Raw genomic sequence first — 144,179 nt, 5'->3', positions numbered from 1 at the left:
CTTTAAAACAGCTATTTGGATACAAGACTGTTCATAGATGCCTTATGACTGCATAGGGATAAAATGTCCACACTTTAGATATGAATAACTTACTAAGGCATTATATTAAAATGGAAGAACTCTTTAATGTCTCTTAATCCATCAAGGAATAGTTTGGTAAAGACATGCGATACATGGATTGCAACAACATTAAACAAGGAGGGGGTTAGCCAGATTACTTAATTTCTTAAGCAGTACCACTACTGATGTGTTAACTCATTGTTGTTTGAGTTACTCAAGAGTAACACCAATGACACCAATATTGGATTACACCAATGAATAACAGTCAAGTTCAAAAAATTGCTTATGGTTATGCCAATTATACAAGTAAATGCTATAAACACAATCTGTAAAACCATGTACAATTTAGTAGCTGTATGAAAAAAATACGATAAAGCCAACAAAAAGTTGGCTTTATTGTAATTCAAAGTGATAAATACTTGTACAAAGAGAAGCTTAATAATAAAAAATGACATTAGAAAAAGTTGAAAATGTCAGCGCATGAAGGAGACAAGACAATCAATGGTATGTTACAGTGAGGAAAGAGATACTTGAAGTAGAATTTAATTTCAAAAATTACCAAAATAACTAATGTCCCTATTAAAGCACATTTAGTAGATATTTCTGTAACTGTATAGCACTGTTGTAAGAGCAAAGGGCAAGACTCATAACATAAATACAATAATAGCAAACGACAGATGAAATGGACTTTCTCAGGGAGTAATTGCAGTGAGAGGAGTAAGAGTTGTTTTTGTTCAGTGTGCAGAAGGTGATGTTCACCCTATGATGGAAGATTGGAGCCACAACTATGACTGTCTGAAGTGGGAAGGTCATTCTGGAGGTAAAAAGAGTGTAGACTAGGTGTAGTGATACCACAGCAGAGCACAGAAGGGACAGCTAAGCAGACAGTACAGCAGCATGTCAAGCTGCAAAAAGGCCTGGGGGTACAGTATGGATGTGCCTCTCTTGTACTGTAGTGCCGAAAGTCGTGAATAAGATAAGAGCAACTGCCACATGAATTCCTGTTGCTGTTGTAGTCAAAAGCAAGGTGACCTTGTAAATTCACAAAACACTGAATAAAAGGCTCAGTTTTATCACCATTCAATTTCTGAATTATCTCTCTGCTGCCCCTCATTTTAATTTCTTTCAATTCACAAGGACTTGCAAAAATGTAAGCTTTTTTTTTTTTTTATCAACCTACTACTTTTTAGATCAATCATATAAATATGCAGTGCTCTTTCTGGAGTCTTTGTGAAAAAGGGTCATCTGAAAGTCAAGCGCTAATATAGTCAAGTCAGTTTAACCACTCTGTTTAAGACTGACTGGAGCAACATGACAATAACCGCGCATCATCTGCTCCGGCTGCCTCGTGATAAGAAAGCTGAAATGTAGAGTGACAGGTATCATATTCACTCTTGCTTCAAGGAAACTTTCCCATCACTTCCTTTGCATCTCTACCATCATCTCTGCCTTTTCGCTGCTTTATATCCAAAATAATTGGTCAGTACAAAATAATAAATAAATGTATTTTCAATATAGTAGATTTGAGGTATGATTGTAAGGTATTAAAGATTTGCTTTATTTTATATTTTTTTGGTACATTGCTCTTTCACCCAAGGCAGTTGTAGCTATGCGACCCATTCATGCATGAAACCTTACTGTAGATGTAAGCCACATTTCCTGTTGCAGTTAACTCTACTAACAGAGATCAGATCACCACAGAAGCTTTCCTGTAACATCTCTCCTTGCGGCAAGAGATGTGTTGTGACAATGACTGGGGCTTTCACAAACAATGGAGTCCTCTTTCCGGGGCCCAAATAACTCCACCTGACACCTGACACTGAGCATGAGCTCCCACCGGGAGACTGAGAGCTCTGTGGCTGTGAAGTCTGACTGGGCGCTAGAGTGGCCTTGGGCACAGACAGAAACCATGGCAGGACTTGATCCAATCCCACATAGTAAAGATGTTACACTGGAATTGTCCTTGACCAAGACACTAGAGCTACAGAGCTTAGGTTAAAGATAGAACATTGTTTATCACAGGCCTCATAATGTCTACCCATCTAGTTTCTTTCACATTAAGTTGAAATGGCAGTGAAAGTATGCTGACAACGCAGATGTCAAAGTCATTTGATGCTGCTAAGGTACAGTGAAACTGTGTTATGAGGAGGGACTATTAAGGAAGCCTAAAGGACTACAGACCCATAAGCATTAGTGTTCTGTGATTTTAAAGTTAATTTAACTTAATCTGCACTACGAACATCAGATAAATGTGCATTCTTGGCTCTAGGGGGCTCCAAACTTTGCAGTATCATTAACCACCAAGGCAGAAGTAATTTGATCAAGGCTAATTTTGTTATTAGCTTGATTGTGTCCTCTTCCTGACCCAGGCGAACCAACAGAGATAAATAAGGGCTCCTTCTCTTTGGATACATGTTGCATTCAAAAATTTTCTAACAAATAACCTACGAACCTTTTTCTTCTTCTATTATATCATTCTAATTAGCTTTGAAATGCCACAAAGTTCTCGGTTCCACACTGGTTAAATTAAATGTCATTTGTAAATTAAATGCAGAGTGGATAAACTGATGCTTTAAGAAAGGAATATTTATAATTCATGGTAGATGCATTATAAGAAAAAATAAAATGTGTTCACGTTCGCAACCTGTAAGGTCTAAAGAAGACGTACTCCAAAGTTTTCCATCTTCATAGGTGATCAGAGCATTTCTGACCTCTTTGTGATTTTTAGCTAATTCGCTAAACAAACAGAGTTCTTATGAAATGGTGGCAATCACACACTTTGATTGCCCCTCAGTCGCACAGCTGCCTGTGGATCTGAAAAGCTCTAGTACTTCCTCCGGCATAAGTACCTTGATACTAATCAGCCGTTTTGTAATCGAGACTGACAATTGTGCTCCGCTACACAGGATCAGTAGCCATGGAAACCAGAGAACATTCTTCATCATGGGTTGCCCACATTTTCTGATAACATCTTGTTCTTTCTTGACTGAAGCAATCATCCAAGGCACAGACAAGACACTAGCTTCAATAAAAGTGAAAGCCCAAAAAATTGTCTGCTGCTTGTTAAAAATCAGGCATGTCCCTGTTGGATTGGTTAAGTGGAAAACAGATAAAATAAACTGAACAGTTAGCAAAGATCTTGAAAGGTGGAGATATATTTTGGATCACAACCAGTCAACAACAATTATGGCCATATTGTGTTGATTTAATGCGATTCAGTGAGCGAAGGTTAGCTCATGAGTATTAGCTTAAGTGTACTGAGCTTTCTAATGAAAGACAAGAACTATAAATGTAACTCTAAAGATTTATTTTTGATTATGATTAGATTCTAACATCTATCAGCAATGTCAAGTTTATATCCTGCTAGAGTTGCATGGTGGGTACATCCTATGCTTAAGATTTAAAAAACCAAGATGTAAAGTCATGGCTCCTAATCTTAGTGCAATTTTCTAAGAGTTAGCTTAACTGAGGCATGAATGCTTATTAACCATCGTTAGTTTTAACTGTGTCAAACCAGTCATGTTTTCTTACCCGATCCCTCCCCAATTTTCTTTTATAAATCATTTTTGGATAAATGGGGCTTCATTTACATGCACATAATAGCCACATTTGTTAAACATTACGCAATTTTTTGCAGATCTCTGTCAAATAAGACAATGCATACTCATTCCCCTACTCATACGCACTGATCTGTATTGTGTACTGTATGCAGTTTGCATGTGTATTCACCATCCAAAAGATTGTAATTATGTAGTTCTTTTTCTGTTTTCCAGAATTTGCAGAGTTTTTGGCCTGTTGCAGAAAAAAAGCACTTTAGGAATTTAAGAAATTAATTTGCTTTTGCGTTACATCTTTCATACATACTGACTCTTCATACTATGCAATCTGCCGATGACTTGCAAAAACTCAGATGTCACTCTAAAATACACACAAATCAAAATGGAGTGTTGACATTTGTTGCAGAGTGATAGTGACAGCCCACTGACCTCAGGGTTGGTTGAAAGGGCATGCTCTCTGGAGTTCTGCCCCACTGTTTCTGCCACGGCCCCACATAGCCTACTAAGTCTGCATGAAATGTTCTAGAAGCCTAGAAACCTTGAGCCATGCATTTCTTTTGCCACCTAACTTAATATGACATGTTCCCCTAGAGCAATGCTGTATTAATACTGCATAATCCGACTTCGCTGACTGCAGCAACATGAAATCATCTTTGGAATTTGGTACTTTTACCTCTGGAATGAATTTTACAATGGTAAAATTGAAGTCTGCATTCTTTTGTAGCCTGTCAAAGAAAGCCCAGCTGAATGAAAAGTCATAGTGAAAACTGCAAGAGATGCACTTTGTATTCACCTTTACTATGGTGTTATTCTTCCTTTTTAGTGCGGCAAGCAGAGTGAAACTGTTGTCTTTAAATCCTCGACAGAATAGGTTGTCAGTCTTATAAATTATTTTACTGCAAATAATAGTGTGTTTGGAGCTGGCTTGCATCTGTCACCTTTCTCTTTAGTGAAAATAATAAGTCACTAAGTCCAATCCAGTGGTAATATTACTAACAAATTCATTATGGTTCACTCTGGATTATGTCTTGTGTTGATACACACGAGCAACTCATAGCTCTTAAACTATGTAATTACAATGTAATGCATGAGAATTCTTCAGAGTCGACATGTCCATTAAGGAGTTAAAGACTTTTGTCCAAAGTTAATCAAAAGCACGCTAATTATTACCCTACAATCAGATTGTTTGGAAGAAAACATTATTACAACTCCATGTGGCAGCACGTACTCTTATTTCAGTCACTTCATTACCCCTGATGTCGATTTCTCATATTTGCTGAGACATGCGCAATTCTCCAGGGCTTGTTGTCTCATGAAAAGCTGCATCAGCAGTAGGATCTTCTGAAAAAAATCAGCTGGGAGAGAGAAAAGCTACAGAAAGTGCTTCCAATTTCTATTTTGATTTATTGCACTTTGTAATTATAATAACCAAAGGGCTCTGATGTGCACATATTCACGTACAAGCTGATTTATTTTCTTGCTGCACATCAAAAGTTGTTATACCCTCATGTAGTTTGCTTACTGTGGTGTGTGTGCAGTATTTGTGTGCATTCATGCAAATGTTTCATTGTGCAAAGTGAACAAGTTTGAGAAATGAGTCCTGATATCTGCATTGTGGCAATACAACACACAGGGGTAATGATATAAGGAAAATGGATATAAGGAACGCCTCTGGTTGGAAAACTTGAGAAGACGCTGGTTGAAAATTCAGTGGGAAGAAAACAGAAGTAGAAAAATATATTTCCTTTCATTCAGGACCAACAATTAAATTAAATAAGGAACATAATGGGCAGATTCGCAACTCCCTTTTGGAAATGAAAAGCAACTTTAAGCCTACTTTAAGACATTTTCTTTTCTTTTTTTTCCCTATTCTTTAAAATTGCACGTACACTCATGGCCACTGTTTTTCCACATACCTATTCAGCTGCTAATGCGAATATGGAATTAGCAAATCACATAGCAGCAAAGCATTTACATTACATTTGGGCTTACATCATTAGGGCAAGCTGCTAAAGTTCAAACTGAGCAAGATCAGAATGAGGAAGAAAGGTGATTCAAGTGAGTTTGAACATAGCATGGTTGTAGTGCCAAACACATTGGTCTGAGTATTTCACAAACTACTAATCTACTGGTATTTTCCAAAACAACCATCACCAGGGTTTACAGAGACTGTTAATTAAGTAAATGCATTCTACTGAGAGAACAAATTAACAAAATAAATGTAACATAACCTTATTAATACTATATAGGGAAATAATCAAACCCAATTATCCTTGACCAAGAGTTACCAACAAATAACAAATTATTTTATGAATTTTACTCAACTTCTACAAAGAAACAATGGATTTATATTGGCTGAATGACCAGAGTATTTAAAGTCTGGAGCTATACTTTGCAGAGTAAATAGAGCATCAGTTCCTGTTTCTATTTGATTTCATCAGACAACTCTGACACATTCTTCAAAGCATATCACACTGAATTTAAGCAATACGTCTAGCCGCTTCTGCCACTCGAAGAATGAATGTTTCCTCTAAGCTGTATATCAGTGACTGTGACTGATTTTAAATATTTAACCACATTTTTTATGATGCATCCTGACAAGATATGCAAAGAAGAATGGGCAAGGATTTCAGTCTCTAGATGTGCAAAGCTGGTAGAGACATACCCTAAATTACTGGCAGCTGTAATTGCAGCAAAAGGTTGTTCTACAAAGTATTGACTCAGGGGGCTGAATAATTACGTACACCCCACTTTTCAGTTATTTATTTGTAAAAAATGTTTGGAATCATGTATGATTTTCGTTCCACGTCTCACGTGTAGACCACTTTGTATTGGTCTGTCACGTGGAATTCCAATAAAACTGATTCATGTTTGTGGCTGTAATGTGACAAAATGTGGGAAAGTTCAAGGGGGCCGAATACTTTTGCAAGCCACTGTAGACTAATGTGCTACTCCAGGTCAAAGCAAACTCTGCTTCACATACAGTATAGGTCCAGCAGGAACACAACGAACTTTATTTATTTAACAGGATGTTCGTATCTGTTACTAAACAGTAAGTAGCCAAAAAATACATTTTTGGTATGGAAAAGTTTTTTAGATTGTATTTTTTTGGTATTCGGCATTCATACCTGCTGTAAAATGCTAGCCTGCTGCATGGAGGGAAGCGGCATATGCAGAAAGCAAAAATGTAATTTGGAACCGTCAGCTGTCAATTTTGTACCACCATTCATCAAATTCCCTGCCTTCACCTGATTCCAATCCATGTGTAGAGCAGTGTTCATTTGTGGAAAGGTGATATGCACCTTTTGAATTCTGTGCTCTTAAGACAAAGAGTATCGCAGTATAGTATCAACTGTTCCAATCCAGAAACAACTACATATTTCTACAAACATGAAATCTCTCCAAGTACCTGGAAGAAAACATGCTAACATAAAGCAATGGCAGAAGAGCTCCTGACCCTGAGTGAAGTTCAAGCTGAGACTGTGGATTCTGTCACAAGAAAACCCAGACTGAGGAGCCAAAGCTTGCATTTTCTACAGGTAATAAAAGCAGAGTTGAACACGCAGAGCAAATGTTTCAGAAGTTGATTAGTTCTTACTATGATCGTGCTAAAAGAAAGGTCTTCTTTTTTCCCCGTTATCTATGTATAAGTTTTAACTTCAATTGGCATTTATGTGTCAGTGCAATAAGTGGTATTAATTGCACTTTTGGTTTTAAAGAGCCCAGGGAATGTGAACTGCACATTCACAAATCCATGTACCAGTATTCTTCCACAATCTTAATGACTCTTAATGAATCTTAATAAAATGTGTTCAGTGTACTTATATACTGCACTTCAGTTTTGCATACGATCTGCTGCTGGGGAAGCAAAAGGAAATCAGCAACTCCATAAAGCTTGTCAGGGGATAGGAGCATAAAATACTTTAAAATCTGCTGGTTGACGGCCGCATTGACTTTGGACTTGATAAAAGACAGTGGGCCAACAACCACCAGCAGATGACATGGCACCCCTAATCATCACAGACCAGAATTCAAACACTTTGTACCTTTTCATTTTTCTCCCAGACTCTTGGATCTTTATTTCCAATTGAAATGCATTATTAACTTTGGATTTTTGGCCACTGAGCAACAGTCCAGTTCTTTTTCTTGGCCCAGGTAAGATGCTCCTGACTGGTTCTGGAGTGCCTTTATATTAGATGTGTGTGTGGAGGCTCTTGACCCGAGCCTCAGTCCAGTCCTTAAGAAGCTCTTCCAAGTTCTTCAATTTTTCTTGACAATCCTGTCAAAGCTGTGATCATCCCTGTGGGTTGTGCACCTTTTCCTGCCACACTTTTCACTTCCACTGAACTTAGTATGCTGCGAACAACCAGCAATGGACATCTTTGGCTTAGGTTATGATGATCTGGATTGTGATCTAGATACCAGTTAAGTCAGCAACCTTGTCAATATAAATGATACAAAGTGTCTTAATTGTTTCAGTGTCAATTTACTATTGAAATCAAATATTCAAATATTTTGGGATGTATTATGATTGTAATAATTTGTGATACTGGATGTCTGATCATGATCTGCATGCAATAACTATCAAAAGAAAAGAAAAAAATTCCAGTGTTTCACTTTATATAATATAATATAATATATATATATTGCATATATAATATGCCAGTATTGCTCCGTCTCCAGCCTTGTTCTCTTATTGTTCCCTTGCCACTGAGAGTACACCTTTGCTGGTTCTGTGGAGAACAGCTGGTTTATTCTCCTGCCTTCTATCTATCTGGTGTACCTCCTCAAGCGGCTGGCCAAGGCTGTGAGTCTTTGCTTGGCAGTTTCCAAGGCCTCAGGTATGGACAGTTTGCTGTATTTCTTATGCACCTTCTTTGCCGCACCTTTCTGCAACTCCGTTAGTTGGCTAACCTCCCTCCGTGCTGCTTTGATCTTGCTCTGTAGCCTCCTTCTCCATGGAGGGTACTGCCCCTTGTGGCTGTTCAGCTTGTAGCCAAGCATCTCACTGATCACTGCTGCCGTATTGTAGATCAGTTTGTTAGTGTCGGTAATCGTGGTTGTAGGTATCGTCCGTAGTGCTGCATTAACATCATCTAGCAGACCTTCTGAGGGTACTTCACGTAATCTTGGTAACCGGCTACGGGGGATCCAGGTTTCAAGCTTGGCCATGATCCTATTTCTCAGGTCAGTTCCTCTCGCACTCAATGATCCTTCTCCTATCGCACTTGGGGCTATGTACCCAATCTCGGGTGGGGGTGATGATATCTCCCCCCTGACCTGGCGTCCTGACTCCTCCTTGCCATAGCATTTATGTTGTACCTCGTCAATCTCTAGCTGTGATAGCAGTCCCTTCTTTCGAATGTTGGAACACTGAGCTACTAGTTGTTTCGCCGTCATTGTGGATGTTGGGTATCGAAGAATCCATAGGTCCCTCATCCTATTCATGTAGCCCCTTCCGCCAGGGTTACTTGTGTAGTAGCATTTCAACAACGCCCTGTTTTCGTCTCTTGCCCACCGATGCCTTCTTGTTCCAGTAGCCCACTTGTCGTCAGGGTGCCCTGGTTCCTCAACACCTGACGCGGACCTTGTTGATCCGGGCGACGTCCGAGCCGGCATGCCTTCATATTTATCTGTCTCGCTCATGTCTGCGGTAGGCTCGCTTAGCATAGGGGGTCTAGCCTTGTGTATGTGTGTATGTGTATGTATATGTGTATGTATATATATATATATATATATATGTATATGTATATATGTATGTATATGTATATATGTATGTATATGTATATGTATATATGTATGTATATGTATATATATATATATATGTATGTATATGTATATATATATATATATGTATGTATATGTATATATATATGTATATATATATATATATATATATATATATATATATGTATATATGTGTATATATGTATATATATGTGTATATATGTATATGTATATGTATATATATGTATATGTATATATATGTGTATATATGCAATATAATATATGAATGTTTACTTTTTTGAGATGCACCATGCCATGATTAGATATTTCAAATAATTTGGCAACCTTTTTTATCAAATGAAAACATTAAAAAAAGCTAAATTAAACATTTTTCATGCAGTAAACTTTAAATCCATAGTTTTGCTTTCTCTTTGAAAAGCCAGTAATCCTTATGTCTGGCTTACTAGGCTGCCTTGTATCTCAGCCAGCAGCAGGTATTCTTTGGTTTCCAACCAGTTGGCATCTCTCACAGGTCTCATTACTGTTTTCTATCAGCATTCCAGCAAAAATCTGACAGGGTATATTTTGCAGTCCTTAAATCAACAGGTCAGGAATGTTTTAACATTCAGGAGTGTTTTAACATTCCTGACCTGTTATTACAAGGAGTTGTGTGAAGAGAATGAGATGGTGTCTTTTTCTATTTCTGTTCTGATACGGAATTCTGTGGACAAAGATTATGTGCAAGAAAATAAATGGAAAGATGGGATGCAGAAATGCTGATGTGATGTGAAATAACTTAATTTACTTCCAAAAGGTCAATTCTTTAACATCACAACAGCAAAACCTGTTTTCCCAGCTACCTGTAGTAGTATTGAGGTTCACAAGATTTTTCAGGTCTTTGTTGTTTGAAAACCGAGTGCGCGTGTAATGTAACTCTGTGACTATCAGCATTGCTAATCAGGAAGGATCTAAACCCAGTGATGTATTTGCAGGAGCTGGCAGCTCTTCCTGTCACTTATACAGACTTTTAGCTGTGTTTGCACAGTTTTTGTGGGAAACACTTCCAAGGTAATTTATAGTGAATGTAAAATGTTGATTACCTTGAAATTCACTGAACTCAAGAACCTCTTGCAGAGTAACATCAGCTGTAGTCCATCACACAGCAATGAACACGTTTCACTGAGTTCTCAGTTTGACAATTACAATTTCAAACCCGAATAGCTGTAGTTGGCATTTAAAAGAGTATTTTTATACATGTAACTTGATCTGTAAGCAGACAGTATATGTGCGTGCATCAGTTGTATTTGTCTTTGGATCAAATACCTTACAGTTTTACAAATAACTAAATGAAAGGTTTGCTGATAGTTAAACTGTCAAAATACTACACATTCATCAGAAGACCATAGTCATGTCTCATAACATGTGCAATGAATAGAAGTGTAAAAATAATAAAAATATCAACTTCATCATGATGATCGTGTATGTGATGGCTGCAGTTACAGCCACACAGTGGTAATATCCACTAAATATCAGTGTAAAGGCTTACACATAATGCTACACTCACATTTTTCTTTCTTAAAATATACGATCTAAATACAGGATAATAACTAACTAGTTTTGGTTTAAAATTAATTTACATACTCACATAACACAGTATTCTAAAATAAGTGTGCACATTTTAGTTTAAACTGTTATGATGATTTAATCTCTTTGTTGTCTGAGTTACCTCAGTTGCAGCTGCTCCAGTCCCTTAAGTGGAAAAGGGGCGGAGCAAGCCTAGATGGAGAACTGTAAATTGGCTCATACCATAACTTTGGATCATGGGGGGGATTGGAATTTGTAATGTTAGTTTCAGTTAGTTTTTTGTGTTCCACCCCTTTTTTGTGTTTTTGTGGGCTGATCAGCCTCTATTTATGTTTCCCCTTTGTCTTTTTTAGGTAGGTCAGTTTGTCTGAGTTACCGGTATTGGTTTTAACTTTTGAGTAGAATTCTGTTATTTTGACCTCTTTTAGATGTTTCTGTACAATTGAATCAATTGTTTTGGGGTTAAATAAAAACCCTTTTTTTAGACTTTAACCTGTGCCCGAGTTTCCTTCGCTGCTCGGTCCATCACAATGTATAACACATAGGTTGTGTGATTTAATGATACTCAGTGACCAACACAAAGACGGAAAAGAAGAGAGGAAAAAAAGACAATGCATGTAGCATTTACAATTTCCAGCAAGGACCACAAAGACGACCCAGCCACTGCGCCCTTCTTTCTAAATCATAGACAAGTTTGAGGTGGCTGGTTGTTCTCTTCTATAGGCATTTTAAACTCGTGTCTGTCTCAGCGTACACACTCCACCATTGGTCAATAACACATCTTTAGAGCTGGGCTCCTGCAGAAGAGTCTGGATAAAGCCAAGCTTGTTTTAGGCATTAGCTTACGCTTGACGAATAATGCACTAACGAGATAGCGATCAGAGAGGGCCCACCTCCAAAGGCAGGCTGCTTGCCTGGCAGCGCTTGATAATCTCTTCGTTGGTTTCACTCAGCTCCCTTTAATCTGACTTCACATAATCCTTTTTTTACCCTCCTGATCAAGTAAACGTTTAATTATGGCTAATGAATTCCATCCAGAGCTTGGGTAAACATGTCTATCAAACAAGATCATGCTGATTTTTAACTAAAGAGAGAAGAGAAGGGGGGAAAAACAAATATGGGAGAGCAATCACTAACCGTGAACATTTTTTGTGCCAAAATGGCTGCAGTTCCCACTTAGGATTTGGAAGAGGGACGGTTCTATATCTGTAATAGCAGCAATTTGCTGCTAAAAGGAGAGAGACAAATTTTGGTGTAATAGTGCACTATTATTTTGAAAAACTAAATACTCGTATGAATTAATTTACTTTAGAATATTACCATTTCCAGAAAAAGAATTCTATTTTACCCACATTTTTTCCATCCTTTGCATCAGAAGCTGATACCAGTTGCATCCTCTCATGGCTATTACATGGCAAAGCGCATTTAATGTTTAATCCCCAGACATACACTCAAAGGACAAATCAAAATAAAAAGAAAACAAACATGAATACTTAAGGGATCTGGGTGCATTTAACTTGCCTTGGTAAGTGGGGAAATTGGGCAGCTTGGTCAGGAGACAGTTCATTGATTCATTTCCTAAAACCTTTAAACACAGACATGAATAGAAAGCTTTGGATCTCATTTTGCTTGTACAAATCTCCCCTCTATTCTTTCTCTCTCTCTAAAGTCTCAGTGAAATTTAGATGTAAAGAGGGCTGATAAAATAAATGAAACATCTGAAAGCTTGATCCCTTCAGTGAGGGGTCTAGTGACTCTGTTATGCTGTGCCATAGGGCATTTTGCATGATCTGGGTCCAGTTTTCCCGTTAAAGGGAAGATTTACTACTAATGAATGAAGATTTATTGCATTTATCCTATCATGAGGCATTATTGTGATGGAACCGGTTTCTTCCAGGATATCAGGACACCTATCCCACAGGCACAAATGGACACTGATGTATTTGAGTATAAACATAACATGGATTTTTTTTTTTTCACCAGGAGAGTTTAAGAGAGTTGTAGAATCAGTGTCAAGACATATTAAAGCTGTTCAGGTAACACGAAGGTAGCCCAACCCCTAAGACCTATTCCCCCTGTCTTGTTATGTTCATGAGAGTATCAGGCCTGAACCATAACCCAGGTGCAGAACACAGAAGACCAGGGATAAAGTTTTAGGTTTGTTTGAAAAAACAAAACCAAAAAAAAGAAAAAAAGCTCATTTTTTTGTATAAGGGAAAGTCTGACCAGCGAGAAAGGGAGAAATAGAGACGCTCTGGGGGCACCTTTCTTGGTTAAATGGCAGAGGTTGATTGAGAAGTAGAGGGCAGAGGTGTGATTTCTTAGTCTAAGGCATTGATTCCTAAACTTTTGCTGGCATGGCCCATTTTACTAGGCAAGAAAAGTTCATACTCTACATCCCACAGTCCTCAGCAGTCATTAATGATGAAGAAGGATCCAAGCAGAACTTTAGCTAAAGGTCATCACAGCAGTATCAGCAAACTCTTGTTTATTTTTCTAAAAGAAAAAAAACACACAGCTGCCCTGACTTCGGGGCAGCGGGACCGACAACCAGAGTTTGAAAGCCACTGATTTGACAGGAGAGGGCAACAGAGAAAGGAAGAGTCAGGGCTGGAGTGAGTCCCTTTGACTGAGAGTTTACAAATCGCAATCAGAGGGATTTTGAGCTCAGGACTGAGCCGTGTGAGTGGTAGCGTTGAATGGAGCCATGGACGCAAAAAATACCAAGTTGATACAGAGGTGGTGAAAATTCTGATGAGTGGTTTGGTGAAGTGGTTTCAGTGGGGACTGTGGTGAAACAGTGAGTACAGATATGCTTTGTGGGGAAACGTGCCAGGCAGACAGTAACTAGACCAACAACAGAATAAGGTAGTTAATATTAAAATTTACTAAAACGCTGTATTGAGACTAACGAACTGAGTCAGTGATCCTGCGGCATTTTGAAGCTGAAGCCCAGATTATAATGGGGAAGCAGTTGTAGACAATCACTTGACTCGGAAACCTTAACCCGAGCACACGTGAAAATGCTCCTATAATTAAGGGATTGGTGCACATAAAAGGGGGGTACCAAGAAAAAGGGAGAGAAAGTGGTGAGATGAATTAAAGAAGCTCTGGGTGCAAGGTTTATCTGACTTAAGTCTGAGAGATTAATATTTATTTGACTTTGACTAGTTTTTAATAGCTGTGTAACTAGACAATCCACTTTCGGTGCAAGGCAGATGATCCAGCATGCCTTAGGGAAATTGGAATTTCACACATTGCTTTCTTGACAAAGCGTTTGCATTTCCTGATTTGAAAGTATTTTGTAGGTATGATAATTGTAACTGTTGTGCAGCTGATTTCACTGACCTTTTCTTGGCCTCTGTGTATATGCTTCCCTGTAAATTTCAGCAATTGTTAATTATGCCTCTGCAAAAGTCAGGAAAGCCAAACAATGGGCATGGCAATACTGGCATGACCATGCTGCGTCTCAAAAAAATCTGGCAGTCAACAAATCGGAGCTACTTGCTGATTTTTGTGTCATTAGTGGAAGGCGTGCATGTTGACACAGTTGTTCCATGGAGTTGTATGGTGATAATTACTGACATCTACTGATATCTGCACATCTAAGTGAAAACAAAAGCAGCAGAAGTTTGTTTGCTAATGTTAAAGGATAGTTGATAACACAGGAATATAAATTTAAAAAGTGTTTGTGTGTGTGTGTGTGTGTTTATGTGACAGTAAATGGCTGATTGCCCACCAAGCTGCCTGTCCATGTTATTTACTCTGAGCAGACGACCACACTGAAGCGATTTACTATGGCGCTACACAGGTTATGATTATGACACACTCCGTCAGTTTAAGAAGCTCATTGCTAATCCTGGCTCTGAATGTTGTTTACTGGAGGATTTGAACGATCTGCGAGACATGACTGTTTACTTTGGGTGGCCATTGTCATTCCCTATCCATGCTTGACAGTTGGGCCTGGGCAATTTGTGCTTGGCATCCTTGAATAGGTTTCCCCTAATGAGGCTGATAGAATGACCATTCATCCACAGGGGGCTCTTGATGTGCCACAGTTCAAATGTTAATCACCCAAGCTAGTTTGGCAAATTGACAGAGGTCCATTCACTGCTTACTCTGTGAATGTGTTCTCTCTAAAAGCAGGGCTTGTGTGTCTTCTCTCATTCCTTGATGTGGGACTAGATGAAGGGAGTCCCCAATGACCCTGTTTTACAGTCCTCGGCTTACCCTTCTCTCATTTTTCTATGCTAACCGACAGAGCCGTGGCTCCCTTATCCATTGTAGTGTTGCACTGCAGGATGGCAAACTGACAAGGTCCCATCCGGACTCCCTCCATCATCATGTCAACGTTCACAGGGAGTTCAGTCTCTAGAACAAGAGGGTCTTGTTTAAACCTACAACTCGGCTAACCTCCCTGGCTCTGGTGTTTACGATCCCTTCATTGAATGTGGATACCCAAACAAGCTTATTCATGCTTCAATGAAAAGCAAAACTTAGTAGAAAATAATTTGAATAATAACAAAACAAACCCCTAATTTAGGGATAACTTTGGTGATCACATTGTGAGGAAACTTTCTTTTTATTCTACTAGTCCATAGTGTATGAATACATATTTTGATGATCTAACAAATACAACAAAGATTGGTCAAACAATTGAAAAGTAGTAAAATGTTACAAAATCACACACTTTTTACCTATTATTATACCCTCGCTAGATTCTTTAATCTTTATAGTTAAATGAAAAAAATGTATGTACTGTAAGGAATTAATGACTTTAAGTAGTAAGCTTCTATTTTAAACAGTTAACAAATAGCTTATTTGTCTTTATTGTAAATAGCACTTCAGTTTGATATTCACTTAAACCCAAAAAGACAGAAGGCTATCAATCATTCTCCCTACTGAATCTTCTCAAAAGCATGAGCATACTTCAGTAATCCATAGAGGTTATGTTTCTTTATAGATTGCCCTGTTTACCTTCAGCAAACAAAACTGGCCTTGGTCATATGTTAACCCGAGATCAAAGCTTCCCAGGTCATGGTTATGGATTTTACCCCAGTGAGAGCAGAACAATCTATATTTATATTGCACTACAACAGCATGACGTTCAAATGATCCAACACTGGCCAACTCATAGGTTCATTGAAGTCTGGGTACTCCATCACTATGTACAACCTGCTCACAGAGAGCCACACAATTAAACTTTAGTAGTTTATGACTACAACTCATTGCTGGTGTGGTTAAACCCTGAGTGGTCTTAATGGCCTGCAGCAGTGCACCTCCCTTGAAACAGGTGATGTATTGCAGCAAATGTTACTTTTCCATCTGGGGATCTGGTAGTAAATGAGCCCTTTTCTTGTCTGAGGCATTTTCATGACACCAAATTGAGGCAAGTATCAGGAGGGCACTTGTTTTTGAGTTTGATACAATATCTTCTCTATAAACACATATAACAGGATTGATATTCTTTACAGAATAATACACACCAGTGAATGATTTCTTCACCTGTCACGTTAGGGTGTTGTAACAAAGCTCTTGCACAGCAGCTCAGGATGGCAGCAAAGGGATCGCGGCATCTGTCACTGACAGTGATGAAACAACCATTTAACACAAGGCGACAACCAACACGTGTACAATCATCACTTTCTCAAGGTGTGGAAGTGGCGCTGTCGTATTCTTAATCATAATATCCATCCATGCTCTGAGGCCAGATTAAACAGGCCATTACCCTGATTCTCATTAAAGTGCAGGCAGACACCTTGGTAGGCTGAACATATTTTGCAGATTCTCTTGCATTGCTCTGAATGTGTAATACCTTTCCACTTTCATTGCACTTGAGTTTTCTTTTCTTCTCTTTTAACCAGCAAACAAAGTTGTGTATTGTGTGCATTTTTACCTACAAAATCTCTCTATATGTTATATTAAATGTAATATATTTGACATATTGTTGTTATTTTGAAAACCAGCTGTCTAGGCTGTACTATAGAACTGACTGAAATGGACAAGTAAAATAAGGTAGTTCAAAAACATTGGGTGGGACAATTCAGCAGGATACAACACACATTTATATACATAGTCACCCCCAACCTATTAAGGGTCACATGTTTAACTGCTTTTGCAAATATCAGACAATCACATGGCAGCGATTCAGTGCAATTGGGCGTGCAGAAATGGTCAAGACAACCAGCTGAAGTTCAACTGAGGAGAATGAACAGAGACTTGTTGATGTCAGAGATCAAAGAAGAATGGCCACACTGCTTCAGGCTATAACTCAATTAACCACTTGTTACAACCTTGGTATGCAGAAGAGCACCTCTCTGAAAGCACATGTCAAAGCTTGTAGAAGATGGTGCACAGCAGCAGAAGATCACTCTGGGTGCTGCTCCTGTCAGGTAAGAACAGGAAACTTTGTCCTACAATTCACACAGACTCACCAAAATTGGACAAAGAAGATTGGAAAAACAATACCTGATCTGATGAGTATTGATTTCTAATTTCTGTGAAATTTAGATGGTTGGATCAAATTTGGGGCAAAAAATATTCAATCCAATCCAATGAATCCAATGAATCTAATGCTTTGTATCAGCAGTTCATGCGGTTGGTGTTGGTGTAATGGTGTGAGCGAACTTTTCAGCTAAGCATCCTTTAAACAAAATCACAGCCAAGGGAAAAGGCTTGACAAAATCAGCGGGAAAAGAAGACTTTGGTGAGCTTGACACTCACCTGGGTTTTCTGGTTGACCACAGGCACTGTGAAGAGAAACGAGAGGAATTTCACCTATCGATTAGTTGAGGAAACAAGCTCTATGTGGGCTCTCGCGTTTGGTGTGAAGCTGGTGGTTGGTACCCACTGGGGTCAGTGCTAGTGGGAAATATGGGCAATACACAAGTGTCTTAAGGCAAACTCAGGAATGAGAAAAATGTATCGTGGAGCAGAAAACCAATAGCTTGCTTGACCTTGATTTTCAGTATGAATACAGATCATCACAGCGGGGCTTCACGGTGGAATTTTAAGCTGGCGTGTCAGAAAAGTTGTCCCTGATCATTATTATTGTTATTAATCTTATTATTTGATTTAGTAGTTATGAGTCAATAGCTGTGTATTTCCAGTATTTTCTTTCTACTAAATATCGTTTTGTTTGTTTTATATTTAAAAGACATATTTCAATGAAAACTTTACAAAACACCGATGTGACTAGCTGAGATATTATGCTTCACAAGACTGAAGGCAACACTCTAAATGTAAACATGGTTAAACCTAGGGAAATAACTGAGATTTATTGCCTGACAGCATGCGTCTTCATAACCTAGCTACAGATATACTAGTGTCAAATGCCAGTATAGATAACACACTTTAATCACTATTGTTTACACTGCATTGCACCTTGCCGGGAATGTTATACTGCTGACATAACACAGAGGGTTATCAACCAAATTATAGGAGTTCATTCAGTACTTTACGTGGGCAGAATGCCTATGGATAACCAGGCTGCACATTTTCAAGCTGTACAATGTTGTTACAACACTGATACATGAGCTCGAGAAAAGGAATGGTAGGAGTTTACATGTAGTAAACAATAGCTATAGTAAAAAATGTTTCCCCATTAAGGCATTGATAAAATAATGCTTGCTTACATGATTTGGCATTTCTCTTAAAATATCACTTTGAAACAATGTGAAGCTATTTGAGTCAACATGACTGTTTTACTTTACACGCCGTCTAACAACATTAATATTTATGCTGTCTGCACAATATCCTACCTTACAGTGTTCAGGATAATACATCCATATTCCGTAATGTGCAGCTTTCTAAGAAGTTCTATTAAAGGAAATTTGAATAAAAAAAATAAATAGATAAAGAAAATGTTCACAGCATTTTTATCTAATGTAGTTTGAGTTTTTCATTTTCATTTGGGTTGATTTGACACAATAGTGTTAATCAGGCTGGCCATGAATAAAACATAGCTGAATCGCTGTTACAGTTTTCAGCAATTTAACTTCATAAAATATGACTTTAAGTACCTTCTGTCCTATGATCTAGATTTAAGACAATTGAAGTTCAGTGGAGTTATTTTTTGTCCATTTATAAAGGAAAAATATGACCTTGTGGTCTGGTGTACAGTTTTCATTATGGGTCTTGAGTTCCTAAATTATCAGTTGCATCCAAAATGAGCTTCATTGAAGCTTTTAAAAATAGCTGTATCATGTGCTTACATCACACAGGATATTTTAGCTTTTTAGAAATGTTTCCTCAGTTTCAACTGATTTCAGTTCAAAATACTTTCGAAAGACTTTTTAAAGTCTTAAGCTCAAACATCAGCATTGTCTGTTTGTACACATTTTAAGCTAAAACTAATCAGCTTCAAACTATGCTACGTCTCCATAATGTCTGGGGCCTCAGCATGCTCGAAAAGCGAAGAGTGAAATCAAGCAGCTTTCCCAAAGTTTTCACCTTCCCCCTCAGGCGCTAAAACTTTTAAGGCAAATTTGCCAGTGGGAGGAGAGGGAGACTATGCTCTTCATGCTTTAGCTCACCTGGGAGACTGACAAGACCTTGCTTTATGGGTCTGCAATTCCCTTCATGTACAACATTTGAGTTAATAGAAGTCTTCATCCCTGACCAACCTCATCAGGAGCTTACTGCCAAGGAAATTATGGGGCTAAAAATGGCCGTACGGCAGCAGCAGGGTAACTGGGGAGAGGGGGAGTGCCGCTCAGGCAGGACAAGAGAATATCATTACAAGGTTATGTGAGATATGGATATCACAAAATAATAATCAGAGCGTAGTTCACACAGAAAGAGCAGGTAGACTGCCTGGATTAGCACACTGAATTGGAGGGTTACTGAAAAATCTACAATGGCATAATAAGCTTGTTTCTACCAGAAATTATATTTCTATCTTACTAATAAACAACAGCAAATGTGTTCTAAGAGAAATGTGTTACATGTTCAATGTAACATGTTTTAAGAGAAATGTGTTACATGTTCAAATGACCTTGGTTATTGACTAATCATCCATCCATTCATTCAGATCTCATCCCAGAGACAGCTTTACAACAAGGTTACAACTTGTTACTTACTCATAATTAACATTACCATTGCTTTGGTGGCTGAAATTTTAATAAAACAATAAACAAACACTGAGTTTTGTATTATCAGACCAGAAAAGGCCTGATAAGTGAAAACTTACCAGGCTATATAAATATTAGTCTTGTTACGCTGAGAAAAAATATGCTATAGTGTATCATTTTGAAATCAAAACCTAATAATAAACATAATTTGACAAGGAATAGAAGTTACTTATATGCCAAACTTCTAGTGGTCAGGCAAAGGAAAAATTCTCAACAGACAAATTATCCTAGTGGATGGATAACTGTGATCTAAAAACCAAATATATGCTCCACTCCCTTTCTGTGTGTGGTGTCTGGGAAGTGACTGGCTAAATGAGCTTTTGGATTGATGCATTATGGGAAGGACAAGGGTACTGCCAAAACCGTGCCGTCAGTGCCACTTACGAGGGGAGAAGCTCCAGATAAACATATGGTGTATTCAATCTTGCTAAGCCTTGGGGGGCCCTGGCAATGAGCAATACAGCGAGGAGCTCCATTAAGGACTGGTTGCTTGTATTTGCACTTTATTATTCCAAATAGATGCTCTCCCCTTCTATTCCATTGTTTCATGAGTACTCAATTTCCTTGTTGATGTCCCTTTGACAAAGCATTGTTATGGCACTGCAATTTTGATTTGTCATTATATTTGTTTCCTTTTTTGAGCGACAAGCCTGCACATCTGTCGATCGAGGTTTCTTAGTTTGGTCATGCTGGGTTCGATTTAAGACTGTGCAAAGCAAATACAGATGTTTTGCTAATATTGGTAATCATAAGCCCTGAAATTGGTCGTTCAATATGTAGCATACAACTATAACTAAAAGCAAGTGTGGGGGAGGCATTCATCCTTTTTTTCCAAGAGTTGTATAATCATTAAACTGCTATCTTATCTTTTGTCTATTATTTTTATCACATAGTTTTGACATAGACTGTTGCTAAGAGCTTTAATATGAGACACAGATATCACATGCTTTGTCAGTTATTGTTCTAACCCTTGAAATTGGTTTAAAGAGAAAATAAATCTCTTAACAGACCCAAGAAAATACATCTGTCATAACCATTGGTAAACTGGGGTCATACATTATATTTTCTGGTGGCTTACTCAGTCTAGTAAATGGCTGAATAAAGTGTTTAATTCTCCCTATGCTGAAGCGATTCCTCCACAGAGCCAGCTGCAGTGTGTCAGTGGATTATGTATGACACCTGCCATGTTTTCTTGAAAATAAAAAGTGATAACCTTCAACTATCCCAACAGCTGTTGTTCTCCAGCAGACATACCGTCAAAGTAATGTGTTAGGGCACAGTGGAAAGGTGTTTTCTCAAAACCTTGTCAGGTGATCCTTTGATTGACAATGAAAACATGGCCTGTGTGTGTCACAGCTCTCGCTGGAAGGGAAGGAAGTGGGTGAATAAGAGCGAGACAAAACAAAACGTCCTCTGCACCTGATTTGTAAAATAATTGTAGTGACATCCAAAATACTCAGCACACGCGTGTGGTGAAGACAGCTGGCTGTAAGCGGTGTCATGTTTAGCTACTCGAGGAATCAGCTTGGCAGCCCTGACATGTTGCCATTCCTCAAAATGTATAACGTGCACTCCAGCCAAATGAAATGTTCCTTCGAAATTGAGGTCATTTCTTTTCAGATATTTGTTGTCCTGACAATCCAAGAGGGGAGGAGAGATATTACACATACACTGTGATGACTGTGAAAAAAAAAAAAAAAAAAAAAAAAAAAAAAAATATATATATATATATATATATATATATATATATATATGTAGCACTGTGGTTTGAGTGAGAAGAAAATGATTTTCTATGTAAGAAAATCCATTAACATCCATTTCTTAACATTAATGGAATCCACATTATACTCGATGTCTTTGGACTGGTCACTCCTAAAAGCACAAACCCAAAACCGCTAACAGATGCAGGCGTTCTTGTTCTAATCCTGCAGCTCAGAGACTTTCTGTAGAATTATATCTTTGCACATGAATGAAAGCGCTGTGATTTTGAGGATTTGTAATGCAACATAATTTGGCTGAGCATCAGCCTTAATATTTTACTTGCTTAATCGAACTGCAAGAAAGGGTAATGCACACCACTAATTGGATTGTGTCATTTAATTCAATAATGAACAAAGGGAGAAAAAAAAATCAACAAATGAGATATTCTACGTTTTTATGCAATTAATTCGAATCGTATTGTTAACTGTCAGTGCATGGAGAGTTCACAGCTCACTCTTAAAATGCCAGTAAGTACACAGAGCAGCATTAATAAGCATTAAAAAGAATTCTGTTTAAATATATTCAGAGGTAGTACAGTTGTTCCAGGTTTTTCCTACATCTATCTTTAAGCTATATTCATCTTATCATTATTCTCATTCACCTTTATCTAGAACAAGCCAGAGTGATAATTTAATCTCAATGTGGATTTATCAATTTTCACTCTTGGGGAGATAAGATGATCAACCAGAAACTGTCTCAAAGGGTCTGGACCTTAAACGTGATATTTCTTCAGTTAGTTATGTGGTGCACAGCACCTGTATCAAAAAAATAAAGGTTCTTATCTGTAGGCCTGTGATGTTGGTTTAAACACAATCAAAAATATTACAGTTAGGCAGAACACATACAAGATTAATCAACATGGACTTTATATTGTAAAAGATGTCTGTTAACACTTGAAAGCACAGTAACACATCCTAATCCATCTTGGCTGGACAACATATATACCTGTCAGGCTTCTCCTGTCTGCAGCTGACAGCAAGGGAACAGGATCTGAGTAGCCAGAGGCATCTTCCCCAGGGAATCCCTGGACATATGGTTGTTGCAATGCAGACACTTGTTATTCTGCAATAAAGGGGTCCCACTGGACCAGTTAAGTAGTAATGACAGTAAGGAATGAATGGACATGAGTCATAGTTCTACATGTTACATAACAGACTCACTCATGGTTTATGACAGCGGTCCCCAACCCCCGGGCCTCGGACCGGTACCGGGCCGCGAGAGTTGAAGCTCAGGTGTGAAATGTATGGTTTTCAGGGTTTTTATCGGTTTTCAGCGTTATTTTGTTATCGTTTTTATAGTTAACTCGGTTTTCCTGGGTCTTTTCACGTGTGTTATGAATAAATCTTCTTTTTTTCGGTACCGGTACTAGTTTTATTTTGTTTATCCGCGACACCTTAAAGGCCGGTCGGTGAAAATAATGTCGGGCATAAACGGGTCCGTGGCGCAAAAAGGTTGGGGACCGCTGGTTTATGATATCCTCTCCTATCAAAGAATGTTATTCCTTTGGAAAAAGCAAGGTAATTCCAGCAATGAAGCATTGGTTGGCGTAGTTGTTATGGTGCTGTAAGGTTGTAAGAAGATTGTTTACCTTACCAAGGCTAATAAGACTCTGATCACATTTAGTACATCCTCATCTGTCAGGTCAACAGGCGTGTAAAAACCAGTGCTCTCATTAGAGCACGGAACATTGATTAAGATTACAATTAAAATGCACAACAGCACAGTGAGGCCCAAGCAGCATGTGTAAGAATGTCAGCAATGCTTAATGCAAGCAATTACTCCACAAAACTTGAGGTTTTGGTTTGTGAATTCTCAACAAGTAATATTTACAAGAGGTTTAGCTCTCTACTCACTAGCATTTTTTAGACCTAAAATCCATTCAGGATATAGTAAAGACCTACATTCTTATGCATCCGTTTTGTTCTGTGAATCAAGTAAGCCATGAACTGCAAGTGTTAAAACTTTGAAACAAATCAGCCCTGTATTATTTGAAAAGAGACTGATTGTAGAGGCGATGGATCAGACAGAACCAGACCAGACATGCAGGGCCAGCCCAATACTGCAGAGGGGTGAACAACGCAGACTGTCTTGGGTCCACTGATTATGATCAGCCAGCGTCAAGCAGCTCCCAGCAGATATCAGCACATTATCTAAGGTTTAGTACAGCCTCTTAATCACAACAAGTACAAAAGTCCATTAGTCTCTATCATTTTCTCCCCAACTCAGGAAGCATGATCACAATCTTGTATTTGAATGTTATGGTGCATCTCTTTCTATTTTTCCGCTAGATTTTTTTTTCCACCCCAGCCTGTAAGATCTTTCAGACACTGCCTCGCCTTTACCCTTTTCTACATTTGCTGCATAGACTGCATTTCTGTTTACGCAACGGAAGCAATTTATCTGTACCATTCGATCAGTTGCTCTCTTTCAAAAACACATTGAGATTGTGAACTCTTATAAATACTCGGGTGTCCACGCGAACGATGAACTGGACAGGTCAGACAAGTCTAATCAATAGATGGTTCCTTCAGTGATGAGCTGCTTCACCCAAGATGACTGAAGAAGAGATAACATAGGCCCTTTGTCCCTGTTGCAGTTAGACTGTACGACCAACAGTGCTTTTTAGATTAAACGCTAACATATGCATAATCACTCCTTCAGTATTGAAAAACAGTGTGCCTTATGTAAATAATATAAGCCATTGCAGTGCCTACCTTCAACATGATTTTTTTTTATTATCATCTCAGTATTGCTTTCTTTATACTTATTACTTTTACTTATTATCATTCTCCCTTTAGATGGGACTGTTTATGCTGCTATGCTGCTATATCTTTGCTTCTATAACATCTTAAATGTCCCTACTGTGGGAATACTAAAGAATTATCTCATCACGTCTCATTTAGTACGTCTTTTTTATTATTTGCCAGTGCATTTCTCATTTAGATCAATTACCAAAACTTCAGTATACAAAGTTACAGTATCCCACACAAACAAAACAAAACATGCAAATATTTGTCTTAAAAAAATCATGTGGACACAACCGATATTTTTTGTTTATGCCTCTATACAGGCTATTTTTGCTTATATAAAAATCAATGGAGCTTGAGTTATCAAATCCAACGTGTGTTAGAAGAGAGTGCCAAAGGGGAGAGCAAGCTGCAGCAAAATCGATCCTGAGATATTGCCTTATTTAACAGGTGCCATAAATAGCAGCATTATGATGTTAACTATTGCTGAAGTTACAGAGAGGACAAGGAGAGGTCAGACTCCATGTTACTCTCACTTTTTGCCTCCTTAAATACATCCAGTGTCTCTTATGTGGGCCTTTATGGTATCCTTTCCCACCTGACTTACCTCTTATGTGATGTGCATAATTTGGTAGTCACTGCTAATTCCTGTTTTGCCAAATGTAACTTTGTAACAAATGATAGCTCAATCTCCAATGCCCCAACTTGCTTTACAGAGAAGCTAACGTAAATGTGTATAAGCCAAAATGTGTAATTTTGAAGAGCCCTAAGTCCACATATAAGCAGAGGTAGCAGCTTGCTATCTTGTTATTTTATTTTCAAGTGGTAAATTAACAAGAACAGCGCAAATATGTATTTTACAAAGTTTTTTTCAATAGCAGCTTTTTAAATTTATATAACTGTTGTAAAGAAGCTCCAGTGAGTTAGTGTGTTTTTAGTTTGAGCCTGTATATCTGTGACTGCGTGGCCAGGCTCCAGCAGCATCTGCTGAACTTCTATCCTCACCCCTTAGTGTGCCCTACTGCAGCTGAGCCTCACATATAACCTGTCCCTAATCCATTCACCACCTCCCTACTTCTTCCTGCATGCAAGCCATCTTGGCAGAACTACAGAGAAAAGGAGGCTTATCAGAAATTTTACTCATGTTACTCAATGTCACACAGAAACCTACTCACCAAGCCTTGCTCACGCTCATGTTATAAGTATCATGAGTAAAATTTGCACATAAAACAGAAGTTTAACGGCAGTGTTTTGCATTTTCAAGTCCTGCAAACTAGAGCATCTTTATACTAGCTCTATGGTTAATTAAATCCATAGAATTTATTTAATAAGTGCTACTTACATGATTGCTACAACACATCTTTCTTTATCAACTCTCTCGGCTAAGGCACCAAAGTGTAGAATCGTATTAGGTTGTTATTTTGAAAGCTTCAGGAAACAGTATAACAGGAACTGCAAAGTTGTGCATATTTGACCTTGAAATCCACACATACAGGTAATCCAAGTGAATACAGTTGTAAATATTTTTACAGTGCAAGGTTGCAGATTTGTACTGTTATTTGTTACCCACATGTATCAGCAAATGATTGAAGGAAAATGAATAAGATGCTATATTTAGCAGAATAGTAATGTTTGAATGACTGACCAAACTATAAAGTTTCATCAAACATGAGGTGTCAACAAAAAGGTCCAGGAATGGGCTGGTAAAAATGATGATTTTTTTAGATGAGGTCTATCTCCCATTCAAGGTCGGCTTCTCAGGCATGTCCAGTGAACTTCCAGCATAATTTTTAGATCAATTACTAGGAATCTGCTCTCTGCAAGTCCACTGTACGCTGTATGATTTCACCATTATCCTCAGCAGTTTTCAGCTGAAAAGTTCACAGTTTTTAAGCCCGAAGCAATGTGTCTGGTGAAGAGTGAGGCCAGAAGCACGCCTCACTTTTATTCTTTTCAATGACTGTTAGCACAAAGTTCTACTGTAACATACTAAGGTCTCTGAGGCAGAACAATCAGTGAAAAAGGACTTGAACTGTAGTTTGAGCCATGATTTTTCATCACCAAGGTTATGATAGTTAACTTAAACTAAAAACTGTGTGTGGGAAAAAATGGGTAAATTTTTAGTTAATTACTTTAAAAATTAAAAGAGAAAAAACACTGACATGTTCCAAGGTGGGAAACTGAAAATCAGTAATTCACCCAAATGTTACCTCCAATATCAAAACATGGATGCCACTATGGTCTTTTCAACCTAGACAAAATGAACAAGAAACCAACAAGTGCTTCCCTTGGTGAATAATAGCAAACAATAGGGTAGGCTACATGTAGGTCTGCGCCTATCCCTCAGTAATGAACCTTTATATCTGGCACTGCTAATCCTTGTTTTAAACATCAGTGTGTAATAAATGTCCCAGCTTTTTGATAGTGAGAAATCTTTAAATTTAACATAATATAATTTAAAGAAGTGTTCCCTTGGCAGTTTTCCATTCAGATCTATAGCTGAAAACTATGAGGACAAAATTGTAATTGGGCCAAACATGTGACTTGTTTTTAAAGGCTCATTTTTCCAGTATAACCACGGAACAGGTGACAGCCCCTGAGGGATTTGCTTCCATTTGCTCATTCACTTTCATTGTTGTCACTTTATAAAATTCACTGCAGTTGCACCAATTAATGATTCATAGTAAAGTACTGCTGTATGTTCCATAGAATACCTCTCATTATTTTTGGAGCTGTTTGTTCAGTTACAGCAGAGTCACTGGTGGCGTGAGCGCAACAGATGAGGTCTCTCTTTCCGAGCAGCTGTTGCGGGTTATTGATGACCTCATTAGAATGCTGCCTGCGGCATGACGGCTGACTTTGAAAGACTTCCCATATGCAATGGCACAAACCGCCAACGAAGTCTGTGCCACTCGCTTCATGCCAAATAGCGTTTCCTAACGGTCTTTTGCTTGCAGAAGTCAACGGTATGGAATTGGAATGTGATGTGGGGGTCCCGAATCTTCTTTCAGATCTGGAGGCTTTTTATTGCTGAAATGCCACTTGAGTTGAAGGAGGAATACCTCTAAGCTGCTTTCAAGGTCCCTTTCTTAAGACATATTAATCCAAATCTCCTTCATTTAAGAAACCAACAATACTTATCCCTACTTTTCATCAAACTAATATATAATTTAGAATTACATGTTGCACAAAGTATATCTCCAAAATACAGTCATAAAACAAATGCTTAGTTAACATAGTGTCATGAAAGAGGTAGTGTACTACCCCATTTATGTTTGGTTACAGGTGCTGTCTCGTTATCTTTTATTTTTGAGACACAAGTTTGCATTAAAAAAGCCTCATTGAGCAATAATTGTCTGTAATTAAATATGACTTTACATTTGGCCTTACTCGTAAACACAGGCAACGATGAGCCACACAAATAAAGCGCAATAGAGGGCATAAATTGTTATTTTCAGTGGCTACGTATTAACATTTTTGTAGCTTTGTGTTGATATTAGAGTCGGTCTTGCAAAATGAAAGTCATCTCTCATAAAAACTGAAAGCTTGGCATACGTGTTGTTCATTCACTCTGTAGCAGCAGCGTGTAGCTTTGTTTACAACTGCATATTTAGTGTGTGACATAAGGTGGTGTTAGTTAACTGCCTAACACTGCCTGAGTCTGTTATAAAAAAAAGATCCACAAGACCTTGAATAGCCATGCATTGGAATAGAATTTTAAATACTAATAAGAATGAATTAATAACAGTGAAGAAATTACTTTGCTTCTGATTTAAATGCCCACTCTGTTATTCAAGAAAACACATGTTGTATTTGATAGACCACTATACTGTAAACCAGTGCAGAAAGGACTTTATTACAATACAGATGTGACCTTGTGTAAAATTATCATTGAATATTAGGATTTGTAGTTTGAAAACATATCTCGACTAGGCATGCAGGAACTTGTCCGAGAAGCAGCTTCAACATGTTGAATTAAACAAGTGGTTCTCAGACTTTTTCTAGCATGTCCCACTTCAGAACCTCAGAACTGTCCACAGGCAAAATCCTGCCTACTTATTTTTCCTAAAACATATCAGCAACAATAATAATAATATTCATTTAGCTTAATTTCACAGTTTGAGAACCACTGGGTTAAACAAAGCACCCAGCCTTCACTGCACTAGCAGTTTGGCTAAAGTTGCCAAGAATGTGTGCCAAGTCCCCCCAACTGTCACTTTCCTGTTTAATATTAATGAGCTGTTTACAAACTGATATCTATGCCACTGACTGAATATCAAGTAATGTAGAACTATTCGACAACAGTCTTATTACCTAAAGTAAGTTATTTTCTTTTTTTCTATAATGTTCTACTGGAAAACAGTAAAGTGTGGAGGTGCCATAGCAGCTCTTAGTCTGCACTTTGATTAAATTGACCTTCACAGACCATAAATGTCCCCCCAGCTAGTCAGACACCTTCTAGCACTTTCCCAGTGGACTGGTCATATAATGTATTTTATGGAAGAGAAAAAGTGAGAGAATAGAGACTGACTGACTTTCACCAGTAAGATTTTTTTAATAAATAGGCAAATAGAGCTTTTGCAAAAATACACACTAGAATTTAGCTTAATAATTACTTTATCTTAGCAATTGTACAGCAAATGATTTCATACTAAAAGAAAATGAAATTATTGACGTGCTAGCAAACTCTAAACTTATTAAAAATAAAAAGTTATTTTAATACTCAACTGACAAGAATATGTCAGGCACTGACTGTCACTCATGTCCATGTCAAACCGTTATATTGATTTTGATATTGAGTTTGTACAGTCTCGACTGGTATACTGTAAGAAATTTTGTGGCAGCTTATATAAAATATATATATTGCTGGTTTCTCAATGGGGATGCAGGGATTGAGTTTGTTAGAGAATAGCAAATCGTCTGCTGGTGAACTATACCCCCGTTTGGAACTGATGGGGTCTGGTCTAGATCCAGCTTCAAACAGTTTTGCTATAGGCTTCAGGCAACTCAGGAATGAAACACTGACAGTATGTCTTCAGAATGGAGCAAAAAGGTTTGAAGTTACTGGCTAATGATGGAAAAAACAAACAGTATTAACTTTTTATTAAGTAAACCAAGCTAGGTTATATTACACATGTCTAAAAGTGTTACGTTTTCAGTATTAGAGTTGGTCACAAAAACATAATTTAATGGATCTGCAAGTGAGTTATTCCTCAAAAACAGTTGAGTTGTTGACACGGGGAGTTGAGTGTCATATTCTGGAAACATCTCCACACTGTATTGATTTTACAAGATGACTAGTGTCTCTGTCAAACATGAGTTTGGCAGTATTTTCTAAAACAATGTTTCACTGGACATAAATTTAGGTAAATCACTACTGTTATTTGTGTTATTTGTGAGCCACAATATAATTCTAAAATGTTCTTAGGTCACAGTTAATGTTGTGGAGGAAGACATGTTGCAGTATGACCAGCAATTTCACTTGTAGGCACAACATTGTGTGTTTGTTTTTCTCTTTGCATTCAAGTACATCACTAATGAGTTAATGGTACAATCATGCAACACATGGAAATAGCCACAGGGACCATTTTAAAACATCAAGTGTGACAATATTGTATAATTTGAAGCCCGGAGTGGCCATATTTGGACAAGAGAGCAGACTAGCACTAGCACTATTTAACAATGTCCTTAATTTAGTTTGATATTAATTAGGATAATAACTTTGTCTAATAAAAACAGACTGTTTTTGCATAACAGGCAAGTTATTGAAAAAATCTTTTTATACTCACAAATTGTGGAGTCTCTTGGGAAAGATCTGTTTCAACAGCTTCAAGGTTTATTCAAAGTAATACAGTTTTTGGTACTTAAGCAAAAGTGCTTATTTTGTGCACTTTCTTCTGTTGTGTGCAATTCTGTGATAGATTAAGTAATTTTTAAGACTTAAAAACAGTTTAAAGAGCATCCTATATTTGTCAAAAGTAGGTACAAGTTGAATTTAAGTCTCATAGTGTTGAATTAACTGTACTGACTGTAGATGAGCTCAATGGGACTCTGTGTAGAAAACAAAGCGACTCAAAGTATAGTGACTTGCAATTCAGTCTTGATCACAGATTGACTTGCCTTTAGCAGACTATGTATTAACCAAAAGAGGAAGTAATCAGTCCCTGCTAAAACCCTTTTATATGTGCCACCTGCAGGCAAGAAAAGCAATAGCTTCTGTAAATGTAGCTCTGCAGGCAGTGCACTTTACAGTTCTGCACAGGGATGAGGTTTGCCTTTAGGAGGTTTTCATCATTTACAGTGATGCAAAGCTGTCTCTGTTTCATCAAGAACAAACTGAATTTTTCTGTGTGTGGAGAAGAGGCTTTCAAAGGAGTCCAGTCTTTGATGACTGGAAAACATCCAGGATTTTCTAAAGTGACATTAGTGAAACATTCATGCAGCTAACGTTTCATCTCAAAGTCCTTTTCTGTTTGGGGATTTATTGTATGAGCTAATAGGTAGTAGTAGTGTGTGGCTGAAAAACAACATTTTCCGGACACACAATTTTGGTTTTTAAAAAGAAAAGTCACCCCAGATATATTCTCCTTAACAGGACCTGGTTGCTTTTGTTGACAGGTGAGCAAAACTGAAAACTCAAGTCTTCAGGTGTTTCAAAAACTGAAAGTGTTATGAAGGCTGGTGGAGTCTTATGTTCCTGGCACCATCCTAGGGTAGAAAAAAACCCACTACAAGTTGTTTTTTTCTTAAAGCAATATCAATATTTTTGCTATATAACTTTTAGTGCAATTATTTTGAAAGTGTATACCTTCTGCTAATTTGTGAAATGTTTTCATGTGACAGAATAGTGCAATTAATTTGTTAATCATAATACAGATCTATATTGTTGTAATTGAATTAATTTCTTGTTACCCTGTGACACTTATTTGGAACGTGAATATTTTATGCTGCATATTATTTGCACAATCTAAACCACCATTCTTTTCATACAGATGATGTTTTATTGGCATAAAATGCACGTCCATCGCTGTTCTTCCTTCCATATTGTTCACAACACACACCTGCCCATCAGCATGTCAAAGCAGAAACGTCGATTATTTTTGGTAGAGCTCCACTGCTCAATCATAGTCTACCCCTATAGTTACTTTTTTACCATAACCTGTCAAGGTTAAGGTTCAGTGAACTGTGTTTTAATGAAATTCCCTTTGCACAACATTTTTGTCTATTCTTTCGTGGCCCATCTGTCAGCACACTCGTTTCTGACACCTCTCATGAACAAATTAGTTTTTTCTTGGCACTGCCGGCTGTGGGTGTTATATCAGCTACCCACTGTAATTGTTGGTAAGGTCTAAGATGTTGGTACAGTCAGTTATCCCTTATTCAGAAACAACAGCATTTCATTATAGCATCAACTTTGTGTAAATAAGCATCACAAAATGTTTAGGCTTAAATGACTTCTCAAGGGACGTGACTGATTCATGTAAAATGAAATGGTGGAGTGGCCACCATGTGCACAACACAGTACCTTCTTCACAAACACTACTCTAAATTAAATGTTCAAGAGTGTTATACACTGGAGAATATTGCCTTTCATCCACATGTATATTTATATTCATGAAAAGCCTCTATTCCAGTCATTATCAGGGTCAAAGATCGAGAATAGAGAGAGCAATTCGCTAAGGCATTTCACGGGCAACGTCTCCATCACGCAATTTCACCTAAACTCAAATGGATAATTCAGCACGATGGTGTCAAGATAAAGCTCTCGTAGTGACGGTGGCAGTGATTTAGGTCTGGAATAGACAACAGCCTTGTCTCATTGTGACACTATGCCATATGGCATCTCCGAGTCCACATACAACAAGTGCAATGCAGACATCGTTATGGAATGCAGAATATGCATAAGTGTTCCCACTGTGGAATCACTTCATTAGAGCATTACGGTGTTCTGTAATTACACTCTCATCAATTGTTCATCATTTTTAATGCTATAGGGACGGTCACGGCTATCGACCTATTAGTCTCGTAATTCTGCTCTGGCGCACTGTCCAAAACTAAACGTGGAAATGTATCAATGTCAGTACAGTTTCAACGTGTGACTTGTAACATTCACGTGTTCGTGTGATTGTAAGGATTCAGATTTTATCATGTGACGTGACAGCAAATTTGTTTTGCTCCTGGTAGTGGTGATATCAAGATACACTTCACCTTCATTAGGAGCTGGACGATACCTTATTGTGGCTTTCCTTTCTGGTTGCAGTAGTGACACAATCAGAACTAAATGATCTGCTGAAAGATGCTGATTAAATGAATGATGACTATAACAAACACACAGCAACATTGTAATAATAGCTGCTCCATGTTTTGCTAACTGGTTTTAGTGGGATTAGGATTTGGTAGTCATTTGAGTAGCCAGTGAACAGTGAAGCTTAGTCCATTGAACTAAAGTTGACTTAATAGTTGATTGCTATAGAATTCAGTGCTGTCTGCATTAATCTCGTTAAACTGACGTTAACGCCAAAACTGCATTAACGCGACAAATCTCCATTAACGAGTTACCGGGGATCGCTCCGTGCATGGCGTGTTGACCCCGTCCAGCGTCATGTTAATGAGATTAACGCTGACAGCACTAATAGATTTATATAAAGGATGGGTGTAGCCAACAGATCAGAAAGGTCCCGCTAATGCAAAACTGCCTTTTAAATGTACCACTCATTAGGTAGATATTAGGACTTGGAGCTATGTTTCCCTTATGTGGTTTCAGGGGTTACTCACCCAAATATGGTCACATCAAGGTGGCAGTGGACATGATGTCAGACTTGAGCTTTCAAAAAAACAATCCACAAACCACAGGGTGGCGATGCACAGCTCTGTTATATAGTCTATGTGGATTTTGTGCCACTTTTGTTCGTATAAGTCATGTGTGTGTGCGTTTTATGTGAAGACAATTTGAATTCAAGGCAGGAAAAGCAGACTGTACAACTGACAAGAATAACAGAATGTATTTGAAGAAGTAAATTATTAAAGTAATTACAGAATGTAAATGCATTGAACAGATACTAATGGGAAAATGCTGACCATATATAGCATCAAATATGGAGCGTGCGTTCATAAAAATCTTAGGGAACATAGATTCAGTTTTACTTTTCATGCCCTGTTTTTCATTCCTTTAGAACAATTTTTATTCAGCCTCATTCTTTACAGCTATATAACCTTTATTCCCTGGAGGGAATTTAGTTTTCAGGGATGATGACATTGCCTATAATAAGGTTCAGCGCACATTGGCCTTCCTATCAAGCCAATGCTCTGGTGCTGGTTCAGCTTCAGCTGAGATGGGACTCTCACCCATGGGTCCACAGAGATGGGCATGGCACGGGTCGGTGCCGAAATGGGTTGAATGACTGCACATCGCCCTGGAGTGTCAAGCATAACGTCATCCAGTGACGGCCCTTTCAAGGTCATTACTGCCCTACTGGTCTGTAGCTCCACTCCACTTTGGAGCAAGCTCATATGCAGTGTGTGAACTGAAACATTTGTAGTATTGAGGTTTTCCACATCTTTCCTAAGAGTGGACTCAGAATATTGGCCAGCCCTCAGTCCTCATGAACATCAATGAGCCTTGGCTGCACATGAATATGGCACAGATTCACCAGTTGTCATTCCTTGGACCATTTTTAGTATGTTGGCTTCTAACCACTCCATACCGAGAACACTCCAAAAGACCTGCTGTTTTTGAGGTGCTTGGACCCAGTCATTTTGTCATTACAATTTGGCGCTTTTAAAAGTTGCTCAGATCCTTACACTTGCAGTTTTCCCTGCTTCCAATACACTGACTTCAAGAACCGTTCTCCAACTGCCTAATACAGGGGTAGGCAACTCCAGGCCTCGAGTGCCGGTGTCCTGCAGGTTTTAGATGTGTCCATGATCCATCACAGCGGATTTAAAGGGCTAAATGACTCCTCAGCATTTCTGAAGTTCTCCAGAGGCCTGGTAATGAACTAATCATTTGATTCAGGTGTGTTAACCCAGGGTGCAATCTAAAACCTGCAGGACACCGGCACTCGAGGCCTGGAGTTGCCTACCCCTGGCCTAATATATCACATCCCTTGGCAGGTACCATTGTATAAAGACATTCGCATTGCCTGTCTTTGGTTTTACTGTTGTGGCAGACATTTGAGAATGATCTCTGTACAGTACATGGTATTGAAAAGGTTCTGCAAAGTACTAATGTCATTTATTAGCTTAGCTAGTCACAACATGGACACCAGTATGAAAAATTAGATCGGAGATGTCAGCACTGACACTGCCAGCCAGAACCGGCTTGCAAAAATCATACTATTCAACAGACTGTTTTGTAGAGTGAAAAACTGTTAATGAGGATGATATCATTTTCGCTGCATTGTGCACCAGGAACCACTGTCTCTTAAATCATTATACTGTATATAAATGACACAAGAGTAGTTGTCCAGGATGTCATTTTCTCCCTGCATGTCCAACAACAAACACATTACCGAATTAAAAAAAAAAAACCTAAACACATATTTACATAAGATATCTCAGGTTAAAGCACATTTGACTTATACATGATAATTTCAATAAAGAATACCTTTCTACTTTTGAAACACTAAAGGGAAATAATATTTTTGAAGGTTTGTTTAATAGAGTGTTGCAATGGTTTTATCAGCAAGGCCCACTTGAGATCAAATTGGACTGTATGAATATGACTCATGAACTAAAACGAGTTCGACAAACCCTCCTCTAGATAAATAATTTATGGCTCAACATTGGGCTGCAGGCCATTAACATTAATTTGAACACAGAATATCCATCAGAACGAAAAAATAGAAAAAAAATGTAATTTTTCTTAAAAGCCTCTCCAACATAATTAAACAACACTGCATGTAACAGCTTTTAAATTGATTTGTTTTTTATTAAATCCATTTAGTGATTGTGTAGTTTATTCAGAAAGTGTAATTTCTTAACATCTGTTGAACTACTTCCAGAGATAATCCAGAGTGCTGCACTACCAGTCCAGATTCCAAGCTGATCTCAAAAAGTATTTATCAGTCTCCCAAATTCAGTTTTATGCTCTCTAAGTTTCTCATATATGACTTGGGTTCTTTTATCTAGTGGAGTTTTACTCATTATTTGCTCTTTCTTCACTTCTGTTTCTCAAATCTTTGAGGCTACCCAACTGTTTTAGAATCATTTTCTTTATTTAATTTTTTCATAGTCTCGTAATCTTTTTTTTCTCCTCATTTTGCCCTACTACCCATGAGCCCTCCACTTCTGATGCCCTTTCACATCTCTCTTCATCAGTCTAGCTCCCTTTCTCTCTAAGTTTCCCTCTCTCTTTTACATACCCTTGATGCATTCCTGCTGGCCCTAGTCTGTCCAAAGGGATTAATTGATAGTGAAAGATAATAAATCTTCCCATTAGGCGCAAGGCCCCTGCCCATCGCTCATTATGCACCTGCTGCTCCTCAACGGCATGGCCTGGGGTTTCCCCTGCTTTTTTAACACACACATCTGCCATCCCAACGCCAGCAAGGTTAATCTCTTTCTCTCTATCGTAGCAGATTGGCTCTCTCTCAAGACACATACTTGTTCATGCATGAAAGCCATTTAAAGCACACATGTCTATTTATTCTTTCTCTTCTTGTTTTTTTTCTCAGAGTTGAGAAGCTTGGATATGCGCACGCTGTTGCATGCAAATGCAACAATCTTGAGAATTTGAAAAAAGACCAGCATACAAAATCTTCAACTAAATAGGAAATATAACAATCTAGAATATGGATACTTATAGAATATGTCAAGTCTTCCGGTGTTTCAAAATGTCTCAGTTTCAGCACATAGACCTGTTTTGTTAAGAATGTATAATCTATGTTGTCATTTTTCTATGTTCTGTTATGATATGATCAGTTTTGTTTTGCTGTTGCAAATTATACACTTTTTAGCCACTTTACTAGGTTATTTTTTCTTTTAAAGTGCCGCGGTTGTTGGTGCTAGGCCATTTGCTCTCACTATTTTAGACACTGCTGATCTACTGGGATTTCCCCGCATAACCATATGTAGAATTTACAGAGAATCTGGAAAAGAAAAAAAAAAAGAGAGAGGCATCCTTCATTGAGGTCAGTGGAGAATGGCTAGAGGGTTTGAGCTAATAGGAAGCCAACAGTAACTCAAATAACCACTTGTTACAACCAAGTTTTAGTGTTAGGGTTGAATATTCTTTAAATGCCACAGCCTACTGAGCCACCCCTCATTATGCTTTGCTAAGAAAATTGGAAATATTTCAGCTAAGAAAATTGGTAATATTATAAAATATAGTATATAAGGCAGAGTGTGTACAATTTTTATGAGCTTGAAAGATAATGATCGCTTTTAATCTTCAACAAAGCCTGAACTCTTCTAGGCAAGCTTTTCTGCAATTTCTTTTAGTCTTCAGGAAGAGTTCTCAAAGGGAGTGCCAAAGAGTTTGGTCTTTCATGGATTTTTTTCATATTTCTTAGGGACATGCCTTTAAGATACTATTTATCAAGTAAGCATGTGATGCTATCATGTCAGCATGGACCAAAATCCATAAAGAATGTTTCCAGCATCTTGTTGATCCTATGCCATGAAGAATTAAGGCAGGTCTGAAGGCAAAAGGGGACCAACCTGTTAGTAAGAAGGTTACTTACTAAAGTGGCCAGTGAATATATTTTTGAATATTAATCTTATTTTCTAGAGAAGGCATTTGGCTAAGATAACTTGCTTCATGCCATCCTATTATGCAGCCTTTCAGTTTGATTTCAAATCCTCGAATTTTGCCTGAAAGCATCAGATGTTGAGTCAAAGTCCTTAAACAGTGGGCACTGACTTCTCTTTCCACACATGGTTGTTTGTATTTGCAATTAGACAATATATTTTCATCATCATACTCACTTGCTGTTATAAATTTTTGTTATGTCTTTGATGTTTCCTTATGCATTCTGCATAATGGCATAATGCATAGTCACTAACAGGTTCTTCATAATGATAATCAAAATCTGATTCGAGGAAATTGAATCTAATCCAGTAATTTTGGGCACATCTGCAAGCTTTCTAACATAAAGCAACCAAAATCACAGAAATGCAAATAGTACCTTGAATGTGAGACTCACTGCAAAACATTTAACTGTAACTCTGAATGTGTTGATACTGAAAGCTCAAAGATATTCAGTGATAACATGCTAAAGCCACATCTTTAGCATGATGGGACATCACTAATCAGTCAGTAGATCAACAGATATAAATAGTTTGTATTTTTATTTAAAACCTCATATAACCCATACAGCAAACTGTACAATTGAATTATTCACAGTGTGTTAAAAAGAAAATAATTCAGTAGCTTTTATATAGTATTTTGTCGATTTTCCCCATGTTTTACTCGGCTGTGGGTTATTCTAATGTTCTTTTAACACATACAGTTACTAGGAAAACAAAATCTTTTTTTTTCTTTTTTTTTTTACAAAACCTTACAAAAACTATATTCATAGAAATTCTGCATGTCCACAAAGAAAACCCTGGTTGGCACCAACATATTTATCATATTGTTTGAGAGGTTTTCTGCCAAATGATAGAAGCTTTGCAACTGAAAAGAAAGGTATACATAAGAAGGCATACCATCATGACTGCTAGAAAATCAAAATTCATATCACACACTGCTAATGGAACACACTTTTCTCCCACATTTCTTACAAGTTTGTGTAAAATGACATTATTCACATTAATTTATTTCTTAAAAAACATATATATTCAGTAATCAAACTGACTGGATCAGCCAAATCCGAAACCCTGTTGTAATTCCAACTAATCTGATGACATTTTGATTTACTTTCACATATTACAGACGTGAAAAGCAATCTTAAGTCTTTCAATAACCTGCATGAAAAGCTACAGTTCACACGAGGGTGACAGTAACATAGCAGAACCATGTATCAACCACAGCCGTACTTTAGACCAGGTTGTCATCAGGATTTCATGAAGAGTGAAGGTCCGGGTTAGGGTTACGTAATATAATCCTACTCTAAAACAACGTCCCCCAAATTCTTAGGAAAGCTCAGCATTTCCATTTCATTTTCACCTCATAGAAATATACTCGCCATCATATAAGAAGATTTACATACTGTATATTTTTTCCATCCGGATGATATTAATCCAATATACCATATCATATAATGCATTTCTTTTAAATAAATTAAAAAAAGGTGTGGGGCTATGGATTTGGGGTAAAGTGAGGAAGTAGTTAAAATTGACCTCTCTAATGAAATAAATAGCATCTAGAACATATTTACCTGTTAACAGAATTCATTTATAACAGTATAAATTTAGCAAAATACATTTTCTCCTGCTGATTTTATCTACATATTCTACTTTGCAGGAGGGAATTGATAAAACAATAATACAGTCAATCTCTACCAAATCAATGCTTAGTATTACAGACTGGAGTTTCCTTGAATCATAGATAGTTACAAATTATTATTTTGTTGTTGTTGTTGTTGATGTTGTTTCTGCGTATCAACAATTTAAACCTCACAGAGGTTTGCTGTTCATTCAGCTTTCAGGCGACAGCAGCTCACAGACTCCTCGAATCTTTCTTGGGCACGACACTCGCTTTAGATACAGTATAGCATACAGTATATGAGCACACAAAACTGTGATCTGTCACCACATTGTCTTTCAGTATTTTCACACACGACACGTATGAATTCAGTCCACATCAGGTAATTGAAAAGAAGAATACGGATGTTCTGGTCGCAGATGACCTTCAGAATCTTGCTTTGCTCATTTAAACCCAAACTTATGCCCAGTATATATAACGCAAACCAATCATTTGTCCAAAAAGCCTGCAGATCACACAGATGAATGAAGTGTTCAAAATGTCAGAAGCAGTTGGGACATTCAGTGGTCCTGTGGCCACATTTAGACACAGACCAAACGCATGTTTTAGTGAATATGTCATGCTTAAATGCTTGAAAAAACAACAACAAAAAACCCCCCAAACAAAACAAACTCTCAGTTTCTCAGTTGTAATATAAACAGAATTGCCTGAACTAATGCCCTTCAGCCCAATCAAGAGTTAGAGATTTTAGAAAAACTGCAGACTGCCACAACCAGTCAAAACTGCTTCAATATTTTCAGTATTATTATTAAAATTGTTTGACATTTTTGACTTTTGAACAGGAAGTTGATCAATAAGTTTTCCTGTGTTGTTTGTGCAATGATTGTTTTACATTACATTTTGATAAACATTTTTTTTAATCTAGGTTGGTTTGCTTAACCATAAAATATAATGTATTTAGGACACCTATTACCCTGCATGGTTTGAACAAATATTACAACAAGATTATTACAACAAAATTTAAAACACTCCAATTTGCTTTTCATTGGACTTTTCATTGGATGCAAGATTTGTGCTCCTAAGTGAACCGTTCTGCCCCATATGCTAATGTAAATGCTTCTACTGAATCATCATATCTTTGGCAATCATCATTTTAAGTTAATAAAATTTAGTCATGTACAAAATTATTAGACACAAAAAGTATTATTAGGACCATTATAGCAAGGTGGTATCTCTCGTTTTTAATACATCTCAACCATCCACTTTGCATCAGTGACTATGATTGCTTGTGTCTAACAATATAATTAATTACAAATTACAACTAACTTAATCGCTCAACTTTTAACTAGCCGTCCACCAATAACAATACTGCACATACTAAATTAGTTTTCCTATACCTTTTGACTCAATGACAACCATTAAAGCCCAGACAACAAGTTTGAGGTAACATTATTTTTTGCTGTCTGAGGCCATTTAGGAGTGTGTAAATCAATCAATTGGGTAAAAGTAGAAACTCAATTTTTGCATGTGGCAAAACTGAACTTCAATCAGAGCTCCTTCCGTTCTTGTATTGTATATCTCTCATTTATTGCCATTGTCCATAGAGCCATTCTTCTCGCTGTGTTCTGCTAAGTTTTTTCAGCCTGATTCAGGATTCCTTGAACATTGTGTTTTTTTCTTGTGTTTCTATGTTGCGCACGTAAACATCAGACTTGAAACTGATTGGGTATATACTGTTTCCTTTCTCAGGAATGGGCTTTTTTTCTTTTCTTAGAACCTCACTGAATCCTGCTTTTACCTCTTTCAGTTTGGATTACAATGGTGAATGTTGTCATACCTGTGTGGCTGATGCTGCCATTTTCAGTTGCCCATGTTTTGTTAGTGTTCCCATGTCACTGTGGTTAATGCTGTATCTGGTGATCCCATCTATACCATTGTCTCTAGTCACTGGCAGTGCCCCTGAAACATTGCTCAGCAGGCTCTTGCCCTGTGGGGAACACATTGTCACGGGAACACAGGAGTCATCCCAGTGCTGCAGCTCATGTTGTCCTTTCCTGGGAGTCGTCGGTCGTTGTAGGCGTGCATGTTGATCACTGCATCCGTCTTCACCATGAGTGGAGGCTGAGGTTTGTGTTTCACCCGTCTCTCGCAGGTGAACGACAGTCTGATCTCGTCCACCATGGCACTGCACAAAGACCTCTGGGCAAAAAGGGAGGATGCGGAGAGGGCAGCGAGAAGGAGAAGAGGGGAAAGGGACGGGGGGTAAATGCCTTAGCTTTAAATTGTTCTGACAGCAGAGAGTGTCGGCAGTCTAAGGAGCACAAAATGAATAAAAACATTTATGTTGGGTTAATTCTGGTATGTTTGCATTGTGTGCATGTGCATGGCTGTCATCAATATCAAACTGCAACACCACCCCGCGTAGAGTTCACTCAATTCATTGTTTCTGTGTCAAAAAAGTTTGGTGTGAGAACATGCAACTATATTCTTAACATGACTCAAATTAATGATTTACAACAGCAAAGGCGCTCATGATATTCTGACATCGCCAGTGACTAATAATGGATTACGTCTCTATGCTCCAATTTGCAATTATGCTTGTTAAAATAAATAAATGTTGTGGTGTTATGGCCAAGTCCTCCTGGGGATTAGCCAAAGGCATGCAAATCCTTTTATAACATGTTTGAACGAAAAAGCCATGAATAGAGCACAGCTTTGGTTTAGCGGCTATATGGAACGCAGCAAAATAACAAAATGGCACATGGACCAACTTCTTAGCAAAAAGGTGAATCAAATACTAGTACAGTGTAATTAAATTAATTTCTAAATAATTTTCCATGCATACTTAAAAAAATATATTCTTCTGTTAATTTATGAGGACATATACCTGCTCACGTTCCGCAGTCTTCCGTAGTTTGTAGATGAATTCAGCAATTGCCACAAAAACAGATAGCACTAGGCCAGATGCCAGCACAATGAATATACCACCCAGGTTCTGGATACCCATGGGGCCTGTTTCGCGATGCCGTTCATCCAGGCAGCTGCTCCCACTCCACCACTTCTCCTTTAGCATGTGTAGGCGCCCATCCTCCAAGATGCTTAGGATTGCTATGGAGATTTTGTCTCTGTACGGAGAGCCTGGAAGCAACATAAGGCCTATTTTACTTTGGAAGAAACACCAGCTGGACTCTGTGATAATAAGGTTCATAAACATGCTGTGACACACTCTCACTAGTAGCTTAAAAAAAAAAAAGTTTTATGTTGCTGCCACATCTGAATAGTAATACCCCAACCTCCTTCTTCAAAAAGTAACACATAACTTTTGAAGACTTTTCAATTTTTATAACTTCTAGTCTCAAATATACTCGTTAGCCATTTAAAAGTCCTACCGAGGGGAGTGCCGATGCCGTAGCCTTTGCTATCGATAAGTCCTCCCACCTGTGTCAGGTTACAGTTCCTTCTAGTGATGTAATCAATAGTGGTGGACTCCGTAATGAGGGCATAGTCTGACTTCAACACCCTCTGAATACCATCTTCAATAGACTTCACCAGTGAAGTTCTTGGCCGGCTGCTCATAAAGGCCCACATCTTCTCAAAAGTAGAAACTCTAGATTTCTGTAAAGGATGAAAAGATGCCGTTTTTAAAAAGTGACTCATTTTAACAGTTCCCTAGCTGAAGGCGAGAGAAAGTAGCTAAAAAAAAAGTACAATGCTTCTGCCACTAAAAAAAAAATCAATTTTAAATAAATAAATTTCAGATGTTAGATGCCCCAAGGTGTTAAATCTGAAAATACTGCTAACCATGAAATCTCTCTAGTCCCTCTGGAAGAAAAACTTAGGGGGATTTTTTCTCCTTCTTTTAAAAAAAAAAAAAATTGAATAGAAAATGTCAGAGATGACACTTGTTCATTTACAGCACTTAACAATACAGTTTCTTAGCTTGTGATCAAATAGATTTAAATGATTACCCATATCTTCTTTGTCACTAGATTAAAGGACAGTAAATTAAAGCTCTGTACATATCTGTCCTCATAAGTGCTACTGAAGCAGCAATAATAGACAGCCTTGCCATTAGTGTTACATCGGGCTATGTGGTATTTCATGCAATTTTCTAGGAGGTCACATTTATGCCATGTCTAATCCTAGATAATTACTATTTAAAGAGTATAAGCCATTTCAAATTGTGAAAGATGCCACTATAAGAAGCCCTCTATTATTGTTAACTGCAGTATAAGCACAATCTTGGCTGCTTAAAACTGAGATATGATAGTCTGATATTAAAACTTTAAAGTACCAATTAAGATGTATGGCAAATGCTGCCAAGTTGGCATCTTACCATATGGTAGCTTAGTACAGCTTATTTGTGTTACAGCAGTGTGTAAATCACGAATGACTCATAATAAAGAACGTCTCCCCATCTTTCCCCAGTGAACAATGGGAGCTACATCAGGCATTTTTTCAGCCTATCATTAGTAGGTGGTAATAGTCATAGACAGGCTCCTTAGTGCACTTGTTTTAATCCAATGGGCAGCTCATAAGATAAGTTCTGGCCTATAGTGGCTGACTCTTTTTCTATAGAAACAAACATGTGCTGCAACACTATTATAATTTCATGATCATGATTTGAAAGCTGTCTTATTCTGGATAAATGTAAAACTAGACTTAAATTGTGTTATAAATGTGTTGAAATAATCAGTCAAATCTTAAATTATACACAATCTCAATACAATCTTAATCCCCAAATGGTAGTAACAGAAATCATCTGGTATCACAACCTTTTGGTAGCTTTTTTGACCTCAGTCCTCTGTATGTGCAGCACACAGCACGTGTGACTCCATCCAGAGCAAAGCTACGAACGGTTGAATATATTTTTCTAAATAAGTTTAAGACCAAATGCATCCATTTGCAGAGGCTTTATCTGCTCCCTGGTCTCATCAGTATTTATCATGCTTCTCTGCCTCATTGAGTTAACATCATTAAGCCGTTCTGTAAGAGGAAGTAGGAGCAGAGGGCACGTGAGTCTTGGATAATTATACACCTGTGTCTCCTATTTATGATGTGATTATCAAAGTATTGAAACTGATCAAAAATAACAGTTTTACATTGGAAAAAGTTACAGAAATACAGATTATTTCTGCATACATGGTAAACTGGGATTATGGTGATACTCCTTTACAGAAGCAAAATGCAATTCGATTAATCATCAGCCCATCAATATTGTTTTCAATGTAAACATTATCAACAGAAAATATGCATAAATCAAACTCGACAGTGAAGACTAAAGTATTCATGAACTAAAATACAGGATTTGCAGGGCAACAAAAAAAACTAGGGCAGGCCCTGAAAAAGTATTCTTTTTTTTTTTTTTTATTCCAATTGAATATCATAATCTTATGTGTCTTCAATAGAAATATGCAGTGTTTTCATTTTCTTACTCTGAGAAACTGTAACTCTGTTACATGTGTTATTCAGCACCACAGCAGCAGAAGCATCTGAAGCAAAGCTCAAAATAATGAAATAAAGTCAAGACCCTTCAGGCAATCGCTGAAACTTCGGAATAAAAAACATCATCTGGAACACATCAAACGGTGTAGAGAAGTGGAGAAACTAAAAAGAAAAAAAGCCTTTGCTGTGGGAATTAAAATGTAACTGAATTTATATGTGTAATATAATTCTGATAATAATACTACCATTTGTACCTTGAAGAAAGACATCGTTGCACCATCTTTGACCACGCCGTACTCGATTTTGGTCTGCTTGGCAATGTCATCAGCTGAGTCCACAGGTGAATCCATTCTTTCCACAGTGAGGAAAGCTGCTAAATTAGCTGTATAGGATGATATGATGATGAGCGTGAAGAACCACCAGATCCCACCAATTATCCTGGTCGACAGGGCTTTGGGCATCAATTCTGAGCCTGTAGGCAACGTAGAGTGAGAGACTATTAACCAATTAGCTATATAAATCTGTACATGCCAACAGTGTAACTGAATAAAACAAATGCAGTGACATGACCATGCATTTTTGTTAATTGGTCTGCAAATGTTTTTGGCAGTGCCACTACTGTTGATCAAGGTACTGTTAATGAGGAAATGGAAACTGATGCGAGCTTGCCAGGTTAGCCACACTCTAAGCTTAGAATTTAAAAATGGCAGATCAGATCAGTAAACCTGTATGGTGCTTAGAGTTTTACATTATTTTTATTTATTTATTTTTTCAAGCAAGATGAAAATGAAATAATTGATGTGTTTGATTGTATTCAGTCATCAATATTTTCTTAGAAGTCAGCTTTGGTAAAGCAACTGCAAACGAACTTAATCTGTGAAAAAATAGGATATGACATCTTATGAAAAGCTTATTTATTTATACCCTCGTGGCATTTTATAACTTATCATTTCTTTACATTGAGGTATTGTGTCAAATCATCGACACCAGTATAAAAATGAGAAGAAAATGTAAGCTATAATACCTATCCGGACTGACAGTGCACCTCTGCATCAACCTCGACTTTGAGTGGTCCTCTGCTGAGTAATACTATGTTTACAATGGCTCACTGACTGGTGTTAAAGTTACTTTACATCTCATCTCTGACAACCTTTAAAATACCCTTGTGCTTTGTGCACTCTGTTACTTTACTGAGAAGATTTACGAGGGCAATTCTGAAGAGTAACAAGCCCACAGAAGAGGGGCAGAGTGGTCAGCTCTTTAACCTCTTCTACCAAATTTGATTGGATTTGTCCTTTGTGGTCTGACAAAGACTCTGCCTGGTTACAAACAAGGGAAGACAGTAGCATCCTTTAATTCACTATGACTTCAGAGATGGAAGATCCAGATGCATTCTCTTGTTACACTAAAAATGAAGTGAAGCAACGTGTAACTCAATTGAATTCCACACTATAAAGCGCTGCTGTCAGCAGGGAGCAGTATATGGTGCTGTATCAGAAAACTCTAATAAATACAAAAAGCAGATCAGTCATGTGGTGCCAGGGAAATAAAATGGTGTCAATATACCATACAGTTCTTTGAAGAAGGTCTCTTGTAAACCGAGGAAATAACAAAGTACTTTCTGGGAGAACAATACAGATCCTATGAGTAGCCAGCGCTTCACATCTTGGTGTCCAGGAGCTACACTGCCTTTTTTGACATTTCAGAAATGTTTCCTTTTTTAGTGATCAATTAACAAAGTAACAGATGAAACAATGTGTGTATTGATTAATATTTTACTATTTTGCAACAAAACATTTTACTTCTGGTTAGCTTTCTCTTGCATCCAGTATATATCTAATGCTAAGCTAATTAGCATTATGGCATTTTTTTTTCTAAACTTTCTCAGAAGAAATGTCGATATGGTTATTTCCATAACCAATTAAAGTATTTCTAAAAATATATACAATATATATTACAAACAGTGTATATATTATGTTTAACAAGCAGAAAAAATGGTTTTAAACTAGTTAGCTAACCTAGCTAAAGCAATATCAATAGCCTATTAACCTTTAGCTGAAATAAAAATTCACTGTCCCTTGATGTATACATTTTCCAGTAAAAAGCGGTGAAACTTCTCGTATTATATTGCATACTCTCAAAAGAAAATATCATATTTTACAAGTTCAAAGTTAACTCATAAAGGCTTTTTAGGCAAGAGAGACTAAAAATATTTAAGATTTTCCTTAATAACTCAGACTGCTTCCAAAACACTAGCAATGTTCTGATAAAATTAACATACATGTGCACTAACTAAAGGTGAAGTTGATAGCTTTTCACTAATAAGGACATGACTATAATATTTATTTTAATTCTATAGGCCACTGAAAAAATACATCAAACTAACCCATTAGGCTATGTCTCAAACAGGAGTAGTCAGCAAAATAATTACATTGCTGTAGTACTATAATAATTTATCTTTAAAAAAAATGTTTAGCCTATATACTTTCAATTTAATATAGATTTTGAGTACTGCAAGCTATAACTTCAAGGTAAAAATGTATTACTGCAATACACTGATGACTGTGACATTACAGATGTTTAATCTGGTAATTAAAATAAACTGACTATATAGCATCCAATCATTTGGATATATTTATTTGTGTAATGCATTATATAGCATTTATATTGATATATTTTTGTTATTATAACATAAAAAAAATAATTGAATTTAAATGTATATTTATCAAAATATTTTCATTTTCTCATGGTAAGGTATGTCATCATCACAAACAAGCATGGTGCCTACAATTGTAAATGTTAAAACATGTCACAGTTGTGTCTTCTTACTATTGCATCAGATCTCTCCTATTGCACATTATAAAGTTCTTATCGCCGATACACCAAAGCAAATCCTTGCTCACTACATCATTTGATTTGCTATACTTTGCTAATTCCACTTAAAATGTAAGCAATAACAGTGCTTCAAAAACTACGGTCATCGCTTAATATTGAAAAAAAATAGCCCGGCTGATTTTTGAAAGTTAATTTGAACTGAATTATGTAAAAATTGTAGTGTTGCATTTTTAAGTTGTAAGATTATGCATTATGCAGTACTAGTTTCGGTTGCTCTCTTGTTCACAAGAGGTCGCCACAGCAGGTGGCTCCGGATTTTTGATTTATTTTTTTTTCCTGATGCAACCCTACAGGGATTTGCATCTCCTGCCGGAATGGAACTAGAAATCTTTCACTTGTTATTGAAGGTCTGCATTATAGAGGCATTTTGATTCTATATTAATATTATAATGTTACGAGTTCTATATCATGTTGAATGAATCTATTTTGAAATAGTTGTTTGAGTTGTAAAAGGATTTTTCCCTTGTTTTGTAAGCTAATGCATGATAAATATACCATCTCTATAGCTGCTACTAACATCTCAGCATACATTCATCAAAACACAATAAATAAGAAGTCTCTTTGACAGTATGATATTATTTTCTTCTCAATAAACGAACAGATTGCTTTGCATCTAATAATGCCTTTTGAGTTGTCATCCTTTGGGGGGGAGAGTGAGAGTTTCTCTTTGAATTTAGAAATGCATCGTGCTAAGTATGATGCACCTGGTTTTTTGGAGTGTTTCTTCCCGCAAGCAATGTCTCACCTCAACACTAGCACTCGGCTTTCCCATGAGAATAGTTACCTGCACTTAGCATTCTCTTCTACGGAGTCAGACAAAAACTCCTTTTCCAAGCTTGAGGCTTTTACTTTTACTTAATTGGTTTAAAATAAGGACACTTGCGAATGGAAATGTTTGTCCCATTGCACGCAAAGTAGGCTAAGTAAATTTTGATGCCATTCTAAAAAAAATAAGATACAAAAAAAAGCAAGGACACTGCTCCAGTTTCTCAACCAGAGTGAGAGAAACCCACCTCAATGTAATAATGTGTAAATAACAAAATAAAGAATGCTATATTTAAAATTTTAAAACAAAAAATCATGGTAAAAATACATTCACAATCCTATTTATATTATGCAGGGAGATGTGCTTTAATTAATAAAGAAACGATGTCATCACAAATATCAGAAACTGCATTGCAGTGCTTATTTTGCAGAAGCCAGTTTGCAAGAAATGATCACACATGTTGTGAGCAAAAACCTACCGAGACCCCAGGAACACATCTGAAGCACACAAAGTGTTTGCTTTTGCACCTCTTCATATTTTATGTTCTTTGTGTTGTCTAGGACGCCTCCCTCCCACAGACAAGCTGGTAGATTTTTTTGGATTTTCTCAAACACGTCCATTTGCATTTTAAACATGTCAAGGAAATGGCTTCCGTCTCAGCTGCTGTCACTGTGTTTGGCAGACAAGCAAGGGAAGTCTGTTTATGTGACACAGACAAAATATAACTCGCTGCAGATCCCACCGTGCAGCATGTGTGCAAGGTACCATAGCACAAATGTGTGTCACCGAATCCCAGAATCAGTCTGCGTCATCGCTTTTTTTCACGTCGATGCATTAAATGTTGAAATATACGTTTGACTGTACCTCTTTAAAAATTCACGGAGAAACAGTTATTGGAACACTAACCTTATATTAACTTGATATCCTGGTGTGAAGAAATTTATTCAATGAACTATGAAGAGCTGATTAGCAGCAGACGCAGCTCTAGTCAGCTCCAGCAGGCTAAATAAGAAGAACTGGAGCTGAGGCATTTACAGACAACACTCTATGAATTATAATGAAAAATTCTCCCCAGTTTAGTTTAATAATATAGGCTACTAACTAGCTCATTTTGTTTTGATTTTCTTTCTCCTTTCCCTTCCAGCCCACTGGTGCTATACTCATAGCCCTCTGTCTGCACCAGCAAATTGGCAGAGCTGCTATGCAGTTTCACAAGAGTGCCGCCGAATTTCTGTGCTTAATGAATTGCTGAATGTGTTTGCTATCCTTACGGGCAAAGATCCACTGCCGAGTCTCACTAAGCCTCCTTGATTTGTCTTGTTACACTGAGGTTAAACATTTTTGTTACGTCGGTCTTTTTCTCCACAGTTGACTTCATTATGTTATTTCTGGGCCTTTATTTGCCTACCTATCCCTTTCGGGGACACCTAGCAATGGCCTAACAGCAAACACTTATTTATATCCCTCTGCTTTTACTTAATAATATTACATCGACAATACGCTTTTTGATCTGACACTAAAATATATGATGACTGAGTTCAAAATTATAAGGCATCAACAGTGACATAAGTTGGTGGGCTACTTGTTGGACAGTTATAATTGAAGCATATGGATTCTCTACACCCGGCCACTCTCAGCGCAAGCCAAGCAGTGCTGAACACGTCACAGCAGCCAGTTCGAGCATAGCTGACAGCTGGCATTTGTCAAACATGTTCCTCAACTTACCCTTTGCGTCCTCAACATTCAGAAGGCTCTTGAGCAGGGCCAGTGACTGTGTAATGTGGAAATAAATGCAATGATGTTTTCCACCCTTACCCGCCAATCTCTGACAAGTGCCTGGCACCTACTCTTCCCTTTTTAAACAGCAGGTAGGTGACAACAGCTTCCCTTTGTCATGTAAGACTGAGCTCGGCAGTTGTTCTTGACAGGTAAATGTCTTATGAAACAGTCACGGAATGGAAATCATGGAGCTTGTCAGTTAAAGAGGCAGAAAGTGGGAGGTGGTGGTGAAGAGAAAAGGAGGGTGGGGGTGACAGGATTGTTTCTGACAGGGAAGAGGATGTGTGCGCCGCCTTACCTTGTTGCATTAAGGAACCAACTCCAAACCAGAAGCTGTTGAGCAGGGTAAAGTTGTTCTCCACCACATCTGATCCAGGATTGCAAGGATGAGCGTCATACCATTCGTATGGACTGAATCTGGGATTAAGAGAAGTTGGAAAGGAGTCAAAAACCTCTACCAGTCACAAGATCAAAGAACAATAGTATTATATCTTTTTCATCATTCTTGAACAATGTTGAATAGCACTGCTATTTCAGAGTTTCATCTTTGGTTTAGAGTAAAAGAGCTAATGATGCATTAGACAGCAACTCTACAAGCACTACTTAAAGCACGATTAATTGATTATTAGCAGCAAATTAAGCTGTAAATACTACCTTGGACTGATTATTAGCCTCTACAGTTGATCTGGCGAACATATAAGCAAGCATTTGTCAAGCTGAGGATCAACACCAATAATCAATTAAGTAATTAATCTAGAATTTTGTTTCCATCATCTGCCTTAATTCTGGGTAGTAACTGTACAGCTAGTTTTAGGCCTTTTTTCACTAAGAATAGCTCTCTGATAGTCTTTTAATAATACAAAGGAATAATGCAAGATTTGTGGGCTTTAACACAAAAACAATGAGTTACAAAAACAAAGGGGAGTCACTATGGGGGACTCCGGAGTCGGTTGGTTATTTTGGCCACGAACATGGCCATAACGTCTGGGTGAAATATGTATAATATAGTTTATATGCAGTAGCTGGAATGGTTTTATAGGTGCAAAAACTTTGTCAAACTATTATCAAATGTCACATCAAAAATTTAAATACACTGGTCCTAGTTTTTTAAGCCTTACCTCTGGAAACCCCCTTGACTTATTCCAACATGCTTTGTAGTTAAAGGTGACGATTGAAGCATTAAAATACAATTTTTCAGAGGGTGTAAAATGTCATGTTTGAGAATGTGAGGAATAAGGACCCCTGTTAAAGTCACATGAAAGCATAAAGCATATGCAACTTTCCATATCTGTGACACCCACCCTCCACCCCATGCAACTTTACTGCACAGGAGGACAGAGGCTGGGAAAAAGTATTAATATTAACTATATTTTATTCTGGCGTGCTCGTGGCAAGAATTGTGTCATCATTACCCCAACGTGTCTTATTTGCTAATGTGGTAGAATATGGCATTAGACATAATGAGTAACTAAAACAGTCCACTGACTCTCCTATACTGAATCTTTGGTTGCATATTTCTGTTCTGAAGGGATATGGCAGGAATAATCTAGAAAGATTGAATTAACTAGAATGTATATTATGAAAAGACTAATAGACTTCAATCTAATTACACAGCGCAGAAATATTTTCTAATATGTCAGCAATCTATTTTAATCTGAGGGCGAACTGAACCGATGGTTAATCATGAAATAGACAGAGGCTTTTCCAGGCGTCATTCATTAATTCTAGTCTTATTTAAGCATCCAGATATATGGACTGATGAACATTAAAAGACTGTATTTGCCCACTGTGATCTTGCCTAAGTGTTGTTTCACATAGACTAAAATGACAACAGCCACATATACTCACCAGTGTTACTATCTTTAAGTGTTTCCATTAGGATTCGCGACTCATCTGCCCTTAATAACATTTGCAGACATCAAAGAGGCCTTGGGCAGCTGTTGGACAAATGTGGTGCTCTCTAACATTTTAATGAATTCCTTCAGTCTCATTTTGTTTTACTTTAATCTTAAATTGAAAGCCTTGGCCATGTAATATGTGATAGAGGCTTGGAAAATAGGAGAGATTTTCGCAGCCAAAATACACACGAACAGGACTTAAACAGGACACAAATGAGGAAAACCAGAATGCCTTTTTTCATTATTTCAGAGCAACTCCTACATAGGCAATGTGAGAGTACTGATTCAATCCTCCTGATTTCTCTGCTAATGTCTAAAAAGGTTGTGCTGTCAACCAGAGCCATAAGCATGTTTCAGACTTCATACAGCAGCCTACATGCAGTAGAGTGATGCTGCGGAACAAGGTACTCTCCCGGGTAGGGACTGCAAATGACAGTTTTTTGGATTCATTCAATACATTATGTGTTGCTGATATATGTTATTAGATTTACTAGTTGTGATTTTAGTAAAAAGGGAAACTCTAATACAACATTTTTTTTTGTAAATTCTCCTGTGGCCATACTTCCACTTGATGTGGACTTTTTGATCATATTTTCTCGCTGTAGTTGGTAGGTAGCCAAGCAAAAATGTACTGATGACACAGTGGCTGAAGTATTAGAGATTTTGGTCTCACTTTGTTATACATGTACCTTCTTTAGCTAAATGCACATGTCCCAAATAACCATTAATTTTCCACCATTACAAATGCAGAAAGCAACTATAGGTTCTGCTTTCCACAGTGTTTGATAATGTGGCTATAAGGGAAAATAAACTTCATTTCTACACGACCAAGAATATAGTTAGACCAACTGCATACCCATAGAAATAATGACCTGGAGACAGCTTGGTAATTAAACGTAACAAAGCAAAAGCTCATTTTTGCATTCACAAACATTAGCTTGCTAAATATATACTACTCCGGCACAGTTTTTAACTTTTTTGTCAGTTTTTTCTGTTGAAATGTTAGTGCTGCCAGTTATTAAATTACATCTATTTTCAGACTATAATAACAGCACTCCCTGTTGTCTGTGAATGATTTCAGTCTGGATCATTGGAGGACCAAATCAGCATCTGTGATTTATTTGATGTGGCAAGCAAAGCTTACCCAAAGACATGTCTTGCAATTAGCTCTAAATAAAGTTGATCTCATAGGAAGCACACAAATACCAAGACTAACTAGACAAGAAAAAAAGGCAAAATGCGCTGATATTGCAAACTGATTTAATGTAGCACATTTAATCTAAATACACCTTTGTGGTTCTAAGGATTGTAACATTTTTTTAACAACAGGCTATATTTTTTATTTAAATCCCACAAAAGGACCAAGTTCTTAGTGAAAATCTAACAGTTTTAAAATCAACACATATATAGTGTTGATTCCAATCTTTGCCTACAAACGCTGGATTTTGTGGTTTAGAGATTTGTTTTTAGGCAACAGAAGTAAATTGTATATTTGGGGGGTATTTCTTATTGAAAGTGAGACTGGCTCATGGAAATGAAGGAACAGGTCACCCAGTGCAAAAATGTGTTTTCTTTAAAAACAACACAGCTCCTCAGCACAGAGGAATAAACTATAAAAGGCTTTGGAAACACAGGTAATCATTCTTAGTAGGATCTGTGTTTTGTCAGGAAATGGTCTTAGTGGATCTTTGAATGAATATCACTAGTCAGATCCTTTGGATATCTCTGTATAATAAATGTAAAGGGATCAAGAAGCCACAATATCTTTACATATTGAATATGTTGTGTAAAACCACACACTTGCTTAGTTGTGCGTGTTAAGTGTGTTATACAGACAGTGAGAGTATAAATGCTCATCCACATCAACAAGTTACAGAGATTTTCAGATTTATTGGTGAGGGAATGTTTTTTCTTCGGATGTATTATCTTCAGGTTTTAAATGTGTGAGGCAAAAATATTCAGTCTTTACATCCTCTCAAATCATCTCTAATTTTAATATGTAGGCGATTTTTTCCAGCACAGTGTTACAGCATAGTTTATATGCTATTTATCTGTGGATAAATAAGTGATCTTTCACATCATAAATATTGTATTTCATATATTTCTAATATGTTTGTTATATTTATTTGCCTAATATCGATGACAATACACTGACGCAAATGTCCAGCATTTGAAATGGCCTATTTGTGCTTGGAGTAGCCCCCTCTCTGTTTTCTGTCATCTGCTTTATGCTCAATTATGACGCACTTTTAGGGATGCGACTCAGCTATCTAGGCCAGCCTTCAAAAACTTGATGCAACAATTTAAGATGATTTTGCACTTATGTGAAGCCACTCCAGAATTTGTTTGGTCTCACAACAGCAAATGAGGATAGAGGAGTGCAGCTGTTTGCTCTCAAGCCCCTGAACTCCTTTCAGTGCTCGCTTTTCTATAACTTCCTCAAGCACCACTTTGCATGAGAAGCAGCAGGAAATACAGACAATGACACTAAAAAGATATTCATCATATTCATGACCAAAAAAAAAAATTTACAAGTGAGATACTTCTCACCCAATCAAACAGATAATCTCCCTCCATTAAAACTGTGACTGACTTGTACCAGCCTGGAAGTTCATTATTTATAATATATGTAAATGCTGGTGATCAACTATAAATAGCCTACTCTGGTGCAATTTTACATCAGGTGTATATATTCTTTTCTTTTTGCATGGCTGAATATGACAATTATATATATTTTTTCTTATTTTAGCTCGAGGCGAAATGAGTACTTTTTGAAGGGTTGGTTCAAGATGCTTTGCCAATTCCAAAGACAGCACACAGGAAACAAGAAATTGCCCTCTGAATAGGACTTTGCAACTCAACTGGAGGTTTTTGTATTCCTCCCCAACTGCTGCGCTGAAGAGAGCCCATGCAGACAAAACTGCCTTGATCACTACCCAGCAACTAACGCAGTATGATGAACTGGCTTGGGTACTCGAACCCCAGTCTGTAATGATAGAGTAAATTACTATGTCTACTGGAAGACCTCACAGAGAAATAGCATGTAACTTTTGCACTTACCTGGCAATGACAAAAAGGACACAGCTAACACCCAGGTAGGCCAGGAGGATGTAGACCCATATGTCGGGAGTCATGGGGTTCAGGAAGGAGAAGAAGCCATTGTTGGTAGTATTGGGTTTGCGATACAAAATGCTGATGCCCATGCTCATGAAAGGCTTGGAGAAGTCGATGAATTTTTCACGTACATAAGTGATGGTGAGAGGAGCGACTGCCAAGTCTGCTCTCTGTATTAGGGGAAAAAAACACAAAATTTATATATATATATATATATATATATATATATATATATTGACTATATCAAGTTATCAAGTTATATCAAAGTAGACACATTTTCCCAATAGATGAAACGGGGTCCCATTTATGAGGCTTCATATAGTGTCACAAGAATGACATATGACACCATACAGCATCATGCAGTGAACAAGGCTGAACATATCGGGATGAGGTGCAGTCACCTATTATATGTGTATGACTACATATTCTGGATGTTACCATTTGTATTGACAGCCCCCACTGCTCCCCTGCACCATGGCTGGACAGGAGGTTAATGAAACCAGCTGCTTAGTTCACGCTCGAATACCTCTTTCCTCCAAGAAACGACACAGCTCACAAGGGGAGGCTTTCTTTACTTTCTACATAGTGAGCAGTGGGAGAGAACCAGAGTTTGCTCATACATCAGTTCACCGTGCAGCTTTTTAAAAATAAAATTAGGTCTCGTGTTTGCTTTGGAACTTTATGCAAAACTTCAAGACCTAGTCCTATGTGAATTAAACCTGCTAAACCTACGCAAACCTAATGAAATGAAAATTACCCAAATGATTCACCCATTCGACTTCTCTGTTCTTGGAACTCATCTATTATATAGCATACTCTGTGGTATGTTTGCTGATAGTTGATACCATAAAACCACTTTTATTCCAAGTTGTCCTCTAAGGATCCTGGGGCTGTTCTCAACATGAATTAAATTTTCTCTGTGTCCTAGGCAGCTCTTCTATCAGATTCGTATTATAACTACCACATCGCAGTAAATAAAGGTTAGAATGACAACATTTTCCCTTTGCATGTGGCACTGCGGATTACATACTCCTGCAGTCCACGCCATAGTAGTTAAATGCACAGTGGCGTTTTCTGAAGAGACAGAAAAATGGGAAAACCAGTGCATCATGCTGTGTATCGGCTGTTTCTCTTAAACTATTCAAATTTGTAGATCACACACTGCTCCCTCTCTTCTCTACTGCCTTGAACCAACCTGCCACTCAACCGTAAAGTCAGCCAGCATGCAATTCCACAGATCCCTATGGAGGGCTAATATACATGCCGCCTGTCCTTGTTCTGCTTTGTGCTTACCAACACAAGCTGGGCACAAGCAAGATAACCTGATAGTGCCCTGCTATGTGCCACATGGCTTGGTGTTATCTTGGTTTGCAGATGGTGGGTGTCGTGGTGTTCTGTACCTAACAGCCTCGAGGATTCATAAAATTACAACCATCATGATCTACATGTTTACAGCCCACTGAATGTACACAGAACGCAGAGTACATAACAGTCTTAGTCTGTAGCTATTTATTACCGGTATTTTGCAAATGAATAAATATAGCACACTAAAAGGTCATTAACTAGTAATAACTGAACAACCAACATTTTATTTCTTGATGAAACACTTGGATGTTGTTTTTAGTACCAAATATCTGCATTTTATAGTGGGTTATAAGGATTGCATAGGATGGACATATGTTGCTGCCATGTTGACCTTTTTTTTTCTCTTAATTACGGATGCACTGATAATTGGTTGCAGCAAACGTCCTTGTTAGCTGCCACCAGCCTATCTGCAAATAAAATGATGTTTTCTGATGGCAGTGGCTGATGTTTATCTCTTGTGTCACATCAATTTCACGCTCACTGTATTTTTAAAGATAGTGCGTAAAGCTGAATGGGTTTAAAAAAAGTTGATTTATGTTCATCATGAAGTTTTCTTTGTTTCCCGTGCATGGAAAAAGTGAGAAAAATAAATAGATCCATATCTGCTTCTGGTCAAACTGTTTGTTTTTTTGTTTTTTTCAAACGTGACTATCAATATGGGCTCTGAATTTCACAGCTGGTGCATCTCTGCCTTTTATGAAATATTTAGAGCTGATAGAAGTGCATACTGTGTGTTGCTTCAGTAGAGTGGGTTCTAATTGCAGAAACCCCCTCCTCTGAACTATGCAATGGTTACTGAAGATAACAGGCGGCAATTTCTGATATAGGAATGCTGAGGGAAGATAACACATACGGTATGCCTAGCCACTTTTACATGCATTTAAAAAACCGCTGGTGGAAAATAAATGCACAGTGAAATACAGACAAAGCACATGAGGATAGATGTACCTCTTATACTATACAATATAGTCTCGAAATATACAAAGGGTTAATTATGAGGCAGGGATGGTGTAATCAAGAAACTGTCACTTTGCATCAGCTGAAGGTTCAGAGTGTCGTGGCGTGTAACTGTGATTTACTCAAGGGTGCCTTGGCAGGCGGGACAGACATGTTTTTGCTGTTGTGGCAGCTGAACTTTTGTCCTTGCAGCTATGGGTCTGTCACTGTCACCACCATATCATGCTGCTGTCTCACATAAAAAATAAATAAATAAATACAAAACTAAAGATAAAAATAACTAGCAATCAAAATGACACCTGTCCATCTAGCATATGCTGATCATAAGATTTTTGAGGCCTTGGAAAATGTGTTATTTAACTGAAAATAGGGTAACTACTTCTTGTGGAATAAATCTAATCAACTGTGTAGCAATGTAGACAAAGAGGAAGTGGGCTGACTATAATCTTCCAGTGTATCTGTCGAAGCAAAGATTAATTGCCATGACAGAAACAAATGATGTGTTAAGGACGCCTTTAACATTTGCATCACAGCATGATTAAAGTGATCATCTATTGTGACTAAATCAAGTTTAACAAGGCCTGTTGCATCATTTAGCACCTTCCAAACAATGCCCTTTGGCACTGCAGTGAGCTTTGTGACTGCACAGAGGAAAATAAAGCGCTACATGTTACACAATGCTAAATCGTTGCACTTGGCAACACTGCAGTTTCTCATTCAAGTCTCCAATTCTGTGGTGAGTAAATCATAACTGACTTTCATTTTCATACTAAAAAATATACACGGGTTTTATTCTATTTCTGCCACATGTAGCTATCAGTGTGAAAATCTCTGTGAGCTACAGGGATGAATGAATTTAACACTAAAACTTGCATTTTGTTCACTTAAACAGACAATTGTGCAATTATGCAATGCAGTGATGATTTGAGGGTACAGTGGGCAAGCTGATAGCAATAAAAGTACAAGTCTCGTGCTTCAGGACTATTTTTATCACTCAAAACCAACTATTTCCCTGCTTTCTACCTAAGACCCTATCTCGCTAAGCCGCAGTAAACTGTTATACAGCTTATCTATCTGTATCACAAGGGGGGAAGCAATGGGGGGCGAACATAAAGTAATTATAAATACACAGAGAAAAGATAAAAAATGTCAGCTACCTTCTGTATCTTATTGTTAAGAGAGAAACAGAAGAGGTGAAAACATTCTTTGTTGTTAACTGTTTTATAGAAATATACTCCTTCCAATGCATGTATAGAAAAATAGAAACTTTCTGCACAGCATGTCTCAGTTTGACCCAAAGCAAAGAAAAATTACAGCTGCAGTATAGTTTGAAGAAATCTGTATCCTTACAGTTCTCCCATATCATCTCAGGGTCAGATCTCTTGAGCTTGCCTTAAAGTTTACGTTTCAGGTCTGCTGAATTACGATCAGCTTATCCATACCAGTGGAGTAAGGAAAGCACTAGACCACAAAATAGAACTGACTAAAAATCCACAAAAAATCGTCTTGCATCCTTGGCCATGTGATAAGAAGCAGTAAAAGCAATAACCAGCAGTATAGATTCCAATCTCCTCTTCTGCTGCTATTTACAAAAGCAATAGATATAAAAAGGTTAAAATACACTGTATGTGTGCATCATAAAAGCATTTAAATCTATTCCTTTTTCCAATCTCTGTTACTTAAGAATTTCTCACTTTCTATAGCTATGGATTAAATGGTGTTACATTACTGTTTATGTGTGTTCAACAGCTTATGTTCATATTTAAGCTGAGTGCAAAGGTCATAATCACCAGATGCCACAGTTTTGCACTGTTTTTTTTTTTTTTTTAAATTTTATTTTTATTTGGCTGGAAGCAGATGAACAGACTCTGTGGCCACCTGTGAGTCCTCTCTTTGAAACCAAAGAATGCACCAATAACGTATGTGTTGTTTAATGATGGAGTCATGCATCTCCTTTTCGTGCCAGCTGTCTCTCCCTTTGGTAATCTATTTGTTCCTCTAAAGGTTATTGTTATCAACACGGATCTAGCAAAAAGCCTGGATGGAGAAATAAAGTGCTGCAGTGGGAGCCCACCTTTTCCATCCCTTTCAGCACCAAGCCATTGACTCTTGCCATACGATTCCCTGCACTAAATGCCACTTAAGCTATTACAAGTTTTCAGCTGAGTACAGCGCTGACCCGATGGGGCTGAGGACAAAGAGAGAGCACTGACAGGGACACTTATGAAATGCCAGCAGAGAATTGCCACCATCGCTTCGATGCGAAGCAGTTTCATGGCCACTGAGGCTTTGAGTTTGACATAGACAGCTACGATTGGTCGCTATCCCTCAGAAAGATGATTGCCATTGTGTTCCCCTGAATCTATGCAGCGTTACGCGCTCATCCTAGATCTGTGGTTTATCCAGCTGAACGAAATGGCCTGTCTTACTAAATGACATCAACACACTTGTAACTTTTAGGCAACCTTGACATAATTGTGCCATAAATGTAACTGACAGCTTTGTAGGCTCCTTGTGACTTGTACTCAATCATAACTATATCACTGTCCACATGGAGGACATAACCTGTAATTCAGCTCAATGGCATGCTTTTGTAAGTGCGCATGATGATGCGAAAGACTTTGACTGTTTGGAGCATATAAATCAAAGTTTAAATCATTACACTTTGATAATGAAATGATTTCTTCTTAAAAACTCCCTACAAATAAAAAATAGTCTGGCTCATAACCACTATAAAATTACAAATTTGATTGTTTTTGCTTCTGTTAAACAAATACCTCATTTTGTCTTAAGCTTTGGAGGTTCTGGTCGGCGTATCTTTTTTTTTATTGTTTTGTTTTGTCTTTTAAAGATTACAGCTATATATCTATTATGCACATATGAGCATATAATGCTTCTGGTCAAAAAAGACGTCAACAAGGAGTAAAACTTACATGTTCTATAAGTTCCCTAATCATGCCGTTCCACAGGCCCTTGTCATCCTGGGAGCCATATTTCCCATCAGGCACCAGACGGATCTCATACGTGAAGCCCAGGATGTTGGCCAGCTCTTTTAGCAAGTCGATGCAGAATCCTTCGAAACGGTCGTTCCCAACCAGCGCCTTGTCAGATTTCTTAAGCATGACATATGGCTCCTCCTGCTCAGACCAAAAAGATCAAATGAAAAGCAATGGTGAGGTCAGCTTTTTCAATTTGTTTCAGCACATGAACCTAATTGAAGCAAAGTGATCTGAGCTGACGAGTCGCTGTTGCATTTAACAGGCAGTGACAGCAGATTCAAGTATACAGTGTGGCTATAGGCAGTGTTAAAATATGAAAGAAGGCTGAGGTTGTTCCTACATTGAAGTATTAAAGAAACGGGACCTGAGCTAAAACAAGATGGTAATGTAAAGTAAAAAATGTATATTGCAGGTATTTATATCAGCATCTAGTGATTGTTATAGTGATGGCAATGCACACAGAAGAAATATTTATATTAGCAATGAGCTTAGTTAGTGTTCAAATAGCTAAACCTACTGTCTCCCACTCACTGACCTATATAGCTGGTGCACCGTTTATTTTATGGTCAGGTAGCTGACACTCTTTACTGGCCTGTAATATCCTGCCCGGATGCTCTTAATTTAAGCTGTATAAAAGCTTGATTAGGAACAGAATGCAGCAGTGTAATGGAACATAGCCACTGTGTTGCCTTCATCAGTTGTCACCAACCTCCAAGGGAGAGCAACTGAGCTGATGCCTGCAGTGACAATGACTAACGCAGAACCGCTCATAAATGATTTCCTTTATTTAGTGCCTGTTACCATTTCTCTGCCAGATAGACGAGCATATCTCACTGTGCATTTCAAAACATGTTGGTGTGTTTATGCAAAAGCTGTAATACAATTTACTGCCTCCAATAGCAAGATGTATAATTTACAAACTGAGCTCAGACGCAGGGTAATTGATTCTCTATCGAAGGTGACCCCTTTCTTTATATTTTTTCCCTCAGCTGTAGCTGGTAGAGCACTAAAGAAAATGATGTAGTCAAGGAGGGGGAGGGAAGAAAAAGTCACAGTACTCTTTTAGTCCCCCAGAAAGTTATTTTAGGAGAAAATGAGAGGTGTTAAAAGCATAGAGTGGGAAAAAAAAAAAAAAAAAAATTTACACTTATAATTCTGTGCAGTTGTCTGTAAAAGAAGGTGTAAAGCAACCCCAGTATCAAGCAGGCAATAATTTATTTTACGCATCCTAGTTAAACTTACATGCCCGTAAAAGTGTTCAGTAAATGCTCAAGATCTTTGTTTGTCTACAAAATATGAAGCTACTTGGACATTACAATCGGGATGGCCTTTTAAATAAATAATAAGTTATGAATACTTGATGACAATGCATTCCGAGAGCAAGTGCTTAGCAGCAAACTTTGCTCAAGTTGTCCAATTAACTTGATCAAAAAGTTTGCATGTTAAGGGAGAAAGTCATTACCATCTGTTTCTAGCCTTCCAATTCTTGCTATTCCCCAAGGTTTTAACTCAAAGCAAAGTGTTTATACCAGTTCTATGCTCACAATCGCAGCATGGGCGTGCATAACAGAAAGGGAAGGAAGGTGGGCCTGCGCAGAGACATTACAGGCAATGGAGTGCAAACAATTAATGTAAGGGGAAAAACACATTAAGTGCCTTAATCTCTTCTACGAAGTTATCACTATAAAGCTGTCAGACGTCTTGTTCATGCTTCACTGGAATCAGTTTGATGCAATGCCATTACACTAAGACGTGAGATTGATATTAAAGCTGGAGCTCTCTTCGGCAATTTGAAAATAGTCAGTTTTATGATCTTAAACAAATGATATCCAAAGAAAAAGCAAATTAAGGAAAATGTTGGAAAATGTTAGAAATACTCTTTAAGAAGAAAATGAAGTGCAGATAAAAAAAAAATCCAAAATCTACACCACTCTCACAGAAAGGAGTCTGTAACTACTAGTGCTAGCATATTTTAGTATAGCACTAAAATCCTTGTTTCATGTCTCCTGTATAAGACAGTATTAACATAGATGCCACCTGATAGGCATTAATTATATCCCACCTTGACCTCACTTCTCATAATTATAGCTTTGTAGTCCAATATAGGCTTAATAACAGTGTTTATCATTGTAGCTTGTGTAGCTGTCCCAAAGGGGTGTACATGCGAACATCTGTGCAAGCACCTTCATGATAGCTATACAAAAACCCCAACAGCCAGTGACAGTGTTAAGTACATACCACTGGGAATCTACAATACTGTACAAATGAAGGTAATGTGGATCTGGCGGAGGGCTTGCCAAGTTCTTTCTATCTGAACATGTAATTAATGCATTCTCAGGAATAGTTTATTGTAGCACTGACTCTTTTGTTTCCTTTTTTTTCTTTGCCCCAGGGCTTCTCAAAACTGACAGGTCTGTGTTGTGTAGTTGCTTTTGCTATAAAAAAATATCTAATATCATATCTATGATTTGTGTCAGTATTTGTGTTATTTTTAGAATTGTCAGTACAACATATTACTGTATCTAGCAGCCACTTCTCTTCCTTATAGTGCAGTACATTCAGTATAAAGCACGCCTAAAGAATTCTAGTCTGCAGTGAACCAAACAGAATGAAAAAGAAGTAAATATATGGCAAGGCTTGGATTGCAATGTGTTATCTATAAGACGGACAACTGGGAAGGTATGAAGGGTAGGGTATATTTTACGCCAGGCTACACAGGTGACCTACCAGGATGGTGGTGATGACAAGGGAGCGGTTAGCCAGAGAATCCGTGATGTTCATCCCTTTTCGCTTCGGCACTTCTGTGATGTTAAGACCTCCAGACGCACTCCACTTCCCCACCTGTGCAAAAGGAAAAGTGTGTAGCTAAGTGTTCTTTTTCTGTTGATCAGCAATGACCTTAGCAGACTCTGCCGGCAACCATCTCCCACATTAGTGCCAGGCTGAACACATCTCTGGCAGCATTAGATGATTGGCTGAGTCACCTTTTATCAGCAGGCCAGTGTATTTTGGGGAGTAGGGGGTTAGTTAAGCATTAAGCATTATGGGTAAATCAAAGAAACTGGAACAATGAACTGCAATGCGATAAGTCAGATCAATCAAATCACATCAAAACATTTTTATATAAATGTAGAATCTATGTAATATGAACATGTGTACAGGAACGACTGTGTGTTAAACCAATAGAAATATTGAATATTTCAAATATTACAACAAGCTCACAGTAAATTTAAATGAAGATGGAGAATGGGGATGCCATTAGGACTGCATTGTGAAAGTAATTTTGCTGTACAGCCTCAGATAAGCCAAGAGATTTGAACAAATAAAAGGAGTTATACATGCATGAAGCCCTGAAGCAAAAAAACTCTGCATATTGTAGAGACACACTCTGGAACATATCATTAGCACAAATAGTCCTGTGGCTGTCGGTAACAATCTCTGTTTGCAAATCGAGCTCTCCACCAAACCCTCCTCCCATTCTTCCCTCTTTCTCTATTACTAGAGACAGAGCTTTTAATATTCGTTGGGATTTGTGCTTGAGGTGGATCCATTTAAAAACTTGCTCCCCACCCCCACCCCAGAAAAAAAGCATGAAAAATGTTTGTTAATGTCCTCCCTGCCTAATCCAGATAAAGGCATATGCTCTAATTTGAAAAGCACATTAGTTACAGCTTGTCACACAACCAAACAGGACTCCAGGAGAGAGATTTAAAAATATCTGAATGCTTTCCGCTTTGCAAAATTCTTTCTAATTGTACCCAATTACAATTAGCTCAATTCATTAAACATGATTAGCAAAAGACTGGATTCAAAAGTTATTTACTCATGCATCCACACGGAGAGCATTACATTTATTTCACCCTCCTGAGCATGCCAGTGTTGAGTGAAAGTGGCAGTCTGAGAACCTGTTCATAATTCCAGCGTGAGCTCAAACTTAGGCTAATATTCAATTACAATGGATTAGTTGAGAAAAAAGTCCACATCTTAATAGGCTCAAACAGTCAAAGCCGATTCCACGGATATACAAGGGGAAAAAAAAAATTCCAGCAATCTGCAGCACGCTGCCGGATCAACCCTAGCATGCATTAGAGTGGGATTTGTCAGATGCACAATGAGAATGCACTAATATGGCATCAAATACTTTTAGGAGATGACTGCGCTTCAACTTAATTGACCACATGCAGGACAAGATGCAAATAAAAGAGGGAAGAAGAATCATTTCAAAGCTGCAGTATTACAAGCTTCATTCTGGAACAGAGGAGTTACAAGCTGAAAAGCCCCTGCTATTATATATTCTTGAGCCTTTAGGGAGTACTTGAAGAAGTCATAATGGGACTTATCCCTATTTGATGTATTCATAATGTATGAAAGCCTTTTAGTAGAGAATAGCTGTTGTAATCCAGAGGCCTTCCAGTATAATAAAATAAGTTCTACAGTAGGAACCTTTTAGTCCCCCACACCCCCTTTTGTGTGTGAAACATGTTTATACAGCTCATTAACACCAAACAGCATTTTGGGCATCACCTCAAATTATCATTAAGAGAGGCAGCAATTAACACCCTAATGTGTACCCTAATCCAATTTGCTTTATGATCCACTAACTTATGCTTATGTTGAAACAGCCAATTTGCTTCCTTGTTAGGAGGTAAATGATATTGCCAAGTGTGCGTGTATTCAACATTAAAAAAATCTGAAATATGTATATATATATATATATTTTAATGGGCAATTTTATATATTCTTTTGATGGAAATTCTACATTTTATATACTCCTTGCCGTGAAACATTGCTGTATGTTTCACCTCATCTAACAAGGATTTACATTAAACAATAGTTACCTTTTCAAGTCCATCCTCCTTTAGACTGATGATGTCCAGGTCAAAGTCTGTACGTAGACCAGTTGTTTTGTTGAAGGACAGTCGACCCGTCAAACCATCCCAGTGGGACTGAAAGACAAAATATCTACATATTTTACCCAGCATGAGCTCAAACTACCCATGTTTCCAGAATTTAGTGCTATTGCATACCTACTTTCTGACACCTATATACAGTACACATCTACCCATATACCTGTATATAATATTTTGATTGTACTGCTCCTACATGTTTCAAAAACTAGAAGGTGCAAGGTACTTCAACAACAGTAAGAAACAACAAACCAGAGAAAGATGTTTAAGTCCTATCAACAAAACACACTACAACATACTTTGACGTTCACGGAAAGCAAATTCACACCCACGCAGACATGAACCAAAAGTACAAACACAAATCACACAGGCTGCATTTTCTTTTTTAATTACATTTTACATTTCAATGCCTCCAACGCATTTTCCCTTCAGACTATGGAGTTAATTAACAACCCTTTGCTTGATTCCCCATGAGGGGAAAAACATACAACTGCCCCCTATTATGATTCCCTGATACCTGCCACCTCCACGTGTGCACAGGCAAATACATGCAGGCCTGTACTAAATACACGAACATACCCCAGACCATTGCAGCAATCATAAAAAACTCAGGAAGTAAGTTTTATGGTTGTGATTGCACCCCAGTGTGTACACCACAGCATTGTAAGGGTTTTTTTAAAGGGTGTTTGTACATAATGAATCTTTACATATCATAAACACTTTTCTGATGTTTAAAATCTAAACTGTGACAACACTACAGGCTATAGCTGTCCAACCACCATGTAGCTTGCCAGAACATGAGAATATTGAGGCTATTCAAGGAAAAATTTGTGGCACTCTGCTTTTCCAAACACTGTCATACCTCATTCCCACTGGCCTATTGCCATATAGGTGGGTGGCATGTTCAAGAAGCTCTAATTCAGAGAGTGACATAAATGCGTCAGCCATATCACATCGAAAGGGCGAAGTCGACCTTCAGAATATGTCACACTCCTGTCTTGAAGTAAGCGTAAATTAGGCCTGAGTTTAAGCTTTCATAACCTAAGACTTAAGATGTTTGCATAAGAACAATCATGTAATAATATCGAATTTACTTTAATCCTTTCAAAATGGCTAACACTGGCATTTTTTAAACTAAATACTGCAGACACACACAGACACCAGACGTTTGTAAGATATAGGGTGTGCAGACTTTGCAGGCAAAGAGAATTGTGTCTATTACTGCATCTTAAACAGCAGCGGGATTTTATAGCTCCTGTTCCAGTTGGCAACGTGTAGCCAAAAACTAACAGAATATATAATATCACATTTCAGTGCATACCATATGTAGTAAATTCCTAGTGTTGTTAAATGGTTAAAAACAGCAACATTGTGAGTAAAAGGTAATAATACAGTACTGTTAATCAATAAAAAACTTTTAATTAATTAATTAAAAAACTAATTAAAACTAATTAGCTTTAATTAAAACTGCTTAATATACAGTTACACCGTTTTATGTATGTTTCACTCATCAGTTTACCCATCTTCACCCATCTTCCTTTGTTCTATGAATCAAATGATCCAATTTCTAATTACAGAGTCGTCTAAAATGAAATGAACTGAACTCAGATATGTATGAAAATAAAATACTGCAAATACAGTCGTAGTGTGCTTTATAATTTCAGGTCTCTTCCAGTGTACTGCTGGGAAGTCTAAGACACATAAGCACATGCACTGCTATCCCTGCCACTAAGAAAAAGGCAACTCCAGGCAACTCAAAAATCAAATCCACCTTATATTTCCACTTGAAACAAAAAAAGTGTTTCCTGTTCAGCAAAGTGAGTTGATGATTTTGGCTATAACACTGTATTTGAATGCTTACTGGGAGTCTACTACCATTTATAGAAAGACCAGACCAGAATTTGTTCTTTCAAGTATGCCATCTGTTGGTGAAGCAAAGTCTTGGAGGAGCTACAAGTCGTGGCCATTTAAAACCTCCCACACACCCCCACTTTCTTTCTGAAAGCAATGCATTAGGGCAAACAAAGGTTATACTTATTTTCCTTTGGAGCCCCAATTCCACTTGTGCTTATCACTGAACAAGGCTGCAAGCCAGATGATGTTTTCGCTGCACTTAAATTTCCTGGTAATCTAGACTAGAAAGGGAGTGGCAACTGATACTCTGTATTTGGGGTTGTCCTGCCCAACAAATGGACCACACAAGGATCTATAGACACGTCTACTCTTCCCTCTCTTTGCAGCTTGGTTGCAGATACCGATCAGTGGACATACATTAATGAGAGAGACTGTTTACTCGTTGCTCCCTTGCTGGGTTGCATTGGGTTTAACATATTTCAAAGAAACATAATGTACGTCCTCATTTTATGTCGCTGTGTAGGACTGTAACGAGTAGTGTATTGAATTACTTTCTCTGAAGAGTAATTAAGTAGCATACTGCATTTTTTTAGGAAAAGTAATTACGTAACAGTAGGGCTGTGCGATATGACCAAAATCTTATATCCCGATATAAGAATTCTATCGTCCTGATAACGATATAAATCACAAAAGTGTAACATTTTCTGTAAATTCTGTGAATCTCGGGCAGCTCGACTTGCGGGAAGTGTTTCCAGCTGCGCGTCATGTAGCTGGAGTCGAGTGTTTTAACCGATGCATGAAACTATACATTTTTAGACATAAGGTGTAACGGCCGCCGTTTTCTTTGTGAGTATTTATTACACAGCGTGCTGCGGGGAAAAGCCTGTTCTAACGTTTGAGTCTAAGGTTTATTTTTTAGCACCTGGCAGCTCTTTTTTAATTCTCATCCGTAAATAATCTGCTCTTTCACGTGATTCAGTTTACTTTGAAAAGTCTCAACAGGATCTTGAGCTTTATTGTGAAAGGTTTATGTGGAACATAAACAAGTGGACACGCGATGCTGTTACCGTCGTTGTTGCTAACCACAACGCATAAAAACAGGCGCTTGTCTGTCCGTAGTGTGGTTATATTAATTATAAGAGAAAGAGAAAACTTTAAGAAATTAATATAGCCACTACAGTGACCATCAAAACGATGAAAAAATATTGCCGTAAACAGTTTATTTTGCGACACCACGAAACAAATGATAGCGTAAAATGAAACGATAGACGTTTTTATATCGTCATCCGATATATATCCTTATATCGAACAGCCCTACATAACAGAAAACTTTTCTTGTATAAAAGAGTGAATGGGTATCAGGTCAGGTATTGTAATGTACATAGAAATTTTCCTCTCCGTTATCATAGTGGTGTTTTAGATTCCTACAAGAAAAGTGACCAAAGCTGACCACAGGACTAGCCACAAACTGGTCACAAATATTGACCGTATATCAAACACCACCAACACATCCATTTTGCCAAATAACCAAAAAAGGCTTCCCACGGTTGTAGAATCTTCTTTAGAAAGTAAAGCCTGTGTACAGTCATTCAAATTTGCTTTAACTGGAGTTATTTTCTTAAGTGAGAAAAATGTAACTTGACATTTTCAACTCTTCCCCACCACGCACGACCACACCCATGAAAAACACAGATACAAATGATTCTGTTGTTTGTACAAATGGAGATACAAATAGTAGCATCTCTGCACACCCTTAATCTCTCACTTTGCACAGACTCGTCTTTGAATTCTGAGGCACTGTCAGGGCCTCATGTTAGATGAAATAAGAGACGATTACACAAGTTGTGTTTTCAAAAGGTTACAGTACATGCTTTCTGGAAAATAGGTTATGAATACAGGGAATTTATAAAGCTGACAACAATGCTGCTTTGATGTGTCTATCAAGTCTTGGTTCAGTTTGTATGTGGATAAGATTGATTTTGCTGGGTAAATATCCAAGTCCCACACGACTACATGGCGCTCACTCTGCTCACCGTCTTCCTTTTCACCACTCAGTCACTATGTTTCTATATAAACAACACTTATATCAAATATCAACAGGCCAAGGGTGCCCCATCACCTCTTTGATGAAACTCATGAAGCGGCCTCCAAATCTCCAGGGTTTGTGGCGGTGGCACTGCAGTGAGTTTACGGTCATCTGAGGAGCGTGCTGGTATGAGACGGAAACAATGTGGACTGCATCATAGGTCAGAGCTGCATCTGTCTGGAATAAGGGGTGAACATTGTTTCAGCTAAAGACTCTACAAAGACATAAACAGTTGAGTCACCGTTAGTCTTACTACTAATTATTATTATTTTCACATCAATTATACACTAACTAATAATTCAACCTTGTTTTGCTTGCCTTATTTATACTACTGATGAGAACAGTAAAAAATAAACATGGTCTCCGGATGATGTTTCCTTTATGTGTGTGTGTGGCTGGTGCACTCATGCTGTAAGCATCCTGCTCCACTCTACCCCAAAAGAGCTTTATTAAGATTACATCTCTATCGTTTTCCTAAAAATATACTATGTATCAAGGTACAACGTCCCAATAACTAAACTGAACAAGAGTGATGAATACATCTCAAAGGATAATTGGTTCAAAAGGGCCTTATTATATACACATAATTTTGGATAGCCATGTGCAAGATGAATTTCTTTGTCTTTTTTTCAGTTATTGCTGAAGCCTAACAGTAAAGCACAAGACCAAAATAAAGAGCTTACTGCAGAGATAATTCCTGAGATAAAGAGTAATTTCGTACCAAACCACACAAGATTAAAAAATTTTAAGACTGACTTCAAAAGTATATACCACATACCGTCATGATGCCCTCCAGCAGGCCTGAATCAGGTTTAGGTGGTATCTGCTTTTCCATTGACCATTTCTCTGCAATGGAAGCAACTTGAGGGTTTTCCACATTGAGGATGCGGAAACCAGTCATGTTGACGCCACAGAAGCGATAGGGCTCAAGGTCGATGGCCATCAGGTCCTTTTGAGAGACAGAAGTAATGAAGAGTGGATTCTTAATTAGTACCACTGAGCGTCTTTAAGTATTTATTCAATCCCACACATAAAGATAATGTCACAGCAGCCGATTAAAGCGATAACTTTATTCAGGTGAAATAAAGTAGGATTTAAGTATGGCGCGGAAAGTGGTATTTGTATCATAAGGCAAACCTAAAAAGACCTAAATAGCTTCTGTTGCTGGATAATCCTTTTAAAACTAGCCTGTTAACTGTTTTTGTTTGTTTGTTTTGTTGCTTTAGTTCCTACAAAATGATGAACCAAGTGCACAAGCTAAAAGCTCAGGATGTATTTTGCTTTTTTATGTGAATAGATCTCTATAGGTACTTTTGTAATTTGGCAAGACTCTAATTATTGCTTGTGGCTCAGAAAGAATTAAAGAACAAGGAAAGGGAAAAAAAATGAATATTAATAATTCAACACTTGCATTCCCTTGGTACCTTATAAGCAAAAAGCAATTCAATTTGAGCCACTGCAATTTCTGGGGAAGCCATTGTAGCTGAAGTGTGAAGTCACATGTTGACACATGTCGTGTCAGAATGGGCCAGGGGGCTTGGAAAAGACATTTGGATGAACATAGATATTTCATTAGCACCCTGTGGGGTTAGTGCTGGGAGAACAAGAGCGTGTAAGACACTTACTAAAGAACGGTCGTTGCTCTGAATCACTGAAATATTTCTCATCTTTCCCCCCCCTTCCCACTAGAAAGCAGTACAGAGCTTTTTTATGAAAAGAAAAGAAAACCACTATTGTTCCAAATGACATTAAGAAATTATCAATAAAGTACAGCAGATCAGGTTTAAGGTTTTTTAGCTTCGAATCTATGTATCCAAAAATACTGGGATAGAAAATTTAGTATATTATAGTACGTCTTTATTTTTAACAACAACAACAAACGCTGAGATTTTATTGTTGCCCTCATTTTGATTTTGCTACAAGCACACAATGCAATGATTTACACATCACTGCATTTTTGGAAAAGGGGTTGCTTTAGCCCCTTTGCAATGCCAGAAAAGCAATCTGTTTCAATTACAAGTCTGAATTTTGCACTGCTGCCTTCCACACACACATATGCTATGCAAACTTTGTGTACAATTATCTCTTTACCAGAAAACCCCAATGTATATCTATATACACACAGAAGTGTTGTACAGGTACCAAACATAACAAAGTTCTTGTCTTTAGGTCCTCAGAGATAGCTATGGCAATGCAGGAGCTATGACAGACTCATTTCAAAGGACAAGGAAGTTATTACCCGATACCACTCTGCTGTTACCTTTTCATGCTCTAATAAGTCGGCATTTCCCTCACCTCAGAAGATAAAACACAGACATCAGTGAATTCCATCGAGAGGAAATTGTATTGCCATGTACACCATGCAAGTATTCATCATTTTGGATCAAATCAAGCCGCAAGGTATAATCTTCTTAATGGGGTGTCTGTCAATATGACAGTATATTGCAGCTTTAGATAGATATCGCACTCTGATTCTATAAAGATATAGTGCCTTTATGTGAAAAATATTGTTGATGCAAAAAATCATATCAAATAAAAGTTTTTCAGTTAATCCTCAAGTAAATATCTTGCTAGAGAACAAGCCAGGAAACTGCTACACTTACACACACAGACTAGTGCACCGGCGATGAAAAGACATTTTGCATTCCCTATTAAACCATCCAGTTTGCTATACAAACATGGCACATAGCAGAACAATGTCATTGACACGCTATTGAGCATGAAAGATGACACACATCACGCCTGGACCGCTATGTCATATTGCATTATCACAACAGACTGGTCAAGTCCGGAGAGACGGAGTGCACAAGGGAGGCAGAAACAAAGACAATAACAGGGAATGAAAGGAACAACACTGAACACGCTGGTATTCATTCTCATTCAGCCACCAGATAGTCAGGGTTGCAGTAGGGAGCAGCAATGGTACCCTGCTGGGTCTGCTAGTATTAGTCAGATGAGATCATTTCATCAGAGCGGGAGCTAAAAATACTCATGATGGGAGGGAAACAGTTACATACTCAAAAGCTGTTAAACATATCTAAATGATCAACCTAAATTCTTTCAGTCAGTCATTCATTGTTTCTTCGTGCAGCGATTTCTTTTGTTTCTTGAGTTCTCGAATATAAATGATATAGACTATCACCTGGCTGCTTGACTGCATAAACTGCAAGTACATAAGAGGATATATATGTGTGTGTGTGTGTTTAATATATACAATGATTGTACCAACTTGAAAGTCACATTCAGCTTTAAATCTCAATCTGCTGGGTTTGTTTTTTTGTTTTTGTTTGTTTGTCTTTTTTTGTTTTCCTTTTTTTTCTTCCCATGCTGCTACCTCAAAGACTTCTGTTGACTTTACTATAAAGCGAAGTGTTTACTACAGCAAATAGAAGACTCCATTATGCCTTCGGCTTGTCAAACAAAATTGATGTTATGGACTGGATCCAAACTCCATTGGCAATTAGCCACTATTCATCAAAAACTCAAGTGGTGGGAAGATGAGAACAAACGAGACTCTATTTGCATTAACAAGCGTGGTACATTACCAGAGTGGTGAAGATATAGTGGTAATACTCTGTCATCATCCCCATGGTCTGGGCCTGAAAGGATATGAAGACAGAAGATGGAAAAGAAAGGTGTGAATAAGTAGAGACGGGACAGAGAAGACTGTAATTGTGTCGTGTCAGGGCATTTTAGAATCAACGGCATTGTCAGAATAAACAATGCTAAAGGAATGCACGAAAAGACAGAGGTTTTAACGAGCATGTTGACCAACATGCTGTTAATTTTGCAGGTGAGATTCTGCTGCCGTTTGCTGGGATTTCTGCACCATATGTGGTCCACAGAATTACAGAATGGCTTGATGCTTTTCTATGCATTTAAATGGTTTGGAATGCCTTGAGGCATGTGACGTTATCCCAGCAGACAAGAGAGCTTTCAATCAAAAGAGCTCGGTAATCTTTGCCTCATATCTGAACACTCCATCATTGCCACTTGTTTCACTCCATCTACATTCAAAGGCACTACATTCCCATGGTGGCTGTGTTTTCCATTTAATTGTACCATCTGTTGTTTAAAAAAAAAAAAAAAAAACAGCCAAGGTTATGTAAATAAGACGTTATGCTCATGTGGTAGCAAATTTATTTCTGCATCTATAGACAGCCAAACACATGACATTGAAATTTTATTTTATTTTTTATAGTGTAAGAAGGAGTTTTCATTAATAACTGTAATTTTCCCGGTGCTGCATAACTCTGTCAGCCTTCTATTTTACTCTTTATTTTGGCAATCTTCTATTATATCTGCCTGCCCAGTCTGACGAGTGTGACGACAGGACAACCTGTAAATCTGAGAATGCTGCAAGAAAAACAGGACTGAGTGTTTTGTTATGACAAAAGAAATGATTCCAATAAAGCATGTCAGAGGTAAAGTGTAAAGCTTAGTAAAATTCAGTCGCATCATCCAGATTGCAATGATGAATGGCCTGATTCAAGTCTCATTACAAATGAATTCAATGCTTTTCATTTTTACTCATTATCTTAGTCTGGAGCAACCTTTTTGTAAATGTATAAATGGACCAGTCTGCCTTAATAGCAGCTGATAAATACAGTGAATGCTGCCAACTAATCAAAGCACAGATGGTATCCATTCAAATTTTTGCATTTCAATTTTTAAGTGACAATCACACTGCATTCTATTTAAAAATTGTTCCGTGCATTACAAATAAAGAAGATTTACCAAACTGACAGTATGTACAGCTGACTTTATCGAAGGTAAAATGGTTAGCCAGTCAGTCAACATATGAAAGAGGAAAAAAAAAAAGATCAGCTGATCATTTTAGTAATTTCTCAAGTAAAAATGTCTTAAATTATATCTCATCAGTGTTTTCTTTGTTTTCTTTGATGTGACAAGCAATTTGAATATATCACTAATGTCTCGAGACACTTACGATGAGCAATTATTCGCTATTTTCTGATATTTTAAAGGCCCAACTATTAATTAAAGAAAAAATATCAGACATGTAATTGATACTGAACATAATGCTTGGATGAATTCCTGGGATTGACAGTTAATATGATGCACTTGTGTCTAATGCACTTTTTGTAAAGTAAATTCTCACAAACAATTTATTGTAGAATGTATCACAGCAAAGTACAATAACGTTTTATATGTAAGGTCACAGTACTATACAGTACAGCACACACTTTGACAGATGCACGTTTAAGGAGCTTTTTTAATTGATCCATGGCACATAAAAGGCAGTCAGCAATGAATGTAGTTTGCCCTTATTTCTATGTAAAAGCTCTGGCCGGCTCAGTCATGGAAGACAACTGTCTGGAGCTTTTTTGCCTTATAGCGTTCTCACCACTTCTCTCAAGAGGACACAGGTTTCTTTGCGCGAGATGTGCAGACTGGCCAAGAGCGAATATATGTCACCTTAGATCTCAATAACTGGGGTGGACTGAGTTATTCAAATAACTTTTGAGGAGATGATGCATTTGGCAAAATGTTAACAGAAGCTGACAGCAAACTGAATGAGGGGTGGGGGTGGAGGGATCCACCAGCCTGTTCCTGACATCCAAAGAGCATCAGACCACCTACATATTCTCTGCATGATACATCATAGTGACAGCTCTTTGTTGACTGACAATCATTAGAATCAAAACACACTATATATAGTTTTGATAATAAAACTTCTCAGATCGCATTTTTTTTTCTCTGAGTAGTTAAAAGTTTAGCAAACAGAATAAGAATGTGGATGTGGATTTTGTTCTTTTTTCCTTGTGGAATTCACAATGTCGTATTAGTTCGTAAATATTTAATGGGCAAAACCAAAAAACGGATACACTGACAGTCTCCGCTCATGATTACAAGAAAATCATTCCAAATGTCCTCCAAATGAAACGAATATCCAAGTTTTCTCAATTTCACCTATTTTCTACCAATTTTACGCTGGTGCAGGCTGAGTCAGTTCTGCCTTGGTGCCTATTGAGAACCAGCTCACCTTCAACAGATTTCAGAAGTGAACATTATGTACCTTCATATATCTGAAGTTGGGGTAATTTTTGTAGGAAGGAAATTATTGCAGACAGAATTTGTGGGCTTCATTCGCTGATGAAATTCCTGTAGTCTCTCTCATATCAGCGGTTCCAAATTTGGGACGAGCACTTAAGCAGTGCTGTGTCCATTTTGTGCTTCCCTTTTGGAACCAGCACCAGTGTTCTGGGCACAAGAATCACACTGATGTAAAAAAGAAATAATGTAATTGCGGAAATCCCCATACTCCTTAGCAGCTGCTGCTGTCTTATTTTTAGTGGTGCATTTTCTGTTACTGTTCTTCAATCCCGGTCCCATGTGTAATCCTCTGTAACTTAAATCAAAACCAATCTGATGGGAATTAATATATTGAACAGGACCGCATCCTTTCATTTCTCTACCCATTCCGAGATCTGACAGTAGGACCATTTATAAATACACTAACCTGTTTGAGAATCTGTGCTGCCATGTGGTGGCTGCAGTCAAAGATGATCCGGAACTCCCGACTTCTCTTCATTTCTTTGAGAAGAGGCCTTGTATCCTGCGTGTCGAGAGGAAGCTGGCGGATCTTTAGTCGGATGTTATACCTAGACGGGGCCATTATCAGCTCCTGTAGTCTTATAAGACCTTATCAGACAAGAAACGGTACAAAAATGATCATATAACATATACCCCAAGTAACTGAAGTAACATGTTATAATATACCAGTCTGTTTACCTGTGCTATCATCATATACAACTGTAGCTGTTTTCCATTTGAGAAACTGCACCAGGTCCAGGATAGCATAGCTTAAAGATGAGTAATCTGGGTATAAATTGGCATAAAAGGTGTCTCTGTTGTCCATAGGGTGATGTTTCCACCGCACTTGGATATGCGGCACTTCCAGTGCATTGCAGATGGACTGCACGGCATTCGATGATGAACTATGTGAGGGCCCAAATATTGCAACTACGCCTAAAGACAGCTGGTCACAAGCTGAAGAGGAGAAAGGGACAAGAGCTTGAGAAGAACCTCACTTATGTCCTGTCACAGCAGAATTTGGGAATTCTCAAATCAAAAACACAGATTAATATGAAGTTAATGACAGTGTGACAAACCAGATTCCTGCCTTCATCCACACTGTGGTCACAATCCTTGAATAAATGTGAGACAAGTTACTCACCTTTTCTTGATGCCTCAAAGCTGTCATAGATATTAATCCTCTGTATGTCATAAGTTAATGTTGTGTTTGGTAACAAAGTCCTGTTTCTGTTTATGTTATTGACTGCAAATTTAAAGGCAAGTTCCTCCGCACTGACGAGCGAAACAGGTCCGTCTGTTTGTTCGAAAATTCCACCTGAAAAACAAAAAGGAGAGACGGGTAAGGACCACAACAACTGGTCTGATATCTAATCAAAAAACAACAGCAGGAAGACAGACACAATTTAAGGTAGGACTAAATGGAAAAAATATTAGGACGCATACTGATGGGAGAAGTGCACATTACGTGAGATATAAAATTTTGTTCAGCAAACATGGAGCAACTCTCTCCATTTTTAGGAAATGCGCAAAAAACCCAATATCTGTTTGAAGTCCAAAGCCATAATGGATTTAAGGTGTGTGTGTGTGTGTTTGGCTGTTTCATCAGGGCAGCAGAATATCTCAGGCTCTTGTCTCTCCATTAAGATATCCTTTTATTTCGCCCGAATACCACATTGTTGGTGCAGATAACGGGACTTGGGCACTCTTCTTTTACATAAAATTCAAAGGAAAGCATTTTTCCCATTTTCAGATGGCCAGGACCACTGCTCTAAAGTTGCAAACATGTCTGTATGAACATCAAAGTCCAGTATTACTTTAGACGGTGGTGTATCAGACAGGTAATCCTGCACTACATCCACTACTGTATATTATGTATTTTTTGTTTATTTTGGAATACCTTTTTTTCTTGATATGATCGATAGAATCAGGATGGATTTTTGGTGTCAAAACATTTTAAAAAAGAAAAAAAATGTAATCATTCAATTAAAAATTAATACCAGTCCCCTGAAAACTGGTTGTAAATGTAGAAAGTGCTCCTGCCTTTAGTAACATGCATTATCAACCAATGGGTTTTATTCTATATTCTGTTAAGTGGCAGAAGTAAAGATAAATGTTTCTTTAATGTTCATCTTTGCAAGTAAAGGAGTAGAAAAGTGGGAGTTTTGCATTCATTACCTGCACAAATCACAGTTTGCTACTTAAAATTATACACCCAATGTAAATTTACATTCATGCATTGTAAACTGTGCAATGTTTTTCCCAGCAAAAAAGTGGATCTGGAGATATGGGCAATTAAGGTATTCTAAGATCTTTGATGCTGGCAGAGGGGGAACGATATCCTAGCTTTGAAGGAGAGCAGGCTATGGCAGCCTAGATGTACATGATAGACTGAAGCTGAAATCCCTCTTTCATCCACCTTTTCACTACTCCTTGTATAATACACAATTAGAAATAACAAAAAAGCTGGTGCTGGAGTCTTTCTGTTGTAAACTCATTTTATTAAGTTAATATTTGTGTTTTGCGTTCCATTAACTGGGATTCATATAAACATTAATTCAACACCCCTCCAAGCTAACGCATGCCATATCTAATGTTAAATAGTTTAAGCGTTTCGATTTATATGTAATTGGTACAGTAACAAACATGAACTGTCAAATGTAAGACAGCAAAGTCCCTTCGTGTCTCGGCTACAGCCTTAAAGAAGACAGTTTAGACAGCTTCTTCAAAGATGCCTGCAGGAACATCAGCTTATGGAGACGATGGCTCCTCCACCTCCACTCTCATCATATTATCCATTTCAGTAACAAAGCGAAAAGTCTCTGCCATCTTCCGTCAATTCTGGAACAAAAAAAATGCTCACCACCATCAAAAGTTACAAATGTCAGTGCTTAAGTTTAACTTTATGCCCATCATTTCAGATATACAGACAACCTTTCAAAACCAGGTCTTTTTTTGGTTTTTTAAACACCGGGATCACACACGTCTAAACACCAATAGAGGATGCCTTTAAAGTATTTTCTGCTGCATATTAATAGTGTGTATGAGTCAAGGCTCAGGCTCATATTGATATCAGTTAATAATCACTCCCAGTCTATGTTAACGCTCCAATTCAATCAGGAAATGATAGGAGGAACAACAAATTGCTTTGTGTTAGTGTGATGCCGCAGAGCATTTGAAAGTGCCTAATTATTTTCCTCCTATTCTTTTATTGTACTTTTATACATCTCTATTTCATGCTTGTATTAAAATAATATACCTTAGTGGATTTCTTTAAGCTGCTGGATTTGTCGATGCTAATGTCAAGCCCCTTAAGATATCCAGTTAATAAGGGACTATTAACCAGTGTTGAAGATACGAAGTCTGACAATAGTAAACAGATTTTGTGAATAATCAAGTGTCAGTTAAATTTCAGTTTACAGATTCAAAAACACAATGATTAGCATTCAGTACGAGGGCTGAACAGTGAAATACTTTTACCAATAAATGCGTTATTCAATTCACATACATTACAACATTCACAACATAACATTAATATTAATATTTATTTACAGTGCAATGAACAAATAAATACAACAAAGTTTAAAATTGGCCACCTAGGGCTGTCATGATCTCCGATTTGCACTTAAAATCCATATCATAATTATAGCTTTTTTAAAATTTTAAAATTTTATTTTATTTTTTTCAAATTCTTACTGACTGAGTCCCCCATGCTACCAGTCAAAAGTCTGGAAACACCTTCTTATTTAATGTTTTTTATTTAAAATATAAAATAAAAGACACATTTAGAGTTATTTATCAATTTTTTCTTTGCTACATAATTTCATATATCTCGCATCATATATTTGATTTCTTCAGTGCGTATCTACAATATAGAAAGTAGTAAAAATAGAGAAAAAACATTAAATAAGAAGATTTTGACTGGTAGTGTAAATATATATCAGACTGCAGGGACTCAGTCCATCCATAAAATGTAGACACAGTAGCACAGATTAATGAAGCAGCTAGCATATGCTCAGAACACTTGGAATGGAGAGAGCAGGAGACGTAGCAAGAGCAAATAAAAAGAAAATCAGTAATCAAATTAAGAATTAAGTCGTTAACAGTTGCCCATCTCGGGTGCTTCACTCAGCAATGTAACAACAGCCTGACTGCAGCAGAGCAAATGTAGTGTAAGTGGTCCAGTTTAGCGTACTGGCTTTGTTACTGGAACTAATTTTGTTCCAATGTGTAGGAGAAAAATGAATGTTGTTAATAACTTGCATAGACAGGCTGATGGTGCAGAAGAGTAGTTACTGAAAAAAGAGCTGTGATAAACTGCAAACTGAGTCTGCAACCATAAACATAGTGACACTGAATGATTTACGATGTTATCATATGCTTTTTTTCCAGTACCAATTATTTCTTTGAAAATCGATTATTCATAGCAATTTTTCATTTTGTATTTTCCAGTTATCGCCCATACCGGTATATTGCAACATCCCTGATTTCAGCCAGTGGGCCAAGAATACAAAGCGATACATTTCATTTTACCTCATATTTTTTTCTGCAGCATGTGTTTGAGATTTTGGATTCCCTTCGTCTATCACACAAATGCTGCCTGCCAGCTTGTTTTTACAAGGTATTTTGCTAATCCTAGAGAATACCTGGCTGCAGAGAGCTTAGCTTAGAAATGGTACCTGTGACCCACTGATGCCCCTGAAAAGATCCCCAGTGCCTGGATCACACAATTATATAGTTCTGTTACTGTGGCCAGAGTGGCAATTCTGAAAGCCAAGCTCATCTTAATATTTATGAGTCAAAGTTTCAGTGAGTTGCAAGGGGATGTGATGCATAAACCTACCCGGTAGAATGCGTCACATTAAAATAAATGAATCCTTCCATTTCATGGGGAAATCTCATTAGAGTACATTAAGTAATTGCTGGAGTATATAGTAATTTGACTGTTAAGAAGATAAAATGTGCATTGCTCAGAAGCACTCTAACAAATTTAATAAACAGGGGAAAACCTGCTCCTTGGAAGGAAAATCCAGAAGATAATTTGTTTTGCCCGTTTTCAGAAATCTACCATAAGCACAATAACAAGGTTTAATGCACAAGACCTCCCACAACTCCATCAGATAAGGGACAAGCAGTTCTTTTTAGCATCATACAGAATTTACTCTAATGATGCAGGCATCCGAATATTAGGGACATGTTTGCAAGTTCCCATTTTAACAACTACACTGAATGTTCGTTATTGCAGTGGGTGTGTGCAAATTGAGATGCATGAATTTCAGACTTGTTCTTGTGATTCTCAGTCAAAAGGCTTCAAATTAGCATGTCTCCAATAGACAAGAACACAAAAGCCTTTAATTAGTCTCTTAGGTCCTATCACAATATATAAATCAGCCACTAATTGCAGCTGTTTCCATAATTTGTCCTTTGAGGACTTTGTGGATCAGCTGCACTGAAAAGCCACAAGATTATGTATTTGTAGCAAGTGATTCAAACTTAAATTGCAAAATGCACATGGCACTAGATCACCCAAACTTAGTGGTGTATTGACAGCAAAAACAAGCATAACTAGCAGTGGTGCTGAAAAAGTAAAAATAAAGTAAGTTTAGGGATTGACAGTGTTTCATCTGTGGCGCTAGAGATGGGAACTGAGAACCGGTTCTTGTACTTGTCTGGTAGTCCAATTTCTTGCCTGCCTAATGATCCCACTTATCGGTTCTTGCACTTGCGCTACAATAAGCTGATTTCATTTTGCATAAATAGTTACGCAGTCTAGAACGTGGATATAGACATTTATTTTTATTGCACAAAAGGACAAGCTAAATAGTAAAGTGGTAAACTGCATCCAGGACATAAACAACCGCACCAAACTGGTAACACAACTTCGGTTCTTTGCTACTACCTGCCAAGACAGCATGCTAATGCTAAGCTAGCCAAGAACCCAGAGTGAAAGCTAAGTGAATGCCTACCCCAGCAGCCAGACCCTGAACTTCAACAGCTAACAAGCAGATGAGCAGTCAGTTTTCATCTGTCTGGTTTTCATCTTTGCTTTGTGCGGTCAGCTTTGTATTCTACTAAGAGCAAGATCTTGGAGATGCGTGTCCTCATTAGGGATTTGTGTTGATGTGTGGGGTTGTAGCCTCGGGTTTATATTAGGAAATGGTCATTATGAGATAATGTGTTTCAGCTATTTAACAGGGCAACATGAAAGTCATGTAACGAGTAGTATAACAAATTACTTTTTCCCGGGAGTAACGTACTGCATTACTTTTAAGAAAAGTGTTCTGTGTATTATGTGTATCAAATGACTTTTTTGAGTAACAGTGATCACGGCGAAGAGGGGAAATACCTCAACAAAAACGCACAAACGTTTGATCCGCAGCATGCAGTTAATTTGGACGAATGTAATTTCTTTACTGCTGCTTAGCAATGGTGGTGACTCTCAAAACGGAGCCAATGAGAATCAATAAAGGAATCAAATCAATAAGTGATATCGATAATGGAATCTGAATCACTTATATTCTTATTAATTCCCATCGATTAGTGGCACTGTGAAAGTTATTTTCTAATAGCTTCCTTAAGTTACAGATTCTTATTAGCTTCTATTGCAACAAGCAACATTTTTATCTTATTAAAAGAGATTACGTTATAATAGGTCCAAATCCTTTTAAAGACCACTGAAGAAAAATTCAGTTCAGCTGAACAGAAAATGTTTGCCATCAAAGTAAAAGTTGTGCGTTACCGTTGCCACCAACATGTCCAACTCTTTCTTTGAAGGTGGAGGCTCTCCATTTCTGGTGTGTCTGCAGCAATCTGCTATTGAGCAAACAGGTTTTCAGTGCAGCACTAGCAACGTCCAGTAACCTCCAGAAATCACTCGGCAGCCAGTCGGGGAATGCACATTTTTTCCCCTAGTGACTGGGGGTTGTTGTGGGCTTGATGACTAAAAAAATAAACATAAGTGTTTAATCGTTTGGCCTTTATGCAAAAACAGCTCAGGAATTAATCATAAACAGAAGCTATGGGTACAGCGGCTTCTGCAGGGCCTAAAGGAACTGACAGAGACATGCTGTGCAGTGTCAGAATCAGAGGTTTCACATTTCAGCTGTACATGCCCTTGCAAAAATCAATGTTGTAGCATGAAAGCCACACATGTTATGTGCCCACAAACAATGTGGGCAAATGCACAAGCATAAACCCACCCTCTGCTGTTGTGTTGTGGCAGACTGCCTGCAAACCAGCTTAGTTGTCCTCTGGGTACCACTGAAAAGACATATTTTCATCATCTACTGCATTTATTGACTTTAAGAATGTGATATAAGTGGAAGAATAACAGTCTGCCAAAACAAATACATTAAAAGAGGTCTGCTTTCTATATCTTGTTTCGGTTTGATGCATTTTGCCAATTTTTTAAGTGGAAGTTTCACATTGTCCCGTTTGGCAGTAAAATCGTTTTGAGTGTAACGTGTTTCTACCGACTGCACCAATTTCCCCACATCTGATGAAACTGGACTACTTGGACACACTTTTGTGTTGTTGTGTGTTAATGTAATTTCATTCTTTTAGTGACTGGGGTCATATTTGTTTGCAGTGCAAAATTAACATCAGTGTTCATGTCTTTTTGCAGAAAACAACCAAAGGCTTAGATGCATTTTTCTCCAGTTATCACAAAGTTTTACTTTTAACTGAAATGTCACTAGCATATTTTTTTTTCTTTAAACAACACACATTTTTCCCTTTCAGATGTGTGTGTACAAAATCTTTTAACTACAGAGGTAAAACCTTAGCAGTTACAACCAACTATTTTTGGGGTCACCTGTATCAAATGTTGTCAGCCCATTTGATGGCCATTATCAGCCGTTACCATCCCCAAAGACTTTGCAGGTAGGCAGACTGCTCAAACTACAAGTAGGCTGCTAATGATGAGCAAGCTCTTTCAGTTTTGAATTTAAGACCTGACTTTTGCATTGCAGTTTCACTTTGACTGTTTATTCTTTCTTGTGCATGCTGTTTGGTTAGTTTAAGAAAGATTTAAGTAACCAGTACTCAGTTAAACTTAGGAATAGATGACAAACTAGAAGGTTAAAGACATGTTAGAGAGCTCAATTTTCAAGGTTCATGGGGTTTTGACTCCAGGAATTTATTCACATGCACTGCGGGAGGATTTTTAAATAATCCTGGTTGCTAGTTATTACTGTTTAGAATGAAAAAACTAAACGAAAAAAAACACTGAACAGGTCTAGGCAGGCACCTACTAACCTTATCTATAATCATATTAAGCTGATATTATTTAAATTAATTTCACTGATCCCAAATCAAACTAATCTTAAAATGAATAAGTAAAGAAGGTTAGTCTATTGTATATTCACTCTCGATGTTATACCATTGTAGAAATAGTAGAACATAGATATGATTGTAGGATGAAGACCATATTGCAGGATATGTTGTGCCTGTTAAAATAAAATTCCTTGCTTACATACAAACCAATGCAGAAACCCAAACAATGAGACTAGCTCATTATGCTCTTGGATACATGTGTGCTCGCCCACTGGATTTCTGAGAGTTGCTCTTTTGTACTTTCTCTTCACTGGTGGGATTCCCAATATCCCTGTGAATAGCTTCCTGTCTCCCTGGATGTGCCGCAACACTCATTTTCACAATGATGGCAGCAAACAATGACCAGCATAAAGAAAACACACACAATTCATCATGAACATTCAGAAATGCAGCCAATTTGAGGAAGAACATGTTCGTTCATAATTATGGGAATCAAAAAACACTAGAGGCCAACTGTTACACAATACCAAGACCAGTTGTTAACTTAGCCAAAGCTCCATTTTATAACACACAATTCAAAAAATAAATAAATAAATCAGGCCAGGAATCTGTTACATTTAATCAATGATGAGTATCACGAGAGGAAATTAAGGGCGCTTGTTAATTAATGATGTCTGGCAGCATGTTGGCTCATTAGTTAGCAAAGTCACCTCACAGCAAGACAGTTTTGGGTTTGATCTTAGCTATGGTTCTCCTCTGCATGCTCACTTGGGTTTAACCTCACTGCTCAGGGTTCCTCTCGCAGTCCAAACAAATGGCTTTCAAGTGAATCAGACTTTAGATCACCTGTAGGTGTTAGTGTGAGCATGTGTGTCAGTGCAGCAGTTCATCAGCAACCCTCTCAATCTGTTTCCCTACTTTTTCCACTAATGCGCTAGTCCCTCTCTAATCTTTATCAGAAATAAGTGGTGTAAGTTATTTTACAGAACTGTCGATAAAGTAATTATTAACAAACTCACCAAATTAACAAAAGGTTTAAATGTTTGCAGCAGAGAAACAGAAGAATATCGACTATTGAGGCTCTTTATTGTGCTAAACAACATGTCGACAGTTCAATTTTAAAAGTAATTACTGTTGATAGTGTTGAATTAAAACTGATGAGCGTAATTGATAGTGATGTGCATGTGAGTGGCACGCACATTAAGTGCAAAATGCCACAAGTGACACAGTGTAACACTGCAAAAGACAAATTAGCTATTAAAATGTTATCTGAAACATCTGTTAAACTTGGCCACTAATTATTTATCTCCAGCAACAGCAACAGTTATGGAGTTAGGTTTAAAGGAAGATGATATGGATCACAACACTTCTAGTTATCAGTGGCTTTATACTCTTATTTATGCATGTCTTTTACCTTTAATAAAAATAATACTAATACACAGAGAACTGTAAGTCATAATGTAGAAAATAAAATAAAAGTTTGTCATTTTTTGTCTGTGTGCTAAAATCATTAAAATAAAAAGCTTCTGCAAAAGAAAGACTGAATAAAATTTAAGTAAATAAAACTTGACATCAAAGCACAATAGTAATATTAGCCTATCAACCTGTTAACCTTGAAAAAATTAGCAACTCTGCCACTGAGCTGGTAATATTTTTGCTTCTTTTTGAAAACCACAACAGTACGTTTGTTTTACTTGCCACAGTATTTGAGATACTAGTGCAAGTAGCAGGTACTATAACAACGACACAGCAAGATGTATAAAATTGCTGGTGTTCAAAAACAGATATTTTAAGATGAAATCAAAATTTGGATTAACATCTAACATTGTTTAAAAGATTTGAAAAATATATGTAAATCTGACAGCGGGGCTTTAACTCTCTTTAAAAATAGCAGCTAACCTAAAACGAATAAAAACTGAAACTAAATTGTAGACTTTAATGTCTGATGGATTATTATTCATTATTATTCAGCGACTGTGAAGACCTTTGGATTGTAATGGCTAAGATAATCTTTATCTGTTTGTAATGTCATGCAATAAACATGCGGTAAAATATTTCCCCACAGATTTATCACCTCGGGGATAGAAAACTCTCATTATATTTATTTATATTGCAATGGGTTGACACTCATAGACTCTTTCTCCTTGAAGCATACTGTAAATAAAGCTTGTTTCTGTGACTCGTCTCTCACACACACGTTGTGTCTCTGTGAAGCCGACTTGAATTAGAGCTTCTATTTGTCATTCAAACTGATTCATTCAGACTCCATTGTTGCCTTAATGATGCATTTAACTTACTATTGTAACCGCCACTTATAAACAATTATTTTGTCAAATGGCATTATGTAGAATGCGTGTTTATATTTCTTTGCACATAGTATGATTTGTGAAATTGAATCGATTATTTTAACTATTAAAAGGCAATAGCATCCTCCATACGTTTCACCATATGACTACATGAAAAGTGAAGAAGTTCTTATGATGTTTACATATCTGGCATTGTATCATATAGAAACATTTTTTTCATCAAGAAGAGAAATCTTGAATCCTTGAATTTAGAAAAGATTTAGAAAGATTCATGTTTTAAGTGTCAAAACATTTGGACAAATATGCAATAACATGTAAAGCTCTCACACAGCACGATACTGTATATTACCATATAAATTGAATTTGGGCTTCTAATGTTTTGAGTCCATAATGAGAAAGGCTGCTTTAATTATGTTATTTCTCCCTGTAAATCACTGTCCACATTGAATCTCCTTCCAGCTCTATCACAGCTGAGAGGCATTCTTATTTATTTGATACGATTAGTAGTACTCATGCAGCCCTATAATGTTGTGATATCTCCTCTGTCAGAGAACTGTCAGGTAACAACACATTTGTAAAATCTAATTTTATGCTCAAGTGGTTCTGCTTCTGCAATTTATCGCAGCTATCGCTCACCTTCTTCCCTGCTTGCTCCTGCTAGCTTTCTCCCTCTCCCTCTCCAGTCTCCACCCTCTCTTTCCAGCTTAGTGAGGTGTTTTGATCTCATTATCATTCCCAAACATTCACACCGGATAATCTGTCAGGGCGGGAGCCTGTGCTCTGCACCGTACAGGGCACCCTGGTCATGATTAGGGGTGCTGGGGCGTGCTTGCAATGAAAATACCATTTTTTCCCCCTCCCTTTAAACCAAACTAAAAGTAATGGATATATGGTTGTCCCTGCATGCTATAAAATCTTGGCTGTGTCAATTAGGTTCTTTAGTAAAGAGAAACTGCCTCATACTGCATGAGGACAATTGTGGGACAACCCAGCGAGGACACTGAATTGATTAGCCAAACCGAGCAGCGGGGCTCAGATGCCCTTTTACAAACTGCAAATCCTTTTCCAGAAACGCTGCACAATGCACAGTGAACCTCCATTAGACAATGCTGTTCCACAATGCACGATACAAACAGCCACCTCCCCTGTCTGTGGTCTATTGTTATCATGGAGGTAAAACCTTCCCCATGCCAAATCCTCACCTCACAGCCAGTTCAATCAAAGGCTATGCCAGAAAAACAGGGACTGAGACAATGGTAACTAATGCCAGGTGGATGTAGGCTTTGAGCTGTGCCAAGCTACCTGTGTCCATCACCTTCCCTACCCCATCCATCTCCTCACCCACAGCCACTCTTTGTCCACATATGGTGGCAGAAACTGCGCAGACCTGCAGCCTTGGCATTTTGTCACAGTGGGATGCTAAGGTGGCCAACAGCACAAAAAGCGCCACACTGTGAATGCAGTTTTTGAAAGTGGGTTTTTGTGTGTGTGTTTTTAAAGTTGACTTACGTGAAGATAAATACTTTTATATCCTTTGCTAAATTTGTCAATAAGCAATTTGATCGTGACCCTAAACAAGCTTACTCACCAGGAAGCTTTGGCCGCCTCCTCTTTTCTGGCTGCAAAATACAGTACAAACACTGCTATGTCTGTTCAACTGGTCACAGATGAAAATGCTGATAGACCTGTGTAATACAAAAATAATAGCTGCACTTTAGCTATATTATTGTGTTTGAGCCTTTTCTTTACCTACACTAATCTGTTTATCCTGACTGCAATATGATGCTGAGCCTAGGAAATGCTGCTTCACATACACCAGCTTATACACAAACCCCATACTTATTCCACTGCCTGTCTTTGCCCTCTCCGGCTTTTTCTGTTGTTTTTTTTTCAATAGCTGTATGTCATCAGTAGCATTCATGGAAGTGTGAATATTGCTACGCAATGCAAACAAGCAGGTATTATACATGTATAAGGATTTGCTTTTGCAGAGTGCCACTTGTTTAGAATTAGATCTGGAAATACAGAGTGTGTACCCATAACCACATAGCTAAATTTCCTTTCTCAGTTTGATTGCTTTAAAAAAGAATCTCAGTAAGTGTGGAAGTAAGGGGGCTCTACCTGCCAGGCAAGCAAAATAGAGTGATTCCAACAGTATTTCAACAACCGCTGCAGCAGAGTGAGACAGTGTTCAGGCAGACGACAGCAGTGTGTGACAAAAACACAGTCTTGAAATTCATTTCAACGTGATCACTTTCTAAGCAAGGTGTGTGTGTGTGTTTGGGGTTGGCATGTTGCAACAATGTACCAATCAAAAACCTACAGGAACCAATTCCTGGTACAGAAGATACCTTAAAATGTGATGATGGTATTTTACATTTGTTGCCTGGGACTCCTAAGGACAGAGCATTACCTTAAATCAGTCTTGCCTGTTACCTTTCCAGAGTTGTAAAAGCATTTCTGATATAATATGAACAGCTGAAACCTTCTTAGCCTCTATTACTCATCTACCCCCCACCACCTCCCTTTCTATTGATCGTATTCCATCACAAATGTAGCCTCTTGCATTCTTTATATATGCATGCCATGCTCTCCACCACACAAACACAATCACTTTTTATTCTCACACAGCTTCCATCATACTATATTTCATGTTAAAATCAATATAAAGTGATGAGCGTCAGCAAAAGAGCAGCAGGGAAGGCTGAACGTGATAACGTTCCACCTCAAGGCTTCACTGTGGTGTTTTATGTTCATATTCTTTGTGTCTGGTCACTTCGGGGCTCCGGGGCTTCATTTTCATTAGCGGCACTTTGAAGGTACATTTTACTGTTACTGTCACAAACCTGTTGCAGACCAGTTGACTTATCCTTAGGGTTAAAAACACCATTGGGGTTAGATGTATAGTTTTCCACAGTGGAAGGTTAGAGAACTACTCTGGGTAACAAAAATTGCGCTTTGTATTTGACATTGATTTTGCAACTGACGGCGCAATTAATATGAAGGCCTGTGTTTATCCCTGCAAGCTGCTTCAAAGTCCATAGTAAAATGAAAAGGAATTGTTTAATTTAGGCCACCTTATTACCATGAAGCTTTGACAACCACTTAGTTGCTTTAATGCTTAACATAATGAGAACACGAGTTTGAGTTCAGCTTCATATAAAACTCTTTGACAGTGCTATTATCGTCACTCACCCACCCATCCACCCACAGAAATTAGTGTCTTTTACCAGTGGCATAATGAAAGCAGGATGTAAGTATCTTTTTATAATCTCTTGCTTTACTTCTCCAAAATGCAATAAACATCTATGACATACTTTATTGCATTTTTATTCAATAAAGAACAAAAATGGAATTTGATTGCAGCGCAACTTATGCGAAAGTAGCAGTCAAAGCCAATATTTGCAATAAACCCATATTGGTCTAGAGCTGTGATTTCGACTACCGTCTGAAGACAAGAGTCACCCTGCTTTTCAAAGTCAGGCTGCAGGTGCGTCTAAATATAAATCTGCCCCACTTTAGATTGGACGGACCACACATGCAAAGTTAATGTAGACAAATGAGTAGGAGGTGCGGGTCAGATCATATGGGACACCTCTGGCTAGTTTCTGGGACAGGAGGCACTCAAATCGAAATTCAAGTTCACTGTGTCTGTTAGAGTGTATGCATCCTGTGGAACAAGACCAATCTTAACACATCTGAATTGAAGCCCTAGGCGCATGATTTATCCACGTTCTCCAAATCTTCTGGTGGTATGAGGTTTGAGATTATTTCCCTCAGGGCGTGTACAGTGGGATATGTACTCATGGGGATTAGCAGAGAGCAAGGAGCAACGGATGCGAAGGACCAGTGAACCGAGGGATATTAACTTATACATTCTGAGTGGCATTTTCAGCATTTATAGAATCTAAATTTAGAGTATTACAGGTCAAATGTAACTCATCATATTAAAATTTCACAACTGCAAAAAAACCCTCTAAAAATATCGTCTTAATTATGCGCTTCAAAGCACATTTCCCTCATGACTGTATGTAAATCACCTTGTTTGAGTGCGCGATGTGATTGACAGCCTACATGAAGTTTCTCTTGTAAACACATTCTCAGTGGCAAGTTGTGCAGTTTCATGAAACAAATAATGTGAGGTTTATTAATTTTATTTTTATAATCTCTGCTTCTGTTGGGTGAAAAATTATCGATGTGCAGCTTCAGCCATTGATTTTTTTTATCATCCTCTGCAATGAAACACCGATAACTAAGAGATACCGTGCGAGCAAACTGTTGCATACATGTTAAATCCAGGATGACAGGCATTTATTCTAAATGCAAAATGCACAAAGCTTTTATTTTAGTTCTTTTTCAAACATGGCTCGACTATTGTAGGTTTATAATAAAAGCTGTCTTTTTTATCACAGAGCACAAGCATTATTCCTAAGCACTTTGCACCGTCTTTTCAAAGCCGATTAGAGCACGAAGAAAGAGGCCAGCTCATCCTTGCAAAGGCAGGATATTTACATTTCAGTGCCATGTGCAGTGAATTTTAATTTGGCTGCTACGATTTAACACACCGGTTTCCTCGCAGTTTCACACATGAGTGCTTAATGGCTTCGTTAACATCCTGAGGGACTTTCCTCATTACCTGATCTGGTCAGCTCTGACAGGTGCAACGAGTCTCATCACTGATCTTTGTTCATAGTGCCAAGTTCCCTCGCACCACCGATTGCAGTGAAATCGAAATCAAAGCAAACACTTGTGAGTCAAAAAGCCAAAGCACAAAAAGAAACGTCAGTCTGTGGCATATGGGAATAATTCTAATGAGATCAGTGCCCTTGACAAAAATATACGGCCTAAAGTTAAACGTCTAAAATTATTCCTGTATTGCTTTTCTGAGTATCTTTGGACACAGACCAAGAACACCATTAGGCCATTTTAAACAAACCCATTAACTATGTGTTTCATTATACAGGCACTGATAAAGACCACGGGGAATCCTCTGGAAAATGTATGATTTTTTTTGTTTGTTTTTCTCAATTAAGTTAACCAAAAATATCAGATTGTCAGCTATATGGGCATGGTGTATTTATTTTGGAGTCCTCTAGCATACTAACTTCAAAGGACATAAATCAGATATTTTAATGCAGCTTCACTTTAAGTCTCTATCACATTTTAACCTGAAGGTCACTCAAGTTATCTAAAATTGAGGACAGTTCATCATGCCACGGCAATATTTGAAAAGCCTTGCTATTACAGCTCTCACATAACATTGTGTGATACATCCAAACAATTCCCAGATGGCCAAAGCTCAAGCTTTCCATTAAATGTTTACATTTTTAAACTAAGAACAGTGTGGTGCCCTCATATTTTTCACACAATATACACAGGCAATATTTGATCAATGCTTCAAGGTGGGAGAGCTTTGCAGTGACATCAGCAGAGTTAAAAGGTAACGGCAGCCTAACAACACCACTGTCTTTCTGCCAACATCTTCACAGTACCACAACTTCCTTTCTCACATCACTTCCTCCCTACTCGCCCACTGAGCAATGGTCACACAGGCTGCACAGCATAAATTGTCTTCACTATTTGCTTTGATCCCTGACATGCACAAGGCACCCTGCTAGAGCAGCTCCATGTGGAGTACTGACAATCATCCGACACTTTGTTGTTAAAAGAACACATAACATGTGCACGATGTGAATTGCCTATACAACAGGCTGTGCATCATGTCTGATCACTGACCCAAAAATACAGCGGAAATACTGACCTGGCAGCAGTGGAATCGTGATTTAGTCTGTATTTACTGGTACAAGAGTGGTTGATATGATCGTTTACAGTACAGTTTCTGTTAAACTAATGGAATCATAATTAAACAAGATCAAGATTATGGGAAACACTTTGTAAAGAGCATTTAAGCTCTTTAAGTTTGTAATATTTCAAATATTAATCCTATAGCTCTTACTAAAACTGCCACCACACTATTATTTTCATCATGCAGCGAACCCTGCAACAGGGCTGTCTATCATCAGTGCAAACAATGTTTCTTATGTGAGTGACAGCCTCTTACGTTCTTATTTCACCAACTATAAATTATGTTTTGAAATAAAAAAGAAGCCGTGGTGTTCCTTTCCTGATTGTCTGATTATTTGTTTGGTTTGTAAAATGTTAAACATTGACATTAACAATTACATGTCTTACATTCTAGCACACCAAATGTTATAAATTTTAATAAAAATGAATTCCTTTTAAATTTAAAGATGTTACTTAAAATGAGGTCAAATGTACTAGAAGAGTTAGAGAGCGAAATTATTAGATCACAAGTCTGTATTCACGATTATATTATGGAATGTAATTACAGTTACTAATCAAAATGCTGGTTACTATATCTGTGTGTGTGTGTTAGAGAGAGAGACAGTGCAGGTCAGCGAAGCTGCTGGAACAGGAAGTTGAATGCGACACCAGGTTAGGACGGCGTCCAAGAAGCTGTTTCTTTGTCATCACAGGCTCCTTTCATTTGGCAGTATGGTCTCAGATTGGAAGCATGGTCTTTAATTGGTTCTCCTGTTTAAATTTGCACCGCCTCTTATGCTCAGACAGTCAAATCAGTGCACATTACTCTAAGCGACTCGGGACTGGCACGCTTGCCAACTGACCACACTAAGGGAGGTTGTCATGTTGCCACTTTTTATTTATAATGATAAAGGAGCTGTAATATTACTGCAGAGTGTAAAGCCTATTTACCAGCTTTGAAAATATTGTCAACATTGAAATTCTTGATTTCAAACCTGAGGAAATATCTACAGCTTGTTGAGGTTATTTCAGCCTAGCTCATTTTATTCTGAAATTGTGAGACATTGTGTTGTTCAAGCCCAAAGTTACTACCTGATTAAGAAGTTATTACATCGGGCATTATATAATTGGATGCTATACTCCTTTTGTCCCAGAAACTGCTGCAAAATATTACAAGGCCATATGGGCTATCAGAAAAACTTCTTCCCACCCACTACAGAGAAATGTGTGCTACCTGAGCCGATGGCATTTTCCTCTGCCAAATGAAAAAGGCAAGAAATCTCAGATGGAGTGAAAAAGGACTTAGGCAAATCCATACCTCATACTAACCTCACCATCTTGTGCAGTCAGGTCTCAGTGTTTTTATCTGGCAGGTCTAATACTACTGTTGGGCTGTTGAAAAAGAACAGAAAATCCCTTTGCTAGAACAGCATTTTGGCTGTTTAGCATTTGTTGGAATACACAGTAGGGGCATTATGGGGGCAGATTATTTATTTTGAAAGAGAGGCAATTCGATACCTTGGGTCCACAGAGAGAAGCTAAAATGTGTTCCTCGAGCAAAACAAGCGGCCAAGTGGAGACTTGAGAAATCAGAAGGGGGAGAAGTGTGACCAAGGTGCTGAATTGAATAATAACAGAAAACGACAAAGCCAACAAACTCTAAAACCTCAGAGCTGACAAGTTCATTACCCACTGAAACCACCGAGCTAACAGCTTTTCTTGTGGGGCTTTTACTAATAAAAGGTTTCAAAAATAACTGCGCATGCTGCAATTTCTCTCTGACCACAACAACACAGGTGGGTTGGTGTCAAGTCAAGGTCATGTTTTTAATCCCATACATTCCTTTCACATATTCAAGCTTTTCTGTAGCTCCTCTTACATCTTGAAAATAATGTTTTTTCTTTCATTATTTAATTTAGGAGGCTGCAGCTTCTCCAGTGAAATACAAAATGTCTATCGGTGAATATTACTGAAATCTAAATTAAAGGTTTTTATAAATAATCAGGCAGATTTGACATGAAAATACACACACTCCAGAGCGACATAAAGAAGTTAAATAAACAACCTAACGAAAAACAGTTGCCATGGGAAACTCCACAGTGCTCCCCCCAAATGAATCGCAATTCTCAAACCTGTTTCCCACATTTAGACACACTATAAAAATATACTTTGCAAAATACACTGTTTAGCAGAAGAAAATAAACTACCATGGACTCCACGGTTAATTTTCCCTTAATTTAACTCAAATTTCACTCAGTGTTTAACTGATCTTAGCCTGCTGTTTACTTTTAGGTTTAGCTACCACGGATATATGGTTAGGTTTAGGAAACGAGTCATTTATTCAAATGTATTTGCTGCAAGTAAAAAAATGACGTTTATGTTGCACAGTTCATTCAAATATCAGGACAGGAGTGACCCTGACCAAGAATCTACATATATGTGAAGAAATGTGAAAACGTTTAAATACTCAAACAAATCTGTTGTAGGCAAATTTGTAGTCAAAAAGCATTGTGTCTCATTTAAAAACAATGCAGTGTTACTCACAAATGTGGGATTCATCAATATTTTCTAACTTGAATTAGTTTGTAGTCTACCAGCTAATTTAGAAGTGCCTCAGACATGCATACAAATAAATAATGAAGTCATGTCTGTCTGTCTTATTAAATTTAAATACACATTAAGCTTTAAACGTAATAATTACCTTTTTTTATTAATACAAGTAGTAGTATCATAATTGCTATGAAGCTGATTCTGTTCTGGATGTTACGTTTTCAGTGGGTGAAACATTTCCTCACTCATCCAAGTAATTTTTTCAGTCACTTTAATATGATAATATTATCATAATATTAATAATAATAACACAATAATAATATTTTTTACATTATTAACAGTTTTTCCAAGCACTACAAGCCACAAACTCTCATAGTTAGATGTAAAAAAAAAATTATATTATTGTTGACCTTAATTCTAACTGAAATGGTATAGGCTTTAACTTTGTATATATTTTCTAACAGGCATCTTATTTGATTTTATCTTATTATTCTTAAAAAAAAAAAAAAGATTTGCTCCCACAGATCCTGGATGATATAGATGTTTTTCATCATATCAGGTTTGATGTCAAAGCTGATATGATGGCAATTATTGAGACAGTGAGTGTCTCAGTGGAAACAATATTCAGCACAGCGGTTAATTTTTTATTTTTATATTTCTGTGACATCTGGATTCATCAGTGCAGTCGGACATTGCTTTTATTTTTTACAGGCTGCTTTTTCTTATAAGGAAAAAAGGGGGTAGGGCAGTACGCAGACTGCAGGTGGGGAGTACAAACTAATTTTACGGTGATTCTGATGAGCACATCAACGTAACTGGGTGTTGTGCACATTTGATGAATCCAATGGTAAGTTTTTGTGTGCAGTGATAAGTGAATGAGGCCTATTGCGCTTCTGTTAGAAGTAAAGCAAATCATGTCAGATGAATTCCTTTCTTCAAAAAAAAGCTCTTTTTAAATTGTGCAACTAAACCACAAGCAGCATGTGAATTGCACTGCAGGCATGCTGACATTTGTGCATTTGGTTCCCTGTGTGGATGCACCATACAAGCAAAACAAAGACCCCTGAAAACATATTTGGCAGAAAATATTAGTAGCAAAGAGTATATGTAATTTCTTAGGGAGAGGGTTGTGCAGTTTGAGCCTGAACAATGCTGCTGGGTATATTGCTGACACCCTTGAACAACTGCTGAGACCCCTCCCTATAGCCCTATAGCCTCTTACACATAAAGCAAAAAGTGCAGTTGTTTTCTTTTGCCAATCTAAAAGAGTATAATAAAGGCCATATGCCAGGAGGCAACTACTGCACCCGCCTGGCCAATCTCAAGGGTGCTTATGGGATCAAGAGCCGAAAGCAAACATAATGCCTGACCTAAAGAGAGCCAAGAGCATGGCGAGGCAAGTGACTATCACACAGAGAAACAACTGTAATACACTTGCTTCCTTAAGGACTTTCACACAGCACTAGTTTAGTAACAGTCACTTCAACGCCAGTGCTTCAAACGTGAAAAAAGAGATGCTGTAAAGCCAGTGAGCGGATGAAGTCAAGGACCTATTTTGTCATTCAAAGCAGAGTCAGCCTGAAGCACTATGGTGTTTGAAGAAACTTATGACCTACTCTACCTTGTCCATATTGCAGTTTTCTGAGGGGGGATGACAGACTGCAGAAAATCACGTTTTACAGTGGCGTAGCTGTTTGTGCATCACCGAGTCCCAATCCCAGACATCAAGGGAGCCTCACTCAACTTTTAGAGGACACCGTGCTAAACCATTTTGGGTGTCTGGAGGAATCAGAAAGGAATGGTTCATGACTCATTACATGTGATGCGTAATGTTTCAGGCACTGTCATAATCCGTTAACATACTTAATTAAAGAGCTCAGTGAGATTGTAATTCCGTCTACTGCCGAGCTCATGTCCCCCGTTTGTTTATATAACCTAGATCCAAACGGGGACAGTCAGTCGAAATCAAGTCATCACTTGGTAATGCCCTCGTGATCGCGTAGCACACCAGCAATGACTCATGAAATATGTTACTCCGATCACAGGTTATATCCACATCATCAATCCTCAAGATTAATTTGGCTTGGGAGATGAGTTATTCAATAATTCATTGTGTAATATTTGCCTGCAAATTAATCCTTATTCAATGTGACAAGGAGAATTAAATGATTGCTTACCAGGTAATTTGGACATAATTATTCTTCTTTCAAGTATTGGTCTACTGTGCAAAATCTACAGAGTTGTTCTCTCTGCCAGGTGCTGTTGTTAAGACAAAGAGCCAGTCTGTATTCATTTCCCAAAAGATGAAAAAAGCTAAGTTTAGACTGGAGCATATAAAAATGATGCATGTGCTCTAGATGTTGCTCGTCTCCCTGGAAGAGATTTATGATTGGTATGATACACAGGATATTAAATGATCATGTTTTTGCAATATGTCCTGATAAAATTTAGCTGTGAGCATGTTGTTCTGTAACTTTATTTTGCTTTAATCTATTGCACACATGGAGGACCATTTTACTTTTGTTTCCTCTGAACCTACAGAGATACAAAGACGTTTAGCTTGCTCACTAGCCACCTGTCTCTACTCCAGGTGACCCACATCTAGCTTTGTTGTCTCTTGTGAATTACAGTATGACATTTGATACACACAACAGAACTGATTTGCTTTTATAAGCATTCCTCCGCAACAAAATAATTCAACAAATCAACAAATTCAACAAATGAAAGGATAATATATTTATTGTCTGTCAAAATTAAATATATGACTAAAGACCTCATCCATTGAGCTACTGTTTATAAAATAAATAATATCAGTTTAAGATCAACTTACAAACACTATTGTGACCGTACACAGAGGTGGCTGCTTTTATTTATGAGTTCAAGTAAAAGTGAAGGTCAGTTTGATTGGGATTCAGATGTGGCAGGAACTAATTCATGTGATGCTCTTAACTATAGAGTGCTCTCTAATTATAACAGTCTGCAGAGTGGAAACAGTAACACTTCAATGAAGTGACCTCAAAGGCAGCTTTTTTATTCACTGCTTTTTCCACACACACACACACACAAAAAAAAAAAAAAAACAGTTGAAAGACTGAGGAGTTATTGCACCAGGTCACTGTAATTACTGTTAAAAAACAAACCCTTTCTCTGACATTTTAAAAGTGCAACTTGAAATCTACAAAGCACATAACTAAAATAGGAAGAAAGGAGAGATTTATTGCTTTACATGAAACGAACAAAGAGAGTAGCAGCTGCCGACTGAATGCCACAGTTTTAAAAACAGCCAACTGAAAAGGGAAAAAAAAGTGATGGCAGAAACACTTGGAGTGATACAGCCCATTCTGCACAGGTACAAGTATATCTTTTTTACTCACACCTGCTGTCTACCTGTCAAAAGGCTTCACTGTACTGCTGGCTCCCCTCCTTCACTGCCAGCCCACCACACCCCCTGCTACTCCAGCCTATTCACAACTGCAGGCCCCCTATTGTGGTCTGTCAGATGCCAGCTACAGACATGCTGCACCACTGCGCTGGAGTCTCTGGAGCTAACTGTCACTTATTTTTTTCCCAATGCTTTTAATAGGGAGGGGGAGCGCAAAGCACAGAAACACAGTCAGAAAGAAAAGATATGACCAAAGCTGTCAGCCAGTGGTAGAACTCATTAGGACATACACATATTGGGAGCCATGTAACATTAGTATTGCCAGTGATGCTGCTACAGTACACTAGGGGAGAATGTTGAGGCAAAGACAAAGCCTGTGTATGCTGTACTGTATGTGTATAATGTTATCCCTTGTATGCTATTGTATATCTTATACCTCATACCTACAGGACCTGCTCAGAAACCTATGTAATGAAGCTCCTGGAGCACAGTTTTTGTGCTGATGTTAATGCCAGATAAGGTTTGGAACTCTGCAGTTAGTGAGTCAACTGGCAACTTTGACTCATTCTTTCACCAACATTTGTAAAGACAGACTACATGGCTCGGTGCTTGATTTTTTTTTACACCTGTGGCAATGGGACTAAAAACGCCTCATTTCAGAAGGGGGTTGGCCCAGTACATGTAATTAATTGAAAAAAGATATTTATATCAAAAATATTCAAACTTATCATTTATGTACAGTACATTTTATCAGTCCTATCCTCCATATAAAGCTCTAGGGCTCTAGGTATTTTTCAGACTGTGCTGTTGAGCTCATCGTCTGTGACAGCCATAACTCTTGTTTGTTTGACAGATTTTCTTCCTGCTTCATTTCTGCCGTAATGTCGAGAGGTGCTATTAACTCCTTTTCAGTTGTCACACATTTATTTCCTCTGTGACATTAAGCCATGTTACATGAACCGTCAGAATCCCCTGTAGGTTGAACTGATCCCAAAAAATCCAAACACTTTTAGTGCTGACTAACTCTGATAAATGGGCTAAACCCAGCAATATTTACCTATGCGTATATAAACCGTGACCACAACATAACCTGTTATGCTGCCTAAAGACATCTGGATAGACTAAAAGAGGAGTGTGACCAAGAAAAATAAGCCATTATGCAGCATTATGCAGGTAGTCTCGTCATTTGAAAACAATACCCAATATTAAGAGTTCAAATATAGCACAGCCTCCACATTTTCAAACACAGTTTCTATGTCTATTAGGGTCATATACTACAATGCTGTACATTGCATCAACTTCCCTCCTGTTATCCACCCTTCTTATACTGTGTCTGCTCATGTCCACCACTTGAGGTGATGCTTTTGTTATACAACCCAGCTGAGTTAATCTGTTTTCTGCACCAGTGACTTGCAACAAGTCCACTCTCTTTTTTCATTAAGAGACAGAGAGATCCTGGAGACCAGCAGAGCAGAGAGCAGAGATGCTGTCAAAACACCCTGCCCAACCATCACGCACATTAGCAGGCACCATTTTGAAAGATAACAGGGATTCCTTACATTTGTTCCCACATACAGACATGCACAGATTCACCGCCTCCTTTGCATGTTTGCAACTAGTCAGCAGTTTCCCACAGCAGAGGAATTTAGATTGAAATCTTTCTGAAACCATATGTTCTCGGGGAGAAAAAAAAATGCTTTGTGGCAAAAGTATTCAGCAATCTGTTTGTGTTTAGATTTTACTAAGTTCGAAAACTATTGTTTACAGCTTCTTTGCTTCCATAAGACAGAAGAAAAAACTGGGGGGGATCTGCCTCCCCGGCCACGAGGTGCCACCATCTTCTCTCTCCATCTGTCTGCCCACTCTTCCGGGGGCTAATTATCCTAATCCCATGAATCCTGAATGTAGGCTGGTGGCGTGCGCCTCAGTCCCAGGATGCTAGCGTTTTGCCTCCCAGTTAAAATGTGGAAATTAATTACCGCCTGCCCTGCTGCTAGTGGGAGGAGGAAGAGGAGAGGCAACCACAGGAAGGCCTCTCCCTGGCAGGTGTGGGAAGGTGCTAGAGACTTCTCCTGAGATCATCAAGTAGGCACCAGGACTCAGTTTGCTGTACATGTATGGTACCTCTGGAGTCCTGTTAGTCATTTAAAGCTTCTGTAAAGCAACTAAATGTTGACTTCACTAATGAACAACAATGAAAAACAACAGTTGGATTTAAAGTTGCTATATCTTTGCTCTAAAAAACATTAGTTAGTTAAAAATTTAAAAAGTTAAGTTTACACTGTCAGTACTTATCCCCAAGTGTACTTCATAGAATATAAACTGCTCTCATGAGCACTAAAAGTTTAGCAGACGGGCAATTGATTAGCTAAGAGACAAACATTTGAGCACACCAGTGATAATTTGTGACGCTCCATATACAGTGGTTATTTTAACTGAGGGCTAATATGCGTAGTGCTTCTGGGGAGATAAAGTGTTAGTTTTTATAGTGCAAGAGCCAGAGTCTTTTTTCCTTTCTGCCAGTATACTGTTTGTTGAATTATCAATCATTTACCTCAGTTCAATGCAGTGTGACTTTAATCCAAAAGCATAGAATAATGTGATATGCTTTGTCTTTTGTTAAAATAGTCACAGGTAGGAAACTAACAGTAGTGGAAAAAAATATATTAAATGAACTCCACAGAAAACTGTTTTGTTTTGGGTTTTTTATTTTTTAGTATTAAGTACGCAGGCAGGCATGACTTTATTTTGCAGTTCAAGAGAGACGCCATCCATTGTCAACTATAGAGGGCATTTTTAAAATAATTTAATGTGAAAAAAATCTATAATAACTGATGTACAGCATATGTTTTCCCCATTTCCTTAACACAGTTGAGTGATTGGAAAAAATAACCTGCAAGATATGTGAAAGCTCACACTCTATTCCAAAACACCCACATGGCCAAATGACACAGACATACTCAGTCACACTTTTACTCTGCCAAGGGAAATGGGGTGAATAATACCTCCATTAAAATGATATTCACAGTTGAGAAATTACAGTTTCTGGCATGCACAAAAATCTCACTTTCTATTTTTGTCAGAGGTGGTTACACTTGTTAACAGTAGTGGTCTTGTTAACAAACTCCCTTAAGTGATGCCAGTATCTATATAAGCCTTTCTCCTTCATGTTTTCAAAAAAAAAAAAAGAAAAGAAAAGAGAAATAGAAGATGCCGGCTGCATTTTGGTGACTCATCTGTCATATATTTTTTTGTTTTCATAATGTTTAAAATATTTTCAGTGGCTGAAAGGCCTAAAAGGCAGACGTGTCTGTTTAGTTATACTAGTGTTATGTGCAAAATGTACTTTGGCATTGTTTTGCTGGAATAAGTAAGACCTTTACAAAACAATTAATACATTTTAAAAAATGGAATGTTGCAGCATTTCATCGATATTTTCACATACACTCCTTTTTCTCTAATATGCATTTGTGGATATAGCAACTTAATAATAAATTGAATTTAATATTATGTGCTGTAGATGATAAAATCTCCAATTACTTTGGTAAATGGCCTGTATTTGTATAGCGCTTTTCTAGTCCCTAAGGACCCCAAAGCGCTTTACACAACCAGTCATCCACCCATTCACACACATTCACACACTACATTGTAGCCACAGCCACCCTGGGGCGCACTGACAGAGGCGAGGCTGCCAGACACTGGCGCCACCGGGCCCTCTGACCACCACCAGTAGGCAACGGGTGAAGTGTCTTGCCCAAGGACACAACGACCGGGGCTCGAACCGGCAACCTTCCGATTACAAGGCGAACTCCCAACTCTTGAGCCACGATCGCCACTCTTGGAAAATAACATTGAGAAATGTTATTATTAAATTGAACTGAAATCATACAAATTGTTAATAAAGGGGCTAAAAGGGGAATGCAAAATAAAAGATAAACAGCTTCAATTTAGCAGTTCTTTTCTGACAACCATGTACAGTCTATGATCACAAACCCTGTATAGCCTAGCTAATTGAAAAAACAACTATCGTCACTTAATGGCAAGCCAGTTAGCCTCTGTTACATGATGGGTAACAGAGGTTGTTAGGTGAATGGGACTGGTTTTCAAATGAATCGATGCTAACTTGCTACTGAAGTGCAAGTTGGCTGATAGTAGCCATCAGAATATGGTTTGGAACGGCAGCAATATGTGCAATCAGTCATAGTAGTAACTCAAGCTAATGATTTGGCAAATATAAGTCTAGTTACCACTGCAGTGATGGCTGCGGTGATGAAGGTAATGATAGCACTCAGGACACGGATGCTCTCGGGTTTAAGCAGCTAGTGGAGTCTGACACTTGTGCCGATGATTTGGGAGTGGATGGGCTTATGCAAATCAACCTTGAGAAGCATCCCCTCATGTCTCTTTGGAACAAAAAGAGGTTATTCATGTTTTCACCCTATCACAGTAAAGAAAAAAAAACAGCACTTCTAATTATATTTTTGTCATAGAGTCACTAGTTCCCAACCAGATGCCTATATTAGAAGTATTTTTTGATTGGAGGAAGCGGTGGGCTTTTCTTATCCCGTGTCCCCCAGCTGTGTCAAACTGTCAAGCTGATCTGTCAAAACACTACTTACACAAGCCACAAGATGCAAATCAGAGATCAGAGCAAATTTAGGAGAGATATCAGAGCAAAGTTGCTTCACGAGGTATGTATTACAGTGAAATAGTCTTTTCATTTTTATTTCCCTCATGACTCTATTTTTTTGTCACACCAACCTCGTCACTGGTGCTTCTCCTGCTATTTGACTATGCAGCTAGAACAAGAAGAAGCAATGGATCTTTTAAGTGGACTGACACTCTGGGACACAGAAAGTACCACTGGCACATAAACCACTGTTCCTATAAAACCAAAGCAAAACACACCACGTATATAGCTGAAGAAACAATCAGATCAAGGGGAAGTGACAAAATTGAGCTACAGAGAGTGCATTTCAGTGCCTTGAATCATGTACTTGGATAGAAGATATTGCACTTTAATGACTGCGAAACCGAGCTGGCCACTGCACTTCAGGTCCACAGAAGAAGACAGTTTTGGATATAACAACAATAAAGTCAATCATGAACTTGACAAAGGCTGCAGTTGGAGAATCTGGAAAAACACTATATCTATAAATTCAGGAAAAAAAACAGCAGCCTAGAAAAGTTGACTATTAGAAAGTGCTTAGGACTCAGGAGTGTCACATTGTGTGTCACCAATGGTGTTTGTACCACCACAAGTAAAAAGTTGTTCTACACTGAAGAACATTTGTACCCACTAATAGGTATTAATTACAGATTTTTTGGTGTTGTTGTTGTTGTTGTTGATGTTTTTTAATTTATTGTCTATTAATTGTAGTTGTATTTATGATGTATTTTGGTTTTATGAAAATGTGTGTTTTATTGTAAGTATGTATGTATTGTGATTCTAAGCCCAACAAGGGACAGTGGTTGAAAATTAGCAATAGCTATAAACTTCTGTGCATTACATCAGTTTCATGTTTTGTACTTGGACTATGTTAAACTGCACTGTCCCTGTTAAATAAATAAAACAGAAAACAAAAATATCACATGATCACAAGGCTCATATTCTGCAGTTAGTTGGTTACATTTAGGTTGTGGTTTGTTCCTGTTGTGTTGTTTACCCTTTAAACTTTTATGTAACCTGTCAAGATGGTTCATTGTACAGGTTTATTATGTATATATATGTATATTGCTTATTTCAATACTCCATTAACTGCAAAGTAATTGAGTTATGACTGTGCATCATAGGTCATAACTTCAGGTTTTGTGAACTGTGTGCTTCAGAGCAACTGTGTGTATAAAGCATGTACTCTACCATAGTTCCATCCATGAAACATACTTTTAATGTCACTATGTGAGGTGAACCAAATGTCCACCTATCAAACTTGACTCCATGTGTATTCCTTATGGTTGTGTGCCAACCCTACACTCTGTAGAGGTTGTTCATGTTGACTGTTGCAAACAAAGCATGTTCTATCAACTCTGAGAGATGACAGAATGTGTTGCAGTGTTTGCCCTGCTAAACTTACAAGAACAAATATACAGTTCTCTGTACTACAGTCTTGCCATTAATATAAATACAGTGATATATTGGTTCATTTAATACTTCAGTTTGAGCATAAAAAATAGTATTTCATGATCCCAACAATATGTAAATTATAAGTTTTTAAAAGTAGTGTGTTATAAACATAAAACTAACTATTTTTTCACCTCAACTACACATAAATTGGGTTGGTTTCTAAAATATAACTATACACCCCACATTGCTTTTGTCATTTTTTAATTAATTTAACAAAACCAGTACTACCATACCCTTTGTTGTCTGATTACATATAAATTTATTTATTTTCTCAGGTAAACAATGAGAAATAAATTTAAAAAAAGAAAATCTGCATGCTATTTTACAACTGTGCATAATATGTAAATAGGGCTGCTCAATTAATCGAATTTTAATCACGATTACGATCTGGGCTTTCAACGATCATTAAAAATGACTGAGCCGATTATTAGCCCCTCCCTCGTGCTTTACTCTCGCGCTGCTCCGTGTGGCAAATCGAGCGCACCTCTCTGCATTTTGAACACCCATCACAACAATTAAGAGCAGCGGTCCCCAGCCTTTTTTGCGCCACGGACCGGTTTATGCCCGACAATATTTTCATGGACCGGCCTTTAAGGTGTCGCGGATAAATACAACAAAATAAAACTAGTACCGGTACCGAAAAAAAGAAAATTTATTCATAACACACGTGAAAAGACCAAGGAAAACCGAGTTAACGATAAAAACGATAACAAAATAATGCTGAAAACCGATAAAAACCCTAAAACTATACATTTCACACCTGAGCCTCAACTCTCGCGGCCCGGTACCAAACGACTCACGGACCGGTACCGGTCTGAGGCCCGGGGGTTGGGGACCGCTGATTAAGAGGACCCGAGGGAAGCTCGGAAAGCTAAGCAGAAGTTATTTGGAGAGGAGAGTGACTGCCGTTGGTTGAAAAGAGAGGTAAAAAAAACTTCAGTGGTGTGGAAACATTATGGGTTCGCGGAGTCAGACGTGGATCAAGTAGACATAGTGTGTAAACTTTGCTACAGTGTCGTAGCTGCACCACAGAGCAACACAGCAAAGTTCACTAAACATAGATGTTTACATTTTTCATTTATTTTTTATATTGCAACCATTTGCACTGTTATCAGTATTTGCACACTATTTTATATTATTTTTTGACAATCTTTAAAGTCATTATTCATTGTTATTGTTAAATAAATATCGTCAAATAATCGAGATCTCAATTTCAGTGAAAATAATCGTGATTATCATTTTTGCCATAATCGAGCAGCCCTATATTTAAAGACAGGCTTCATAACTAACACTATGTAAAACTGCACCTGCATCTCCATTTTTTTTCTATGTGGCTTTTTGAGATTGTCAGGAAATACATTTTATTTGACACAGTGTGTGGCTGACCTCTGTGCCAGGTATGTAATGGGGGTCATCAGTGAACCGGTTGCCACGGAGATAATAAAATACCTGGAGGTGCTTGAGAGTGTGCAATGTCAGCAGTATCATGGTCTTTCCACCCCAAACAATATTTTCTTTCTGAAGCTGAGCTCAGTTCACGCTTTTCCTTTGCTTGAGTTGTTGTTCTTTTTTTATGTGCATTAGACCTGCTCACTTTATGATCTGCAAGATGAAGTTTTAAATGATACATGTGGTCATATAAATAATTAAAATACTATAGTACTGTTAAAAAAAAACGTCTTATTAGGGATATGCAGTGATCCCACTGTTTGTAACATTGGACACTGACGCAAAAAAATATATAAATATGCATTTTCAGTTTTAAAAGATTAAACACAAATCCAAATGTTCATCAATGAGCTATTATAATGTAAACATCTGAATGCAATTTTGATTTATGGGTTTCCTAAACCCAAATATAATCATAATCATTACTGAGAAACTAACATTCAGTATGATATCTGCAACAGGCTTGCACAGTGTGTTGGTGAGGAGGCTAGTAGCTAGAGCTAATCTAGGTCTCCTGTTCCTGATGCAACAAAGTCTACTTAAAATATTTCCAGAAAACAACAGACATAATAAAAAAAAAAAAACTATCTTTGAAAAAACAGTTAAGGTAAAATAAATAATTAAATAAATAATGGTAGAGCAGTGTGCTACAGTTTAATCAGTATTTGCTACTGCTTTCCAATCTGTGCTCTCTCAGTGGCAGTCTCTGTATTCAGACAAACAGCAGCTGCTTGACTTTTCTCTTCCTCTTTAACTAAAACACAAAACCCTGTTTTGTTTTCTGATTAATACTGGATTTGTATTCTGCTCCATTCGTACCTAGTGATGGCAAAATGGCTGTCTGTGGTAGCTAAAAAATTAACAAGAACAGGTCTGTAAAAAATGAAAAGATTTGGCCAACCTCCCATTCAAAGTCACCTTCCTGGACATGTCCAGACAGTTTCCATTATTTTTAAATCACTCCCTGGAACTCCCATTCTGACCACTTGCATGGGAATTATAGTTTCTGCATCTATGAGTATGCTAGGTTTCAGTTTTAAATGACTCTTCCACAACTACACATGTGCCTTTCAGGCAGACTTCACAGATGTGTCATTTGAATTACTATTTGTTCATGTCTGCAACAACCGTGAGCTCTATTATTCCACTATGGACCTCAAACGTAGAAACTAAGCCTTGCCGTGTGTTTCACAGAAAACAATGTTGAATTTGTGAATTGACTTGTGGCATCAAGAAGGAACAACTACCTCAGTGTCATTCATTCAGTCATGGTGCATTAAAATATTTCTGGCTACACTGAACAATCTCTCGTTTACCCTTTACCCTTCTCTTTCTTTTGTTTTTACCCCCTGCACTGTGCTAACTGTGCAGTGCCCCCAGTGGGAGGCGTGCCTGGCTCCTGTGTCCAGCCATCCAAGGCAGCATGGGCGCCTTTTGCTCTGTTGCGGGATAGAGAGGGGGGTTTGGGGATCGGGTGGCCGCCCAGTGGAGCTGGGTCAGCCTGTGCCACTGGGGGCTTTGGATCGGTTCGCTGTCCCTCAGCTCCTGGGGTGCAGTAGGCTCCTTTGTCTGGCTGTCTGAGCTGCCTGGGTGGGACCAGAATGTGTTGTCTGGCCTTTGTTGGGTCTTGCTGGGGCCTTGGGCACTGGTCTTTCTTGCCTGTTACTGGCTCAACACACATGTGTTCACTTTCAGCTTGGTCTTCGCTGTAGGTTACAGTCATGTGACCACTCGGTGTGTTGATGTTCAGGCTCTGGTGGCCCTGATAGGAGTGGGGGTGTCCTCACTGCATGGAACACCACACTGCTTGGTGTTGTTTCTCTGTTCTTGCTTGAGAAACAATCAGATTCTGGATTCATTGTGGTGTGTTTTGCCCTCTTTGAAGGTAAGTGGTCTTTTAGACGTGGGGTTTTGGTTAGGACAATACACACATGTTCACATGGGAAAAAATGGGAAGAGGATAAAAATAAGTAAATAAAAAAACTACCCCCCAAATAAATCAACACAATCTTCATTCCCAGCCCGCCCCACTCACCTAATTTGTATCCCTGCATCTTTAACTTCCCAAAAGAATTTAATCAACAAATAAATAAAGGTAAGAATTGCTATTTTGACACAGTAGTGATGCTCCATCATGCATTACAAAGGCACAGGTGAAGGGGGACAGAATGGGACTTTCAAAATCTAAAATTAACAACAACACTGGAAATGGCCCAGACACACCTGCTGCTTACCCTCACATTTCCCAGCAGGTGATGGGGAGTACCATAAGATGCTGCAGATAGATGTCAACTGGACACAATGCTAACAAAACTCTAGGGTATGGGCAGTGATGGTGCCGCTGAGCTGAGGGGCATCTGCAGGGCTCGCAAAATCGCTAGCCCGACGTCCCGGGGCTAACGATTTTTCCAGTCGGGCTACCAAAATCTGTCTCTGCCCTGCCCGTCGGGCTATCATAGGAAAATATATTTCAATGCTTTTGCATTCTTTCGGAAATGTAGCTGGGTAATTATGTCATTGGCATCGGTGAGCCACTGTCAATATGTGACATATTGAAATCGTGTTTGAATTTGCGCTTGTTTTTTGCTTTCACTTTGCAATCGCGGGAACTGTTTTATAGAGAGCGACAGCACTGATTGGTGAGTGATGATAATTTGCGCACCAATTCCTCTGACATCGTCTTATCAATCGTTAGCTTACTATGCAAACATGACAAGTGAAATCTCCCGCAGCAAGCTTAAACATGTGAGAGGTTGATCGCGCAGAGAATCGCTGAGCGTTATGTGAGTGCGTGTGTAAAAGCAGCAGGATATATATTTTAGTTCTGCTGAGCCAAATAGGACAGGTCAGCGTGAAGAAGTGACAGCCAAAGAAAAGCTTACCACAAAATGGAAAAGTTATGACAAATCAGACTATAAGGCAAAAAGAAAGTGCAGCTTTATGGTTTCATGGACAAAAGAATTTCTGTGGCTGCGATATGATGAGCTATATAACCAGGGCTGCACATAAGTGGTCCGCAGGTGCGCATTCGCTGTCAAAATAAAAAACGCGCACAAGATAAGAAGTTGCAACGCGTGTTTGCGTACATAAGATTTTCTGGAGGAGGACAGACATTTGTTTAGAACTCTTAAAGATGTCGAAGAAGCAAGCTCCTTTAAGCAATTACTTTGGTTTTCCTCCACATCCAAAGAAATGTCAGAAGGAGTCCGAACCACAAAAGAAGCACGTATTCTCGGAAAAGTGTTTGCAGGAGGTGAGCTGGCTTCAAACAAATGATGAACGCACAGAGATGTGGTGCAGAATGTGCCGTGAAAATCCCACTCTAGCGGACAAAAACAGTGCCTTTTAAATGGACGCAAACGCGTGTTGCAACTTCTTATCTGGTGCGCGTCTTTTATTTTGACAGCGAATGCGCACATGCGGACCACTTATGTGCACCCGTGTAAATAACATAATGTTCTGCCGGGTGTGTTGTTGCTTTTCCCTCGATTTCTGAGTCGACAAGCGCCTTTGTTACTGGGAGCAGTCATTTTAAGAAAGGCCCCCATTAGAACCCATGAGAAATGCAAGAAATGCATTATTGCTCAGTCTGCAATATCTTTCCCAGAACAAACACCAATTGCAAATAACATACTAAAAATAAACCTGAAAATCAGTTTAGAATAGCGTACTATGTTGCAAAGAGTGAACTACCACTGGCACAATTTAGCAGTCTTTGCAAACTTCAAAAAGCAAATGGCCTCGATCTTGGTTCCACTTGCCTCTTTCCCGTGACTTCAGTGGAAATTTCAAATTCAGGATCTGACACAGACTGATTCATGTCCTACACAGTTCTTACAAGTTCATAGAAATTTCTGTTCAATTAGAACCAAGTATTTGAGTTGATGATTGTAATTTTTATACAATGTTGTAATTTGTGTTTAAACAATTTTTTGATTAATGTTTTGTTTCCGTTACAATATTATATTGTAACGGAAACAAAACATCAATCAAAAAATTGCTCTCTTTTTTATTCGGGCTACTTAAATTTATTTTGGGCTACCAAAAACTGAAGAGTCCCTGCCCGAAGGGCTACCAGGGATTTTGAAATTTTGCGAGCCCTGATCTGTATTTGCTTGCTGTTAGGCAGTTTTGTATTAGCAAGTGCAGGTTAATTTGTTAAAGCCTAAAACATACGCATAAAGCAGAAAATGCATCCTTGAAAATATGTAACGGTTATATTAGTTAAAAGAAATCACAACTGGTGTTTTTTTTTTCATTTCGTGGTACACGGCATATTGTCTTACAGGCATTTTAATAAATAATTACTGCTAAATAAAAGTCTTCCACGTACAATTAATGTAACTGTAATTGTTTCAGCTAATTATTTGAAACTTCTTAACTCTGTAGCCTAGATTTTGAAGCAGTCTGGCTGAGCTCACAGTCTCTAGTTCTCTATTGTAGCACAGGGATAAGCAACCGTGTGACAGGGAATAGCCCACAGTGTGCAGGGTTTTCATTTCACCCAAACACTGCAGAGGGCGATTTCACTGATTAGCATGCCTTCTAGCTGACAGAAGGAACTAATTAGCGTAATCACCTGCTGTACCATGGCGCATGGTTTCCTGTCGCTGCTTTAAAACAAAGTAACTTTGTCTCTCCCTGAAACAATGCTAGCTAAGTTGATTACACCATCTAATGACCTTGATAGTGTGATGAGTGGGACTGTGTGTAGCCATGGCTTTCAGCGTACTGCTGGAATCTTAACACTGCACTTGACTTCCAGAGATGTGATCCCACCTTCACATATTCTCATTAGGAACCCTTTGCTGATCATTAGTGTTTTAAGTGCCGTTAATTGATAGTCATCTCTCACAGATGACTTTCCCATTATTTGCTGACTAGCCCCTGCACTTCTTAGCCTTACAATTCCCCCATCTCCCACCTTTTGCCCCTAACTAGATTGCACAGTGATGCATTGAAATGTCACTTATCATTTCTAGAAAATCGAAGCCTCTGCGTACTGTTGATAGTGCTGCAGGATCTAGAAGGTCATTTTTTACTATTCAAGATTCATTTTCCTGTGATGCAGAATACATTGGTCCTGTGATGGTGTGTTTTGAAGGTGATGCAAATCTTTGATATATTTTGGTTTTAAATCCCATCAAGAGGGCACTGTAAAGTGGGCAACAGATGGCACCACATGAATAGCCACAGTCACAGCCCTCGTATTTTTTCCCTCTCTTTATTAAACTCTTCCTGACCACAGTCATCCATCTTTCTCCCCAATCATCTTAATCATCAGCTGTGCTTTCCTTTCATCTGCCTATTAATCTCTGCCTTGATGTCATGTAGTCTACCTCAGTGACATTGAGTTCATTGGGCTATTAACTGTCTTATAATGCAGTTATAAACAGAATGAGGATATGTATCTCCTCATGACAAGGAGAAACAGTATTGTAGGTGAACTCTCTGTAGCAACTGCAAATTTAAATCATTTTCCTATAATTAATTCAGCTGTAATTATTAATAGCTTCTTGTGTTTTGTAACAGTGCCATTTTAAATAAGCACATATTCTTATACGCCCTCCAAAATCTAAGAAGAGATCGAGTGGAAAAAAAGTAAATTAGTCAGTAAAACTAAAATTTTTTGCCGGTTCGAGCCCCGGTTGTTGTGTCCTTGGGCAAGACACTTCACCCGTTTCCTACTGGTGGTGGTCAGAGGGCCCGGTGGCGCCAGTGTCCGGCAGCCTCGCCTCTGTCACTGCGCCCCAGGGTGGCTGTGGCTACAATGTAGCTTGCCATCACCAGTGTGTGAATGTGTGTGTGAATGGGTGGATGACTGGATGTGTAAAGCACTATGCAAATACAGGCCATTTACTCTTAATGCATACTGGAAATTTTCTTAGCATTCATTTGAGCACAGCTGCTACAATAGAATCAGCGCTTAAACCGTCTATGAATATCATTCTCTGATGAGCTAAGATATCCCTGTTGTTAGGTTTGAATTCACATATTAATTGCTATCCTTACTGAATCTTGAAAACGTTTTTAGTATCTCGTAAGAACGCTAGTGTTTTATCTGTTCACAAATGAATGAACAGACGTCTAGAGTCAGCTTTTCTTTTTCTAGAGCAGTGGGAATTTGGCAGCAAGTGTCTGACCTCCAGGCATGCTAACAGGCTAACGATACACTAATGTGTCCCATTACGCCCGATTTGCCAGGAGGGGATTCTTTTTGTTGAGCATCACGCTGCTGGTGGATTTCAGATGGGCACTGTATAATGATGCGCGCCTTTCTTCCTGGCTCATAAAAGACACAACGAGTAGTCCTGCTGAGAGTCATTAGAAGGACCATTTACACTGTGCCTTTCTTATTCATACACTTTTTGTGGTCTTTGAAGAGAGCCACAAGGCTACGGAGACATCATGGAAATGAAACGTGAGCCACCACTTGGACTGAAAGTAGTTTTTGTGAAAGACTACCTAACAGCTGTTCAGCTCTTGTGATTATTACAAAAATTTGCCTTTGGGTTGACTATTTTAAAGGTAACTTAATAACCAAATAAATAAAAAAGTATTTAAAACAACAACAAAAAGTCTAATTGCACACCAAGGTTTTCTTTTCATGCTTGCATTTGTAGAACATGAAACACAAATTAGCATGGTGTGATGCAAGCGAGCAGGGGAAATCACATGCCATTTTCTGCCTCCTTTCTGGCCTTCCTATTACCATTCTATCGACAAATTGAATCCAAGGCTGATTTGAATTGCACCACTATATAACCTCTTATTTATTCATTGCTTTTCTCTCTCCTACATACTATTACATTTAATAATTCTTTTTTCCCCCTTCCCAGTACAGTGGTCTCCACAAACTGAACACCAGAGAGCTTCCATGCTTCCCAGTCCGTGTTTCACACTGGAAAGGTAATATAAAAAACTGCTACATGGTTACTAACTCCATCCTTCTCATCTTCAACACCATTTTGTCATTTTCCATATTGATCTGTTTTGACTAAAATCCTGACAGTATGTTTCATACTTGCTTCTTGACTTGTGGGCTGTTGCTCTGCAATACATGGTTAGATTAGTAATCCCAGGTTCATACCATCAGTTATACAGTATGCAATTCCTATCACATTTAAATAGGAGTATCTATAACGATACGTGTGCATGCTTTTACAACAAAAAGAGTTCAGTTTTACTATAAACTCCGTAAACTATTTTTAATTACTGTGCTGCATTGGGGTCCGCTTGTTATAGCCAATTAACAGAACAATCTGGCCACAAGGACCCAGTGGCCCAGCAGTGTCTGACTCTCAGGAAGCAATTCCCATTCATTGCACCCTCCCCATTCATTCATCAGTTTCTCCAAGGCCTCATGTTCAGTCTATAGGCACAGTGGCAACTATTACTAACAGCTGATTTTCATTCAGGCCCCTACTCCGCCATAACCCAACTTTAGAAAATTGTCTACCACACCATCTAAACCTTATTTTGGGGATTTAGGAAAATGCAGAGGTAGTAGTTTCATTTGTGTGACCAGATGCCACTTACCAGTACCCTTTAAATTGGGCTGATGCTGTACCTATTGTGAGTTTAAGAAGGAAGTATTTGATCATGCTATGTGCGGTTGTGAAGTTGTTTAAAGGCTGTTTAATATCTAATAGTCCCCACTATTCTGAAGAGCTTGGGATTCTAGCTGAGTTTGAGCGCAATGGTGAATCTTTGCCGGGTGTGTATTTTACATGCATTATGATAAAAGAGCTGTCTCTGGACTGTTGTTTAGCTGGCTATCAAGCTAGACAACCAGCTGCAGGAGAGACGCAGGAGGACCTAAATGCATGGCTTATGCAAGCTCTGTCATATTGCTGGATTATATTAATGAAAGTGGGCAGGCTAAGACAGACCGAGAAAGAAATCAGTAGCTGTGTGTCCAAGACCCTCTATCTACAAACAGCTGCAGCACTTCCTTAGATTTGCCAGTTTTACTCTTCATGAATAAGATCATTAGTCCTTCAAATGTCAAACATCAGCTTCCTAAACCATCTGTATTCACGAGTCTTTCCATGACCCCAGTTAAATCATTTGTCTTTCAGTACATTATGCAATGCTGGAAATCCCTCCACTATCTATTACTTAGTCTGCATATACAGTTAGAAACACACTGTATACGTGCTGCCAGGGCTATGTCCTCCAATATCTGATCAACCAGGAGGAGTATGGTTCAGAGGAGCCCTTTTTTGCCCTGTTATTTGTCTGTTTGTGTCTCTTGTGTGTCCTTGACCATACTTCCTTTTGTTTCTGCACTACCTGCTGAATTTCCTATCTGTCTTTGACAGATTTTTCCATTACCCACCACCGTAGCTAGATACTCAGACAAATTCTTGAGTTTATTTTGTTCCTTGTGTTAATGATGCTCTAACCATATGATTCCCTGTGCCACAGATTCTTACTATGCCACACAGCTTGCTCTGCTCTTAAGTCTTCTGCATGACAGCCATCCCCATCTTGAGCTATATTCTCACTCACCTTAATAAAGACAAGAGTAAAAATGACAAGCTTCGAAACATTCAGCTGGAACCCACAAAACACAGACAACCAAAAAGACAGCATCAGTTATCCTACTGTAGTTTCTAAACTTATGACTGTGTCATGACCATGAGGATTATATCTATATCATCAGGCAATGCATTAAAATCTATGTATATAAAAGAGGCTTTGAGGATACAGTGGGGATTAATATTAAGGCTAAAAATGGTCCGGGTTAAACCAGACTGCAAAAAAACTAGTAATCAAATTTTAATAGCTTATTTGAAGATTCCTTTTGATTCTGTTGAACTAGAGTTCTGGAAAGCAGCAATGTGCATTCCCTCACTGATAGGTAATTACTCCATTGCAGAGATACAGCTAGACTCTGTCTGCTGTTTACTTGGTGCATTCCTTCTCACGTTACACTGGCTGCTATGCTTGACAAGAAAATTATGAAAAAGGATGGGCTGGGCAACGCTGTGTCTGGATATGTGTCTGTTGCTGTAGGGATGTGAATGTCCATGGTGTGGGGATGAAATGGTGCCATGATATTTGCCACTACAAAACCAATCAAATTCTTATAATGGATGACTTGTCTCATATTCATCGTTGCCTGATGTGATAGAATGTGGCCTGGAAAACAAATGTCTTATCAGAGTGTGTGTGTGCGTGTGTGCGTGTGGTTAGTAGTCTGCACAATATAGGAATGAATGGAACAAATAGATGGACAGTTAATAGCAACACAGCAGTGAGTAAAGCATAATTTCCTGAGTTTCCCTTCACATTAACATTATGTTCAATGCTGACAGCCAACTTGGTAGCAAATTTACAGACACGCTTTTTCAATTCAACAAAGACCATGACATCCTTGAGGTAATGTGAGGGAACGTAAGGCACATCTTTTGTTAATTAACGAAAAAGTAAAGAGGGGAGTAGTATCACTTTTACTTGAGCAAACTTTGCACTGATTACATTTGCAGATACACTGGCAGAAATTTAATTGAAGGTGGAGACATGCAGTCTCAAATAGTGAGTGTAATTACACTAATAAAACATACGCTCAACCTATAATGTTTACACTCTGTTAGATATGAACAGAATAACAAAGTGAACATTGTCTAATCTGGAAAAGGTCGAAGGGCTAAAAAGTAGGACTTGCTTTAAAAGATGCTAAAATACAACAACTTAATAACCAGTAGCCATAGCACTGACTTTGCACCTGAACAAGAAAGAAAACAATTGGCTCCCTGACCTAAAGAGTGTTGTATCCCAAGGCGGTGGAGAACTTAATCACAGTGCCAGCAGGAAACCTTATTGATTCCATTGTTACTCCAGAGAGTTTGTGAAATTAAAATGTGTTTGGAAAAACACTAAGTAGAGCAATATAATATGTGCATCAACATCGATCTTTTGCATTTGACGGACCAAGGCCATAATGCAAGTCATTACCATCAGGCAGTGTTTGCTGTTTAGCATTCACAAGGCCCAAAGATGAGGGTAGCCAGGTTAGCAATCACAAGGTCCCTGATATAGCAAGAAGAATATTGTATCTCAATACATCCACCCATCTCTCACTTAAAAAATCCTAAAAAAACCCTACCATACTATAGCTGAAACTGAATTAAATAAAAGCAAGCAGATAAAAGCAAGGACCAGTGGTATGTCCCAGTCCCAGATTTAAACCCCGTGGGAGTATGCCCACCAAAGAGGGACAAAAGGACCCCCTGATGATCCTCTCTCAGTTGGTGTTGTAAGACACCGCCTCTGTTCAAAGATGGTCGCTCACAGATGGTCAAAGATGGTCGCTCACAGTGGACATAAATGGCGACCATCTTTGAACAGAGGCAGTGACTTACGACACCAACTGTCTGCCATCAATAATCCAGTTTTGAGATCCCTTCCCAGACGCCTTAACGCCCACTCACACCCTGGGCCATCTGACCTCAGGAAATCACATGATAGGGTGGGGCTAGGTTTCACAATGAGCTCACCCGAAATCTTGGCTGATTGTGACCCACACCCGTTTTCACACCTTGGCTCATGTGATTAGGTAGAGGATCATCAGGGGGTCCTCTTGTCCCTCTTTGGGGGGGAAACTCCCACGGGGTTTAAATCTGGGACTCTCCACCATTTGACCCTAGAACTGAAGAAGCTTCTCGGATGAGAGGTGAAACGTCTCCAAGCAACTTAAAGAAGTCCAGACGCTTTTCTTTCCAAGCTCCTTAGACTACGATGACCTGGATGACTGAGAACCTTCACAGACGTATGAACAACCAGTTTTGATCACTAGTATTTTACCATTACAAAAGCTAATGAGCTACCAAGGAGCATCGAAGATGAATAATGCACTACGTCCAGAAAAAAACATGAACAAGAAATATATATAGCATTTTTTCTGATTTTCAACACAAGTACACCTCATTGTTTACATGGCAAAAGGCCATCTCTGAAGCTGAAATACAACTATCTCAAATACTAATCCTTTTTAAGGTATTGAGGTTCTATCAACTCGATACCTTCAACAGGGTACCCATTAAAGCTACAACTTTAATGTCATTCTTGAGGTTTTTTACATGATGTCTTGGCACATTTCAAGAGTTCTCCACTATATTGGACATGATACAAACATGGATTGCTAGAGAAAAATATGTATTCCCAAGCTGACTGGCAGTGGTTCCTGGATGTTACTGGTTGTTGCTGGTTGAAATCAGTTGACCAAATGTTTTGGTTGCTAGCGGATTGCCATGGTTGCCTATAGTTTTTCATGTTTGTGTGGCGATACTCACTAACCATTAGCATAGCTATAGTAAAACTTGAGAAAGTGCAACACAAATTGGAAGTGGAGAAGGTTTACTACCAAAGTAAAAGTTGTGGCTCAGAGCTGCAGCAATTATCATCAACCTCCAGCAACCACTTGCCACCAGTTGGAAATATTAATTTTTACTTCAAGACCAGCGGTTGCCAGTGGTTGCAGACCAGTATCAAGGCCTGGGTGACTGGGGCCTTATTCACTAGATCCTACTTTGTCACCATGATTGTCTCACATCCACACTGGCGGACAAGTTAACATCATGTGGTAAGTAGTCATAAGTACATAAGCAGTTAATTATGTTGGCTCTATCGTTAACACAGCCTACATTTTCAACCATATCTAGATGCTCCACTTAAAAGATCTTCGCACAGAACACTGAAAAACTGTCAGGATACAGATTTTTCCGAGAGGGAATACAGAAAATGTCTTCCCAAGCATACTCCCCGGCACCCAGCTACAGCTTGTCAACAAAATTACATACCGTACTTTGAACTGAGGTGAGTGTCTCTGTCTCCAGCTGTGACGCATAACCAGGAAACTGTGCAGCGCTGAGAGACATTACATATTGTTAAGCCAATACAGAAGAAATACACTGAGAATAGACAGTGGACTTGGGGGTAACGTTTCACCCTTTAACAATGGAAGTTCAAATCATTTTTGTGATGCTGAAAACACTAGGTATTTATACATATAAAGCAATCTGATTACACAACAATGGTTGAAAACCATCAAGCATCCGCCATGGCAGAGATTTCTCACTTTTTTAGCGACTAGTCTGATCAGAACTGTAAGATAGTCTGATGCATTTAAATATAGGTTATGGAAAAACAATCACTCTTTCCATAGCTTCCTGCAACCTTATTGACCTGCTGCCTTTTTCAGTACATATAAAACACATCAAATGAGTGATGTAAGCAGTAACAGCCACTCTGTGCTCATTTATGAAGTATCATTCAAGAGGCATTAACTTCAGTATTTAAGAAAACATATACTTCCATAATGATACCAAGATATACAGAATTCAAGCACAACATGAGATTAAAAAACACTAACATCAATTAATTTAAATGAAATCAGCCTCAATCAGTGATCAATTAGCCCTCAACGAATTAGCCCAATGGCAATGCTTTCATGTAGAGCTGCAAGATAAGATTAAATTTAAATGTTGAAATTTTATTTTATTACTGATGTACATTGTGCTATGAAAAAAAGCATTTTAATTTGAAGTTTAATGCAATGCAATTGGCTACACAGTGGCAAACACTGTAGACGAAGCCCATCTGTGCCATCAACTGAAGGACTGTCATTATTCCTTGCTTCCTTCCTGAGGACTGAGGTTATTTCCTCCTCCATCGCCCCTCTTGGTTATATTGATGGAATGGCAGTGTGGCATTAAGAGGTGAAGGCAAAAACTGGAAAAACTGTCTTTCTTCAACATCCTGTCTGTCCAGGGAAGTAGAGGGCTGCAGAGTCACACCCATTTTGCGTAGTGCAAATGGGAGAGTGGGAAAACTGGTGCACAGAGAAATGATGGGCCCACCCGCACTATCCCTCTGGCTGTAGACTAGAGATGCATAGGGGCTCTAACAGAAAGGGTTGTAAGAATGCCAGACAGAGCAGCAAGGCAGCTGTTACATTTCTCTTGGTCTCGGGTGGCCTGCACCCCGAGTATGAGTGTAAAATAACTGAGTCAGATTTAGGAGGAGACTCCATCACTGCTGGTACTAGATGAATAGACTGTCTCAACCCTCCAGTCCATTGCTTTTCTTTTAGCGAGTATGTCTTTCTTACTCTGTGTTTTTCTTGCTCATGTTACAGCGTGCACTTAAGAGTCTGCCACTGACTGACAGTAGAGTCCACCTTTCCATGAACCATTAATTATGTTATCACACAGACTTCACTTGTAGATTAGTCATGGAAATGAGAGCCATGCACATTTTTCTTTGGTATAAACTGTAGGATGGCATGTTCAAGTTAATTTTACCTTACTTGACAATGTAGATCTGAGAATTGCACATGTGCACATAAAATGTTGATACTGAGCAAAGAAATAATCGGCCCCATTTTTCATGTATTGATCAGCTTTGGTGGACTTCCACCACTGAGCAGTAGTAAATCATTTCCACATTGATGACCTCCAAGAGGAAAGAGATTGGCCAAAGAATCTAATATAGCAATAATGCACCATCACATCTGATATAATCCTGTTGTGTTTTTTTTTATTTAGCACATTCATTTTGACATGCAGTACCAAGCACAAACAATACTATTTAATGTGTGACCTGCAAGTAGATAGGATCTCTCCAAGCTTCAGTCGCCACTGACTTTGTAAGAATGACCTGTTATAATATAAAGGTAATGTAGTCAGGAATCCTTTATTGCCACAATTTATTCCAATCAGTGTATTCTTAGCCTAAAGTTCCCACATAATGGTTTAACCTTTAAGTTACATTTTCTGAACAGGAAAAACAATAACCTCCAATATATTTCATTAGCAGTGAAGTAAGGTGACAGATGAATGGTACTTCACATGTGCTCCAACCAGAAGACACGCAACAAGCTTTCCTGACATTTCCCTGGTTACCAAAATTATAGCTCTGGCTGACAGATATGGCTGTATAAACCTCTGACCTTGACCAGTTAGTCTATATGTTTCTCTTTATTCCATCTTGTTGACAATGCAAAATGTGTAGGACGTAAGACATACGTTTGCATTTACTTTTACTGTCTACTTAAACAGATGTATAGATGCCTAAATTTAACCAGGCATGTTAATGTGCATAAAGTCAACATCCATTAGTCTCACCATGCTTAAAACACGTTGATATGTATCTGTAACCACATGAGCAGGTTCTCCTTAATATGCCCTCAGAACAATCTAGAATGAAGACCATATACAGCAATGGTGCATTTCTATAGCAAGCATTAAAATGTTTCAGATTAAAATATATATATATATATATATATATATATTTTTTTTTTTTTTTTTTTTTTTTCATCAAAATCATTAGTGAGAAACACGTAGCTTGGTCACTTGCTCTGCTAAATAAATAGCACTGACAAGGTTTCTGTCTTTATCATACAATATACCATGCCCTGAGAAGAGTTACGTTGTGAAGTGCTCCTATGTAAAAATAACTGAGCAGAGATCAAATGAAAAGGACAACAAAATGCAGAAAAAAGCAGTTAAAATGATTCCTATGCATCAGTGACGTGATCAAAATAATTGCATAGTCAGTTTTGGGGGGAAAACATCATGCTATCACTTAGTGTATCTTTATTATCTTTCCTGTGACCACTCAGAAATATGTAAACACAGACATCCATTTAAAAAGTGATATAAACCCACATATCATTTATACCATGGTTACAGAGTTCTTCAGGGACACCTGATGAAGCAGATATTCTGTCTAAGGTCTTTAGTGGATGGCAAACACCTTGACTGGTTTTTATGTTTTGACTGAACAAATCAATCATGTTAGGAGTCAGTCATCTGCTGCAGCTGTGCTTCTTATGTAAATGGTTGCACTGAGTGTCATGGTGGTTTTACTTTTCAGTACAAGCCTCTTCAAGCACTGTGAAGTCTATCACCCTTATACCGAGGCCTTTTTTCATATTTCGGAGCTGCGGCACTATAAGTAAAGGATGTATTATACTCCACATCTAGTAAATGTACAGCCGCTTAAATCACCTAAATTATAATAGATGAATGAAGCAAATGTACCATCAAAGATAAAAGTTCACAGAAAGCCAGGTGATCAAGAAAAAGCAACTGCAGTGGTAAGGCACGACTCTGCAATTACTTTTGCTATAGGAAAAATGATGACAGGAAATAAACCAAGGAAAAGACACTGGCAAATGTTAGCAAGTGAATTTTTCCAAAGATTGACAGCTGCAAAAAGCCAACTGGGGAGTAAAGGAAGAGTTTCGACATGAACAAGCATGTGGTCACAGAAATAAGATATAAAGTGGCATGGTCTTAAATGCCATTGCACACATCAAAAATAGTCAGCAGGTTATTCTACAAAACACGGAAGCCATCTATCACATTTCAAGTCATACTCCATATTTGCCATTTGTGACTTGAACATGGACAATAGCTTCCAGGAGCCAAAACAACAGATATGTCATTTCATGTATCTTGGTTGAGTGGGCTGAGTGACTGGAGGTCATGCCAGCTATCTGCGGAATCAAAACTCGCAATGTGGGAACACAGCAGTCCTGCTGTGTCTGTCCCCAGAGGCAGAGCAAGGGTCCGAGGGAGCTGAAAGCATAACCAGAGTAACAGAGCTGTCTGATGCACGGGATGCAATGTTTAGCTTAAGACGAATATTTAAAGTCTAATCTTTCGGTTCAGCAATCACCAAAGCATGCAACAGCCCATTAATGGGCCTGGGGTAAGTCCTCTGAACAAATGATCTTTTGAGTATTACCATGCTATTTTTTTCTGAACCATATCATGTTTTTTAATCAAACAACATAACTTCCACTTTAAAACGATGAAAAAGTCTGTTATGAGGAGGGTGAGATAGCAGTACTTGTAGCACAAAAACACCCCCCTTTACACCAGTAGACTGGACTTCCTGCCTTAACTGGGACAATTTCAACATTTAATTGATATTTTACATTATTTTTTTATCTCAATTAGGCACAAGTACTTAGGGTTGAGTACAGAAAGTATTTGATTGGGAAAAGATCATGGTTTGGGTTAAAATATACCCTTTTCTAATACTATCAGAAAATATACAACACCTCCAAATGCCTTAAAACAGGTGGCCCCCAAAGTTATCTACTTGCTCTTTTGCTGCAATATTTGTACACCGATAAATGTTGCGGCAGGATCAGCTCAGAATCCATTCTCAAGTTAACACAGTTTTGATTGGCAGGATTACCAACAATTCTAGGTAGGCCTGGAAGAGATGGGGGACATAACACTGTGATGCAAGGTCAACAACTTCTTACTGAATGCCAGCAAAATCAATCAAACTGCTCTGCCTAAGATCATGGAGAAAGTAGTTTGTTCAGCCAAGTGGAGTGTACCATTGCATCTACACTCTTGACGCTACAGAGCCGCAACTAGTAGGATTATAAACCACAGCGACAGACTATCTGCTTCTACGCTCAAAGAAAAAGCTCTTTTCCTCAGGCCATCAGGATTGTGAACTCTGCCCTGCACATGCTTCATACTAGACTTGGCCAAGGAATTACAGCTTGATTGCTGTTGCGTGGGCATAACTCTCAACTTTAAGGAATTCAAGTGTCACCTGAGGCTAATGCCAGAACATAAAAATAATTAATACAGTCTATGATTTGATGAGTTCCACACCTCGGGCAGTTCACCCACATAAGCCATATGAATCAATAACCCGGGTCAGAGTCCTTCGAGTTCTCAGTTCTGACTGCTTTAACTTTCAATCATGTCTACCAACTCAGTGATTAGAAATGCCATGATGACTCTCTTCTTTTTCAATTGCCTTACTAAAAAAGACATTACACCAGGCCCATTTGCCATCGCTGGTGTTGGCAGAAAGGGACCAGTATCTGGAGCAAGCACTCCTTCACATAAACCTCTTCTGCGGTTGCAGTGTAGTGCAACCTTGCATCAGTTAGAATAACAATGCATTATTTTTACCGGCATCTGGATAGACTTTTCATTTTCCATTGATTATCTTTTGTAACTGAGAGATCAGGACTCTGAGACAATGCAGTCAAAGCCCTAAAGAGCATTACAACATTGTCGTATGTTAGCAACACATATGTCCTGGCTGGATGGAATTTTTTTGAACTTTTTCTTTTTTGACCAGCAATAAGAAATGTCAAGCTTCATATGGTGCATTCTCTCATATGATGATGAGCTTGCACCACACTGGACACTGAAGCCGAATGAGGAACAATTATGAAGCACCATGTAATCAAGGTGGTCCCTGACAAGCTGAGTAGAGTCTGATGAGCCAGTGTGTCACTCTGGATCTCCAGGGCTCCACAGCTAATCAGCCACCAAGGAGGGGCCCAAGGGGCACGATCACTCAAGCCCTCCATCACCACATTGGAAGGAAGGCAATCACCAGCTTATTTCCATGTTAGTTCCACCCCCACCCCAAACCTTCGACTCTCAAATCAAGGTGCACAGATGACCAGGGAAGTACTGGATATAAGCAAAGGTGGCTGGAGGGTGCAATCAACTGTTAGGAAAAAAGACAAAAGAAACGAAAGAGCAAGAAACTTTTGGTTCTGCAAGAGATTTTTTTCAAGCCATTTAATATCTTTAAAAAATCATGAATGGATTGGAAACACGAAGGGAGCAGATTGAATGAGGCTCAATTGCTTTCAACCAGCAGGCTTATAAGATCCTGATGATTGGGCTTGCAAATTGAAATGCAAGTCTTGTAATACAGTGTGCTAAGGAGACAGAAGGTGTACGGGTCAAAAAGGTGAGAGAAGGGAGTTCTCATTTTACTCTGGCAAGGAATTACCACAATGAGCATATGTTAAAGTTTTTGTCTGGTGAAAAAAAGAAGTGGAGCGATGAATGCGACCTATATAAAAGCTTTCTTTTACCCACCTTAAAAAGAACAAGATTTAAGTGGTAATTTTAATCTTTTTATAAGGACGAGAAGATGAGGGAAAGAAGAAGACAAGAAAGAGGACCAGAAAAGGGGAAGACTGGGGTCCCTTTAACTATGGTATGTGTAATTAAAACAAAAAACTGGAGCCCTGTCGTACAGCTAGATGGGACTCGCACTTGTAAAATTCACCACACCACATAATTGGAGGTAATAGCTCCTCCTGTCCTGTTTCAAGATTAACAGTGGCTGGAGAGGCTTCCCTTCACTAATAGCCACCACTCAAAAAATCATTGGCGCACACGCACGCTCGTCCTGTCGTCTCTGACTGTGCTTAGTTAGAATATTGATGAGGAACGTGATCTGATCTATCTGAGCTCAAGCTATGTTACAAACTAGTAGATAATATAAACCTGTGGATTGTCCTGCAGCAGGTCCTGATAGAAAATAACACACAATTTTCCATCTAATCTCAAATTTTCATATATGTCGGAATATGCACATTTGACAAGAAGGAACTAGCACATTTTAAATCGATTTATTTAATTTAAATGGACCTGACCACATTTAAAAGAATTGTCACTCTGGCAGACAATACGCTCCATATGTGAGCAGTGCAGACAGAGGCTGAGCAGGATATTAACTGAACATTAAATCTCTGATGCCAGCATGAAGCCAATTATTTTTTTAATGTGGTCAATCTTCTGAAAATTATTAGCAACAATATAGCTGAAAAAACATATTGGTGTAAATGGGAGAGGCAAATGTCTGCAATCGCAGTTTGGCTGTTTAAACAAAAATTATTTATATACGTATTTGTCAGGAATTAAAAGAAAAGGAAGGCAAGAGACATAAAAGCCTCATCATAGTTGCATATCTTTATTGCCATCATCATTCCCACTTCCCTACGGTTTGTGATATTAGAATAGGCTTTACAAGACATTTGCAACATTGACATTTCTAAACAGTGTTACAGTTTAAATTTGTAAGCTTAGATTTGTAACCCTAGACATGTTATTAAAGTAAATTGTTATTTTTTTCTTCTCCAAGTCCCAGTTTTTACATGTAGATGCCATGGCCTAAAATTACAAGCAACATTTAATTGAGGATTGATGCCATTTTTAGCAAACGCATAGAGGCAAATGCAACATTTTACATAGTAAATAGAAATTGTAACTGTGCTTTAAAAACTGCTAATCTTATTCAGCGCTAATGTTTTTATGCCATTTCTGACTAAAATGGCAGGCAAGAAGGACATGCATTGTTTGCTTTAGCAGTGAAAATAATCAGACTAATACACTGCAGATGCCTCATTAAATTTGCATATGATTATTGCAGCATTACTTCAATTGATCCTTTTCATCAAACCAGATAATGCTTCCTGATTGCAGATTATTTTGGAGCAGGCAAATTCCATGGTATTATATTCAGTCTTGGTGAAAAGCAATTAGGAACATAGCTGGCAGTTTGTCTGATTTTATTCAGAAATTAGAAATCTTTCACTGAACTAATTCTGTTTTATTTCTCTATACGAGTCAAAACAACTCTGACATTGAGGATTCGGATGGGATATTAAGCAGCATTTTCTTAAACACTGTAACCACTAAGCAGGAAAGTTTAAGGGGGCAAAAGCAGATGAAATGTCTTAAAGCAAAAAGTGGAATGTCCTGTAGTTAGAAGATGCTGCAACATCAACATCAAAAAACATCAACAAACTTCTTAACCTGATATAAATAACACTGACTGCGGATGCAATGACAGTGCAACAGCAACACTGAAGAGAGGAAAACAATATTTGAAGCTAAAAACAGAAGCACTTGAAACTGAAAAACATGATTTAGGAACAATCAGAAGCCTAATTCTTCATTAACTCTCTGTGATAGAGAATTGATTTGAACAAAAAAACCTGCTGCTTAATCACAAACTATAATCTACACTAATCAATCTAGATCGCCAACTAAGTGGTTACTATGACAGCCATCTGTACTTCTCAAACCTCATCTAAAAGGGTATAAAAAAAAACCCTCAGGGACAGATAGTTGCTAGGGTTTTTTTTTGGCTTTACATTAAAAGCTGCAATTCATACAAGCATCACTAATAGCTTTCCTAAAACGTCCTGCCAGCCTCAAAACACCCACAGTCTCTCATTCTCTTTCCTGTCAATGATAATCTCTGTCTCGTTCCATATATCTGAGGTTGGTCACATGCAGACAAGCTGTCTTCAGATGAGTCACAGGGGAACATTTTTGCGGTTAACCACACTGTTCTCCGGGGGCGACCTGGACAGTAGATCGGCAGCCGGTAAAACACTTGCTGAGACGGAGGACAGACTATCCCAGATTGTCTCGCCTGCACACAGTGCGAGTGCTGTGTGGAATCATCTGGGTATTGGCTGTGTTAACTAAATCGACATTGGCTTCCAACCTCCTGGCTATCCATCAGTGGAGGGATGAGTAGAGGGGCTAGCGAGGTAACCCCTGAGTCTTATGCAGTTGTAGTGGTAGTCCTCGCATTTGTTATTGCTGGGATGAAAAGGAAGGGGGTGAAAACAGATGTGTGAGGCAGAGTGTGAAGGAAAGGATTTCTGCCCCCCCCCCGAAGATATTTTTGGTGATAGCCATTCATTTGTAGTGTTTTTGGCCTGAAGAGGTTTGTCTTATCTGTTCCTTCACTTTCTCTCTGGGGGGAAATAGAGGGTGAGTCTTCTCTAGCCTGCTCTCTCACAGTTGATTAGTAACTCCTGCTCTACCCCTACGCTCCAGGGACTCTATGCCAGCTCCCCTTATACATCCCCTTGTCATGCACACACTCACACTCTTTTTCGCTCACTCTCTCCCCCTCCTAAACATGTGCTCGTGCACTCACGTCTCCCTACAGTCATGGAACAGCAATTTGAGGGAATCACACAACCAAGACCTGACATTTGCAGTGCACCTATTACAATGAGAGCTTGATTAAAAGGGCAGAATGAAACAGTGTCACCCTCCATTCATTGTCCTTAGCCCAAGTCAAATAGGATTTAAACCTGTGCAATGTGGCTGATACCTCCACTGTCAAATTCTGATTGCTTTAAAGCGGCGGGAAGAAAAGGTCTTGTTATTGCAATACGTGTGCATAACTGTATGTAACTGAGGTGTCAGAGGTGACCAGGTTTTACACAGAGCGTCTGGGAACAGATAAGGATGACGCTCTTGGAGGAAGGGAAAGCAAAGCTAATACAGCTCTGGTGAAAGCCTTGGTGTTAAAAAGGCACAAGAATAAAGCTGCGTTTTATCTGGCTTGGGGCAGCACACAAAAGAAGCCAGCATTGCAATGTGGTGAGTTTTAAAATTGGGATCAAAAGGTTCAAGCTAATTAACCAGCTAAATAAGAGTCCCCTAGCTTCATCTATGTAGCCACCCTCATTCTTTTTCCCTTTCCTCCGCCTCCTGCAGTATTTTGTGTGCCTATGGCGTGTGCGTGGCTTGCAAACATATACAGACTGTCTGGAACAGTGAAGACAAATTGCTCCCTGTGCTGAAATATAAAAAAAAAATAATCACCGAATTACCTCCAACAAGATCATTCTAATTAACTATGTTTTATTACCAGCATGACCCTGAAAGTGAAATGCCCTGTGATCAAACTCTCTTCTCAAACAGTTTTGATGTTGTTATTCGACTTTTTCCAGCAGAGCCCCGAGGAGGGCTGAGATTGAAGAGTTAAATGGAAAGGACAAGGGCACATAATAAAGACAAATGGCTAGAGCATGAAATTTAATTCATTGCCTTGGTACAGAAACATTCACAAGGAAATAGCCAACATTGACATGCCATGAATTTCAAAACACTGTCAAGTCCAAAAAGCACACATCGTGCTACAGTGACATTGAGTCCCCGAGGAGCCCACAGGCGAAATCAGGCAAATTGAAGAAAAAAAAAAATCAGTCAAGTTATTCTCTTTGATTGACACCTCGACACCGAGTTCAGTGATGAGTTTTTAAAAAGGTTTATCACCCAAATTAAGGGGGGGGGAGGGGGAAACAGGGCTGCCCCTGAAGGTGAGTGCTTCAAAGTACCAGTTCAACATCCCTACGTTAGCTGATGAGAGCAGCACAAATCTGACTTGTAATGATGCTCTTGTATCAGTACGCCTCAGTCTAACCCCTGTGCTACGTAGGTGCAGCGTTGCGGGAAATGATCAGCTCGAGTGTGTAGTAAGAAGTACCATTAAATCCATGTAGCCGCGGCCAATGTGAAGAGCATGCCGACAGGGTTAATTAAGTTGCTGCTTTCAGCAATAAAGTGGTTAGATAGGTGTAAGTTTCAGCGTAACAGTTACGCAACGCACCTGCCAACACAACTGCCAAGCTGGTGTGGATAGTATAATTTACATTTTACAGTACATAATTCTAATATTTTAATCCAGAAATAATCCAGCGATAAATAAGAATCTTTTTTTTTTTTTTTTTTGTTAGCTTTTTGGTAATTCGGGTGCACTGACCCCTATGTTTTATCCATAAAAGATTACAAATGACAACCAGTGATTTTTAACATCAAACTGCAAGTTAACATCAAACACACGTATAACATTTAAGTGTTTGCGACACATTTTGAATAAAAATGAGGAAATTTATAGCCATAAGGAACTCGCCGGCTTATTTATTTCAATAGGCAGAAGCATATGCTTGCAGCAGACTTTTCACTGTGGAGCACCCACTTTGTAGTATGATATGAAAACACCATCTGGTGTGTGTGAGCAGCAGCTAGGCTAAGCTAGCTGGGGCTAGATAGGGCCCTGCTGTGTCACAGGATTATCTTACTGTTTGGTAGATCCACTCTATTAGCCCCTAGTGGCTTGGATTATTGGATGATCATTACTGTGTGTGACTGAACATAGGGCTAAGTACCTGCACTTCCTTTGCAGTTCACTCTTGTTAATGTGATCAGAATACACACTGAACACATTTCGTAGCATTATGCATTCGTTGCACCTTGTCTTTGACATAAAATCACACACACACACCATTTACCAAATATTCTCTGACTTGAACTCGTGCTGTATGTTTAATACATGATTACTGCCGTCCATGACTTCTCTTAAAAACGTGCTCTGCATGTCAGAAGAGAGCGATTATGGCACGCTTGGAGCACATGTTTGTTTGTGGAAGCATGTTTCCTTCTAAAGCGGTGAAACAGGATCACAGACGCGAAGCGAAGGCAGCACGTTCAGAAACGGGTACTCTGCTCAACAAAACGAACATCTGCCGTTTCTCATCAGCGAGATTGAAGCTAATGATGAGCCACGAGTGTGCTGACAGAGAGAATGGAATTGGATTGTATACAAGAGCCCCAGTGAGACCAGACATATGTTTTAGAAAATGTTGTGGATAGAATATGGGTTTATATGGTGTGTGTCCGTGCGTTCGCGCACGTGTGTGTAAGCTAAGATACAGATGCCCGAGAGTGGAAGACACTGAAAATAGGCCTCTGCTATTTCTTTTGCAGTCCGTTTATCCATCCATGTTTATACAAGCGGATGAAGGGGTGTGTGTTACCGCAGGTAAAACAACCGTTGTATTCCTCCCATTTCAATCTCTGCTTTCACTAACAGATAATGGAATTACACATCAAAGAAGCTACTCTCTGTATCCAATTCTTCTGTGACCTCTACAAGCCTTTGTTCATATTCACCACAACAACTCCCAGCCCCAAGTCTCCGCCAGCAGGCTACTTATTCCCTGCTTCCTCTCCCTCTCTCTGCGTCTAGGGAGGGATTAAATTTAGATGAAAATGAAATATTCATTCCCACTCAGCAACTGATGGCCATCTTAATTTGATACATATTTTGATGCAATATCTCCTTATTGTTCTTTTTCATTACCAAACACTTTTTAATTCTCTGCGACACTCCTTTGGGTAATTCTCGATACAAGCCCTTCTTTTGGATTTGACTTTGTTAAAAGTAGAATTGCAAAGTGCCATTACAGTTTTCTGCGCTCTCTTGAAATATGTCTGAGTCATTTCAGATGAGACATTTACACAGACCCCAAGCGAAAAGGATCTCAGGGAGCGTGCGAGAGGAGACTGCACACTCTATAGCTCGCTAGAAGAGTTAATCACATGAAAACTTCTCAGTCTCTCTCTGCTGCTGGTGCAGGGATAACGACAAGAAATTGAAGTGGCTCTGTGTTTGGAGAATTCAACCAAAAGTGGTGACCACAAACCCGATTTATCCCACTCAAGTTTCGGAGTGGTCACATTGCATACAGCTTCAAGTGCTGCGGAGCTTTAATGTCAGGGCTGTTTCCCAGACAATAATTAAATTTGGAGTCTTGCCTGCCCAAAGCATTTTAGGAAACCTAAGTGAAAAATGCATGTGACCAGGTGTTGTGGAGCCGAGGAAATGAAATCAACACGAAATCATGAAAGAGATTGATTAACTGACACTGATTAAGTGCTTTAAGTATTAGGTAGATAAAGTAATTGATTATTCAATAAATCCCTGTCAGGCAGTGAATAACCTCAATGAGAGAAAAAAAGAGACAACAAATGATAAATTAGTTTCATCAATCCGCAGATGAAAGAGACAACGTATATTAATCTGTCATTACTGTATGCTTCACTGGTAGATATATTATAATTCAAGAACGCTATGAATATATTTTCATCTGAACACATTTTCAAATCTGGCGATCCCTGTCTTGGGAAGAAAGCAGTGTGTGTAGAGCACTAGCAAATTGCAGACAGAATGCCGCGCACTCGGGCTACAGAATAAGGCATAAAAAGCTGCTACCATATCCAATAAAATCATTTGTGTACCATCTTTTTCCATGATGGCAAACATACAAATTATCTAAGGACGCACACTATCTTTGGAGAGAGGCGGAAAAAAATACTGCACTCGCATCCTTGAGCACTTTTGTCTTTATTATAAAAACATTGCATCATCAACTGAAATGGTCCCTAGATGAGATGAGAGATTGCAAAACACGTCAGAAAGAGAAAAAGAATTATGAAAAGCAAGCAGAGGGAGACTAAAGAGGAGCACAGCATGTAAGAGGACAAATACAGGAGGAGTAGTCTTTTATTCCCTCCAACAAATAGAAGCTGCTGAATGAGATGGCGCGACCATCTGGCCTCAACTTAGAGCAATGCACTGTAAAAGCACTAAAATCAATGGCAACAACTCTACCTTGGATGCCCACCATTACCCAGATGGTGTACTTGGAGAACTGCAGGCCACCTAACCAAGAGCAGACACAGCACAGACAGAGAGTATCATGCTCAAATACCACCGCCCACCTCGATGAATTTCACTGGTTCGCTTATGTTGGTAACCAGTGTTGAGGAGCAACATTAGCTACCCTGCACTGACTATAAGAGAGCCCTCTGTTGGTTTTAGCGGAGTGGCTGTGACACAGAGTGCGTGCACAGACTTCCAAACCAAGTATCAAATTGCAAAAAAAGAGAGGAAAAAACAGGGAAAACAGGTCTGCTGCACATCAGCTCTAAAAAAGCGCTCATTCCTAAATAAATTGTTCTACACAATACCCAACATTCTGTCCCCGAGAACAATGCGGTATGTTTACAATAATACACGCAGGCTGCATACACTCCAGCTACTATGATGAATAAAATTACACAATGTAAATATGGTGAGATATATTTTCTTTTCTTTACCTTTCAAATATTTGTCTGTAAGGTAAACAAATTACATGAATACACACATAGCTATCATGCATACAAATTCAGTTTTAAAAGATCCTATAGAGAGATGAGCCTTTCGATTTTTTTCTTCCCCTATTTTTGGCATTCGGGTAAATTCTCAATTTCCTGTATGTCTCTACTCTTATGAAACATAAAAAAACATGCAACTAAACTGATCCTGCACTGGAAGCTATGATAGAGTCTATAAAAAGCAATAGTAGGACTGTAGCACATTTCAGGGTAAATTTGTCAGCACTTTGACATTTTTAAAAATAAAAGGCTGTCAAGTCTATTTCGGGTCTTCAATTGAGCTGCTGCCAAGATAAAAATAAATAAATAGATAAAGAAATAAGAGGGGAAAATGCCCTTTAACCAAAAAATTTCAGGTTAGAGCAGAAGAAAGAGAGCCTGAGGATTTATGCAGTTTCTAATACATCACCAAAGTCCATAAAGTGTGATGTCAGGAGTCATGGCTCCTCACAACACTGTAGTCAATCACAGGTACACAGGCCAGCCCGATATCTCCATATTATGTTCAGCAGTAAACATTATTCCACAAATCTTGAGTGTATGCATCGTGTTTCTTTGGCTTTAATTCAAAAAGCACATTAAATATGCAGAAGGTCAACAGCGTTCACTCAAGGTTATTGTGCAATAAACTGCTGCTATACATCTTCATGTTGGAGTCTGATAACTTTATTTTAAATTTAGCTTTTCAGGGACCACCCACAGTGCTCGCCAGGAATTATGAATTACAAAATCACTGTGGGATGTTGATGATTTGTAGATATGTCATAGAAAGAGACAACTGGTTTATTAAGGCAATTCACCCGCTGTTACTGTGTAACACATGGGCTATCCCTGTTTGTAACATTATTCCACTTTCGCCCATCATTTACAGCTGGAAGATGCTCTCACTCCCTGTACTCAGGCTGTTGTAATGGTATGTTAATGTGGACCAGTGCCATTTTGAGTAATTGTCCTGCACGGCACTCTGCCAAATGTCAAAAACGATTTGCCTTGTGACAAAAAAACGTATTGATCTTCATTCTGTTTCTGTCTCTTGGCCGCGCAAAATGTTTCAGCGCATTGCCAGCTCCGGATGACAATTCGCACATTGTTCCACTGTGAGTGATGAGAAAAAGACAAAGCCACCACACACCTGGCTTCATTTTTTTACGGTCTGTCACGGTGTAGATAAATGAAGTAACCAAGATTTACCTGAAAATGCTACTGTTTATATATCGTAAGCGTGTTACTCTGTGATTTGACTGATATTGTGGGAACATCCTTGTCCCCTTAATATATTATATAAGACGATATTAAACTTTTGGATGGAGCTTGTTTTTTCTGATATATAACTGTGTTCTTTAATTTGACAGACTGTCTTTAAAAACTTACTTCCAGAAGGCATGGCAATGAGCCTTATTTAGCTGGTGACTCAACATGCTGGCTGTAGCAAATGTAACAGACAAAGCAGGGTGCATAGAGGTCACACTAACCCACAATATTTCATTGCATGGTTTCCGAGTGTTTCTCGATATTACTGGCAGCGTGCGCTTTAATGCACTTCTCTCTTGTTGCTTACCATTTGCACGTCGTTTAAGTAAATCGAATATTTACATCCGACCCGGCTGTAGAGAGCGGTAAATGAAAGCGACTGTTTATTTACTACAAAAACTATTTGCTGTCGCGGAGAAAGCGGAACGCTGAAATGCACTGAATAGGCATCAACTTTCAGGGTTACAGTACAAACGTGTGTGTGCAAATGTAACCGTGGACAACTTACCTATTCGAATAACATGAGGCATCCCGTAAGAGTGGTGAATCCAAAAGAGACATGCAATCAGCGATGTCCAGTAATCCCTAATCGCACTCCGGGGGAACAGCCAAGTATTTCGCATGGTTGTAAAGTCGCGGGATCCACTTTTTTTAAAATTCCAAAGACGAGTCAAAATTGCTCATCAAAACTGAATTCGACGGAGCATATATGGATTTTGGAGTCTGCGACAAATCAGCGCTCATTGTACTTGGTGCAACATTCTCCCGGGGTTTCTTTTTTTTCTGTTTCTCACAAGTCTAAAAGCGACCCGATCAGGATGAAGCCGCCAGTCCCTCACAGGCAGATCAGCGAAACACCTGCGAACGCAGGCTGCAACAATTAGCCTGCAGGAGTCTCTTTATCCCCTCCTACCGACGATGCTATCTGTCTGCTGGCAAGTACCACGGCAACAGCCGAGCCGGACTCCTACACCTCTGTTGAAGAGGAGAACTGCGCCTGCGGAACTTTGGGTCGTCTCGGACGATTCTGCCGTCCGAAAGCCAAACAGAGAAAAAGCGCAGAGGATTTTCAATACACTTAAGTGGCACGAAATAAAATGCTTGTTGGAGTTTAGTCACTCCAGTCTTTCATTCCATTAATGCTAACAGTTCAGAACACAGTGGAGGAAAGCAGCTCCGTGACGCTCCGCTCCAGTTGCGCACGGTGATTGCACAGGGCTGGTTATCGAAGAACGTCCAATCTGCTCAAAGGGACCCCCGTTAAACAGTGTTGATTTTACAAATCTTCCAGTTTGTGCTGGATGGAAAGGTAGTGCTGAAAGCTGTGCATCAGCGTGCGTCTGACGAGCCTCCTTCCACGGTGCCACTAGAGGCACGCGTCGTTACGCATAGTTGTCAACTATGTCCAAGAAGTGTTTTATGGAGGTGAGAGGGATCCGAATGATCACTTGATTCACTGCTTGTTCCAAATGCTGTGTACACGTACATTATGGTATTCTTAATATCTTCTCATTTTTAATATACAGTATTTTTGGGTTTGTCTTATTGTGATCTGTTGTTGTTGTTGGAGCTTCTTGTCTTTTTTCAGACACTTAGATAGAAATTAGATAGACATTGCAATATACTTCTTTGCCCCAAGTAAAAAGAAGAAAAAACATCCAGCTGCCTAGAGCACTGTGAATAGGATAAATTATTACCATGAAAGAAATAAGTGCCAAGTGAGGATTGGGCCACTCACAAAGCAGGTTTCTTTTTTTTATCGTTGTTATTGGAGACGTTCTGTCAGTGTCCGTGAGTGCATTAATCCCCCAACTGTTTGACGCCTGCCTGCCATTAAAAGAAGAAAAAAAAAACAAACAAACAGAGCCGTCAACCATAAACTGCAGGTCACATGCATATACATAAGCAGAGTGCTTATTATGTCTCATTCTCCACAGCCTGGACAGCCTGGATGTATAGAATTTGCTGCTTAAATTACACATTTTACTTGTTGAGTTATGCCTTACTGAAACAGGCAACTTAACCTTATAAGTTAAATTTTAGAAGATTAAAGCTAAAGCTCTCCAGGATTAAAATAAAACTATTTAAATTAAACATGCTTTTAGTTGATTAATCATATATTTTACTTTAAAATGAATAGCTACATGGATAGATGTGTCATTTCCTAGAAACGTTTACTAGGATCTGACATCAAGGGAATCAAATTATATTTTTAAGCTTGATTTCTGACAAGTCAATACTGGAAAAAAATATGAATTGATATTTTGTTTTAACATTAATGATTTGCAACTATTAAGCATATTTTTAAAAATGCACCGCTACTCTTTTATGCTTAATGAAAGCTGTTGATGAGATAGTGCTGTGGCTCATTGGTTTTATTTTTCTGCTTGGAATGGGGGAGAGGAATAAACTGTGCATTACGGGGCATGCAAGCAAGAACAAGCCAAACTGACTGCCACTGCATATTCATGTCTCACAGAGCAGATTTATCGCCTCTTGGCACAATGTAAGGACTATCAACGTGAGTTATGTGGCCCGGCTCTCGCATTATCGAGATTCATTGACTTGCTGCTCTTTCAAATACAAAATGTACACACCTCTAGCAAACAAGACATTCTGGGTCTGTGGGTGCCCTCTATAGAGAGATGGCGGTCTGTGCTCTCAATCACTTCGGCTGATTCAGGCCCGAGAGCAGGGGAGATCCCCATTGTGACAAATAGTCAATTTAAAATATAAAATGTATATTTCAGTCAGTTTTCCACACTTTCAGAAGTTGTGGCAGCCAGATATCAGTTGTGTCTGTTTCTTACTGCAGCTGGCAGTAAATCTTCATACCACCATCAGTTTTGTCTCCCTGTCATTGTAAGAAGTGCCATAGGTTACAATATTCCTCCCATATTAGAAGTACTAGGAATACACTTTATTAACACAAAGGGAGTGAACAGAAATTCTCCAAATTTGTCATACACAGCCATGTTTTTCATTTTATATTGAACTTTTTTTTTAATCCAGGGTGGAGGAAGAGGCAAATCTGGTATTTATGTAAAAATGTTGATGTAAAAATGCACCATAACAAGTCAAAAATTCAAAATCCTACATAAGTAAATTAAAGTACACAAGCATTCAAATAAAAATATACTTCAAGTATTCAGTTTTAGAGTAGAACAGAATCACACGTTGTAAAAACTGTAGACTTGTTGAAAGCTTAACCTCGGGGTGGACTAGCAACTCTTTTTTTCTCAGATACGTAAAACTGGTGAAAGTACCACACTCACATAGATGTCCTTGATGAAATTAAATTTGTGAAGGCAAAATATTTTCATCTACATTTAAAATCCACTTAAACACATATGAAAACAGGTCCGGCAATTTTAACTTTTATGTCAGTCATCACAGCAGGAGAGCATTCATCAAAATACAGTTCAAAAAGCAGTTGCGCACACTTGGAAACATTTGTTTGAACAGACTTCATGCTGAAATTTTTAAAAAGTGGCATTTTGTTAAGGAGTGAAATGTATAGTAACAACCACCATTGAAATAACTTCACTCTCAGAGTAAATTAATAGTAGTTTAAGTTGACGCTTTTTAAGCAAGTCGTACATCCATATATGGCAACACAGTGGGTCATTTTTATTTTCTTTAAGAAATGATTGCTGTTGCATTTACAACCTGCCAACGATCAATTCCTTGTCTGGCAAGTTGGTCATAACTAATGGCTCCAAGCATCAAGTCTCTATTGTAAAGCTGGAGACATTGACAGGAGGTGCACTTATGTTACTGGATTGATCAGCACACATTTTGTTTATTTTTGTGAAGATTTTCAGAGAGAAGAAAGGACGGTCAATTTACACGACTCTGTTATTGGCTAGAAAAGATGTGCAGTCCAAGATGTGAGATTGTTCATAATTATTTGGAGAAATTGCGGCTGCTTTGATTGAGCCTTAACAATGAGTCATGTGTAGCTTTTTCACAATTGATTTTGCTTTTCTCCTTAGAAAAACCCCTATAAAGAATTCTGCCACCAGACTGAACATAATGCTGAAGATCGAACATCTCCCCTCAGCAATGGTCAATTGGAACTCATCGCTAAGTTTAATGTGGTTATAAATAAGCTGCCTTTTGAAGTCTTTTTGATGGGATTTGCTTTTGTTGAAGGAGAAGCTTTGGCTTTGTTGAAAGAAAAGATAATTGTTTCACCAAAAGTCCACAAAGTCAACTTTTCAAACTATGAGGGAGTGGTATTGATCTTGTGAAGAAAAGATAGTGACAAATCAAAAATGGTTTTGAAGACACAGAAGCATGTTTGGGAATGAATATTCTGTACTTGGGCTTTCAGTGGAAGTGGAATAAAGTACACCTGTGAGCGCAATTTCACATTTTTGTATTATGAAGTGTCTACATAGACTCTAAAATAAATAAAAAATAAACCTTTTTAATGAAAACCAGAGCTCAGAAAAGATTCATGAAATAGGGTGGAATGTCAACTGACTGTTGATTGCCCATACTGCTCCCGTGGTTTGTGGCAAGCCCATCATATCAGGTCAACAATGCCCGTGCAGTTTTTGTGGGGAGACAGACAACTGTAAGTCCGTTTCCCCTGTTCAACCATGCTAGAACAATAGAGCTGCTTTGCTGACAGATTTAACTCTTGTTAGGGTCTCACACTCTTACAATTCAAGGTGAGGTGCCATGTGAAGACAAGGTTATGAGGAATTGGCCCAATTCGTGCGTTGATTGCAACATTTACTGGGGCTTTAGAGTACTCTGGCTTCGAGTTACGGACTGCTCAAGACGTATGTGCTGCTGCTGACGTATGTGGCGGTGGTGTGTTGGGGAGAAGGGAGACAATCACAACCCTGATCAGTCATCCAGACAGTCTGTGAGATGGGAAATGACTGCTAGCGGGGTTCAGCCACTGGTTATAGATGAGAAAGGCACAGGGTAATAATAGATTCCTGACCAACCTGATTTATCAATTGAATTATTAGTGTTATCATCCTTACTGTCCCCATCATCTATCTTCAATAAATACTGAATGTCAGCTTACGATTGTGAAGCAGTATGAATGTGTAAAAGAAAAAAGAAAAACAAATACCACAGTTTCATGACCTTTAAATCGACACCTCTACATTTGAAGCTTAGGCTCAGTAAAAGCATGATGAATGTTGTGGCTACAAAGATGACTAGAATTTTCTGCTGCACAGTTACATACATTGACGCTTTTAATCTACAAAATGGGACAAGAAATTTCCCAACTCCTCACGGGGAGGGAAAAAAAACATTACCTGATATAAATTCAAGGTTGCATAAGTCAGATTTATGCATCTATGGAAAGCCTCCAGTCCTCCTGCTCAAAGTCTGATTCTGACCCACTTGGGGGAACACATATATTTCACCATGAATCTCAAGCTTGCACATAGAGCAAAGATCAGCTTGCCTGCCAAACTGTCCCATTCTGCATGTTGATACAAGCTTGTTGTGATGAAAGCTGAATCTCTTGCTACAAAGCCAAACAGTTTTCAGTGGAAGAGTCTGCACTGTCCATGACCAAGGGTTGTGCATGAAGTGAGGAAAATAGGCAGGAGCGTAGTATTTTATTTTCTTCTAACATTCGTAGCCATGAATTCGTCCACCAGGGCCAGACTACCAGCACAGTTCTACTGTAACCTCTGGGTTTTGTGGCCAACCTAACACAATCTTTTCTCACCACATGCCTTAATTTCAATTTTTTTCTTCTGAATACTTCTTTCCCTTTTCCCCAAACAAAATTTAAGGTGCAGATGCAGTTTTGACACAGGGGAGGAGACGCAGCATGCATACACATGAAGCAAGAGCCTGGGATGGTGGCCAAATTTAAATCAGAGAATGTTTTTGCTCAGTGTGAGCAGAGTCACTCTATTTTTAGGGTTGCAGAATGGCATTATTCATCCAGCTGGACATTTGTGTAAAGTATGTCTTAATTACTCCATGAGTTCTTAAGTTATTGTCCAAAATGTGTTGTGTGAGGTTGACCTTGACCTTTGACCACGATATTAGTTCACATTTGAATTCAAGTAAATGTTTGTGTTAAGTGTGAAGAAATTCTCTTAAGGTATCTGAGAGATATGATATTGACGAGGATGGGATAAACATATAAAAAAAGACCACACCGCTTAAAGCCTGTGGGCATAGTTGTCGCCAGGATAGAACCTAAAAACTGGTCTACAAACAATAACAAAACCCAGAGTGATTTAGTTTTCATGTGAATGGTCCTTGATATTCAAGGAGACCTTTAAGGTCAAGATAGCAAACTGGAGAGTTACAATCACACTTGACAACTTCTCTTAGAAAACCTATAGAGTGCAATCAAGGAGAGATTAATTTTCTCGTAAAACTCTCTGGGCCTACACTCCGGCTGTCATCAGAATGCTGTCAGCATCAGGGTGTTGCGTTTTCTTATGCTGAGTTTGTTTTATTTGTATGGTCAGTGCCATGCTGTGGATGTAATGGTTTTTGAGTTTTTAGTGTTTCATCTGACACTGTGTAGCTGGTAAACACGGTATATTCTTAGAAGCTATGGGGTAAACATTTATATTTGTGCAGATTTATACAAATCATTTTTGAAAAATGTAGGGTTGCTGTGTAAAATGAAATATATATGTAAATAAAAACATAATACAATGTTAAGTCGTATATCACAAGAAAACAATTTTTCAGAAGTCATCAGGTGGATTCTGATGTACTGAATCCAGTTAATTCACCAAAATAGCTGACTGGCTACCATTTACAAAATACTTCAGTTTTTAAATGTTAAAACTATGTAAAAGAGTTAGATGAGATTTAATCAGAAATTGTAAGATACTGTCCTCTCATCTGTTTAAGGTTGCCCCTATATTTCACCTTTCATCAATATGTAACAATTTAAAAATTAAAAAAAATGATCCAAATTAAAAAAAAACAACAACAACACCTGAATAAACTTTACAAACCTATAAATGTACTTTCCTGTTACCAGCATGTATGTAATCCAAGGTTAGAGTTAAGGTCAAAAGGTCATGCAGAAATTTAAAAACTGATTGTTGCTTTGTGTACCTGATACGCTTCCATTTCATACAAGCCCAGTTTCATTAAAACTACTCGAATAGCTTAGGAAGAAAATAAGCAGCTACGCCCCATTTGCACCATTTGTGCCTAAATTCAGGGGTCAAAATGTGTTTTAGTCATTTCTGTTTTTTTGGTCATTTTTTTGGTCTTAGAACTGACATGGAAACAAGAGCCAGCCAACAATTTTATTTTAATCATCACTTTCAGTTTCAGTGACAGAAAATTGACTGTAGACGAGTGTATTTAGTTAAAAATAGTACAAATATAAACATATCAAACTGAAACTGAGAAATATTATTGTTGGGTGTAATTTGTAAGATGAGTGGATATGAAAGGGGAACGTTTCAAAAGTGAAGGCAAGGGTTTAACCACTCTGTGAAAGTCTGTGTGGTCAAACAGCAATTGCAGAATGATATTTCTCATCATGAAATTGTAGAGAATTTCATAAAAATGGTCAATTATATCATTCAGAGAAATTGGAACAATTCTGCAGAAACAACTACTAAATTTTGAACAAACATATGTGTGCTCAACTGTGTTCATTATTGTATTTCAAGCCAACATGAAAATGGTCACGGGAAAGCTTTTAAACAAATATTATTAACATAATTACATGTATATACATATTAGTCGCCTAGCTTCATAGTTTCTGATGAGTAAGGATCCTGAAACTTAATACTGTACTTAATAAGTTTTTTGCTCATTACTGACTTCGTGGCTTTAAATATATTATCTCCTGCTGCTGGAAACACATTTTCTGCATGTTCATTTAACATTTTGTAGAAGAAAAGCGTGAAATGGGCACAGTGGACCGCTGTGTCTGTTAAATGTTTTCCCATGATACCAGGTTAGTGTGCTATGCAAATCAATATCCAGAAACACCAAATTTTCTCTCAGCCTGAAGTCATTTATACACGTAGGGTGCATCATTTGCACATCTGTGAAGGCACCATAAAATCTGAACAAAATATACAGTTTTCAGACTTACAAATATTTTAAAAATGAAGCCTGAAATCTTGTTTCTTTTTAAAAACTACAGAAATTAGTCTCTAAATGTTTTAGATTTTTCCAGATGTTCAGATTTACTCGTGTTTTTACACGTTATTTATTTATTTATTTTTAACTTTACTGAACTGTATTATAATTTCCCATCCAGTGGAGCACTGGAGCTTGAAGCAGTCAACAGCACAAGCAACAATCAAATCCTTGCTAGACTTACACCACTAGAGCTCATGTTCCTGAGATACTGCTGACACTGTGTAGAGAGGATTATCCAAATCCCATTTTCTTCCTACTTTTCAGTATCCAAAAGGTCCCAACTGTTCTGTGTGAAAACTACTGTTAGCTATATAGAAGAAAAATATAGAGGGTTCAGAACAGTAGTTCATCAGGTTTTATAGGGCACTCTCAAAACATTTTGCAAGTATTACCACTAAGGGTCAAATAAAAGTGCCAAATGTTAGAACCTGCAGTTTACAACACTGTAGAAGGTGTTATATAGAGTCAAGTAATATTCAAAGTCTGCTCCCAAACCTAGAAAATCTCAGCAAATGAGGCAATGCTGCACCTTCCTTACATAGAGATTTGCAGAGATGTGGGTAAAATAGGGTGAAATGCCACAGATGACCTAGGAAATAATAATAATTAATAAAAACATAACAGGAAAATGTCTGGTGATGTCTCCATGTTGTAGAAGCAGTCAAAAAATGCATGGATGATTAGAGCTAATGATTATTTCTCTGTTAGTCAACAGTGCAGGTACCTACAAGAGATCATAACCGTTTATCTCGATAAAAGAGTCAAGTGATGCATTGACTATCAAAAACTGCTTTTTTTTCTTAAGTTGAAGTTTCTTTACTTGTCAGATCAATTCAGTTGGCAACATTGTCACTCTAAAGTGATAGTGAACAAGAGTGAATACTTTTTGGATAATGGAAAAAGATGAATGCTCACTAATGCTGATTTTCGTCCTGAGAGGTGGACTTGCAGCCATGCAAACTGCAATGTATCAGGCGTTTAAGTTTAGAATGCGCATATAAACATATGGCTAATTATTGGTGTTTTAGTTAAGAGTTACAGAAAGGTCATCTACAAAGCACCCTTAAAGCGTGTTTACTAGCTCCAGAGTGTGCTTCAAAGAGATGCAGCGCGAGAGCTTGGTATCGTGTCGTGCGTTGCAAGTGCTCCAGCATCCAGTACCCACAAGGCTTTGTTTGGGAGGTTATCTTTACTCTCTACTCAGTTCACTCGAGTAGCCCATCTATCAGTGACGGAAAGAGAGCAGTGGTGACAGCCACAGTACGATTAGACGCTATGTCTGCTAATATTGCACAGGCAGCTGAACAGGGCCAGCCTTTGTTGTTGTTTACACAGCATTTGCCCATCATTAGTCTTGGCAAGGCTTGCTGCCTACTCCTTTTATATTAATTAAAATGAATATACAGTAAAGACTGCACGTGTGGCTCCCAGCCAGTATTTTGAAGTAAGACTCAATTAACCTCAATGACCCTGTCTAACACAAACAATGAGACATTAATTATATGCAGCATCCAACCCAGACAAGCTTAGTGGCTTCAAAACTACATTATAAACGGTTGAAAATGCAATTCCAGTTTGCGTCTGCCAAATCAATGGCCCGTTAAAAAAAATCTGCAACAACATGAAATGGCTATCATGAAAGTACAAGTGTTTGCTGGGCATGTAAGCTTTTATTGATTTAGCTTTAATGTTAGGCATGATGAGGTGACAGCTGTAAGCTTGTCATGAATCAAGAGTACAATGGGCTTACTCGCTACGTAGTTTTGAATGTCCAGCGTGGCTATGAGGGTCGCTGAATGTGATGCAAAGGTAATCATATTACAATGGATAATACTGGTCAAGTTAACAGACACTGCACAAGGGTCAGACAGGATAGCAGCTTAAAGAGTCCATTCATTCACATGTGTGTATGTGTGATGCATGTTGTGTAAACCCATAGATCCTAATCTGACACGTGCACGCACGCGTTCACACAACCTCTGAAAGAAAGTGTCTCACCAATTTGAAACATGCTTAAATTTGTGCACAATATAGAAATTTGCAGACTTTCATGTTATCACATTGGCAGTTATGAGTAATTGCACCCTGCAGCAGTCCCTTCCCCTGGACAACTTTTAATTATGTTACAAAGTGCACATGCTCTCCTGCATTAATATCACTGCTGGAGTCTTGCACAATTACATTCACTGGTGTTGTACAAGTCTAACTTCTCTAAATCGTGAAAACATGTTTATTAATCTTATAAGATAAACTCACGCCATGTTATTTGTTGATGTGAGTCAGGGATAATCCTTTGTGTTGTGTTTGATAAGCAATTTCAAAATCATGCGCAGCAAAGCCGTGGAATGCTTACAGAAGCTGAAAGGCAGCAGGGGAGCTGAAGTCTCTCCTTTGAAGCAAGAGAATAACAGAGATAGATTGCTGACAACGTGAATGAATCAACTCACTGTAACATATTCTTCGGGCACCGTGGATCATTTATGTCTTGTATGGCCTATGTCTGGAACATCTCTCCCCGTGGAGATGAATGTGTGTGTGTGTGTGCTGTCCATCATTTAGGAGCATATAAGTGTGAAGTGAAGCACATACCAACCAGCAGCATGTCACTCACAGTTTCATGTTGGGCAAGTCCCGCTTGTCACACTTGAGTCAAGGAACATGCCGAGGTGTGATTGCTTCACAACCAGCTTCGACTGACAAATCAAGATCTAAAATATATATCTTTATCTTTTTTTTTAGGAAGTAGAAAGCAAAATCTCACTTCTTCACTCTCTTTGTGTGTATATATATTCAAAATTTAAAATAAATATCAGCATTTAATCGTTTTTATTATGCAGCTCACATTGTGAAGCCGTGTAGCCGGCGGACTGCTTCCAATTAAAAATGTTACAAGAGGAGCTTGATTAGTTTGATATTTTATCAGATAGGGTGTAAAGAAAGGAAAGAACTAGCTCACAAATATGCTATTTTTACACCTTATTAATATTTCATATGATTTTCAACCAATTTTCTAGCGAGAATTAAAAAGACCTTTGGACTGCATTTGATGAGATAAGATGAAGATGGAACCATAAAGGTGTAATGAGATGCCAATATTAACTTTAAAAATCTTATATTCTGTTTTACATTTGCTATCAAGGTGTTTTTTTCACAGAAAATCTTTTAGATATTTAAAAGTTGATGATTATAAAGTCTGCTCTTGTTCAGATATAAAACACCTATTTAAAGGCTAACTGACTTATACATCGGTGCACCGGAAGAATGACCACCACACCTCCTAGTAATCAGTGAGTTGGGTAAGGAAAAAGGTATCATGAGAGACAGCAGCCGTTTAGAAATGTACTCTCTCAATCAATGTACACTGCACCGTGCTGGCTTAATCAAAGATCTTGTACATGGATAATTGCTACAAGTGAACCTTGCCTGGCTGGCATTTACATATTGAGTTACAGGAGTCAGTTTCACTCTGACTCAATCTTGTGGTTCACTGCATGTGATGTTATCTGCGTGGAGCCGAAAGCATCAAAAGTGCTTTAGTCAAAAAAATTTTCACATACCAGCGTGGTTACAGTTTGACGTTGATTGAGCTCAGTGAACAGCTAGAATGCAGTTTTTATCGATTGCCAAGATCCAGTAATTTTGCAGAAGAGGATGACGGAACTGCCTTATATAGAAGTGTGCAAGCAAACAGTTATGACAGGATAATGTGCTAACATTTGACCAATCATTAATTAATAAGCCATTGTATATTGATTGATGCTTTATGACTGTTTGCCTCTAGGCTATTCCTGTGGTTTGGAATACCCGTAAGGATTGGTGAGATAAAACCGGTGGGGTTACATAATGATTGACACAGAGACACATGATAAAAAATTATATTTTGTTTGCTAAAAAATAATTGACTCTTACTTGTTAAGTCCAAGAAGACAAATCAAGCTCTGTCCAACTAAAGAAACTGGTGGCGTGTAGTGGCAGATTGGCTATCGGGAACACCAGTTCTGGTTGTCCAGTGGCTTGAAGGTTATTTTGGTCTGCAGTGAACAGTGATCTGAATCAACAATACTGTAACATAAATGACTGCATTTATGATTTTACTCATCAGGCATGATTTTCTCAGCCACAGACTGTGTGCTGTCTCTCTCTGTAGTACACAGGTGCACAAGCCAGAGACGCACATAAATGCACACATGCGGCCTCTCTTGCTCTTTCAGCAAGACAGACAATGTGAACCCTTTTATCTAAAATGTTAGACAAGTCATCCAATGTGTGAATGACACATA

At 38.3% G+C, this 144,179-nt stretch overlaps 1 protein-coding gene across 1 annotated transcript; it reads right to left on the bottom strand.

The window, feature by feature from the left end:
- Window positions 1-37,838: 37,838 nt before the first annotated feature.
- On the bottom strand, window positions 37,839-133,119 carry grik3 (glutamate ionotropic receptor kainate type subunit 3). Its single transcript, XM_084943705.1, has 16 exons — window positions 132,287-133,119; window positions 76,196-76,369; window positions 75,751-76,008; window positions 75,479-75,660; window positions 72,543-72,596; window positions 69,776-69,946; window positions 69,031-69,174; window positions 64,989-65,096; window positions 62,878-62,991; window positions 60,085-60,288; window positions 54,776-54,999; window positions 50,116-50,234; window positions 44,632-44,849; window positions 42,322-42,547; window positions 41,820-42,070; window positions 37,839-41,129 (listed from the first exon to the last, which is right to left on the bottom strand). Exons 1-16 carry the CDS (start codon window positions 132,399-132,401, stop codon window positions 40,764-40,766), a joined length of 2,928 nt encoding a protein of 975 aa, XP_084799831.1. The 5' UTR covers window positions 132,402-133,119; the 3' UTR covers window positions 37,839-40,763.
- Window positions 133,120-144,179: the final 11,060 nt, after the last annotated feature.

This window comes from Perissodus microlepis, chromosome 11, assembly GCF_051167445.1.
Source record: "Perissodus microlepis isolate ML-2025 ecotype Zambia chromosome 11, ASM5116744v1, whole genome shotgun sequence".
NCBI classification, from domain to species: Eukaryota; Metazoa; Chordata; class Actinopteri; order Cichliformes; family Cichlidae; genus Perissodus; species Perissodus microlepis.
Note: the sequence above shows the minus strand (reverse complement) of the source record. Positions and strands in the feature narration are given on the sequence as shown.

Excerpts from the sequence above, each read along its gene's own strand:
- grik3 (XM_084943705.1), bottom strand. The coding sequence starts at position 132,401 with ATGCGAAATACTTGGCTGTTCCCCCGGAGTGCGATTAGGGATTACTGG. Across the intron at positions 69,947-72,542 it reads ACTATATCTTCACCACTCTG|GACCTGATGGCCATCGACCT; the intron begins GTAATGTACCAC and ends GTCTCTCAAAAG. Across the intron at positions 41,130-41,819 it reads AGACTGCGGAACGTGAGCAG|GTCTTTGTGCAGTGCCATGG; the intron begins GTATATGTCCTC and ends TTTTGCCCAGAG.